The sequence below is a fragment of the Corylus avellana genome, chromosome 1, assembly GCF_965113065.1.
Source record: "Corylus avellana chromosome 1, dhCorAvel1.hap1.2, whole genome shotgun sequence".
Classification (NCBI taxonomy): domain Eukaryota; kingdom Viridiplantae; phylum Streptophyta; class Magnoliopsida; order Fagales; family Betulaceae; genus Corylus; species Corylus avellana.
The window spans coordinates 12,104,303-12,219,137 of record NC_142490.1 but is presented as its reverse complement, the minus strand read 5'-3'; the positions used below and the strand labels follow the sequence as shown (position 1 = coordinate 12,219,137).

Sequence of the window (114,835 nt, the reverse complement as noted above, 5' to 3'; positions counted from 1 at the left end):
TGTGTTGTGTGTTTTTTTTTCCTGTATTTTCTTACTTGTTTTATTGTCCTGGCGTTTGGGCTACGTGAATAATTTTTTGGCCTTTCGGGTCAAGAAGGACTACTTTTGGTGTGGTGCTTTTACTCATGCTTGAAGAATGGCTACCTATGTCCCGAATTGAATCTGCATCGGGCAGATATGTTCTATAAGCTGAAGATCATAGGATTTCAATGTAAGATTTGTATATTTTTAACCTCTATGACGTGTAATCCTTTAGCTTTGGCTATAAATTTCAGAACTTTATGCTCTATGATTGTAAGAGTTTTTATGCTCTTGATTATTCATGAATGAAATCAGAATGAATTTTTTTTTTTTAAAAAAAAAAAAAGTGATCCTCATAGAAGAAGCCTCATTGTAATACCCTATTTTTCTCATCAATAAAATAAATGTGAGAATAAAACCATATTGACCACATCAACCACTAATAAAAAAACTAGTAGCTCATATATTTGTATCGTGGAAATTGTATGGGCTTATGTATGCTCGGGTTGGGTTTATGATTTCATAAAGTGTGATTTAAAAATAATAATTTTAAAATATGCAATTTGAAAACATGATTTTTAAAAACGCAATTATACGTTTGGCAAAATAACGATTTGACATTTAAAACTGTAATTTAGCCTTTAAATTTTTGCATTTTCAAAAAAATACATTCTTACTTGCGATTTAAGAATATAGATTGTTTACATTTTTAAATATTTAACAATTTAATTTAAAATTACATTCTTAATGATAAAATTGCTACCTCAAACGCACTCAAAATCTAAAAGAAGAGAGCGAAGGAAATGAGAGCCGTTAATATCAACAATGCCCAATCTTCCATTTCCCGTCTAATTGGAAACAACAATGTCAGTGAAAAGTTCCTTTTAAACTTCATGTTTTTGTACCCTATGGTTAGTTGAGCACTCACTTTTAGTTTTAGGGCATATAAGAATTAACAAAAAAATAAAACAAAAAACTAAGCGCTCGTTTGGGTGTACGACTTTTTTTTTTTTTACTCAATTGAACTCAAAATTGCAAATATTGATGAGAAAAAAGAGTTGAGATTATGTTTGAGTTGTTTGAAGAATATAAAATATAATATTAATAAATCAAATTAAAAATTAAAAATTAAAAATATATATTAAAAAAAAATTGGGGTAATTTTGAACCACCCAAGGGGTGGCCGAGCCACCCCCCCAAACCACCCCCGACTGGGTTTCGGGGGGTGGATCGGCAACCCAGTCGGGGGTGGCTGCGCCACCCCACTGGTTTCAGGGTGGCCGGCCACCACCCCTAAATATATATATTTTTTATTTTCTTGATTTTTAAATTTTTTTTATTAGTTGGGTTGAAAGATATTGAGTGAAGTTAAAAAATTTTGTGTTGAGTCGAGTGTTAGTCGTGTCAAATAAAACTGAAAAAAAAAAAAAGAGAAAAAGAAAAAAGAAAATTGAGATAAGTTGGGAAGGATTTCCTTCCCAAAATATTGCATCCAAAGGCTAAAAAATATATCATTTTTTTTATTTTTGGGATTTAGGGTCTTTTAAACATAAGGTTTGAGGTTTTAAGTTTTTTTTTTTTTTTTTTTCATAATTTTAGATGAATGCACCCAAGATCAAAGTCACCCACATAAGAATATGGGAACTTTATAAGAAAAATATGGTGTGCAAAAAGCTTTAAAAGATACAAATTTTCTTTAAGATTTTAGATTGCATTTGACATTGCAATTTTACGAGCCAAGTGTACATTTAAAAAAGAAAAAAAAAAAAAACGAATAAAAAGGATTTCATTTAAGAATTTGTTTGGATAAAAGGTTCTGAAAATGTAGATATTTTTAATTATAATTAAAAAAAAAGTTGTAATTAAAAATTACTATTTTTCTCAAAATCGCAAAACATCTAAATGAAACATACGTTATTGGACAAGAATTAGCTATAATTCATATAAACCAATGGTAATAAGTTAAACACACAACGTAAGAAAAGTGGTGGGTGGTGGCTGTGTTTCGCCGTAAATGTAGTAGGCTGAGCTTACGAAACGATATCGTTTCTGCCTATTCAGCCTACCCCTTCCCGTCTTCATTCAATCCTTTGCAGGTCCAGCCGATAATCTCATCTGTTAACTTGCCTTTCCATTATCCTCCTCCAACTTTCTCGAGAAAGTGACAGAAAATTGGAAGTCAAAAGGAAAAATTCAAAGAAACCCAAAACTCCAAAAACCATGAGGTCCTTGTATTTCACTCCACCAGCCACACCCATTTCAATCCGTAATCCTCGTATATCACTCACAAATGGCGCCTCTGAGCTGTGTTTCCCAGTTTCATTTCATCCAATTCAGCCTCTTAAACATCCACTCACTGTTCTAAAATCTCAGTCTCATCCAAACCCACAGAGCAATTTACATGGAGTAGGAGAAGAAGAAGACCCAGATGCCCAAGATGCCCAAGTTCAAGACTTGAGGGTCCCAGAGCATTGGTCGGTGCCCTCCAAGGCCTTGGAGGTATAACTTTTCCAGTTTCTTCATATTTAGCCCATTTTCCACTTTAACTTGCATAATTTATTTTCGAACCTTTGTGCTTTATTATTATGTCATGGGCATTGTAAATTTATAGCAAGTGTTGATATGCTGGGTACCTTAAAAAACTATGGTTATATAGAATAACCAAGATTAGCTGACAGTGAATCTTGGGAGTGGCTTTCTTTTCTTTCTTTTTTAATATTAATTATTGTTTTAACCCGTTAATGGTTTTCAATACTTCAATTAATCATATGAGATTTATTCCCTTTAAGAGTGAACTTCCAATTAGGAATCAGACTTCCTAAGCAAGGCTGCTAGGCAGCTCTTGGTCTTTTGAAGCATGGATCGTTTTTATGTTGCTGTTTGTATTGCCTTGGTGAACTGATTTTATTGCTATTCTAGCAAGACCACCCAGCTATTTGTTACAGCCATCAATAACCACTGATGATCAAGCTGTATTCCTTAAAATTCTTCTATACACGTGTGGAAATAGGCATACGAGGTTTAATATGATTCTGTTGGAATGTGGTTAGTGTTAGAAAGTCTGCATTTATTAGGTGTGGATTTTGGTTGTAGTTTGGCCTCTCCATCTAATAGCTTATGCTTTATAGGTTGGAGTTTCTAACATGGAGCTCAAGCTTGGTTTGTTGTCTGTTTGTTTGTTGGCTCTGTGGACTTAAAATAAGGTTTTTGGATTTCAAGTATGGAAGACTCACCCATGTTCTGACTCTGCATTTATGAATACATCTTAATGACTCGGCATAACAAGCACTCCTTACAGCCTCACCAAAACCATTTTTTTGTTATTTTGGTGAGCCAATTTAACAAAAGTAGCTTAAATTTCCACTTTTCAGACTCACTACTTAAAAAAAAAAAAATAGTGAAGTGAACAGTACTTACCAAATATAAAAATTACTGTTCACTCACCTATTGATTAAACAACTCATTTCTCTCTCTTCTTTGTTTGCTTTTCGTTTCTCTCTTCTTCTTTTTTTTAAGAATAAACAAATCTTTGAAAAATAATATTTAAGTGAAATAATAAAAGTGGATTGTTAAAATAGTGAGGTTGCTCCTCCTGGGCATGAGGATAAACTGCTTAGCCCGTCAGGGGTGAAAGCTCCTGGATTACCTGGTAACTGGTTCTGGCGGGTGGGGTCAGTTACCCGTAGGAGTTTGATTAACAGTGAGGATTGTTGTACAGTATGCGTTTGCGACGTGCAATTAATCTGAGTAAAGTTCTCCTACGTTATCAAAAAAAAAAAAAAAATAGTGAGGTTGCTCTAAGTGCTCTTAAAAGGTGAGTTGTTAAAATAACCAAAAGTGTAGTTTTGGTTATTTTGGTGAGTAAAATTTGATGAAGCTGATAGGAATGTTCCACTCACTTTGGACTTCCGAATAGTCTCATGGCTTAAAAGTGCTAGACCCCCTTATCATTGGCAGCATCTCTCACCACGTCATTGCCCTTCTTTACCTCAGTTTTTTAGAGTTTATTCCTAGGTATCTTGAATAAAAGTGTCCAACATTACCGTATTGCATCATGTTGAAGCAGATTTTTGAACAATCGGGATTGATGACGGGGCTCCTACGAAATAGAGAAAATGGTTACAGGAAAACCGTTGGTCCCCAAAACCGAGGAATGGGGGACCGGTATAGGCCATGCCTCCCCCCTCCCCCTTCCCCCCAATTCATAAGGGAAAACAAAAATTTATAAGTTTTTTATTTTTTGTTTTTTGCCTACTGGCTCCCACCAGTTAAATTTTTGGGCCTTTGGTCCATGTCCATATTAATTTCTGCCTCCGTCCCTGAATGCTTAAGTCATTAAATTTGTCGAGAATAAAAACTGAATAGAGAGATTTTTGGAGGGAGTGATGGTGATTCCTGATTTTTGAAGAGATTGGCCCCCTTTAAGTTTAGGCTTTTGAATATGATTCCCGGATGTTTGTCATGTGGTGGGCTTAGAATTGTCTAATTATTTCCATATAATGGGATGCTTGAGTTGGCCAAGGCAAATTTATTGTACCAACGCATCAAATGGGATGCAAGAATCGAAGTTGTATTCCACCTTGACCTGCAATTCTTTGGCTTAGATTGGGAAGGAGACAAAAATGTAATTAGTTATGTCTTTCTTACAGTGATTTCTTTGAGGTATTGTTAAACATTTCAAGGTGCATCCACAGTTGAGGCTCTAGATATAATGATTATTGACACTTGCAGCCTCCATTTCAGGAATCGGAGTGGCTCAGGTTTACCCTGCATAAATGGTTGGATGATGAGTATTGTCCAGAGGAAACCAATGTGGAAATCAGCAAGGTTGCTGCCAATTCATACTACCAATCTCTGCTACAAAAACAAACAGACCTGGGCGAAATATTGTTGAAGATGGCCAGAGAATTGGAATCCATTTCCTACCAAGAGAGCTTTCATGGGGCATTCTCCTCTGCAAATGCAGCAGTGAACTTGATTGTCCAACGTATAGCTCAGGTCTAGTTGTTTAACAAAGTTGAGCTCTGTGAAAAGTAACAAACAACTTTCTTGTGCAAATATAGACAAAACATGAGTTTCTAACATCGTACTCAATCTTGGTTTGTTCATGTGTGAAAAAATCTTATAGGAGATTTGTGTGTTGATTGGAATCAAAAACTATTCCATCTTCAATTACAATTGAGAAAACTAGAATAAGAAAATCATTGAGAAAGGTGTTTTCATTAAAATATATACGAACTGTTAAAAGGAGTTAATGATGGCATGGCCAGGAATATCTGATTTGATTGTACAGGTTGTAACTGATGAACATTTTGTTTCTTATACAACAACCCTTTCGCCTTTCATTTTTTTTTTCCTTTTATAAAAAATTCACGTTAACAAACACTATTTTTTTTTTTTTTTTTTCACTTACCCATTTTGTTTCTCATTTTTCCTCTAAAAAGGGTTTGCCAAACACCAAAAAAAAAAAAAGAAAAAATTAAAACTTTTGATGAGAGTTGTTGAGGTGATTGAATCATCTGTCGACGCAAATTATATGCAATCATTCCCTGATGCTTTTTTCAACAGAATGATGGGGGCTGTTTGGCGCTAGACTGAAATTGTTTAGTGGTATGAAACTGTAGTAAAAATTAATTAACGTAAGAAAAAGTAAGAATGTTTGGTATAAAAAAGTGAAATATATATATATATATTGCAGTGATTTTTTTATTTTCAACAGAGTTATGGGGGCTGTTTGGCACTAGACTGAAATTGTTTAGTGGTAGGAAACTATAGTAAAAATTAATTGATGTAAGAAAAAGTAAAAATGTTTGGTATAAAAAAATGAAAAATAAAAAATAAAATAAATAAATTATTTTGCAGTGATTTTTTTTAAATTTTTTTTATTTAAATAGTAGTAAAAAATTATTGAAATGATGTAAAAAGTAAAAATGTTAAGAGTTGAAAAAATTGAGAAATAATTATGGGCCACTAAAGGGCCATTGCCAAACAACTCCCAAGAGCTCTTTTCAAGCTCGAGTTATTGGACGATTTGTCAAGCAAATTATACTCGCTATAAAAAGCATCTTCGGCAGGAATTTTCATTTTAACTACTAAAAATATTTTTTTTTTCTTTCATTTTAGCGACTAGTTTTTTACTACACACTGTAACAGAATATCTATTTTAACTTTCTACTCTAATTAAATATTATTTTTTAATATTATTTTATTATTTTTTAGGGAGAAAGAGAGAGAGGGAGAGAGAAAATATTTAAAAAAATAGAAAAAAAGAGAAAATATTATGCAAAAGTTGCTACAGTTTGTAACAAATTGTTGAATTTTTTTTATTTTAGAAGGTCTGCTGGAGCATGAAAATACTAGATAGTAGCTAAATTTAACTTAATTAAAATACCCATTTAAAAGCCTTGCTGGAATGCTGCTATTACCACAACTTTTTCTTAAAAAGTTTTCATTTATTATTTTTTAAGTTTGGAGAAAAGGTCTGGTTAATTGCAAGGAGATGCTTCTATCAAATCATTTCTTAAGGTTCAAAAGATATCAATTTAGGGTACATTTGGCATTGTGATTTTATAGACAAAAATATAATTTTAAACCAAATCGCAGAAAATGAATTATTTGAAATTGATTTTTTAAAAAATCGCAAATAATAAGGTTTTTTTTTTTTTTGAAAGATGCACAATTTTAAAAGGTCAAACTGCGATTTCAAAAGTTAAATCGCGATTTTGCCAAACGCTTAACTATGTTTTTAAAAATTACATTTCAAATTACATATTTTAAAATCGATATTTTTAAATCACACTTTTTGAAATCGTAAACCCAAACGGACCCTTAATCCTAAGGTTATAACCGTTATCAAATAGATCATTCTATATGTTAGAATATATGGAAAATATTACATATTTTCCGTATATTCCATATGTGGTTGATATTGAAATATTCTTTATTTATGGGTTAATTGTAATCAAATCCTTGTATTCACTCACTAACCTATAAATATGTACCTTTGTATTGTAAATAAATAAGTCAATGAGAGTGCAATGTAGTCTTTTGTGTCTAACACTGAATTACATATAAATTTTTTGTGTCATTTTCTCTATTTTATTTCCGCTGTTATTTCCATAACTTAGTTTTTCCTACAAACTTCAACCCAATACCATAACCTCATCATTATTTCAACACTGCACTTACAAATATTCATGTCAAGTTAACATGACATTAATCAATCATACATTGTTACTAAAGCATGGCGGTTGTTTTACATCACATTAATCATTTTTTATTACTATTCAAATAAAAAAATCACTATAAAATATATATATATATATTTCACTTTTTCATACAAAATATTCTTACTTTTTTTCTCATATCAATCAAATCTACTACAGTTACAATTCACTTTATTTTTCAAGTCATTTGACAAACACACCCGTAATTAACGAAAAGTGGGATTCCCTGGTGATTGGACATTTTGCATGCGTTGAAAATGCCGAGGTGACACTAATTATATCATATGTTAATGTAATGATTAAAATGATAAATTCAATGAAAGTAACTAACAAAGTTAATATGGTGAGCAGATTTGGGACAACTTTTGAAGACCTTAATCCAACTAGACAAACCAGTCATTATCAATTGATTCGTGCAACCTTAAATTATATAGTTTGGAAATATTATAGAAATGGATTCCCATACTCAAATAATTGGTCCAATCAGTAGTTCATTCAATCAAAAACCTACCATTATCATCTGCAGCTTGCATACCTTAAACGTGAAGTTAATCACTGTTTGATGGAATTTATGGTTTTGATACTTTCCTTATTAGAAATGATTGATTGTGAATATTTGGTGACAAAAGGATGATGTGTTGGGCAATTATTATAAATGTTTAAGTTTTTAGTTAGTCTTTGCTTTTTTTTACTCACACAAATAAATTAATAAACAACTCCACGAAACAATTTTCACGTTTTAAAAATATAAAGCATGGCAATATAAAAAATTTGGTGACTCTCGTGTACCGAAAACAAGATATGATAAAATTATTCCACGTGTTTTAACTCTTGAGCTTTAGCATTTTTTTATCTTAGCGGTGAAACACCCTACTAAAGCAATATTACCCACCGCCTGATAGCACAAAAGACATCACATTGACATACAGAGATATAATTTTTCCATCTGCCTCACAATTACACATATTGTTCTATGATTTTTTAAATGACTCAACCTACAATAGGAGGTTATATATATATATATAATCTCACCCTTATTGCCATTGAATAAGCCTGCCATCTTGTAATGAAAGGGGTGATCATTATGGGCACCTTTCAATCAATATCACATTTATATCATATTATATCATTTTTTTTTATAAAACAAAAAAAATCACTAAAACCACATTAATCAAATGAGACATGTTATTTAGTAGATTCTTATATTACTGTTATATAATTATGATGATGTGACAGTAAAAATAATCATTTGGATTAACAAAAGCTTGTAAAAAATAAAAATTAATTGCTGATATTCACATCACATCATCATAGTTATATAGCAGTCGTATGATTGTCTATTAAATATCTCTTAAACTGGTGAATGACTGGAGTGCATCATGTTAGCATAGGGCCCTTTTTTATTAGTATTATTTTGAATCATAATGCTCACATCCATCAGGGTATATACCCTGATGGATGTGAGCATATATATATGTTAATTAATAGAATTTTATATTTACGTAATAACTTTTGTTTCTATTTTTGTTTTTTGGTTTTTTTTCGTTAATTAAAAAGAAACACAATAGCAGACAACTAGCGATCTGCATGTGCTCCGCAATTCCAGTGTCTCTCCACTGTCCCACTCCTCACGTGGCTTCGCAAAAGTGCGCACGTTGTGTCACATAATTAAGGTCACCCCACAAAGGAAAGGACATTATAATTAACGTGCGCACAACGTGCGCACAACGCAAATTTTAGCTTTTAGCACACGTATGCCACTTCTCTTTTTTGATATATATATAAAATAAAAATTCACCAAAATAATATCGTTTTCATGTTTAATTAATACTAAAATGATGTTTTGGATTAGGTATAAGTTATGGTTACATTATTTTTAAAAGTAATGTGAAATCAATACATTTTCAAAATATTATAACTAATAAAAAAAAAAAAAAAAAAAACCCCAAAACACTAAAAATCGGCTCAAATTATTTTCAAAATCGTTTAAAATAAGCTTTAATAGAAATCCAAACAAGGTTAAAAAAAAAAAAACTAAAATATGCACAAAAAGCCTATTACCTAAGATGCGAATGGTGGATAATAACCGCAGTTAGTAAAAACATGATGCAAAAAGGGATATCTGCATTTTGCGGATATTACAAATAACGGCATCAGCATTTGCACTCCTACCTAATGCTATACACCATCATTTTATCCGTCAAAGTTGATATGATGTGGTCCTTCATAGCATATGGTGCATGAAAGTGAGTTTTTGTTTTTTTGTTTTACAATGTCACGTCAGCTCTAGAGGAGTAAAAGGGAATAAAAGAATGGTGTATATAGAGAATTATTTGTTCAAACTCAAGACGTCTACCTTAATACTATATTAAATTACTACTTGTCCAAAAAATTTAAACTAATAGAAAGTATTAAATCTAATCATTTAGTTAATATTTCAACTCGATGAATTTTTTTTTTTTTGTCCTTCTTGTCCATCTTTACATGGGACTTTTGTTTTTCCTTCTTGTCCACCATTACATTGGACTTGTGTAACTCCCACTGCATACCCTCCAGCCAAATGCCCAAATTGGATGGCCTAAGAATATTGTTCGATATTTCAAAAATCAAATATTCGAAATTGTGCTTCTTTAAGAATAAAAATCCCTTCAAACTCACATGCATCACATGCTTCTTAATTAGGACTTTAATTTGTAGAAATTCAGAAGATTTTGTTGCTTTTCTTCAATAATTAAATAAGGAGTAGGTAGGTGGTACATGGAAAATAATCATTTCGAGGTCCAAATTAAATTAGGCAGATATAATAATAATAAAAATAATAATAATGTAGAGTAAGGTCAGAAAAATATAGTTGTTATTCAACAATGAATCTCAACTAACCTTTACACCACTCATTATTAAATAAAAAGGAGTTGTGAAATAAATATAAAATAAACACAACTCAATAAAAAAAAATATACAAAAATTATATTTGGAGACGTTGTTGTGAGTGTCTCAATCAATCAACCGTAATAATTCAAGTCCATCAACTGTTTTGAATCTTGAGCTGGTGGGCAGATCCTTACCTAACAAATAATAGTGTCTCAAGTGTCCATTCTAGCAATGAATTGTGATGATGATTGACGCTTGAAAGGGCCAAGTGATGTTTTGAGAAAGCAACATGGAAGGGAATTATATTGTTGTGTGGCCCTGCCAATTAGAAAAGTCTCCAAAATGGGCATTTTATTGGGGCCCCATGAAATAAGACAGGTTGGCAAGTAGAAAACCTCTGTTTTTATTGCTGATTTTAATGTCTCACTAGGTAAAGCACATGGGAGGGACATGCTCTTATCTTTCGGTCGGTACATGGTAAAAGACAGGCAGCAATAATGTTATTCAACAACCAGTCAACAAGAAGGGTAAATTGCGTGGATAAAACCCTCTGCAATTGGGTTGGGCATTCTACAGTTTTTTTTTTTTTTTGGTTGTCTTTTGTAACACAATTGTGAAAGGCTTTCGATGTTGTCCGCCCGATCAACTACGGGCCTACTCGATCAAGTAGGTGTTTAGCTTGGCATTGTAATTATGGGACCCGACATACAAAACTAGATCATTAAATGCAAATTTAGTTTATGCAATTTATAGCGCATTTGGATCCTCTCCGATCCGTTTGGACTGGAGGGGATCCAGTTCTTATTATTGTAGGGGCATAATTGTCCCCAAAAATAATTTAGACAATTATGCACTTGCATTAACGAGGACTGGATCCCCTCCGGTCCAAAAGGATTGGATTGGATCTCAGTCCATTTTCAGCCTTAGCAAAAAGCTCATTTAATATTTAGAACCGACGCATTTAATTCATGTATCATTCGCATTATTAAAGTGGTCCTTAGGTCAACTTGCCATTTAAAAAAACTAATATAATTTGTCTTATATATATATATATATATATATATGTGTGTGTGTGTGTGTGTGTATGTATGTTTGCACAAAAGGGGGAGGAGAGATTCGAATTAGTGACCTTCGCTTCATAAGACGTAGTCCTGTGTATATGAGAATACCACATAAAACTTGTAAAACATTGCCGTGTGTATATTCTTTGTAACGGCTTCCTTAATAAACCCACATATATAGTGTCGTTGTAACGTTTTTGAGCTTATTGACTAAGTAAATAACCTAAATAGTTACTTTGATTCCTTAATCAGAAGTTTATGCAACAGAAGATACATTTATTTTTGTTCTCTTCAACAACAAGATAGCCACAAACTAAGTCACATATATAAATAACCAGAGCTCTACCGACAACAAGGTAACTTAAGACGTCATAACATAACTTACCAATAAGAGGCCAACCTTTAAAGTCTTGATCATAGAGTACTAGATAGGAATTTAGGTCTCCAAAATATTACATATAAAGTCTAGAAGGTGTTAGAGTATACCATGGAGTTCAAGAATAATAGTCACAGTATAAAACTATTACTGACTTACAGTTGAAGAATATCACTGAGTTACACTTGAACTCCATAGTATACTCTAATATAAGGAACATCAAAATAACAATAACTTGGGTCGAAAAGTAAATCATCACGAGTCCCGAACAAAGCTTCTGTGACACTACAACACAAGCATTAGAAAAGAAAAGTCTTCTTCTAGATGGTGAGCCTTCATATATGCCACCATCTTCGGGTTTGCCACAAAGATTAGCCTAGTGTGATCATCCATTGAAGTCCTCATGCGAGAGGCCCATGTACCATCAACCATGTTCTAATAAGTGATCAACAGGGTTGTAAAACATAGATGTTTGATAGGTGGAAAGATAAAAAATAGGTCAACGAATTAGTGAATTAACCACATGTGATGTCGATATGCAGTGAACTCAGTTTTTACAAAAGCATGATAAACTACATGCAATAAGGCTTCTGATAGGCATGTAAGACGTAAAATCATGTTGATGTAATAATAATAATAATAATATATAATATCATATGAGTGGCGTCCCACATCGTCTGGATATAAAGATGGTTATATGCTTACATGTATATTTGTGCCCTTCTAGACAGCAACGAGTTTTAAAGCCGTGATGATCATAATCTTATTATCTCTATCGCTGTCTCTCTCTCTCTCTTGATTGCTCTAGGTGCCCTAGCCAACCAAATTTCATTAGGGTTGCCATTAGGGCTCTTAAATAGCCCAACTACCATGTCCGCAAGTCTTTAATGTATTCAAATCATAAACTATGTGACACCGATCGATCATCAAAAGAGGAGTGATCACTCTAGGGTTTTTGGCTAGCTTTTAGTGATCAATCACTCCTTGGAGGCGATCGGTCACCCTATCATTGAGGCCCAAAAATAGCCAAGTCTCATTTTAGGTCCATTTTCCCTAATTTTCATATAAATCTTATTCCTCATTAATTCTTAAGTTCTAATTAAGGATTTATTAATCCTAATTTAGATAAGAATATTATAAACATATTCTTAAAAAAAAAAAAAAAAACAAGAAAATAAAGGATTAGGTGGAAATGAGAGATAATGGGAAAAGTCTCTGCAACTAGTGTTGGTGGGATTCTCTAGTGACCCACCGCCCCATCTTCACGGAGCTTTTTGATAAACTCATAAGCCATAGGGCCAAATTTACTTTATGTAAATATTGGAGCATCCTATACATCGGTACTCCAATGCATTTCTCCTTTTGAATTATAACAAATAATGAATCTTTGGGTACCTACCACAAGATCCCTAAATTTCATGGTCAAAAAACAATACAGTGCTTTCTATTATCTATGGAGAAATGTTAAAAAAGGTACTTTTATCATACTTTATTGATATGGCACTGTAATTTTTTTATTTTTTTATTTATTTTATAATATACTGTATATCATTACTGTTTACCTAATTTGGGCATAAAGCAGAATCCTTTATAGATGTGGAAGACATCCTTGAAGACTTGGACCATGTGGCCTTTTCTAATTGGTACAAGTGTCAAGTAGTATTCTATCATTATGATTGTTCTCTCCTACGGTTGCATCATTGCGATAAATCAAGAGGCGTGTACATTGGTAGCTACCGAAACTGTAACCTCCTCTTTCAGTGTCTGTGTCTTTCCCACATGGCATTCAAGAACAACCTTCTATTGTGCACACCACTGGAATGCCAATCCATGGAAGAAATGCAGGCTTCCATGAAGAAAGCCAAGGCAGAAGGTGCAGACCTTGTCGAGCTTTGTCTCGATTCCATGTCATTTTCCCACATTTCTGAGGTCCAGAAGCTCATTAAACTAAGAACTCTGCCTGCAATTGTCTCTTTCAGGTACCTCCTCTGTTCACTTTTACTTCTATACCATGCTGTATCATCTTCTTTTGTTTTTGTTTTTTGCTTTTCTCACCTTCACTCCTCTCCCAAACTTCCGCATGTACATAATATATATATATATATTGATTTTACCATGCAAAATAAAGGAAACACAATGTCTCCATATGTTTTTGGTAAGATTATCACTTTGGATGATCTGTTCTGTGCTCTTCAGATCTATTTCCTCACTTCTTTTTCTAAACTCTCTCAATTACCCAGTAAACCCAAACTGTGTCAATTATTGAACAGTAAAGCCAACTCAAAACACTTTCCATCTCATTGCTACATCTTTTTCATTTTTTTTTCAACAAGGCTGAGGAACTAGTTCGGATAACTTATAATAAATTCGGGAAAAATACACTATATCCCCCAAGTCAAACATCGTTTTTGATCTTGCTTGACGGTCGACAAATTTGTCCATCTATTACCCATTTCTTCTATTTTTTTTGCCTTTCTACTAAAAAAATACTTAAAAATGATTATCAAACCCCACCAAGATATTTTTTCTAATGCTACGTATACTTATGACTTTTAAAATTAAAAATACTTATAAATATAAAAATATAAGTAGGTGTGCGTAGTATTACCATGAATAGAATGTCGGTAGGAGGTGTAGGAATAATATATATATATATACATTGATTTTTTCTTTTTTTAGTAACTTTCATATCCAGCCGACAACCGTGCCGGTGGCCTTGACTCTCCGTTGGTTTTGTCAGTGGTCCCTAACTTTGTTACTAATTGCATTCAATCGAAGCAATCTACCCTAATAAAAATAAATAAAAACCCCTTAAATTATTGTACCTTTGATAAGAGACTAGCCTTTTCCAGGGGTCAGCTTTGCTCGCCTATACGTACGAAATTATGTCACAGCTACACGTTAAAAAGTACATTTATTTACAAGGACAAAAGTTATATATTGACAAACTTCTAAAATTTTAATTATTTAAATTATATTTCAATTTTTTTTATTTTTTTTTTTTACGTGACTGGCTTAATAAATGAGATTGTGTTCTTTCGAACTCATAACCTTAACTAAAAACTTAATCTTATTATAAAAATAAATAAATTTAATTATTTAATTTATATTATAATAAGTTTTATAGGACTATTGGTATTTTTGCTAGGATGACATAATCAATAACGTCGAGCCATGTAATTAGACCGACAACCAATAATTTGAAGAAAATTGAAAGGAGCATAGTGGGATGGGTTATGAAAAGCACCCGGAAGGCTCCAAGGTGAGAGGAAAGTAGAGGTGGTCGGAGAACATGGCTAATTCCTGAGCCACAAATTGCTTATCACCACCAAACTAACCCTACCATATGCAAAACATCATGGCTGTCTGTAAATACTTGTCTGGACCCAAATGCCCTCGTTTCTTCTCACTTTTTTTATTCCCTTTGTTTTTGGGGCTTTCTCACACTTATCTATTGGAACACCCAAAAAATAAAAACATAAAAAACAAAAAACAAAAAGAATAGTTCCCACCAAGGCCTGAATTTTTTTGAATTTGAGAATTGTTTATCTTTGTCTCTCTACGGACACAATTACCAATATGGGCCAAATCTACCGCCCTTCCGGCCCTCCTTCTCCTTGCTACTATGGGGGTGCTTAAAAGACCGCTTGGATAGCCTCTTTCTTAGAAAATATGATCGTTTCATTTTAAATGAATTCGATAATATTTCGTTAGTTATAGTAAATGGGTATTTTTGTCTTTTTACTTTTTGAGGAGACAAAAACACCAATCTGTTATAACTAACTGCATATTATCCTTTCTTAGACTATTGCTAAGAAACTATTGATTGTTAAGTTTTAATTTGCCATATAATGTTTTTATTGCGGTCATTGTTGGGATGCATGTAACACCTCGAAATTAATTACATAAGGTAATTAACTTGGAGTGTTACTTATAATGCTCCCACGTTAATTAACTAGAAATACTATCTCAGACAACAAACTTCATAGTAAACTATAACGGAAAGCATAAAATATATTGTTCTGAGTTGAAAGACTAAGTAACCTCAGCAATATTCTTCTATCATCAGTAAAACCCAGAGCCTCCATGTATGAGACAATTACAAATATACAATATCGTCTCGGATATAACTCTACGCAAATGATATGCATAAATGTGCCTCTAAAAGCCTTTTGCTCAGTGTCTTTAGCCTCGCGAACAACTCTAATATGCATGACTTTTGAGATAAACAAGTTAAACTGTAAAATACCACGGTATTTTACAGGTAAAAAAAAAAAAAAAAAAGTGTAAGTCCACGACTTAGGGAATAGGATCCTTTCTAGTCCATTTTAAATTGGAGAATATCCAGTTAATGGTTAAGATTTCTCTAAGAGTTCCCAAGGCCATAAATGGAACATATGTCCCATTAATATAAATAATAATAAAATATTATTTATACTTTAAAAATAATTAAAAATTTTAAAATATTTAAAAAAAAACTAAGGGGTGGTTGGACCACCACTGTTGGTCTAGGGGTGGTCCGACCACCCCCAAGGCCGAAACTAAAAAAAAAAAAAGATGGAGCCACCCCCAGGCCAACAGGGTGGTTCCGCCACCCCCTATGGGGTGGCCAGCTACCCATCTTTTTTTAGGTCTGGGGTGGCTTCGACCTCCCCATGACCCTTGAGGGTAGTCCGACCACCCTCTATGGGTTGACCAGCTACTCATTTTTTTTATTATTTTAGTTTTTATTTATTTTTTAAATATTAATTATATTTTTTTATTAAAAAAACACATGATACATTTGTGATACTAAAATTTCTTTTAAAGAAATTTCAGTTATGAATCAGATATATACCCACAAGTCAATAATGGGCTAGAAAGATCCGAATCTTCGACTTAGTAATGTCACTGGTACCCGGGCCCTTAATTCCTTAAATGTCCATATCTCTCCCACTAGCATTAATCGACCACCACATGTCATGCTTTCAATCCACTTGGAATTTGTCTCTCATTCTCATCCCTTCAATTTGCCTGGGCCCCTCAACTCATCCCAAGATTCCCAACCATCCGTTCTTTGCTCTTCCCACGTTTTTTGTTTCGCCCGAAAACGAACTGTCACGGACAACACCTTTTATCTGCTCAAATGCGCAGCTATCACGCACTATGCACCACAATCTCAGTCGCTCCTTTCATATAATCTCAGCCGTTAAATAACCACTAACCTAAAACATGGTCATATAATGCTAAAAGAAAGATCTACGTCACTTTTAAAATTATTATTAAATTAAACCCTAAAATATAAGATTATTGGATAATAACAATAATCGGAACACAATAATTGATGGGTTATTTCATATGTTGATTTACTCATTTGATAATAGTCAACTTCTTTAAACTGGAGCTGTTTGAGAAAAATCTATGGAAATACTATGATCCATTAGTGGGTCTTGATCATCATGGGGAGGAGCAACCCCTCTCTGACCAATTTACTCTTTAATAAAAAATTGAAAGAGATTATAAATGATAGGAAAGAGGAATTGGAAGGATCCTTGGATGAAATATTTGAGCAAAACAGAGGTTTCCACACGAGATAAGCAATCTTTTAATAGTTGAGGATTAGCATGTGAAATATTTTAATTAAATGGGAGGTTGAATTGACGGAGTTAGGGTTCTTCTGGCCGATACCATGTTAAATCATCACTTGTTCTAAAATTGTAAGTTGATAGACAGTGATAAACATCTTTACATCTCTGATACCATCTTAAAATAATGATGAAGCGAAAATAACAGAGGAAACAATATAGAGAAAGAACACAAAGAATGTATGGGTGGTTCGGTGTTAGACACTTACGTCCATCACTTGGAAGAGTCCTAAGGACTACATTGTGCTCATTAACTTGATTTTGTCTACAATACAAATGTCCCTATTTATATGATATTGCATAAATACAAGTAATCAAATATCCTTGATTTGATTATAATCCCAGTATTTGATTACAATCAGCTCATAAATAGAGAATATTTGATATCAACCTAATTATAGAATATGCGAAAAATATTATATATTTTTCGTATATTCTAACAATATAGTAGTGTAATAATAAAAGACAATTAGGTGTATAAGACATCTCCTGAAATATGCTAAAATTGCCATTTCTCAGGCTCAAATCGTCAAGGACCTCAGGCAAAGGAGACTGCAAGTTTACCTGCCTGCAAGTGCTGAGGCAGGCTCTTGAACTAGATGTTGAATTCGTTGAGATGGACTTTGAGGTACATCCTTAAGGATATATTATCATATAACTGTCATAACTACCACTATGAGTACACTCAAATTTCTTTAATGATCACAAAGCAAAGCTGAAAATGAAGTCGTTGTTCATTTGTGATGTATTCTGATTTTGACCCTCTTGTTTTCTCCAACTGAAATGAAACTTTTTCAGGTGGCATCAGATATTGGCATGGCTGAGCATCTGTACAAGCGTGCTGACAGCAAAATAATAGTATCAAGTTATGTGAATGGTGGGAAACCTTCCACTGAGAGGCTCGGCCATCTGATTGCATGCATGCAATCTACTGGAGCGGATGTTATCAAGCTTGAGATCAACGTGGATTATATCACAGATCTAGCACCAGTTTTCCAGATGCTTACTCATTGCCAGGTATCCCTTTATTCAATTGATGTCAATCATATGATGTTATGTATTGCTTTCCCAACATTACTTTCAACATTCTTTAGAGAGCGTATAAGCTTAAGATGATAGAAAATGGTGAATCTAATCATTGTAATGATTTTGTGTATTCAATTTTAACAAAAATGGAAAACGACATGTTTTCTAGGAGAATTCAACACACAAGTCAGGCAGTTGTTAGACTCATGCCATGAGACAAAATATGTTCTTTAGAACACCATATAATGCAGCATTTCCAGTTCACCTTAAACACACAAAATAAGGGTATGTTGGGTTTGCAATTTTAAAATGTGGGATTTTTACAAACAAAGTTAAGTATTTGGTAAAATCGCAGTTTAGCGTTTAAAATCGTGTCTTAAAAAATGCATCCCATTGCCTGCGATTTGAAAACATAGAAAATCAACGTTTTCAAATCACAATTTTTTTAAAACCGTACTCCCAAACACTATATTTCTGCAGTTTGGTTTAAAATTGGACTTCTGGTCGCCAAACGCATTGTAAAAAGCAGAATTGGAATTGACCCTGAACCTCTAGTTCTTCCTTTGTTTTAAAGATCTCTTCAGGTGTGTACAAAAACAGATATTAATGTTTATCCTTGCCTTTATTGAGTTGATTACTTCTATTTTCTTCCTGTACCTCAAGCAACATAAGGCATCTACTGCTGTTATGTCCATCTCCAGGTGCCATTAATTGCTGTTGCAGTGGGCAGTAGAGGCCTAATAAGCCAACTATTGGGTCCTAAATTTGGTGGTTTTTTAGTCTATGGATCTCTGGAAGGCAAATCCATACCTGGCTTGCCAACTCTAGTCAGCCTTAAACATATTTACAAACTTGAATACCTGAATGCAGATACAAAAGTTTTTGGTCTCATTTCAAACCCAGTAGGCCATAGCAAGGGCCCTGTTCTGCACAACCCTGCCTTTAGGCACACAGGATATAATGGAATTTATGTTCCCATGTTGGTTGATGATATCAAGGAATTCTTTGAAACCTATACAGGGACTGACTTCGCAGGTTTCAGGTATGCACACATTCTTTCATAAAAGAAATAGAAGAGCAGCATTTCGTTGCTTGTCTTTTAAGGTTTTTTTTTCTTTTGCAACTTGGCTGCTATATCAAACTTCTAACTAATTGTGCTTGTTAGAGTATTGATTAAATAATTAAATTTACTCTTTCCTATAAGCTTAAGGTTTTAAGATAAGTGGTAATTTAATATAGTATCATACCAAAGCTCCTAAATACGAATCATATCTCTATCATTCACCTCTCATTTCAATTAAACATTCCACGTGTTGAGCCTCACTTATTAAATGTTGGGAGATTAATACCTTTGGGAAGTCATTTTGAAAGTCTATAATATAGCATATTGAGATATCACACAACCCAAAAGCTTAAGCTCATGGGTTTGGGCCCAACAATGCTATATTAACCACTCACACTTCTTATATATTTCCAATTTGGGATTCTATTCTTTTTACAATTACACATATACTCAACAATTTCCCCCTTACGTGTGAGTCCATCACCACATTGAACCATCTCCCCCTCGCTTATGAATCTTTTTACATTTCCAAGAGCATCACGCGTATAAGAGTTGCGGGAGCCGGCACAACTCCAAACCAGACGCGTTCCCGACACCCATCATAGGAAACCAAACATGGCTCTGATACTAGTTGTTGGGAGATTAATACCTTTGGGGAGTCCTTTTGTTGGATCGGACCTTTAAGCATCTCATCTAAAAACCAATTGGTGTCCAGGGAGAGAAGCCAAATCCTTTTATGACATTCGAAATCGCACCCCGCAAGGCATGTTCTAAGAGTCGTTCAAATGAACAGAGTGGCATTGTTGTACCTCAACAATCCCTCCATCAACATGACACCCCACGACTCAAACCCATGATCCTGGCTCTGATACCATTTGTTGGGTGATCTTGGGCCTCTCTCAACCTAAAAAGCTAGCTCAAGATCTGAGGCTTTCCCTCACACTTATAAAGTGACCACCAACCCCTTCCACAACCGAAGTGGGATAACCCCAACAGAATATTGATTAAATTTACTCTTTCCTATAAGCTTAAGCTCTAAACATCAGTAGTGATTTATCGGTGCTTCTTAGGTAGGATGCCAATGCTTTGTTCTCTAACTTATGGTTTTTTCCTCTTTATTTGTTGAATCTTGTAGTGTTGGAATCCCACATAAGGAAGCAGCAGTTGGATGCTGTGATGAAGTTCATCCACTGGCAAAGGTCTGTAAACTTGGTGATGTGCATTACTTTCTTTCTTTTTTCTAAGCAAACTCGATTGCAAATTGTTTTTTTTTTTTTTTTTTTTTTTTTTGGTGTGTTTTGGTGTGTTTTTTGGTATAAGATCTACTGCCTGAACAGGAAAAATAAAACTGCTAGAGGTTAGTTAATTAAACAAGATTTCCTTCATTGTTTGCTTTAGTAGTGCCATATATACTGAAAAGTCATGTTGGATACCATATTAGGGGCCGAACTATGTATTTCTGCTTGGTTCTTCAGTTGGATCCGTTTGCTTTTGGTCTCAATCCCCAACCAGAATGAAATGAGGTTCATGTTGAATTAATAAACAAACTTTTTGAGAATGGTACTAATATGGTTGTTTTATATACAACTCGGCTAAGTAATTGGGATTACTAAAATCCAATAGCTGGACTTTAACAACCATCATGCAGACTTATATATATATATCAGACATTAACAATGATAAGTCAGAATTTCAGCTTTAAGGCACATTATATGTTTGAATTTTCTGTGTCAATTGTAGGGTAATGTTTATATAAGCCTCTAAGTTGTGGTGCTTTCTCAATCAGTCCATAGGAGCTGTAAATACTATAATAAGGAGGCCCATTGATGGGAAGCTGATTGGATATAACACAGATTGTGAGGCTTGTATCACTGCAATTGAGGATGCACTAAGAGGTACTATAATAACCAAAGTCTCATTTTCTTGATTATTTGGTAGTTGGCTGTATGCACCTTTCTAACATATCATATTCTAAGTGTTAGATGGTAGTAACCATAGCCAAGAACATAATTTGGCTTGTATTTTTCTTTCTTCCAGGAAGTGTTGAGACAAAGATAAATTGTCAAAGATTCCTTCTGGCTTATTTAACCTATGATTCTTTACTTTCCAATACTGTTATTAATATGAAGATTTCTTAAACAGAATTACAGGCAACCTGAAAAGGATGATTTCTTGAGGGAAGACTATAATGATAGTCTAGGTAACATGATAGATTGTTGTATCAGGTGGAAGTCTAGATAACATCATTAACATCTCATTTACATGATCAGGTGGACGAGTTGTGAATGGGGATGCATCACATGCTTCTCCTCTAGCTGGGAAAACTTTTGTGCTGGTGGGAGCAGGAGGTGCAGGAAGAGCACTTGCTTTTGGTGCTAAAAGTAGAGGTGCTCATGTTGTCATATTCAACCGGAATCATGGTAATAGAAACCCTATAGTCTTCCCTTAAGCATAACATCGAAAATGGATTTATTCGTTCTAACCGCAGACTTTTCTCTTTTCGAAAGAGAGAGCAAAGGCTCTTGCAAATGCAGTTTCAGGGGAAGCTCTGCCATATGAAAGTTTAGACAGATTCTGCCCAGAGAAGGGAATGATCCTTGCCAATGCTTCTGCTGTAGGAATGGAACCAAATTCAGATAAAACTCCTGTTTCAAAGGTTCTATCCATTGATCATTATATTTGTTAGATTATTTTATATTCACTAATTCTTTGTAGGGTTTATTCTCTTCCTTATTTAATCTAGGTTCTATATAAATAGAGACCATTGTAATACTGTTTATGATATATATTTTAATACAAGATTCTGCCCTAACGCTTCATCAAGTCTCTTTCTCTGCTTCTGCTCTCTTCTCTCTTTCATATTATATTTCTCATCATATATTTCTACAATATTGATCTCTTGTCATGCTTGTTTAGGAATCCTTGAAAGCATATGAGCTGGTTTTTGATGCGGTTTATACTCCTAGAAACACCCGGCTCTTGCAAGAGGCTACAGAGGTTGGGGCCACTGTGGTGAGTGGAGTTGAGATGTTCATCAGACAGGCCCTTGGGCAATTTAGATTGTTCACTGGTGGCTTAGGTACCAATCTTCCTCTTGAGACAAACCATCAATTGAGCTCATATTTTCATTGTTAACTGAATACTATATTTATGTGTATAAGAAATACAATCAGAGAATTAACGAAAAATATTACAGAATAAAATCAGTATGTACAAAGAAATATAATCAACCTAGACAAGAAAATAAATCAGTCAGACAAATATCAGAATATATTCTAACAGTCATATTGAACCTTCTGTATCTGCTTTAACAGCAGGGTCCTTTGTTGATGACAAAACTTTGCTTTTACTGCTTTGCAGCTCCAGAAGATTTCATGCGCAAGCTTGTTCTAGAGCAATTCTGATTCTTATACCCAACAATGCCGAGAACAAATGTGTGTGGTATCAATTCCTTCATTTCATCTGCTGTATTTATGAAATAAATCTGTGAAGATGCTGGCTCAGCTTATATGGTATATTTGAGGTTACTACTTCAGCTTAAACACCTTCACCGGCTTGTCAATCCAGAGGCCTTCCCGTACCCTTCTCTTTGAAGGATACTCCGCAGGATCAATAAGGGCATAATTATGCACCAAGTATTGTATAAAAAAAAAAAAAAAGGTTTTTTTTTTTTTTTTTTACCGTGTGTATAAAAAGAAGCTTGAGAAAGCTTTTGAGAGTATGCTTGGAAAGCGTTTTTGGCAGTGTGTTGCATTAGATTGTTGCAACGTGTAAATAAGAATGCAGTATGAAAAAAAATAGTTCTCTCTTTCTGGTTTTTTGAGTATATATGTTGAAATTATTCTTTGTTAGGTAAAGCTTTTAGTCCTTCATTAAAATCATGATGAAACAAATTGCTCAGATGAATACAGGATAATCTTCCATTCAAACTTATTCCAAGGATTGATAAATGACAGCATTTGTTAGACAGTGAGCTGCTGCATAGTTCATGTAAGGCTCTGAGGAACACATAGATGCCAACACATTAATATTACCATAAGTTTTCCCACTAACATTCTCTAGAAAATCATCTTCACCAGCTTGTCTATTTAGAGACCTTCCTCCTGACACAAGACAAAAGAAAAAATCGATAAAATTCGTGTTGAACAGTGTTTCACTGGTCAACAATAGGGTTTAGTAGAGTCTTACAACTGAATGGAAGATGAATGTCTCAATATTTTAATTAAAAATCTTCATTGATTCATTATAATATCTCTACATCACCTTATATAACACTCCTAGCGACAGATTTCCCATAACAAAAAAAATTCCAACTTTGAATATGAGAATCACGATCAAGATCATGCTGACATGCTAACAAGGCTTGTTAACTTATTCACAGTTGGTAGTTAACAAGCTGTAACTCGAGATGTCTTCTGACTCCGTCAATTTCTGCATCATCTCCCCATCCCCCTTCGTTTGATGAAAAAGTATGCAAGTTTGAGGCTGGTAAGGTTAAAGATAGGTCCCAAGTCCCAACCAAAAAATTAAAAGGAGGTCCAAAATTACTAGTAATAATTCATTTGAGGTTAAGCCATGCACCCTGGAGTTCCTCTGATGATTGTGCAAGTAAACCTGTTTCATGTTTAGTACATTCAATGCTGAATGAGCAGCTCACTGACTTGAACTTTAACCATTTGTATGCACCTCTATCATGGAAGCGGTGCAAAAGTCTCTTACAAAGACCACATAAAAATTAGACTTGCTGCAAAATATTGCTTAAGGAGATGAGCTTATATGCTACTTCCATCGCTGCCAAATTTCTCCTTTTATATTTTGATGGTCATTTCTTCATGCTTTTAGGGAATTGACTTTCAATCATCTCTTCAAAGTGACCTCAAAGGCCAGGCATGAATAAATATACTCTAAAGGTAGAATGCTTGAACTTGTAAAACAGACTCACTCAAGAATGAAGAAAATGGATATCGATACATTCATATCCTTTCCTTCTTCATACTGGCAAAACTTGCTTTTGTACTTTTTAACATCCCAAAGTATAATTGAACAACAAAACTTTTAGTGTACTTCATCTGGCGCAGGGAACCCCAAACTTTTAAAAGATGAAAAGCCTCCATCTACCACCAAATTATGCCCACTAACATACTTGGCATCATCAGACACAAGATAGAGTGCAGCATTAGCTACATCGTTGGGTTCACAGTTGGCTCCCTTCAAGACACCAGCATTATTAACGATTTCCAGAAGCCGTTGATCATCAACACCAGGATAAATCTGACTCATTTCATCCATTACAAATTGAGTTGGAATGGCAAATGGTGATATGCAATTCACCCGGATTCCATACTTGCATAACTCTGCAGCCAGAGACTTAACAATGCCTATAACAGCAGACTTGGACACAGAATATGTGTGCTGTGATAGTCCCCCCATCAGTCCAGTGACACTAGCTGTACAGAGGATTGAGCCAGTTCGACGTGGGATCATCACACGTGATGCATGTTTGATCCCAGCCACGACTCCCCGGACATTGATGTCCATGACTTTATCGAACACTGCCAGGTCAAGGTCCACGATGCTTGGGGGAGTCTTGCAGGGCACCCCTGCATTGTTGTACATGATATCAAGTTGGTTGTGCTTAGAGATGGTAAAATTAACTGCATTGGATATGTCAGACTCTTTAGTGACATCACAGGCGACAAAAGTAGCATTAGGTCCAAGCTCTTCCACAGTTTCTTGGCCAAGTTGTTGTTGGATATCAGCAATAACAACTTTGGCACCATTGTTGATAAATTTTGTTGCAGTTGCCTTTCCTATGCCACTCGCTGCTCCAGTTATTAATGCTACCTTTCCTTCTAGCTTGCTGTATTTACACAACATTAGAAATAATTTTAACTATCGAACCCAATCCCAACTGGGGTGGATTCACAAACCAAAGAGTTTTCAAATATTTAATGGTGCAATATATAACATTTGATTGCATTCACAAATTTTGTTTTTTGTAAGAATGTTTGGAAGACAAAGATTAAAATGTCATGAACTTATTTTTTTTGGACTAGCCATTGTTTATTGCCAATGAGCCTCTATATTTGCCTACAGGGCTGGTGGTGGATACACAACTGCATGATTAATTAAATGTATGAAGGCTGCTGCCAATAAGAATTCATAGTCATATATAACTATTTCTGATCAAAATAGACATTCTCTAGTCCCACACAATGTAACCAATGTGAGGAAAAAGTGGAGGAGAAGTACCAAATGAGAAATTAAACAAATGTTAAACTAGTCCATGAGAGATTAGCTAGAATAATCACTTGTCAAGACTATAACACCTTCAATATCCCACAAATAGGCACTAGAACATACTTCAAAATAGAACCAACAGGGGAAAGTAATACTAGAACATTTTTTTTTTTTTTTTTTATAACTAAGAAAGTTTTTAATACTAGTGTCTCGGAAAGGTCTGTGAAGATACCCAGTTTTGTGGTAATCTTAGATACTTAGAAACATTTGAAAAGAATATAAATGGGTAAATTATACTTTGTCTCAGTTGCACTTACACCTCTAAACTATATCTCGCTGCAACTCGGACGTATAAACTATCAAACTATTTTCCCCTTATGTCAAATTTTGCCGTTAGTTTGGATGGAAAACATCACACACAAAAAATGAATGAAACAAAAAACCCAGCAAAGATATGTAAAATTGAAAATTAAGTTAGTAGAAGGAAAAATAAGATTGACGCCCCAAGAAGTAGCTCAATTGGCTGGGGTTCACGCCTTATGAAACGAATATTACTAATTCGAATCTCCCTCTCCTCTTTCTCTCCCCTTATACATGTCAAAACCAAAAAAAAAAAACCCAAAAAAAAAAAAAAAAAAAAAGGAAAAGTAAGTTTGACAAACCTTCCAGTCTGGCTTGACAATAACCTGTAGAAGCTCTGAGCGAGCAAAGTTCTTGACATTGAGACATTCTTGCTGTTTAAGAATAGGAACATATTACGAGTATTCAGTTCAGCATATATAACTAAGCAATAAAGCAACCCAAAGTAAATTCATTAAATAAGGGCTACATAAATGGGGTTCCCACATCTTGATCAATATGCAAATTGCCAGCAATTTTTCCATTTCAATAGCCCATAATTGAGAAAATTAACCCTCTACCCACATAAAAAGAAATGCATCAAAATGGGAATCTGAACTCAAACCTGACTTTTATTAACCACGAAAATCCCTACCCCACCCCAAACAGAAAGAAATGAAAAAAAAAAATCTGATTGAAGGAGAAAGAAACAAAAGCAGAACCTTCAAGTACTTCTTTCTAGTGAAGAACTAACCTTTGTCCAATTCTGAACATACTTTCCCACAGAAGGATGTTTTCAGGGAGAGAGAGAGTGAGACAGAAGGGATGGTGTTGTTTTTTGAGCTTTTAGCTGAGTTCCCCCAAAAAAGAATGTGGGAGAGAGCCTTAAAAATGGACAGCTACGTGCCCCATACCCACCAATACGAGCACAGATTGCAAGTTGCAGCTTCTTGGATTGGACCAGATGTTCAATAATTATTTTTCTGGAAGTGCCGCCCGGATCGTGCTGGCAGGACAAAATTAATAGAAAGAGAGAGAGAGACAGAGAGAGAGAGTGGTTTGGGTTGACTTTAGTGGAGGCCGGTGAAAGGGTAGCCGCACCTAAATGGGTGATTTGGTTGGCCGACCTATTCACTTGAGGCCCCGACGGGTGTAGCCGGACCACCCTTTTAGCTAAAGAGGCAGTTGGACCACTCTAGAGACCTTCTTCAGTTGTATGGAAATCATTCCACTAAGAGAATTAGTGACAACCAAAATGTGGTCGTTCCAAATGTTGTAAAGGTTAATAGTAACAAAGATGTTCTGTCAAGTTACTGCCATGAAAGTATAATCTTTTGTCCCTTGGAATTGTCCTGCCTAATGGGTTTCCAAATTACATATTATCACCAACTAAATTACTTGGAATCTTGGATACTTGGCAAATTACAACGAAGTAATTGGTTGATACATTTATGCTCATATCTGCAAGTTACAGAAGGTTATCTCATGCAAAAAGTTAAAAACAACCTTGTTCTACAGTATAATGAACAAGGAATCTGATTTGTTGAACTGTGATTTCCTAAAGCCAGTCTCAAATTTACTAACCTTAGATTTTTTTTGTATGTTAGATACCTTTTTGTGGATACAAATTCCTTTTCAAGAACAAAAAATGAGAAAGTGTCACAAGCTCACTGTTCAATGAAGATTGGATTGGTATAGCATATAGTCCAATTAAATGATTGTCATAATTTGTGTATAGAAGGTTCTGAGTTCAATTTTATGAATTCAATGTGAAGATTGAACGCAAACAGAGGTACAAGAACATTGTGCTTTCTCCTGTTTAATCCCCGTATGTCCCTTGAATAGCTTTTGATAAATACTATTTACTTATACAGAAAAACTACGAGTCTCTGCATTTAAGAAGAAGAAATGCTAACAATATTTCCTCACAAAATCGCATAACAGGAAAGAACACGACATGTGGGCTACTTTTGGGCAATGAAAATAAAACTTTTACTTTGTTCAACAACATAAGAACTAATTGAAGGTCAACTGATTATGTAACTACAAAGGCATCTTATCAGTGAACCAAGGAACATAATAGCAAGATCTAAAACTAGACTAAAAAAAGGAGCGACAATAAAAATCACCATTAGATGAAATAACAAATGAAAGTATATGTAGCATCTAATTGTGATTACAACAGCTATGTCAGAGAGTGAGCACTTGGGAGTATGTGTAGCATTTCTCTACTAAAAAATGAGCAAGAAGACATCGAGCCCTCAAAGTGACCAGCTCTGATTTGAAGACACTTGAAAGAATCTTGGTTGGATCCATACCCCTTTGACGCGACGGTTTCCAGATTCTCCAGCAGCCTCAAGGTACTCATTAAAAATAATATTGTCCATGCCAGCACACTGTAGTATTGTTCCGCAAGTAGAAACTGAAACATCATCCTGCAATCCCAATTTTTTCTTCATGTCAAATTTCACAAAAAGACTCTTCACACGAACGCATGGTAAAATTTTCCTGGGGATAGAATTATCTTTCTTGACGATATTGTACTTTAAACAGCGTTTGTCTTTGACAGAGAAGGCAACTGTAGCATCTATTTTGTCGAAAAAGTAGAAAGTTTCGTTATTGTAAGTGGCAAATCCAAATGCACTCAACTTATATTGGATGCTGTTAAGTTTTCTCCTAGTCCATGTATCAGCCCCACGGTAAAGCACATATAGCTCCATTCCAAATTCAAGATCACGATGCAAGACAGCAACAATGCATTCACAACTAGTGGGAGGAGATGAAAAGGCTGAAGCATGTTCAGAAAGTACCGAATGGGGGAACTTGGGAAGACCTATTTTTGCATGAGAGAAGGGGCAGTAAAAGAACATTGAGCCTTCTTTAAATATAAGCAGCCATCCTTGGTTTGATGCAATGCAAGTTGCTCCATCCAATTCCGGGATGCTCATCTTGTACTTTCTTTGGGATGTGTTGTACAAATGGCATTGTGAATCTTCCCCATAGAAGAGAAACCAAGGTTCAGAATTGGATGCAGCTTCAGTCTTAGCTGAAGCCACAGAAGAAGCAGCTTGCCAAGCCTTGCAGACACCACGAAAACTCAGAAGCTCGATTATGCCTAAGCGAACAGCAATTAGTGATAGAAGGTCAGCAGGCAGATCAGACCAGGGTCTTGTCACAACTTCTACATTGTTGGTGCTGATATTACTTTCTCTGAGAATACCAAATCGTCTTACTTTAATTTCAGCATTGTTGATGCAAGAAGGTTCTCTGCGCCTATCAAAGTTGTAGAAACATTGACAGTAAGAAAGAAAAAATACAGAAATAAATAGGCATTGCAGAGATAAAAGTTAGGTGAAAAACAAACATGTAAGCATAATACTTTTATACAGAAATAAAAGCATTTATTGAAATGTGTCAATCTCAGACCATTGATTAAGTATAGTTATATTAAACTGAGATTAGTCCCAATGGATTCTTGAATTCCCCTGACTTATTGACAAGTGTGATGTAAATAAATAAGATGTCTGCACAAATCCTGAATTATTATGAATGGAATTAAGTGTCTTTGTCCTGAAATTTCTAATTAAAGGCAACAGACTCTGGTAGAAACCTCAAGTTCATACACAGATTTGAATCACTTTCATCAACCACACCCGAAACCTAAACCATTCTATATATTGGTACTATGAGTTTGCAAAGAGTGAGAGATGAAAGTGACAAAAGTAATAGTTGGAGGTAAACAGTTAATATTTATTAGGAGAAACCAAACACTATCTTGGTTGATGTAATTATATAGATGAGTTGTGACGATATCTAGAGTAGAAGGAAACTAGATTAGGGGTACATAGGACTGAGGTCCCCCGATTTGCAGGCACCTGGATTTCAAAGATTCAAGTTGTTCATTAAAAAATAATGGCCCGGATTGCCTTCAAAAATATAAAACAAAAATACAAAACTAAAGGAGTTGTCAGACCACTCCTTAAGGTGGTCGGCCACTCCTCAAAAGAGTAGTCGGACACTACTTCACTCTTTGAAGAGCTGATCAACCACTCCTATGGAAGTGGCCAACCACCCCTTGAGGGTGAGTGGGTGGTTGGCCATGCTGACCACTCCTTAAGGTGGTCGGCCAACCCTCCTCCCCAAAAAAAAATCCCTTAAGGGTGGTCTCATTTTCATTACAGCCTTGCAATTCAATTCAGGAGATCTCAATCCGAGTACATTTTTGTGAAGAATTTCGGTTGGTCTTTCTATAAAAACATAATAATCATGTGTGATTTTTGAACTAAATTTGCATGATCTAGACAGAACTAGCCAGAGTCATAACCATTAGCAATCAATTTGACTATACAGTAATGCAATCGTAGATGATAATTATATGTTATTCTACTCAACAAAAACTTTGTAAGTTATCACATTCATGATACCCTTTTCCTTTTCTAATGAAAATGTCCTGTTTCTTTTCAAATTTTCAAAGCGAAAGTTCGTAAACACACATATTACATGAAACTTTAACAACTAATTACTTGAACAAATCGAAAGAAAAAAAAAAAAAAAAAAGCTTTCAAAAAGCCAAAAACTTGTTGATCTTATCATACCTTCGAGGTTTTACACAAGAAAGGCCCATCCTTTGTCAGAAAGCAGGTCTTTTTTCAGATGAAACCGTCCTCTGTTACTGTTTCCTTTTAGATTCTTCAAGCGCAAGTTACGTACAAAAAGACACATATTACATGAATTTTCACAATGGAATAGTGGGAGAAAAAAGTTAATGACTTTTTACCAACCCAGATCCTTACCTTTGAGATTTTGCAAAAGAAATTCCCATTTCTTTCATGGAAAGAAGGCTAGGGAGGTGCAGAAACTCTGAGAAGCCCACCCAAAGAAATGGAGTTGTGTTGGTTATACCAAATCACTTTTTGCATCTTCTAAATTCCTATGGAGTAATGTAAATCCACTCTTATCAGTTTGTTAAAAAGTGGATTTTACTGTCACATAAGCACCGTGAAATAGGCCGTGATGTTTACATTTCTGTTTCTATTTTCCTTTTATTTATTTATTTTTATTTTTTTGGTTATATATTAATATCATTCACTTAGGCTGTGATTTTAAGTAGAAGGGATAATATTTTTGTTAGAATATAATTTAAATGAATTTATTTTTTTATTTTTTATCCATTTAAGTTTTTAAAATAAGTAAGGTTTTAACACTGAGATAAGTAACTTATGATAATCAAATCATATCATCAAACATGATTACAATCATCCTAATATCTTATCGTACCATATATTCTGACAATTTTGTCATGTTAAAAGGTTATTTACGCACCAACAACACTCAAATCTTTATTAATAGTGGGCAATAAAATTTTATAAGGATTAACGATTAAAAAATAACATTAATCCTTATAAATACTTTTTGAAAGTGAGCATTAAAGAGATATAATAGTCTATTAAATAGTGGTACTTTATTATCCTCAAGAGGTGGTTGTTACCACACCTAATGAAGTGGAGGTCACTAGTTCGAATTCCCCTCCCCCTTCTTGTGCATACTTGTCCAAAATATATATATATATATAGTGGTACTTTATTATGGATATGAATTCTAAGGTCTCCATAAGAAATTAATATGAAATTTAATGGAACTAATAATTTAAGTCCAATCCCACTGATTTTGGTGAGGTTATTTCTAAAACTAATGCTCTTTGATGTTCAATTCTTTAATAAGAACGATAACAATTGGAGACCTAATGATTAATATGTAGTCGAATAAAGTTGACAGTAAATTCGAATACTTTATTGTAAGGTGGGTGGCCATATGGTATTTTTACCCAAATATCAAACTTGGGTGTGAGGAATAATTAAGAGCCCACACTCTCTTAGTTCTAGGATTCGCTCTTCCGATACTCGAGTGAGGCAGTCGTTTGAAGCTAGCGCGATAAAGCACCCAAATTGTAGTAGATTTAAACATTTATCAAATTTTCTTTTTTTAAAAGTAGGTTTTCAAGTGATGTATCACTATCTCATAAGTTGGCGATAAATTTTTCATAATAATAAATCTCATGAGATGGAGACACATCATATGAAAACCAAGTTTTATGGAGAATTTGGTAAGTATAGTATTTTTATTTTTTTAAAGAAAAATTCATTCCGATTTCATTAGTGAATAATCAAAAGCATAAAAGCTCTTACAATCATAGAGCAGAAAGCTCTAAAATTCATAGCCGAAGTTAAAGGAATACACGACATAAAGGTAGAAAACAAACAAATCTTACATTGAAATCCTATGTTGTCTACATCCGCTAACACATACCCAATCTTTGGCTTATAGAACAGATTTGCTTGGTGCAGACTCAATCCGAGACATAGGTAGCCATTCTCCAGACATGAGCAAAAGCACAACACCAAAACAAGTCATTCTCGACCCAAAATGCCAGAAAATTATTCACGTCCTAAGCACAAACGCCAGGACAACAAAATAAGCAAGAAACTACATGGAAAAAACAAAACAACAAAGAAATCTACAACATAGCAGCAAGGCGGAGTCACGACGGCCGTTGTGTTATAGGGCACCAAGAGAGAAAAAAACTCTAAACAAAACCAGAACAAAAGGGAAAACCGCACAAACAGGTAGGGGGAGGGGGAAAGATGAGGGGGGAGGGTGCTCCCAACACCACCCACCCCCCTCCCCAGAGGGACCTCAAACATTCAATTCTTGAAACAGCATTTTCTTGTTAGTTTTGTGTGCGTGACAACGTGAGGGAGTTATATATATAGTTTCCCACGCATACATAAACACAAGTTTAAAAATTTAAAGAGAAATGATAAATATCATTATACATCTCATCTTTCACTCACAGTGAGTCCACAAATTTAATAGTGAATTTGCAAGAAAGATGCTTAAAAGAATAATGTATAACATGCCTCAAATTTAAATCTAACAAACACACACTCTTTCTCTCAAATTACCAAAATCAAATAAAAAAAATCAAAATTACAATCTGCTTGACTACCAGCCAACCCATCTTTCCCCGTCACAAAAGCTTTAAAAGAACTAAAGAAGTTCAACGGCATGTATTACTTACAAAATTTTATTGACAATACACACTACATTTGCTTATGCAAAAAGAATTTTTTTTTAAATTAAAATTAATAAAATTCTACCTAAAATCGACAATGTCAAAAGAAATCTTAAATGGATTAGCTATATTATCAATTGAAAATGAAATGTTACAAAAATTTGAATATAAAACACTAAACCAAAAAATGATAAGAATGATCTGGAGACATACTGAAAGTCATTCTTGAACCTGCTTTCACAAAACTCAAAACTAAACACCTAATTAATTAATTAATTAATTAAACACAAACTTTAAAAGGATCAAAAAGAGATAATTAAATATTATAAAATAAAGATATATATCATCATCAGTCATCACCATCACCAGCTCTGATTTAGAGGGACTTGGAAAAATCTTGGTTGGATCCAGACCCCTTTAAGATGGCGGGTTTCGGAGTTTTGAGTTTGAGCAGCATAAAAGGTCTCACAAAAGACAACCTCGTCAATATTGTCACAAGAAATCTGTGTCGCACATGTAGAAATTGAAACATCCTTTGACAACCCAACTCTTTCGTCCATCCCCTTACTCAAAAATTTCTTCATTCTATTTCTAGAAAGACACTTTAGATAATTTCTTTGGGAGCAAAACCTTATTGGAAGTCACTAAATGTTCCTCAACGACCTTTCTTTAGCCTAAAACATTAAGGTCATTGAGAAACATTTAGTGCGTTCCAATAAGGCTTTGGCCTGCACCCTAATAGAAAAGCTTTAAAGTAAAACCTTTTACAGTTTCAAAATGTGCCTGAGCACATTATAGAGATGAAGGGCATAACAGCTCATTATAAAGTCCCTAAAGGTTGAGTTTTGAGTCATTGTGGTCAATTTTATTTTAAATTCTCTCATCTAAATATGGTATTTTTCATATATCTTGTGGCACATATAAGGATAACTGATCAATAAAGGAACGTCTGATCATGTGTGTTCAAGAAGATGAGAGATTAAGACATGAGAATCAAAAAGTTACTCATGTTAAGGGAAAGACCTTGATAAGCAATCATATCCAATAGTTAATGAATGAGAACAAGGTGCCAACAAAGTGTTTTGATAATTAAGATACTTGTTTCTCTTACAATAAGGAAAATTATGGGCATATAAAGAATGATTGTATAAAGTATCATGAATGACTTGAAATAAATGATCTCATACATCTACTGTGTCATGAATCTCTTTTATTGACTCTCCTAAATACTGTGTGGATTGGATTTGATTTAGCGATCTACGTTGTCAACATAATGCAAGGTTTTCTAAATAATACTTGTTTACAATTGGAGGTTATTGGGATCTATAGATTAATTTTAAAATTCAGTTATAGTTTTGACCTTAATAATGTTTTATATATTCCACAATTTTTTAGAAATTTAATTTCTATTTTAGTTTGTTAAAATCAAGTTTGAACATTATTAAAATTTTTGGGTGGAATATTAAATTAATGGTCTATTTAAAATTAATCTAGATCCCAATTTTCGAAAATTAATCCCTGTATATAAATGTTGACATAAAGCAGAGTCTTATGAATGAGAAAATCCTCTATGTTATGGCATTGGAGATTGGAATATATCTTTATGAATAATAAAATGTCGATAAATGATAGAGTTTTTTTAAAATTCTTGAAATTTACTATATTTGGTATTTATGTGGACTGCACCAAGGAAAAGCACCAACTATACCACTAAAGGTGCCAACAAAAGGGTTTTTTGAGATTCTTGAGATCATGTTATAAGTGTAGACTTTTTTCATACTTCTTGCCTAAATGGTTAGAGATATCCTATCTCTTTCGGTAATAACCATATAAAGTTTATGTATCTCTATCTTCTAAATCATATGGTTTGGGCATTAAATGCTTCAAGTACCTATAAGGTAGAAGTAGAGGACCAAAACAAAAGAAAGTTAAGATCGTAAGATCTGATAGAGGCAGATAGTATTATGATAGGTACATGAAAAGGGGACATGAAAAGTAATTTTAATATTCTATTCTCCTAATGGAGTGAAGCCTTGAAAACCGTTGTGTATACATTTAACTGGGTTCCATTCAGGGTTGTCTATAAGACACCTAAATTAAGGAATGAATGGAACCAAGTTCAAATTGTTTACACATATGGGGTTGTCCTGCTAAAGTGAGGATTTATAATCCACACCTAAGAAAATTAGTTTCAAGGACAACTAACGGAATTCTGTAGGCTATGCAATAAACTCCAAAGAGTTTAGTTTTTACTGTCCTTCATTCAATCCTAGAATTGTTGAGTCTAGATATTCCAAATTTTTAGAGAACGCTGAACTTAGTGGGAGTGCTTATCATCAAGGGATTGAATTAGAGGAAGCACAAGGGTTGACTGAAGCCCCTTCACATGAAGGGCGTTTGATTGTGCTTAAGAAAAATCAAATTGATTATCTTCAACCACAATCGGTTTCAGAACAATCAACTCATGAGGAACAAGTTCATAATAACCCTACTCAGACTTTTCCAAATGCAAAGGAAGTAGGATTAAGTAGATCTTCTAGAATAAGGTGACTAACAATCCCTAGTGATTATGTTGTATACTTCCAGGAATCTGATTTTTATGTTAGGCCTAAAGACGATCCAAAAATTGTTTTCACGTCATTTTGGGTGGAGATAACTTCACATTGTGTTTCAATGCCATGAAGGAGGAGATGAAATCCTTGGCTAAAATTCAAGTCTGCAATCTTGTTGGCTTACCAAAGGGAGTTGTAGCCATAGGCTGCAAATGGGTTTACAAAACTTACCGTTGCTTGAAAGAAGGAAAGAGAGAGGAGGGAGAGGCAAAAATCGTTGGAGGGAAAGAAGAAACCAAAAAAATTATATATATATTAAAGAAAGCAAGAGGAAGAGAGAGAAATAGTAAATAAATTATATGGATATATGAACTGTGCATGCTACATGTAGCATGGCACTATGCACAAATGCATATAAAATGCAACATGCTAATATGATGTGGGGCACTTTTACTCATTTTCTTAGTCATTGTGAATAAATAGTGCAATATGGCTATTCCAATATAACTCATGAGTGCTCTAAGGAAAAGGGCTACAGGGGAGGACCATTCTCATTTCTGATCCAAAAGGAAGAGAGAATGAGCAATCCTAAAAACAAAAAAGGGGTGGGCTCCCTAACAACAGACCCAAAATAAACTAAAATAGTGCATAAATAATTACAAATGGTAGGAAATTGGTTAAACAAGTGACCCGGTCCTCTCAAGGGGCTGCACAAAGCAATGGAGGCTAAGCAAAGGGTATGGAAACAGCCGAAGTTTCTGATCTGGTTGCGAAAAAGTAAAAAAAAAAAAAAAACAGCAAAGAACACCTACTAGCTAGGTAGACAGAAAACGAAGGAAGACAATAAGAAAGAGAGGAGGAGGAAAGGAGAAAGATCTATTCATCCTCCCTTAGAGACCCTCACAAGGAGGTGGAAATAAATTATCTAGAAAGAAGGTAGAGCCTCTCTCTCTCTAGAAAAAGGACGTTGGTTTTGTAACAAAAAAAAAATGTTTTCTTAAAATTTAAAAGGTCTAGGTTCCCTTAAAATCTAAGGTATAGGTTCCCTCAGATTCTAAAATTTATCACATTACGTATTCACGTAAAAAATTAGTATCATAGCCTACTTGCTCAATGACTAATCCAAGGCTGGATAGACTTAAGCAGCAATTTGGTAGTCTTATGACTATGTTCAAAGGCTTTATCAATAAATCAACCGAGCAAATGGAAGAGCGGATGAAAATGATGAAAATGAGGGAGAAAAACATTGACCACTTTCTCTCAAATAAGGTGTTTGATGTAAAAAATAAAATAAATGAAGTCATCCTTTCATTTACTTTGTATAATACTTCGTACTCCCTTTTGCTGAAAGGATCACTACTTCTTCACGTTCCATAATACTCAAATTTGCCTATTTTGAGTGATTTTTCGCGTCTAGAAGAGTAGCCAATTTAAAGTTTTTTTTTTCTTCCAACATGAACGGTAAATAGGCAAAAGAGCCTATTCAATATTCACAACTACAAAATTTTTTATTGTTTTTTTCTCTCTCCTCCCCCTCCGTCTCTCTCTCCTTCTCCTCTCCTCCATTTTTGGTTTGCTCATCTTCCTCCACTAGACCAGAAAATCGTTTTGTTCGCTCCCTCCTCCATAACACTTCGTTAAATCTACCCACTTGAGAATCAAAACCCATTATGAGAAAAAATTGTTGGGATTATCCCACATCAGTTGTGGAAGGGGCTGGTGGTCCGTTTATAAGTGTGAGGGAAAGTCTCACCTCTTGAGCTAGCTTTTGGGGTTGAGATAGGTCCAAGACCACCCAACACTGGTATCAGAGCCCAGGTTTACTAACACGTCTCGGCCCAACAATCCACGGGAAAAGCGGGTTGTCGTTGCTATAATCCAAGACCCGATGTGTGAGGGGGAGATTGTTGGGGTTATCCCACATCAGTTGTAGAAGGGGCTGGTAGTCCGTTTATAAGTGTGAGGAAAAACCTCATCTCTTGAGTTAGCTTTTGGGGTTGAGATAGGTCAAAAACCACCCAACAAAAATTCCATCCAATTTGGCCAATAACAACAAACCAAAACAGCCAGAAAACTCTCCTTCCATTAAATCCGAAAATCACACCCTAAAATCGACACCCATCAAGCCAAATCGTCCCTTAACGCCTCTCCTTCTCAGCCTCCAGCTCTTCAACACCAACACTCTTTTCTTGATTTTTTTTGCGGCTTTGACATTCAAGATTCATGAGAACCCTCTTGTTAGTTGATGGACTTTCCAAAAATTGGAGGATAGATAGAAAGATGTTTGTGGAGCAGAAATGCATGCTTTTGTTGTTAATCTTCATCTCTACAATTTTGGTTGTGGTGAGCGAGAGTGACAGGTAAAGGGGGTTTGGGCTGGAAAATAAGTCAGGGGAGGAGGGCTGGAGGGGTGTGCGTGGTGAGGAAAAGAGTGAAGAAAAAAAAAAATATATATTTAAAAAATAATATTTAAATAAAGTAAGAAGGTAAAATAGATAGTCTGTATAAGTTTATTGTAAAAAATTAGTAACTAAATTAGAAAAAATAGTATTTTGAATAGTTAAAATAGCCGTACTTGCTGAAGATGCTCTACGTGAGAGTGGAGAGCTTCTCTGGGGTGTGTTAAGACATTTTCTCTAGTATTTTTTTTTTTAATTTCTCCCAAAAAGTCAATTAAAAAGAGGGAAAAAGCTTTGCCAAAAACACAGCCTTACTTTTTGAAAAGTAGCTATAAAAGTCAGTAAGCTTGACACTTATTCCATAAAACTCAAAACTAAAGACCAAATTAATTGAAGACAAACTTCAAAAGGGGCAAAAGATAAAAAAAATCTCCTAATGGATTTGGCTAAACTCCATTGAAAAACAAAAATCATCACCAGCTCTGAGTTGGAGAGACTTGGAAAAATCTGGGCTGGATCCACACCCCTTTAAGATGACTGGTTTTGGAGCTCTCAGCAGCATCAATGGTCTCACAAAACAAAACCTCGTCAACATTGCAAAAAGACACCTGTGTCCCACAAGTAGAAATGGACACATCCTCCGACAAACCCAATCGTTTGTCCATCCCCAAACTCACAAATTGCTTCCTTCTGGGAATAAATTCTAGACCATTCGCTTCCGGTGGCCGCTTCTCTCTCGGAGCAACGGCTAACCGGAAAAACCCCCAGTCCTGGCTTTCAACATAAAATCTGACAAGCTTGTCCACGCTGTCAAAAAAGCTGAAACATCCCTCATAAAAAGCCGCACCTTTCACTGCACCCAACGCCGCCAGTGGACAAGAGGTCTTGTGATTGGTCCACGCGTCAGCCCCACGTTGAAGCATGTTGACTTCCAGCTCTTCTGATTCATTGCTCCGGCTGATGACAGCAACGACGCAGTTTTCAGAGGTGGGGGGCGACGAAAATGTGGCGACATGGTCGGTGATTTCCGAGAAAGGGAGCTTGGGGAGGTGAATTTTGGCGCGGGAGAAGGGGCAGAAGAAGAAGATTGAGCCGCCGTTCTGGAACAGAAGAAGCCAGCCATGGGTTGATGCAAGGCAAGTTGTTGATGATCCAATCAGATCTGGGATATGGATGCTGTGCTTTTCGCCGGAGTTGCTCACCAAAAGGCATTCGCAAGTGGGGCTTTCGCCATAGACAAGAAACCAAGCTTCTTTTGAGGACTCAATCTGAGCAGAAGCGGTGGCAGAAGCAGAACTCCAATCCTTGCAGACACTGCGGAAACTGAGAAGCTCGATTATGCCTAAACTTTCTGCAATTGTTGCTAAGAGCTCAAGAGGAAGATCCGACCAGTTCCTATTTTCCATTTTGGCCTCACTTAGTTATTATCCCTGCTAAATATATGTGTCATATATATGAATTAACATAGAAAATAATTACAGAAAAACTAGCAACCGATGAACCGTTAAATCACTAGTTATCTCAAAAACTTAAGTTGATAGAACAATATATAAATTAAGATAGAAAATAATTACAGAAAAACTAGCAACAGAGGAACAGTTAAATCACCAGTTATTTCAAAAACTTAAGTTGATAAAGCAATGGGCGAAAGGAAGATTCTGTTTGGAATTGCGTTCGAAAAATAGGGTTTTTAAGTAAAAAAAAAAAACGTTTTTTTTTTTAGGCAAAAACATCATTTTTAAACTTTTATCAAAAGTATGTTTCAGCCATTTTTAAGTTTTTTAGACTCTTAAAAGAGCTTTTAATTTTTTTACCAAACAAATACTTTTTTTTTATTCAAATAGACTTTTTGAGTGTTAAATGCACTTTTAGACCCCTCAAACGCAATCTCAAACAGTCCCTTAATAACTTAATCAACAATTTAACACTTCCCTCGCATGTAAGCTTAAACTCTCTTTTAATAGGTGAAGCTCAACACGTAAAATATTTAATTTAAATTTTGGGTGATTTGACGGAGTCAATGTTTGAACTCAGGACCTTGATCTGTTTTTATGAGTAATGTTATAAATCTTCATAGGGTCTTCTCAAATGTGATGTGGCTTTTAAAATTACCACTGAATTTGAGATGTGGTTTATTGAACTATGATATATTAGTGATTTTAAAAGCCACATCACATTTGTGAGGATTCTAGGAAGACTTATAGTATTACTCCTGCTTTGATACCATGTTAAATCACTAGTTATTCCAAAAGATTGATATAATTAGTAAATATTAGAGATGTCAACCCAGTCCGGTTTCTCGGTTTTTGGTTAAAACTGAGGACCAGAACCGGGGTACCCCGGTTCTTGATTTTGGAAAACCGGAACTAGGAACCAAGTCCCGGTTACCGGCCGGTTCCGATTTGTACCTGGTCCGGTAACCGGTTTTTTAAGAAAATTGATTGATGATGAGAAAAATTCAAGATTTAATTGCAAAACAAAAATTAAACAACTTTTTACCCATTAATTTTTATTTCCACCACAAACGCAAAGAATATAACATGAAAAAACTGAAACTTAAGGAAATTTATAGCCAAAATTTATCAATAAGCCATCCACTTATTATAGTTTCAATCAAACACATAGCAAAGAAGCCAATTTTTGGCCAAACCCACAACTCAACTTAGCAAAATAAACAACAATCGACAAACCCACAACTTAATTTAGCAAAAGAAGCAACAATCGGCCAAACCCACAACTCAACTTAGTAAAATAAGCAACAATCGGCCAAACTCACAACTTAATTTAGCAAAATAAGCAACAATCGGCAAAACCCACAACTCAACTTAGCAAAATAAGCAACAATCGGCCAAACCCACAAATTAATTTAGCAAAATAAGCAACAATCAGCCAGAAAGAATTTTATTTTCACACTATTTCTTGGCAACCAAACACATCTCTAACTAGCGAGATGCACTAATGGTGGCGAAACCTCCAAGTCTCTCGCACTGGCGCACTAGAGTTTGCAAAAGGTTTCATGTGTAATGCACTGACGGTGGCGGAAGTGAAAGAGAGAGTGGCGTTGAGTCGTTGATTGAAGAGAGAGAGAGAGAGAGAGGCGTGAAGGGGGGGAGAGAGAGAGAAAAAGAGAGAAGCGGAAGAGTGACTTGAGAGAAAGAGAGAGGCATCACTACAAAAAAAAAAAAAAAAAAAAAGCCATTTTTTGACGTGGCAAACAGTACAATTTTTTTGCCACGTCAGTAAATGTTGACGTGCCTCAACAAATTTTTTTTTGACTTGTTGAATTTGACACGTCAATATTTATTGACGTGTTACATTCAACACGTCAGTATTTCCTGACGTGTCAAATATTGACACGTCAGGAAATTTAAATTCAATTTTTTTTTTAATATATCAGGTTTCTAACGTGCTAAAAATGGCATGTCAGAAATTTCTGACGTGCCATTTTTAGCACGTCAGCAATCTATAAAAAATATGTTTATATTATATATATTTCAATTTTTTTTTACAGCTTCCTGACGTGTTCAAACTAGCACGTCAGAAATTTCTGACGTGCTAGTTTGAGCACGTCAGGAATTAAAAAAAAAAAAAAAATTAAAATGAAGAAGATAGCTAGAAGCTAGTGTGCAGAGAGAGAAGGAAAAAAAAATTGCAGGGTACTGTACGTGCACACTACAGTGTGTTGGAACGTGGGGTAGGAAAAAGAAAAGGAAAAAAAAATTAGAAGAATAGAAGCCTACGTGCAGAGAAAAAAAAAAAAAAAAAAAAAGGAGAGAAGAAGAATGAATTAATTAAGAAAGGGAGAGAAGAAGAACAATGAAGAGAAAAAAAATAAATAAATAAATAAAAGAAAGCCTGACGTGCCAAATATGGCACGTCAGGAATTCTTTTAAATATATATATATATTATATGTTTCAAAAATAAATAAATAAATATATATTTTTTATATTAGGTTTATTTATATTATATATATTCACCTTTTTCTTTTTCTTTTTTTATGTCAGATTCCTAACGTGCTAATTTTAGCACGTTAGAAACCTGATATCAAAAAACAAGTGGGATTTTCAACTTTTTTCCCTCTTTTTCCCTATCTTCTTTCCCTCTTCTTTTCCCTTTATAATTCTATTATATATTCATCTTCTTTAATCTCTTTTCTTTTATTTCCAAACTCAGCTCTCTCTCTCTCCTCTCTCAATCTCCCTAGCCTCTTCTCTCTGCACATCCAGCCGGCCACCAGCTCCTCTAGAGGAAAGAAGAAAAGGAGAAAAAGAAGATCGAGGAAGAAGAAGACAAAAGAAAAAAATGGGAGAAGATCAGAAGATCCAGAGAAGCAGCAGAAAAAAAAAAAAAAAAATGAGAAGAGATCGAAGCAGCAAAAAAAAAAAAAAGGAGAAGAGAAGAGGATCGAAGAAGAGAGATTTTTTATTTGAAGAAGCTCTGATTTGGTTTGTTTTGATTTGATTTGAGAGATTTTTGATTTTTGATTTGAAGAGAAGAAGATCAAAGAAGGATAAGGTTTATTTTTTGATTTGGGTTTTTGATTTTTTGGGTTTGGGTTTTTGAAAATGAAGGAAAGAAGAGAGAAAAGAGAGTGAAAATGGAGGAAAGAAGAGAGAGAGAGAGAGAGAGAGAGAGAGAGTGAAAATGGAGGAAGGAAGAGATCAGGGAGAGCTGGGGGAGAAGACGTACTGTTCCAGAATTAAAAAAAATATTTTTAATTAAAAAAAATCCAGAAAAAAATAAAAAAAATAAAAATTATTATTTTTTAATAATTTTAAATTTCTTGACGTGTCAAAATTGACACATTAGGAAATTTAAAATTTTTTTAAAATAAATAATTTTTCTTTTTTTAATTTTTTTCTGGATTTTTTTTCAATTCAAAAAATTACTGACGTATCAAATTTTGACACGTTTGTAATTTTTTGAATTGAAAAAAAATCCAGAAAAAAATTAAAAAAAGAAAAATTATTTATTTTAACACGTGTCAGAAAGTGACACGTCACGAATTTTCATTTCCTGACACCCATATTTTTCACGCATGAAACACGTCAAAAATGTCCCGTCAGGAGGATTTCCTGATGTGTTAGATGGTCTAACACGTCAGGAAACTTGTGTCAACAAAAATTGATTTTTTGTAGTGCGTGAAATAATTAACCTAAACCTAAAATAAAAAAACAAAAGTAAAAAAAAGTGTATATATATATATATATATATATGTGCACTCGGTTCCGGTTTCTCGGTTTTTACCAGGTGCCAAAAACCGGGACCGGAATCGGGATCCCTGGTTTTTTATTTTTTTGCAACCGAAACTGAAACTGGGTTTCCAATTTTCAGTTTCCCGATAATTTTTGACACCCTAGTAAATATTCAAATTCAAACAGATTGTATTTATTATAAATAAGCTCTCATCTTATCATAGTAGGTAAACTTCTTAGATAGAGTTTGAATTGTAATTTCATCTTATCATAGTAGATAAACTTCTCAGATAGAGTTTGAATTGTAATTTAAATTGTAATCATGATCTCTCTAGATCATTTAGAATTCAAATATGTAATTCTGTTTATTAAAGTTCTATATATACAAACATCCTAAGACTCAATTGAGCAAGGCAAAACAACCATTTATATAATATTACACGAACTGATAATTAATACTCATATTAGATAGATTTACAGACAGTTCATATGAATGATATATGACTCAACAAGTTTCCAAGGAGTAACTCAATCGGTTTGGGACCACGCCTTATGAAGTGGAGGTCTTGGGACCACGCCTTATAAAACGGAGGTCACTAGTATATATATATATGACTCAACAAATGTTTAATTAAAATTCAGTTAATTTTTTTTTTTCTATTTTATCTACCCATTTTTACGAAATATCTATATTTTTGCTATCCACTTTAACCATAGAAGAATTTCAATATTCTCAGAGAAGATAAAGAATCAAATTGAATATATATATATATATATATATATATATATATATATATCCTTTGTCTTTTTCTTTTTTTTTTTTTCTTTTTTTTTTGGCAAAAATGATGAAACTTTTGTTTGGTATTTTTAGCCCTATGTGAGTGCTTTTATCTGTGTTATTGGAAAAGTGGCCAAGGATTTTTAGGAATTCTAAGTTTTATTTTTCATTTTTTATTTTTTTTAGAATAGTTATAGGGAAGCTTAGAAGTGTTTTATTTTTCGAGCTTGAGTCAAAGCTATGGACATAAATTACGACACATAAAACACCCTTCAATACAAAATATTTTTTATATTTATGTTGTTTTACATTTTTTTTTTTAAAAAAAAAATACACTCAAAACCCATTAACAGACATATATTTGTTTCTAAAAATTTTAGGAAGCATGTTACTAAGCTTCTTAATAGTCTTACAATAAAAACAAAAATAAAACAAAAACAATAAAAAAAGCAAGAGATGCCAGTGATGGAGTAACTCATATTTATTGCATCCTCACATAAACATTTGATTCAAGGGCATTTTATCTAATTAAATTAAGAGGTGAAAGATAAAGACAAGTGAACCCACCTTTACTTTAATATTTAATATCATGTTAGATCATAACTTATTTCATAAATTTAAGTTAATTGAAAAATATGAATTTAATTATTAAATCAATATTCTAACCAAACCAAACTGGAGGTCATTTCCAACATCGTAGCTAAGGAGGAATTGGAATCCATCCGGCCAAGATTAAAGGCGACCTATTTTGTTATCGAGATAGTCGTGCACTTCTATGAATTTTCTTAACTACCCACGAGAAGGAGGCCAGAGTGGTAGAGATTACATCAAACAACAAAAGGTTGGGCAACTCAACAATAAGTCCCAAAATAACCCCATCAGTATAAGTAAACAGAAAAAAAAAAAAGAGGCACTGCATCAAATGAATGACGAGAACCTATGCTTTCTTGGTACGAAGACCAAGAAAATTGGCCACCAATTAAGATGTTTGAAAAGGTGCACCAGAGATGGTGCACACAATAAATATACAACTGTAATAGCGAAAGAGAGCTACAGCAGCATGGGGAACCTTGATGGAGGTTGAATCAAAGCTAATTAAAAGAAAAACCAGCGCGGAGTCCAGGTGACACCGCATAACAATTTGTAACCAGATCGAGAGAACACCAAGAAAGGTGGAAAGGGAATCTAAATTCCTGAAACTATAATAGAACAAAATTAAAAATAATAGCATCAGTCGAAGGCGAGGCTGGGGATAGCTATAGGTACCCAAATGAAGATTGGTAAGTGTAAGCCTCTTACTGACGTGTGAAGACCACGTGCCTGCAAGGAAAGTCAGAAGATGAAACAGGGCTTCACAAGACCTACGACAGCTGTTGAAGGTGGCGGAGCGGAGGAACAGAGGCGTCATACGCCACTTAATTCAGCGCATGCGCTTGTGCGTGCAGTACACGCGCCCGCGAGTAAGATCTACTCGCAGGCGCATGTGATACACGCTCCGACGCGTGGTGGTCCGTTTGAAACCGGGCTGGCAGTGTTTGATGGTGGAGACTCCCAGGGGCATGGTGGAGTGGCGCGGGCAGGGTTGTAGCTTCCTAAAATGAGCATTTATGATTTTAGGGAAACCAAATCCAAAAATTTCAAGAAGGGGGCTGATTTGAGGTTGGGGATAGGTGGAGGAGTTGATGATCGGACGATTTGCAGTAAAGGGGTAGACGATGCTATTGTTGGACAAAAATAAAACGCCAAAGGCGTTGGATAAGGCCTCCAAAGAGGAGGATAAAACCGCCAAAGAGGAGGATAGAGCCTCCAAAGAGGCGTTTTGAGCCTTCGAAGAGGCAAGAAGGGGAGGGGGGAGAAGGAAAAAGGATTTAGAGGGGAAAGGGGAGGAGGAGAGAGCTTCCCATGGAGGAGGTTGGAGGGAGACTATGGAGGTTTTTTGAGGTGAGAGAACAAAGGTTTTTTTTTTTTTTTTTTTTTTTGGTAACAAACCAACATTCATTCAAACAAAGAGGATTATAGGGAGAACAGAAAAAAAAAAAAAAAAAAAAAAAAAGAAAAAAAGAGCTTACTAAAACCCCAACTGGCCAGATCTCAAAAATCAGAATGAGATCATAAATGGAAAAAAAAAAAAAGAAGATGTGAATGCAGCCCGAGAAAACCCTTGCCGCGGCGCATACAGGTGATTGATACTTCTATCGGGAGTACGAATACCTCTATCAAGCATCTAAACAAGCTTCCTAAAAAGCCATGGAGATTTAGATGAGAAGTAACTGTGGAAAAAAGGTTTCCAAAGGAAACCAGAAAGAAAAGGAAAAAATATCCACTCCATAGACAAAGAGTCTGAAGACCAAATAGATCGGGATAAAAACTAAGCAACAAAGCTGAAAAATATAGAAAGTTACACAAGATAACACGAAAAAACTCAAAACACAGCAGCTACGACGAAGGGGAGCTTCGGCAAACGCTGCATGACGTGTGGTTGTCGGAAGGAGCCACACAGGAGGTCGGTGGAAAGTTGGAACGTTGATGATGACGGTGGATAGGCACGTGTCTAGCTGGGGGTAATGGAAAGAAGTAGATCTGACTTTGAAAAAGCCATTCTTTAAGCCAACACAGATCCGGCCGGTGAAGCGATGAAGGAGGCAATCCATGGAAAAGAGGAAGCGGGAGATCCATTGCGACTGCTGTTTCTTGAGGGTCAGGGATAAATCGTCAAAGACGATAGATAGATCTCTAGAAAACTCTAGAGAATAAAGAGTTGTCTCATGAAAGGAGAAACTCATGAAGAAAGGGAACAAAAACCAAGAGAAGGGGGTGGGAGGAGGAGGGAAACCAGAAGGTCTCTCCTCCTCAAGCTTAGTAGGCTGCGTTAGAGATCGGAGAGAGAAGTTTTCTTAAAAGTTGTTGCATCGGTGGGAGAGTTAATTTGCTTCTAAGAGCACATTGGCTTAGTCATTTCTTACTTTTATCTAAAATATATAAGCAAAACACTAAAAAACTATATGCATTGGATTGTGCATCTCAAATGCAAAATATTCATTTGTGAATCGTGCACGCATCCATCTCATTAATTAATATACATGAACTTGAAATTCTGGATAGTCTAATAATAAAGAATTTTCGTCTATGTTCAGCTGCGACATCGATCGGATTCGTCATTCATCTATATATGCTGGAGAAGATAACAAAAAGCAGCAACAACAACAATTGTAAAGCTTCAAACAAACCTAAAACAACACAAACAAATGAATCCTGCTATATTACCTTACACCAGATTCGGGTAAATTGAGAAAACCCCTGCTAGAGAGAAGAGCAATATGGATGGACGAAGAGAGTTGAAGATACTGTTGTATTTATATATTCTAACAGATACATATAAAGTGACTCAACCACTAGAATTGTTTTTAACTTTTGAATCAGCCACTACGTACCAGAGTTTTAATTTCACTATTCCTATAACACCTGTTCATCATTTTCAAATCTCATTCGACGTAACAACCAATAATTTTAATTGAATTAACAAATAAGTATTTATATATGTTTGGTTCCATTGTTAGAGCACTGACGAGGGCATTTGGTCTAGTGGTATGATTCTCGCTTTGGGTGCGAGAGGTCCCGAGTTCGATTCTCGGAATGCCCCCGTAAAAGCTTTTTCTTTTTCTTTGTTGTTTTTTAAACCAAATGTGCCTTTCTTCCGAGTCAAAAGACAAAATCGACATTACCAAACTGGGTACAACGCTTATCCATTCCAGGGCCTTCTTCGTCTTTTGGCGTCTTACTGTTTTGGCTCACTATGACGTCGTTTTAGATGGCCATTCCCATTAGACTTAAAAACCAAAAAAGACTATAAAACCAAATTGAAGGGGCATTCCGAGAATTGAACTCGGGACCTCTCGCACCCTAAGCGAGAATCATACCACTAGACCAAATGCCCACCTATGATTTTCTTTGTTATTAGTATTAATAAAATATAATTAGTAGACAAGCAAACAAAGATATATAAAATACATATTTCCCTCCGAAAGATTCAACTGAAGTATTTCCCCTCCAAACCCTTTCCATATTCATATTCCAAAAGTCATCGTGCTCTGTGTGTGATGTGATGACTTAAGAAATGTTGACACCAAAACCTCACAACTTCCCAATGGCTGATCATATCGACACTCAGATTCTCGGCTCTCCGTCTGATCCTCCATCATCACCATCACCTGGTAAATCCTTTCTCTCTCTCTCTTCATTCTTCTCTGCCCATGTTTGCTGTGATCAAACAATCCATTGAAAGTAATTTAGAAAGAAAATTACATAACTGATTGCATTCGAAATTGAAATGATAAATGCGATCATCGGTTTCTGACAAATTGTAAAATGCCCATATCTTAAACAATAACTCGATGGTTTTTTTTTTTTAATAAACGGATTTATATAATGATAGTGGAAAATGGAAATAGTTTTTCAAATATATGGAAACTAGACAAAAAAAAAAAACACGCTTTTTGATATTCAGATGCAGTGGAATTGGTTTGTAATGTGGATTTTTATTCTGGGTAACAAAACTAGGAAAAGAAGCAGATGGTGGGGAATTAGAAAATACCTTGGGTTATTTTGAAGACACTGTTGCAGTAGATAGTCCCCTGGCGGAAACCGAGTTGGAGAATCTTGGTTTTGACAGTGAGCTAGTAGATGATGAGTATGGGGAAGAAGTGGTGCCTGACAGTGAGGATGAAGGAGTGCGTGGAAGTGTTGTTAATGGCGTTTTGGGTGGAAGATTCAAAGGGAATGTGCTGGAGATGCAGAGGGGGCAGCTGAGTTCTCCTCGTAAGCGAGCCGAGGATGTGGTGGCAGATTCTGATGACTCTAACCATGAAAAAAGCAATGCAGGTTGGTGTTTATTCAATGTATGAAATGAAATATAATTTTCATTGTCTTGTTCTATCTCTGAGTTCCTGTTAAGTGGAATATGTAGTTGCTGAATCTTTGAGGGGGAAAACTAGTAATTTTCTTTTTTGTACTATTCTGTGGATGTGCTTGAAGGGAATGAAGCGTCTTCTATCAATTTAAATCAATCTCATCCACCCGAACGTGGTTACAACTTTCCAAGGTCTCAGGAACCTAGGGAGTCGTCTCAAGACAATGCACTCAACTTTGTGGACAGATTCTTGTCATTTAACAATGTGGACTTGTCTCCGGGAGTCGACAACCGAAAAACTGTGAGGGAGAAATCGCCTCTTGTCCCAAGTGCAAAGGGAGCTCAAACTTTGGTAAAGAGAATTACACGTGGAACCCCAATTGGAAAAACAGGAACCTTTGAATGGACTGGCAGTGATCAGCATGGAGAAGGAGAGAGTGATTTTTTTTGCAAAAGGGTGGAGGCATCTGTTGATTTTGGAGGCTGCAGACAGAGATCAGTGAATGGATATCAGGAGGCTAGGAATGTACAAGCAAGTGAAAATAACAGTGTTAAGGAATTGGATAATCAGTTGGATGCAAGGTTAACAGGACAGCAGTTGGAAGATAGTGATATAGGAAGGGATGCATCCAACATGTTCGATATTGGTTTTGGCACTCAAGTGGCTGCTGAAGCAATGGAAGCTCTAGCATGTGGACCTCCAGCTGGCTGCAGTTACAGTGATGCTTATGGAGGTCTAGAAAGTACCCTTGATCAATCTCTAAGGGGTGTAACTGAGAAAAAAGCTCGTTTAGGACATTCTTCCTTTCAAAAGAGTGCTTGTTCTGATGTAGGAGACATACCAACAAAGTCGACACGAAGAAAGCGTTCTGCTAGAAGATTTAATAGAGGAGGTTCTGGTTTATTTCAGAAGCAGTCAGAAACTAAGGAGCTCGGTCTTGAGTTGGCAGCAACAACAAAAGTGAAAAAAGGGAAGTCCTCTACTGAGAAACAGCTGCATTGTGGAAATTATTCTGATGCAAATGGAAGTTCAGGCAGAAAATCTGATAAGCCTACCATGCAAAGAAATGCAGAGGAATCTTCAGGAAGGGCCAAACTTAGAGAGTTTGAGATTGATATGTGTTCATTCATATCAGTTGAACATACCTCACTTGGCAAAGGACATTCCCAAGGGAAGTGTATTAATTTATCTCCTGTTTCCCAAAGAACCAAGCCATTAATGTCAGAGGTTAAGTTGATAAGTAGTAAGGATCAATTCGATAATCCAGGAGAAAGGATAAATGATGGTGGTATAATTCAGTACAGAAGAAAGAGGAGCCGTATAGTTGCTGATACAGTTGAAGTTTTGAGTGATAGAGAAAAATGTTCCACTCAAGAGGTTGCTGCCATTGCCAGTTCTTTAAGATCAAATCCATGGAGATATCCTAGACGGAAAAGAACACGTCATAATGTACAAAGCCATTCTAATGGATCTAGAAACCTCTATGCCCCATTCACTACTGTATATGCAAAAGGAAGCAATGTTCATTCGACTAAAAGTCATAAAATCTCAGAAGACAATGGCAAAGTGAAGGGGAAAGCAGGGTCATCAGTATACATTACCCCACATTGGCCTTCTTCAGAAAATGATTTTGACAGAAGCTTGTTAGTGAAAAACTTTGATGAACCAGACTCAGCAGGTGCCATTCGTAACTGTGAATCAGCTGTCATCAATACAAGATTGTTTCCTACAGGTTTGTGTAGTGCCAGTGCCTTGATGCAATCTGGAAATCTAGAAGGGAAAGAATATACATCATTTGCTGATGGTACAGAAAAGAACCATAAGATGGAAGTTCCATCAAAAAAGACTATCGAGCCATCTGGTTCAGAAAGTACTATTACATTTAGCTCCACGAAGGGCAGAAATGCAGCATCATCCAATTGTTTGTATTATGATTATCACAAAAAACCATGCTACAAAAACCTACCAAAATCATTCCTTTTGAAAGAGCTTATAAGACTAGGTGCCCCTGAGTCAATACCTGATATTACATGGAAAGACTTGAGAAGACGAAGAGATATGGCACATGTCCGAGTCTTGTTTAGCCAGCATTTGGATGGCGATATCATCAAGCAGCAGAAAAAGGTAGATCTTGGAAGCTTTTAACTTAGCGAGCTTTTCCTATTCCCTAGTACACTGCATGCGAAACAGTCATAAGCTGCATCTTAACTGCTTTTTATTTTCTACTGGCAGATTCTGTCACGACTGGGCATATCCCTCGCTTCATGTTGCAGGGATGCCACACATTTTATAGCCGACAAATTTGCACGTACAAGAAATATGTTGGAAGCCATTGCTCTTGGTAAACCAGTGGTGACACATTTATGGCTAGAGAGCTGTGGACAAGCAAGCTGTCTTATTGATGAGAAGAATTACTTTCTGAGAGATACCAAAAAGGAAAAGGAAATCGGCTTTAGCATGCCTGTTTCATTGGCTCGTGCAAGCCAACATCCACTTCTAAAGGTACGTATATCTTAATTTGGCTCTACCCAGATAGAGCTTTGGCTTGACTGCAAATTGGTTTTGACTTTTGTCTTGTCAATTGAGGTGTTTCTGCATGCTGATGTCTGGTACCATATTCTCTATTTGCTTCTCGCCAGCAGGGCCAAAGAGTCTTCATTACCGCTAGTATTAAACCTGCTAAAGAAATTATTACTAGCTTGGTCAAGGCAGTTCATGGCCAGGTGCGTGTATCTGCCAATATATGTACATCCACAGCTAGCAGCTACTAGTTTATTGTTGGTAGCAGCATAGCGCCTCTCCTGATGTGGTTGAATTGACTGTATGAAGGATCTGTTTTTGTGCTTTTTCTCTGCATCTTGCAGATGCAATGATTTTCTATGTACCATGCACCTCCTTAATGAATTCAATTACTGATTTTCTGATAAAATGCTCCTCAGCCGGTGGAGAGAAGTCAGATATCTGCAGCAAAGGATGAAAAGGTCCTAGATGATCTTTTGATTCTTTCTTGTGACGAAGATCATGCAATATGTTGGCCTTTCCTTGAAAGAGGTATGCATCTATCATCCCATCTTCTTTTCTATAAAACAAACACTCAAGAGCAGTTATTAAAAAAAAAAATCTGTGGAACCACCTATACTTGCAGGACTAGCAGTTTACAGTTCAGAGCTTCTACTGAACGGGATAGTTATCCAGAAACTGGAATACAAAAGGTCAGTATTGGTATGACAACTACATTGCAATATTTGCATATGCAAGCTGGGCTGAGTTTGGATCCAGCATTCAACAGGCTCTAGAAATCTGGTTTAATACTAACTCTAATTAACTAGTATCCACTTGAAAGTTTTTCATGCTTTTGAGAGGACATATAAGAAAAATTATGAAAAAATGTAGATAACGTTTCATATTTGCTAAATTGCTAATAATGTGAGCCTAGTTCTTTATGAATATTTTAACTGAATACATGAATAACCCGTCACATGTAAAGGGCAACTGATTCCTATCCTGGAGTTTGGAGTTGCAGCAGCTCATTTCATACTCAGTTTGGAATGGTATAAAGTGCTAAAGATCTCGCCAAATTACTTGAGAATTTGATCTGATGAAGATGAGTATAACTATCAACTTAAGCTTCTGTTTCGTTCCTGTGCAAGAGTGTCACAGATTGAATCATCCACCTTGTTTAAAAATAAAATAAACAGTGAACAATGGATAACTTCTGAGAACCTGATACAACTGATTGTAGTTTTAGCCAGGCCATTACTTGCAAGGGCATATTATGTGTCATGTATTAGATGAAATACATATGAGTAATGCTATATATTATATTTTTATCCCACAATTATTTTACAATGTTAACATGGCAGTCTCAACTAAATCTTTTAAAAAAATTTAACAATGACTTTTTAAGGGTTGGTTGACACCGTCATGTCAACATTGTGGATATTTGTGAGATAAAAATGTAATTTTTAGTATTGTTCAATACATATTGCATGTACAGTAAGTGTATGCTACTCTTTTCTTTTTTCTTTTTGGTGAGTGTATGCTAGTCTCATCTAGAAAATGCAGTGCATCTTTTCAGCCACTTGCTTCTTTAACACTCCTGTTCATTTTCTCAATAACAGACATAAGCTCTTCATAGATCAAGTCCAAAGAAATCGCTTAGCACATGACTAGAAGCCACGTGCCTTTTCATTTTTGCAAATCACCTTGGTAAGCTCTCCATGCATAGTGAAGAGGAATACTTCAGCACATGATCGATCAAACTTTTCTGTTTATGTAAACATATGTAACTATTTTTTATGTACTTGTCTTCATCATCATAGAATTCCTTGCAGCGAAATCAGAAAGGTATGGAGTGTTCATTTTTGTTGTAAATTTTACATCAATGCAAGATTACCTGGGTGTTCATTATGATCATAGAATCTTTGCATATTGGTTTGTGTCAAAGTTCACCAAATTCCTGCGTGAAGAATTGCACCAAATTATTCTGTTTCTTACCCAGTGTTGTCATCTATACCTAGGATTTGGGAGCTTATAATGAATCTTTAAGGACACTAGCTAATACACATGCTCACAAAAGTATAAAGCATAGGTTCATTTGATTTGTGTAGCACTCTTGTTCGGACATTAGTGCTTTGATAATCAGAATCTAGGTTTTCTTGCTCTATTTTTTTTTATTTTTTTGTGCTTATTTTCATTTTAAACTACACCTAAAGGAACAAAGTTATTAACATGTTTTAATTTATATGGATTAAACTAAAATTAAGGGTCTTATGATAGTATAACTTGTTGAAAAATAATCTCGCATTACTTGTGGACAAGACCTTGGACATCTTTATAAAGAATGTGCAACTTTTTCTTATATAACCAGTTTTATGAGATGAATTAGGCTCACAAATTTCTTCATGATATCAGAGCCAAAGGTCATGGGATTAAACTTTGATTCCGTCAAATCACCCTTCATTTAAATTAAATATTCCATGTGTTGGGGTTCACCTATTAAAATAATGATTAAATGATTAAATTTACCTTTTCCTATGAGCTTAAGTTGTTGAGATAACTGGCAATTTAACATTGGTATTAAAGCTTACTATAGGACGAATGGGGCCTACACTACTTACCCCATGACAAGGACCAGGAAAAATATCGGCCTGCACGTGAGGGAGAGTATTGAGAAATAATCTAGGTCGCCTTTTATTATTCCGCTTTTATTATTTCTGCATTTATTTATGAATTTCTTCAGATCCATAGTGTTGCTAGACGGTTTTGACGACCAAACCGCGAGGGATAATGACATGCTTGGTATGATACTTACAAAACTCCATCCCATTTTGGTGAACTCTTGACCTACTATACCAAATTCACATCTGCTGGAAAGGAAAAGTTCCATATGTGCTCACTTTTCAATCACTGCAGCAACACCACCCTCCTTGGGGGGCCATAGTTCAAGGCTTTCTCAAATTCTTTTGCCGAATCAAGAGGAATAAGTTTGTGCTTGTGTATGTTAAGCATGTTGATTAAATGATTTTCAATAAATGAACCACGCTGGTGACTACTAGAATCATTGCTTAGTATTAAACTATCAACCACACTGTAGGAGCAACAACTTCAGTTGCTTTAGAGGCATGTTGTAATCAATTTAAATAAGAATCATTAAGATCATATATATATATATATATATATATATATATATATACTCAATCCTAGTACACAAGAAGTATACAAGAATGAATTCTCACTAGAGAGCAAAACACTCTTCTCTCACCTCAAGAAAAATCCCCCCTCCTTTCCCAAGCAGCCACGGGAGGAGGAAGTTTCCTCCCTGCCTTTCCCCTCTGAGCCCCTCTCCCTTCCCTCCCACTCTCTTTCCTGCCTCCTAAGAGGTTCTAAATACCTCCTTTAAGGTCCTACTTGCCTCATCGGAGGCCCTATCCATGGTCTGGTCACCGCCTCCTCCAACCGTTCCAAGCCTCAGCTCCGGCCTCTCCCTGCGAGTGGATCTTACTCGTGCACGCGTGTCCCACATGCGCCGATGTATGAAGACAAATCTCCTCCGCTTTGCCACCTCCCACCATTGTTCCCGGTCTCCTAGATCTAGTTGCTACTTCTCAACATTCACTGTCGGCAAGTGGCCTACACGCGTCGGTCACCAACAGCCACCATATGGCCTTCCTTCGCCCCATCAGCCAACTACGTTATTGTTTTGTATTATTTATTTCCTTTTTATGTTGTTTGCTTGTTTGTTCTAGGTTTTTACTCTTGTTTTTATTTGTCTGTTGTTATTTTCCTTGTATTTAAGAGTTCCGGCAACCATTTGTTCGTCTGCTCTTTGGGGTTTGGAAAGGTTTATAGAGCATTTACAGCTTCGTGCTATTTCCTAGACCTTTTGGTTGTGCCATCTCTACACACCTTATATTACCACTTTAATTGTTGGTCAATTTTCTTGGTCTTTGTGCCAAAAAATCATAAACCCGCATCATTCATTCAATGCATTGCCTCTTTTTTTCTATTTACCCGATCTGATATGGTGATTTTGGAGCTTTTTGTTTAGGTTACCCAGCCTATTGTAATTTATTGTTTAGTTCTTATGTACAAGAAAACACCTAAAAAGAAAAAGGCCCCACTATGATCGGCATAGAAGGCCCCATTAGGGCTTTTCTTTTATTATTATTAAAAAAAAAAAAAAACTAATATCCAAAATAAATACTTGAGGGTACAGTAAAAAAAAAAAAAAAAAGCCTAGGCTCGCTTCTATCTCATGAGTCATGCAGAACATATATGTCCTTTCAATCTATTCTAGATCCTTGGAAGACATGCCACAGGCTCACCAAGAATCTTACTGTAGCATTTATCTTCAAGCTCTAGTACCATTCATAAATAAGGAATGGTCCTTGATGGGAAGAGTGAAGGTTGCACAAGGCAGAGCCAAAGAAAACTACAATAGGATTTGCCAAAATATTGGGGATCCCAATCTGTCTCATCCTTCAACTAGCACTTGCTTGTAAATTTGCCAAAATATATGTCTCATCCTTCAACCAGCGCACTTGCACTTGCTTGTAAATTGTTTTCTAAATCCATATTTCAAGCAACAATCTCTGCTACAGAATAAGAGCAATTCAAATTAGATAATAATTCTGGACATGCAAAACTTTTCTTGTAGCCACAACTAGAAATGTATCAATGTTATATAATGTTTACATAAATGAGATTCCACAACTATTCTCTACATTCAGCCACCAGCTGACAACCTCTTAAAAGAACATTACATAGTGAGGATTACAAGACCATGAGATGGAAATTCCAACTGAGGTGTCTGTTGTACCACAAGAATTTCTTGCTTGCTTTGTTTGCCTGTGACAAGCATTATCACTGATGTCACAATCATATGGTTATGGTACTCGGGGCATTAAACAGATTTATTTATCAAAACAAAAACAAAAACAAAACAAACAAACAAAAAACATAAAATACATGCAGGACTTTCGTAATTTTCTCTAGTTCCATTACTAATATACAAGGAAGTCACCGGATGCAAGAAGTTTGAAAAGTCACTAAACAAAAATACTAATGTGGGGAATTTCATTTGACACTTCCTTAGAGTTCTTCTTTCTCTTCTTCATCCTACCTCTTTTGCTAAAATTTCAGTTTTTTTTTTTGTTTGTTTAATGTGAAAATCCCCTCTGTTTCCTCACTCTTATCTTTCTTTTAGTCACTTCTGCTACATGAATATATTTCATTCTTATCATCCTGGTCATGGCTTAGGAATAATGCCTAACAAAGTGATGTACAAATCTGTTCCTACAATCTATTCTACGGCATTAATTAAAATATTTATCACCTCCCCACTCCTCTCCCTCTTCCTCCTGTACTCCAGCATTAACAAGTCAAATAACTTCTGCAATAAGTATCTTGTATGTCATGCTTAGTTATATGCCCACCAGAGCATAGAGACAAAAGTAAAACACAAAATAGCATTTATGAATAACTTTTGAAATGATTCATTCATACCTTTAGTAAGCAATATATTTCTCAATTCCCAAGTTGACATAATTTTGTTAATTTTCTCTAATAGATTCAAATTTTAGGTGAGGCCAATACATGCTGTGTCAGCCAGCTTCAAGTTTTTTTTTCCCTGTAATATCAACAAGATAAATTCGAGTCCCATTACTATTATTACTATTATTATTATTATTATTATTATTATTATTATTATTTGGTAAGTGTAATGACAGAGATGGATTAGGAGAAAAACATTGAGTCCCATTATATCAATAGAAACAAAATTTGATGATTTCTTTGTACCAAATGAATTCTCACAGTGCTCAATGTCCCATAGGCACCATTGTAAATTTGTAATACACTAAATATATTTCAGATTCCTTTAGCTATAGACAGGAAGTTAAACCAACCAGTTTCTCATAGCTAATGACTAGCCTCAGTAGCTTGGGCATTGGAATTGAGATTATCATAGCCCCCACTTGTTGATGGTGCTGGACTGGCTTGATACAATGGCTGCATGACCATAGGTGGAGCACCATTGGAAGTGGGTGCTGCTGTGTTTCCAGGAACTGTTGTGGCTGCACTCACAGGAGGCCTTGGAATAGCATTCAATTGACCAGGCATGGAAGGAGCACCAGGTGGAAGCATCATCATAGGTGGCATTGTCGGAGAAGACAGATACCCTGCCAAACCCAACAAAAATATTGAATATAGTACATCCTTAAGGACAAAGGAAAGATTGCATGTCTTGCATATGGATCAAACATGGTGGCATGAAGATCCAAGCATAAAACATAAATGCGGAAGAGGACTAGCATAAAAATTCTATTGCATGTGTCTGACAGAGAAGACAAGGATAGAAAAGTACACCATTTGATTGATTGAGAACATACTGGTAGTTTTTTAGAAAACATGTCAGACATATAACGAGGTAATCCACCAATGTTCTTGTCTATCTACTGTTTGATTGCTATGATGTGGGAAACTCAAATGAAAGTTGGATGACCTACAGCAGCAGAAAATCACTAGAAGGAAGAACAGAGATGTGCACAATAATATCAACTATCAGTGGCAACAGCAATAGATCCAGTCAGATACATGACAACTGTTTGAACTAGAAGAAATGATAGCAGGGCACATAAGAGGTCAAAACACACAAAAAAAAAAAAAAAAAAAAAAAAAATCTACATGCAAAATGTGCAAAAACATGGATTAATGCATGGACCAGAAATGAGATGCCAACATATATATACACACACTATCCAATTTACCTGGAGGCCCGGCAATTGGTCTTGGTAAAACAGGAGGCCTCATCCCTGGGAGTAATGGTGAACTTCCAGGTATCTGTGCCATTACGGGTGTAGGTAGAACAGGAAGGCGGGGCCTCTGACCCATTAGATGTTGATTGTAAGCAGCACCAACCTGCTGGAAAGCTGCAGCTTGCCCAAGATGTTCCTTAATCCTTTGGTCGATCAAGCTTTGGGTTTGTTGCTCCTCAAATTGTTGATAGTATGTCCGAACATTGTGCTTGTGCTTGTAACCTGCATTGTGCTGCTTTCTTACAGATGGCTGAAATATAAAAATGAGATCGTCAACAATATACAAATGTTCATTATCTCACTTTCTAGAAGCTGCAAGTATGATAAACATGAGACTGCACATACAACATTTTAGACTTCAAAAGGCACAGACACTTGTAAACCAGGTTTTCACCGACATGCAATTGTTTTTATAACCGTAATTTTAAAATCCGAGAACCCAGTAAACCCACAATAAACAATTAAGCAAACATAGAGCTTGCACTTAATAAGCTAAGCTTCATTTGATTTTTATTTTGATAAGTGATATTGCTAGTTCAAACTAAGACCACAATCAAGTTGAAAAGGCTAAACCATTAAGCTAAGCAAAGCAACTCTGGTACAGCAAGAAGTTCGGGAAAAACTATTCTTATTCTTACATAGTATAAAACGACCATTGACAAACAATACCAATTGTACCCAGAAAATAATCAGACTTTCTTAGGAGCTAACTAAGACTCAAAATAACAAAAACCTTAAAGATAACTACCCTCAACATCAACCATATTGTTTTCTTTAGACTATAAAAAATAATAATAATAATAATAATAATAATAATAATAATAATAATAATAAATTCTTTAGTTCTTTGTTTCACAATTAAACGACCACCAGGAAAGAAAATCAAAAGCACCCCAAAAAATGCACATATCAAAACGAGACAAAAAAAAAAAAAAAAGAGAAAAAAAGAAAAGAAAAAAAGGACATTTTCTAGTGAAAGTTAACTTGCATGGTTCCCCACTTAAATTAACTAGCTCCTGCACTGTTTTGCAGTCAACTTCAGTGAAAGAAAACAGCATTCGCGTCATTTGGTTCAATCTTAGCACTAATCCTCAAAACTTTCGCAACAAATTAACAAAACAAAAAAAGGACATAATAAGAAGCTCTAGGAGATATACACAAAATCAAATGCATCAATCAATTTTGAAAAGCATCAACTTGAACAAAGGGGCTTACCGAATCGTGGGTCAAGTAGGTGTCACAATAATCACAGTAGTATCTGCAGAATCGTATCCGTCAATATACACACACATATATATATCAGCATGAAAAATTCATAATAATGAGGTAAGAATACGTGAAAGATAGCATAGCAAAGAGAACAAAAAAGAACACACCGTGGCATGGCTGTGTGTAGCTCGAATTGTATCTGATTGCAGAGAAGAGACACCCTAGGTGCAGAGACTCGGAGCAAAAACCCTAGCAAAGAGAGAGAGAGAGAGAGAGAGAGAGACTTTGTCTATGAGAGTAAAAAGTAGTGATTTTTGTTTGATTAATCAAATGACTATTTTGTTCTTACTTAATGGTAAGATTTGGAAATTTCTCTGGGCACTTTTGTCTTTTGAGTTTAGTAACTTTTCCAATAAAACACAAAATAACTGGACGTGACTAAAACGCTAACGTTTTGGTTACAAACGATATCTGTACGTGCGCACAAGTTGTCACGCGCCTGGGTTTCCTTCTCCGGGTCACGAACTGGAGCACCCAGGAAAGGGGAAAATGGACGACCAACATGGTTCCCGGAAATCCTCCATTCCAGGTTACATTTCATTTCTCAAACAATGATCACTGGTTGTTTTGGTTGCCTAGAAATTAGAGGAAAATGCGAAAGAAAAAAAAAAATCATATTTTTAAAAGATTTTCATGTAAAAAACGAGGCTTCTTTCTCTCCCACATTTGTCTCGGCAACCAAACGAGATGCTAAACAAAATTTTGATTTTGTTTTTGGCTGATATTCAAATCTGGTTTCTATTTTTGTTTTATTTTTTGAAAGTAAAATTCTTTTTTGTGTGTGTGTGTTCGAATGAATATTGAAACAAGGGTATGGGAAACTCCACAATGAAAAGCGAAGTTGGGTGGTCTCGCCGTCCGTTATATTCTATCACTTTGGTACCAGTGGGCTCTCTGTTGCGGTTGCCACCGGTGTCACCCATCCTCTAGGTTCTTCTTCCTTTCCTATACTTACATATCTGTGTGTATGATTTCGTAATGTTTGCGGGAAATAAATGGTTTAGTTGCAACTCAATGCATGGTGGGCTATTGACATTGTGGTTAATAACTCCGAATATGTATGACAATAAATGAATTTAAAAAAGTGGGTAATAGATTTGGATGTTGAATATGTTATTAAGGGATAGTTGTTGCTTATGTAATTGAAGTCTAAGGAAGGATTTCTGGTGGTTTTGTTGAAATTTCTTTTAAGGGGTCACAGCTTTGTGATCTGTTTGAGGTTTCAATGCAAATGTCTGCTGAATCTGGTGGGTTTAGCCGAAAATGTTAAAATTTGTGCTCAACTACCAGAACTTGACCATAAAGTGGATTGAGACAAGGTTGGAACTTATAATATATTGCAAGAAAATGTGCATTTGTTGTAGAACACTATCAGCTGGTGGTGTTCATGCCGACATGTATAGCTACTAGGCAGCTTGAGCAAAATGGATAAACTTAGATTTCGAAAACCGGCCGGCAAAGAGATTTCATCTTTTAAAAATGCATAGAAAGATTTAGCGTGATGTCGTTTTGATACTACATGAAAGATGTTCATAGGGAATTCTTTACAAACCAAGCTTAAGTTCTGACGCTGCTCCATCAAGCACTGCAATGGCCACCTCAGTGGACATGAGCAGCAACATTGCAGCAAGAACAGCCACAACCATGAACTTGGTGGCCTTAGAAGCAGCCATTTTTGCCATACAAAACTCGAAGGAAGAAGATAACTATTGCTGAAGAAAAGAAAATCTGGAGAGAAGATTACAATGTGAAGCTTTGGGCTCAGAATACGTATTTATAACTGAGGATAAGAACTCTGCTAATGGCAATATATTAACTGGAAAAAAGAATTTGTCTAAATGTATGATTTGGGAATTGGATTTTGGAAAATATCCAATTTTGTGTGTATAGAGTACGAGTAATGGTTCTCTTTCTATAAGCCCCTTGACTTTTGGGAATTTTGTAGACATTATTTCCAAGTTGCTTGTGTTGAGGTAGAAGACCATCTATGTGGTCAGGTACTGTTGTCAAGGTTCATTCTTGCATTTGGAGCATATCAGTGGATTGTTTACTGGCCTTGCAGCGGATCAAGTAAGAATTTGAAGGTGGCCCACTGACTTTTGATCTTACAATCTGGGAATCTTTGTGTGAAAGAAAGAAAGTAACTACAGTTATGCATTTCAATTTCTTCTGATAATGCTCTTTATTGTCTTAGCAACCATGCTTTAGTACTGAAAAATGTGAAATGGCAAAAAAAGTATGAATTTGAAGTAAAGACAGAGTCATGGATCTTGATGCAACTATTCTCAATGTAATTTATTGCAAGGTGGCATTAGATCAAGACTTTCTTTGGACGGTGAGGTTAAGTCAGGACTTCTGAAAATTTTATAATCTATTAAAGAAACTATAACATAAAAAATCAAGAAGAACAAGAAATTATAAAGGGAACTCATTGAATTCCTGTTGAATTTATAGGTTTCGAATTTTGCAATTAATCTGAGTAAAGTTCTCCTACGTTATCAAGAATTTATAGGTTTTGAATTTATCTCATATTGAAATGCAGATGTACTCAAGGTTAGGCTGCAAATGCAACTTGTTGGCCAGAAAGGTCCTTTGACAGGAATGGTATTTTGCTAACTCTTTGGTATTCTTTCATTATTATGATCTAGTTTATCATATTACTTTGCCCTGAGGTTTTGTATATACGGATTTATACAGGGAAAGTTATTTGTTCAAGTATTGAAGAATGAAGGACCCAGGTCTATGTATCTAGGATTGGCACCTTCATTGACAAGGTCGGTTCTTTATGGTGGTCTACGTTTAGGCTTGTATGAACCCTCGAAGTATGTTTGTGACTGGGCTTTCGGGTCCACCAATATCTTGGTTAAGATTGCATCTGGAGCATTCTCTGGTGGCATTGCAACTGCACTTACCAATCCAGTTGAGGTTCTAAAGGTAATGCCACCATGTCAGAAGAATTTTAACCAATCTTCTTGAATTTGATCGAAAAAATCAGTTTTGCTTTCATCAGGTACGGTTACAAATGAATCCAAACTTGAGAAGAGGACCTATTGGAGAATTGCAAAGAATTGTTTCTGAAGAGGGAATTAGAGCTCTCTGGAAGGGGGTTGGCCCTGCTATGGCCAGGGCGGCTGGTTTGACTGCATCTCAGCTGGCAACATATGATGAATCCAAGCGGGTCAAGTTCTAAGCATGATCTTTTTCACTTTGAATATCCACAAAGTAATTTCCACCATTTCTGAATGGTTAATATTATTTTGATTGGTAATCTGAAAAGAATGTTTGTCTTAATATCTATGTTCTTTCCTTTTTCTGTTTACTAAAGGTTTTCTCCAACTTCCTATATGTGCAGATTTTGATCAAGCAGACACCACTTGAAGAAGGATTTCCTCTTCATCTCATGTATAGCACTACTCTTAGGTTTCTTATTATCTGTAGATCTGCCAATTTCTGCAATTCGAGTTAAAGAGTATCTTTCCATGGTCTGAGAACCGTGACTGTGTATATAAGTTGTAAAAGTTGGCAGGTCATGGGATGATGAAGATTATTTACATCAATATTTAAAAAAATAAAAATAAAAAAATAAAAAATCAATATAAAAACTAATATACAAAACGTAATAAATTTTTTTTTTTAATTCTAAAATAAATGAGAGAGATAATTTCTTTCTTTCTGGGTCATAGATAAAATAGTATATCAGAAATATGAACTGACAGCATTATAATGTATTATGTCTAACCAGGCTTGCTCATAAACTGGTGAACTCAAAAAGCTAGCCTGTTGATTTTAATGTATTGTGTCTAACCAGGCTTGCTCATAAACTGGTGAACTCAAAAAGCTAGCCTGTTGATTTAAACACTGTTTGAGACATGCATAAAGTATACTCACTCACTCATATTCTGTTGTTGCATACCAAGTAGGGCAGATTCTTTGTTTCATATATTTATTGCATTTATAGCTGACTGTATATTTCACTTTTTGAAGCTCAAGTACAGTTGCAGGCACCGTGAGTACCCTCATAACTGCACCCATGGATATGATTAAAACCCGTCTCATGTTGCAACAAGAATCTAAAGAAGTTGGGACCTACAAAAATGGATTTCATTGTGCATATCAGGTATTTTGACTTTGCTTTCATTTTCATTGTACATTCAATGCTATCATTTCATTCCTTTCTACATGTGTAAGTGTGTGTGTGTGTGATTGTTATTGTTGGCAATTGTTTTTAATTATCAAAAAAAACTTTGACTAGCTGATATCACAAGGCCTTTTTCTGTCGATTTCAGTCAGGTTTCTGTTACAGGGGCAGGTCTGGACATTTTGCTGAGAGAGAATATTGGATGAGTGGTGATAACTAGAAGTTGGCTTTTGTGAATGGTCTGATAGGCTAAAAAATATACTATTGAAGTAGGACATGACAACGTGTTGGTAGTTGATTTCCCCGTTTTAGCTTAAGTGAGATTTTTCTTAAGATGGTATTGTTGAAATGTAGGCATTTTCCAAATTGTTTGATGCACTAAACTATAGGCTGCTTTGCTGCTCCACCTGCAAATTCTGCACTGGCTTTCTGTTATATTTTGAGCTTGTATTCTCAATTTTTTATTTTCTTTGTTTGCTTTAATTTTATACATTTGCCTTTCTGTTGGCTCTTGCTACACTGATATTTGAAGAGTAATGCTGGCGGAACATTTCTCTCATTTTTTTTCATACAGCTTTATCTTTCTTGCCTAATGCGGTTGTGTGAATTTCAGGTTTTGCTCACCGAAGGGCCTAGGGGCCTTTACAAGGGGTGAGTTTTGGTTCAAGCATTCACATTCTATGCTCTCTAGTTTGGTCCATCTATCACGTTTGCACATTTTTACTTCTTTGCAATATTCTTGGCAAAGCTTGTCATGAAGTTTCAGATGTATTTCTACTACTAGGCTTCCAATGTTATAACTTGACCACATAACTGTTTTTGGGGTCTGAGAAACTTCACAATCAGAAACTCATCAGCTTAGAGAAGTTCTAAAGATTTTTTTATTTGTGGTCTTGCACAATATGAGGGAGCTAACTTCTATATTTTATCAGGGGCCTTGCCATATTTGCAAGATTGTGTCCACAGACTACAATTACGTTTATACTTTGCGAAAAGCTACGCAAGCTTGCTGGATTGAATGCCATCTAGTCTCGGAATCATCTGTTTGCGGCTGCCATCATTTTCGGACTAGAATGGCTTTCCCTATAGCATTGCACATTCATTGCCAGGAAGTCCTAATTGAAAGACTTCGTTTTGGTTTTCATGTACAATTTTGAGGTGACTGAAATGTCATTTCATTATAATGGTCTCGAATCATCAGTTTCTCTGGATTTTGTTGTAACAATATTCTTTACCTGTCATTCCCGCATTTTTCTGGGGTCCGGCCGAATCCAATCGAACAGAATTTCCTTGTACTTGCATGTTCTTGTATTGCTTTCATGATTGTTTTAATAAAAGGGATGGTGACTTGTATGAAATTCAGCAAAGATGGCTAATCTTCTCTAGTTTTCCATGTGCTGCATCTTTTTTCTTTTTTTGCCTTTTTTTTCCATTATTTAAGGTAAGATGTCCATGGAGATCTGGTTGGGTTGACCAATATGAGTTGGAAGCTTGATGAGGAACAGCTTGCAAGCTCGTTGTCATGTGTTTGACTGAGACAACTCCACCAAAATTTTAGGTACAACTAACTTGTATTTGACTTTATGGGAGTTTTTCACATTTATGACGGTGCTACACTTCTCTTGAAATTGCCTTCCAATTTATCATACACCATACTGCTCTCTTTGTCTGCAATTTATTATGTTGGCTTTTTTTGTTGGATAAAGTTTTCCTCCAAACCGAGTTTGAGGAATTTTTTTCAACCTAATCTATAAAAGTAACACGTGTCCATTTTTTTAATAAATTTTGAGGAAAACTGTCTTTATTTTTTTGACAAGTTCGCACAGAATGAGGGAAGGAGATTCAAACTAGTGATCTCCGCTTCATTATACATGGTCCCAACCAATTAAACTACTTCTTAAGGACTATTATGTTGGCATTTGTCAGTGCTACATTCTTGTCGCTTTATTAGTTCTTTTTTTTTTTCCCTTCATTTTTTTTTTTTTAACTTGTATGGGTACAGAGGCTTTTGGGGTTATGGCTTTTGGTATGGTATGATAATTCAAATCGCCGAACTTTAACTCACCGCGACTCGCTCTTACGAACCATTATTTTGTTCCGGGTGATTCCCGACTCGGTTTGGGCCGTCAACTTTGGACGGAATCGGTCAACACGGGTGGGCAAGTTATGTGACACCAAGCCTTATGAAATGACAGAAATGTCCGAAATTCTGAGATATAAAAGGGTCAAATCACGTCTTTCATTTTATTTTTTCGGAGGTGATTGGTCTCTAACCTTGTTGAAACATTTATTTGAACAACTGCCCATATCGACCACCAGAGGAGATGATGACCCTAGCTAGTTCAATAATTGCCGACCAATGCCTCGTAGCCAGGACGTGCCCAATGGGCCAATGTCGGTTCATCACAACTTTAAATACATAACTGAGGTCTTCGTCAGCCCACTTTCAGCAAATTTGACTTGGGAGATATTCCAGCATAGCATGAAAAACGTTGGGGTCCCATTTAATACTTTTCTGCTTATTGTATAGTGGCTGCCAATGTGCCAATCAATACATTTCACCCATAAATTATGTATCCAAAGTGGATATATATTATTACGTATATCTCTATCCAAATTGGATTGTGCTCTGTCTAGTGTAATAGCTTTAATTTGGATCACTTATTTAAAATAATGGTTAATAACACAATAATACATAAGAGAGAGAGAAGGGCTACCTTGCATTGTGTGCAAGTCACAAGCCACATGAGTGTTTCGGTCACCCTTAAGGATCGGATTGGAGATGGCTAAACTACCTCTTATGGTCAACCCAATTTATTAAAGTGACACATTACTTGGTAACCAACTTTTGGGAAAAAAAATTCAAAGTACAGTATTTTTCTATATATATATATATATATATATATATAGATGTTATGCATCAATAAGTTTTTCATATTTGACACATATTCTCTTACAAATTCAATAGATAAACCATTAAATTTGTGAAGTCCATCATTGACTTATATGGAGTCCACATAAGTCGATAAATTTAATGGTTAATTTGTAAAATGAGATGGGTTAAATATGGAGAATATATATATATATATATAATGTGAGACATAACCTTACAAATGCACTCACAGTATTAGAAATATTGTGAGTGCATAAGTCAATGACATATATATATATATATATATATATATATAGAGAGAGAGAGAGAGAGATTGAATTTATAAACTTTCATTTACAAATTGTTATATATTATACCACATCTTACTAAGCTAATGTGACAATGCTTATCGGCCTTTAATTTTTTTTTTTAAAACATAAAATAATATATATTGTCACATATCTCAATAATAGACATAGCAGTACTCTTTCGTTTAAGCTTAGAAAAATAAAAATAAAATTACATATATATATATATATATATATATATATATATAATAAAAAAAAAAACCTTTATTCTTATTACAATACTCTAGTGTCACTTTCTAACAGGGATGGCCCAAACCATGGTAAAAAAAAAAGTGTCATGTGGGTAACTTAGCGGGTTTTTTGTCCCTTTTGGCGTGGAGACCAGGGGAAGGTTAAAAAGTGCCACTTCACTTGCAAAGACCGTAAAGAGAGAGAGAGAGAGAAACAATTGGGAAGCTCGGACGGAGAAGGAGAGCTTGACTTGGCGGGACAGTCTGGCGCACTTATCTTTGTGCCTCGGTTTTCACGATAATCTACCATTGTACCCCTCTCCAGCTATTTACACTTATACCCTTCTGCTTCAATCTGTACAGTACCACCACCTCTCTCTCCCTCCCATTACCATGCCACAACAAATAACGGTATCCGTACTCCCGCCTTTACACGAAAATGACTCAGAAACAGGTTGGTCAACCACAGCAGAAATAAATCTGGTCGGCTTTTTTTTTTTTGGATTTTGCTTCACTTCTGATTACTTTTCAGGTTTCCCATATGGAGTAAGTAAAGTATTTGCTACTTTTCCTGCTTTTTTTAAAAATAATAATAATCTATTAAATTAATATTTACTTTTTAAAAATATATAATTTTTACGTACATTTTTAGTAAGCGTACTTGTTATAAAGACAAATATCAATTTAATAAATCAAATTAAAAGAAAATTTTGTCCATTTTCCTGAATAAGCCCTAATGTGTGAAATTCCCCAAATATTCTCATTTTTTTGTATTGCACTTGATGGATCAAGCATGAAAATCTTGATTTAAAAAAAGCAAAATTAGTTTATGTGGTTTACTTGATATACAATTAACTCCTTGTGATATCAAAATGAACTCAAATATCCCTTAAGTATGCCAAAAAAATAATAATAATAATTTCTACGGTCAAATTTCGTTAAATAACTTAACATATTATAATAGAGTAAAACGTTAGAACTAATAAAATTGTGATACTTGTATTATTTAAGTTAGTTTCACACTAACGGAATCTGTTAAATAAGTTGATAGAATTTGATTGTTTGGACTCAATTATTTTTTGGCATACTTAAGGGATCTTTGAGTTCATTTTGATACCACAACGTGCTAATTGTAAATCAGCTAAACCACAATGACTAATTTTATATTTTTGCCTTAAAAAAACAAAATACAAAGATAGGTTGGGGTGTTTGGGCACCGATTCAAGCAGGACCCGAATAACCTTACCCAAGTATCTTCTTACCTATACGTATAGATCATCGCACTTGGTCCTCATCGATAAAAATAATAATAATAAAGAAAAAAAAAAAAAAACAACTTTAAATCTAAATATGGAGATAGGGTAGGTTATTTTTCCACCTAGAATGGTTTATAGTCAGAATTAATTTCATATTGGTAGTTGAATATGGATGATTAATCAACAAATGTATGGAAGTTTTTACACATTATAATTATAATATAATAATTATCCAAAATAAGCCATATATATCTACAAGCTATAGGTACCTGCAGAAGTAGTAGCTTGTACCTGCTTCCAAATGTAGACAGTACGTAAGACACTAAGACAGATACATACGTTACTTCATATATATATATATATATATGAAGTAACGTATGTATCTATATATATATATATAGCGACATCTGTTAACGTGAGAATGAATATAGCAAGCAGGCAGGAAGGCGGCATGCACCGTCCTTTTCAAATAAAATCACTGAAAACAAACACGTAAACGAGGAAAGAAATTCCAAAAGCCAAACATGGATGATGGGATGTCTTTCTTTTTGGCGTGGTGCCATGAATGCCCAAATAAGCGAAGGCCGACAGCTTTGTTTCATTAAACCTTTTTCTTGTGTCTTTTTATTTTCTCCTTTTTAAAACACAAATATCAACAAATACTCTAAATTTCTTTTATTTTTTTATGTCATATTATAATTAAAAACAAAAGGCAGAAAGCACCCTTAAAAAAAAAAAAAAATTGTTATTATAATTGGGATAAATCACTAGTAAGTCGAGGTTGAATAAATATTGCTTTTTTTAAAAAAAAAAATATTGCTGTCATTGTTGGATGATAACTTGTAGTCGATGCAAACTGAGTTGTGTTTTCTGTTATAATAGAAAAAAGAAAAGATACAAAGACTTACTTTATTTCTGAATAAAAAATAGGTTGTTGAGTATACTCATATAATGAAAACATATCATAAAAGTTAGTGGTTAATATAATACAATTGACTCGAACTAATAATTTAAACTTTTGATTTTTTTTTTTTTTTTTTTCGCGCTTCTTTAAGCCTAGTTGAGTCAATATTTAACCTAACCCTATCAAAACATCAATGAGACTCAAGGTGATTAACACTAATTAAGTATGAAAATTCTTGTTACTGGACTCGAACTCATACCCTAGTGTTTACCTAATCACATAAGAATTGTCTTGAGGCCACTGAACCATCACCATTGATAGTAGTCGAGTGATATCTTAATATGTAGTAAATAGGGTGTCCATTAGTGGGCAACCCTAGAGGAAGAATGGTTGAACGCTAGTCCTCAACACACTAAATGAGATTCTATGTTTTTAATGCTAAAAGTGTATTAAAACAATGGGATACAACATTATAGATGGCGTGTGTGCAACAACGAGCATGTGAATTAAAAATATCAAAATGGTTCTCTCTCTCTCTCTCTCTCTCGTTTTAAGAGAATGGTGAGCCATTTAGATTGTGGATATTGTGGTTATCGCTTTAGTAACATGCTCTATTGTCGGGAGAAGAAAATTATGGAACCCAGTAGTTAAAAGCATGTGGTACAACTTCATCATATTCTGGTTTTGGTGCATGAAATGCACCAATTAAATTTATATTCCCACTATATATTATTTTTCTAACATTTGTATTAGAGCTTGTTAGTTGTTCTCATGTGTATCTATTTTTGAAAAACAATAGCTTTTGAGTGCGTGAGTAGCCATTATTTATAGTGGTGGACTGCGCGCACCACAAATGATGCAATGATGATCACGCCATAACAAGTGTGGGCATCCCCATAAAAGGTAATAACTTATGTGAAGGTTATTGAAAAGAGAAACAATGCAAATCTTCACTAAGAGTTACACTGCATTCTATAAATAGAGTATGTCAAATCGTTGAATACAACTTCTCTCTGACTTTGTCTTTCACTTTGTCCTCCATTGGATTTTCACTTTCTAACAAAAATCTACAATGGCATTAGAGCATACATGTTTATAGAGGAAGATAAAGATAAAACAATAGAGTAAATGTACAAGACCATTAATAGACAGGTCCTCAATTTGGCATCAATCGTGGCCTTCTATAGTCTCCACTAGTCCATTGTCAAACCTAAAAAAGAACCTTTAACGATGACTGTGGGAAGTGTAAAATATACTTGGTACGTCCAAACCCAAAAAAAAAGGTATGGAATCAAATAGGGGTTTTTTAAAAAATGTATTTGTTCTTCAATTTCACAGTATATTTTTTTCAAATTAAACTCTTTCTCCATATTTACATAAAAGACTCGTCCTTCAGGCTTTGCAAGTGTTGCTGACAATTTGGTTATCTTGTAATGATAATTGTCACCTTGGGAATGTTAATCCTTATTATGAGATGGTGGACATGGGTTTGTTAAATTTAGTTCAGACTAAAGGTCTTATGAAATTGTTTGAAGATTAACGATTTCTAGTAGTATATATTTAAAACTCACAAACAATTAATGAGATGGAGAGTACCTAATAATTTATATTTTGAATTTTGTGACTAGGATGACTCATAAAGTTTTGGGTTTTTTTTTTTAATTTTATTTTATTTTATTTTTATTTTTTATTTTTTTATTGTGATTTGTTCATGAGAGTTACAAGGTTTAATTTTATTATAGGCTAAACATGATTTCTTTCACTTCTGTGAAACGAGTTTGAAGTGCGATGTTGACAAATCATTGGAGGTAATAGCTAGCCTATATTGATTATCTTTAGGGACTGAGTCATAATCGTTTTACCCTAAATGGATTAAAAAGTTAGTTAACTCACATGCTGCGTACTGGACACGAGATTCCCTAGATGCCTTAAAGTAGTAATATAATTTGCTTACTAAAATCTAAGGTTACATTGTGAGTTTGACTGAAGATAAAAGTCACAATTAAAGTTGACGACTTTGTGGTGGTTTATTGAGATATAAAGGCATATTACGGATGAAAGTTGAATATCTTTGATTTATTATAGTAGCACACGATTATATGAGAGTCACTACATTTGTAGTTACACATAGAGAGAAATTGTCCTAAAACAGTACTTGAGTTTTTTTGTTTGAGTGTTTGTAGTTGGCCATATGATATGTTTTATCTCCTAGACGATGATGTTGTCTATTATGCATAGACCAAGATCAACTCCAATTCAAATGAATCAGAGATGATCCAAATTCGTTGTGCACATGATAGTAGTGATGTGTTCTACAATTATTGTGGCATATCTATGAATATTTGGAGAGCACACACATATTCACCATGTATTTGGTGTTATGGTAAATTTGTATGTTGATAGGCTTAGGTTGGCTCATTCACACGAGTAATCGCCTCTGCCACTTAGGTAATGAGTAAGAATGAGACATTGTGTCCCTTGATGATTATGTGGCACATAGAGTTTGTTGACACAAACATGTGTCACCTTACCTATGACTAAGATGAGGTCTTTATTTTTGTTAAGATCATGCATGGATAATCCACAATCTATGTTGCATGTGATTATCAAGATACGAAACCTTAATTTGGCACAAAAGGTGGCGAGCAAATAGAGGACTCAGGTCAAGCACTTGGGTAGTGTCTGGAATAAGATTTGTACACCATAACATATGCTTGTTCGATTGACAATGTAGATGAGTGAATAAATCCTTACTTCCTCACAATGAGTCCCATAGGTCATTGTAAATTACTTTATTTATGCCCTATGTGGCCTTTAACCATGTCACGAGGTTGAGTTTGTAGTGTCTGCTACTTTAGCATGTTGTCTATGACCATGTATGATGCGGTTTAAAGGGGCATTGCTAGGAAAGTGACTGGATCAAAGTTGTCCACCATGAGGGTGAAGGGAAGACTATTTGACAACATATTCGTATTATGTTTGTACATATTGTCGGCAATTTGTGTTGCAACATAATTGTGGGTATATCATGCTTTGGTGAATGTTAAGAATTACTTTAAGATATTGGACTCGAAAGGAATTAGAGATACTTAATATGATGTGACCAAATGAGTTGGGACATAATGAGACACTTATAGGGATGCTGGTATATTGGTCTTCACAAGATTTGGTATAATACTCACAACCTTTTTTACAAGTGTGCTCGGTGGATACACGGTCTATTTGCTAATATGAAAATGATTGCAACAAATAGAGAGATGCATGATTGAGTCCTGCTCACTGTGTGGGAGTGAGGGATATAGTAAATAGTGGGCAACCTAAGAAGAGTAAAGGACACTTGAAACCTTCTCCATCATTGACGAGCTCTAAAGAATGAACATGATCTTCGAAGTTGGTTTGGCGAGAGCCTTTTTAAGAAGGATGAGGAGATGTAGACGATGGAATGGTTTTGAGAGGTAGAGTTTGGCGAGAGCTTTCTTTAAGGATGCATAACAGTTTCCCAATAAGGGAATTTTGAGAAGATCAAGTCAAAAATACTAACGTGGACGGCAGATGATCGGTTTTCCATCCAAATTGACGGGACTGACTAACGGAGTGGCCATTTTGTCACATGTTGGAACTTTATTGGGCTACTTTAATACCTTTTGAATATTGTGAGGCTATATTGCAAACGGCTGTTAGTTTGGAGGGCTTTTTTTTTTATATATATATTTTTTCCTAAAAAAATTGGCATTTTTGACACACTTTGGTAGTTTGATATCACTTTAGTACATTTTAAACTTCATGAGTGTAACACCTTAGATAAATCAATTAACTCGACACCAAAACTAGAATCTATTTAGTAAATTCTATATCACCTATCACTTTTTTTTTTCTCTCTCTCTCTATCTTTTGTTGAGAGAGAGCTACCAAAAACCTTGGGTTTTCTTCCATCTCCTTGGTGAGATTAGCCACCTCTTTTGTGAGATTTCTCTCAGAGGAGATATGGTCATTCTCCATTGTCCTCCCTCTTCTTTGTTTCTTTTTTCTTGTTCTTGTTGTTTTTTTCGGTGGTTTTTGTTGTTGTGCTTTCCGACCAGACCAAGAGCTCCGACCTCCTTCATACTCTCCGCTCAGCCTCTGTATCGCCTCCATTCGTTCGTCGCTGTGCTGCGCCGCTCACCCAACGTTGCATGAAGCATACGTCCAGGAGAGAAATTTCATATCAGACAACTACCCTCTAGGGAAAGCAATGAATACACGCACTTAGAAAAAATAATTCACTAAATGAAGGTGAATTAAAATCACCCGCACAATTGAATGCCAAATTAATGGCTGTTTGGATGACAAATTCCTTATGAAGGCACACAATATAAATGATATTTAGCCTATATATAATCAGTAAAATGCTAGACTTAGGTCTGCATCCATGCTCGAAACTAAATATTTTTGGGCCAGAGCAAGAGCAGAGGGGAAAAGGGAACACTAAAAGTGAGATAAAAAATAAAATAAAATAAAAAAGTGGTATGCGGCTATTAAATTTTTAGTTGTCCCAAAAGCTTAAGCTAATAAGAAGATGTAAATTTAATCACTTAATCATTACTTTAACAACAACTTCTTTTTGTTCCCTTTAATTTAGTTGCTTGAGTTCGAATTTTGTCAATTTCATTATCATAATATTAATACACGTTTAATTTGGTCCCTCCGATTACATCTATTAACCGGATCATCCATTAAATATATTAACCAAATTAGAATTTAATAGACTAAAGTGAAAACAAAGTTAAACTTCCAATATTCAACTCGAACGAAGTTTAAAATTAAACAATCAGACAAATCTTTATGAACATTCACTCTAAGAATAGCATGTTAATATCATACCCCACAATTTAAATTTTATTTTATTACATTTTATGATGGTGTAAATATTGTTTCACCATTAAAAAAATTTAATTGACGGAACAATATATTTAGGAGAAAATCTACTTTACCCCCCTGAAGTTTCAGAGGTTTTTTAATTTGAACTCCAAAGTTTAAAAATTGGCAATGTACTCCTTAATGTTTAAAAAATTTTCAATTTAAACCTTCTGTTACTAATTTTCATTAAATTGGACGAAAATTTTTTTAAAAAAATGCTTGAGGGTAATTGCGTAATTTTATAGATTTCCGTCCAATTTGACGGAAATTAGTAACGGAAGGTTTAAATTGAAAATTTTTGAAACAATAGGGGGGTACATTGCCAATTTTTAAACTTTAGATTTCAAATTGAAAAACCCCTTAAATTTCAAGGGATAAAGTAGATTTTTCCCATATATTTATTATGCGATAATATATACATAATTAAGTCTATAAAATTTAGTCTAAACTATAAAATAGTTGGTTTCCATATCACTTGAAATAAAGAGATCTATTCCATTTTTTTTTTAATTATTCTTTATTTATTTATTTATTTTTGTTTTATATTCCATCTTGTTTTAAGCTACCATGGTTGAAGACTTCTTCTAATATTAAATTACCATATAATTACGTTAATCACTCTAATAAGACACAGATCTCATTAGATCCAATCATCCAAGCTTTATTAGTATCATTACTCTACAAGAGAGTTGGCATTTACATTATTAAATTTAAACCCTTAATTTGAGGAGAAAGTTGCTGTACAAGTTACATAAACACCGCCACGGCGCCACCTCAATCATCAGTAAATCTGGTGCCCCGCAATGAGGGTATTGCCGTCAATTTCTGCTTTACACGTTAACTCTTTCTTATTTATTTTCTGTTTTCAAAACAAAAAATATTAACTAACTATCTAAATTTAAAATACAAAATTAGTTTCACGTTTATAAAATATTTTTTTATTTAAAACAAAAAAACAAAAAAAAAAACAAAAACATCCTCTTATTACCAAACGAAATCCTTCGAACAACTAGGGTGAACAGAGAAGTACTGGAACAGCTGTGATGGCACCGTCGTAATAAAACCCAACTTCAACACCGAAAACAAACGTTTAATTATGATATAGCTAGTGAAGATCCAGAAACCCATTTTTCACTGCGAAGACTCCACGAAGAACCAAAAAAACCAAAAAAGAAAAAGAAAAAAGAAAAAACCAAAACCAAAACCAAAACCGCTTCTTCAGAACGAAAATCTAGAGAGAGAGATAAATCACAGCGAGAGAGAGAGAGAGAGAGAGAGAGAGAGGGAGAGAGAGTAGGCATTAATGGCGGAGGGGAAGAGAGAGAGGGGAGCGAGCAGTGAGGAGAGCGTGAAGCTGTTCGTAGGTCAAGTGCCGAAGCACATGACGGAGGTTCAGCTCCTAGCAATGTTCAAGGAGTTCGCACTCGTCGACGAGGTCAACATCATCAAGGACAAGGCCACGCGCGCCTCACGTGGTTCGCTTCCTCTATCACTCACATTCTCGAATCTTCTTCTCCTCTCTCGGTCCCCGAATTTCTCTTTCGTTCCGAATGTGTGATTTCGCGTTGATTTGCTCCATTTCCTGTGAGATTCGCGTGTTTCGAACCCTAATTTTGTGTGATTTTTGCGCGCAGGGTGTTGCTTCGTGATATGTCCGTCGAGGCAGGAAGCGGACAAGGCCGTAAATGCTTGTCACAACAAGAAGACTCTGTCTGGGGTTAGTGTAACTCTGATCTCTGTGCTTGTGCCTTCCAGAACAATAAATTTTGAACATTATTACTATTACTGTGTTTGAAACTTGAAAGTTTTGCTCTATGTGTCAATTATTGATCGTTACGACTTTTCTGAGTTTTTTTTTTTTTTTTTTTTTTTTTTTTTTTTTTTTTTTCCTGAGAATTGATCGTTACGACTTGAAAGTGGTAAAAGAGTTCTAAAAGCAGTAAGCTATGTAGTCTTCTGAGAACTTAATTGCACCCACTGAGTTATTTCTACTGTGCATCGTGATTAAACTTTTGCGATGAGTTATGAACTAGTGCTATAAGTAAACGGTGCTGACAACTACTGGCTGTGTCAGTACCTTTTGGTGAAAACAGTTTGCAAGCATTTAACATTGACCATTTATAGCAATTGATGACTACGTTTCAAATCTTCTCCACGTGTAGATGCACTATATACGAGTACAGTATGCGCACATAGTTCTCTTGCTTGTATGAGCTGCGGAAGGATTATAGACTGAGAATACTATGACTCAATTCTAACCACTTAGATGAGAGCTGCGAAGTATTCAAGATTAATCAATATTGGGGGAAAATTGTAACTGAATTGATTGATTTGCTCTGTCAGCAATGGAGAAGTTTGTGAAATTAGTTTGTCATGCCTGATCACAAAGTAAAATGGTCGCATCTTGAAAGGATGGCTGGTTACAACTGGAATGCATTTATTGCAATTAGGGAAGATAAATGGTGCTGGTCTTTTTAGCATTCACACTTTATAAGAGGAATTATGGGTTCTAAGTTTATAAGTAAACGTGTGAACAGTGCAAGTTGGTGCATTATGTGGGTTCTAAGTTTCTAGTTGTTAATGAGTGTAAAAGAAGAAAAATATGTCAAAATAGTGTAACTTTGGCATGCAGCATTAGTTCAGATCACCCAATTGTTCATGATTACTTAGGCCATCAGCATTTGTATACAACATGGAGAGACAATTGGCAATTGGCACCTTAGTATCTGTTTCTCTAATGATTTATGGAAACATTTTCTGCAGAATTTAAAGTTGTTATACTTGTTTCCATTGGAGTGAAGGTAGGGGCAAGAGCGAAATAGAGCCCGGCAGTTTGCTCTAAGAATGTTAAATTTTTTGGAGTTTGTCCGTGTGGTTGGTCTGTTTCTTCTAGCACTGCTGATGTGTGGTGCTAGTTTAAAAGATAAAGATCTAAAGAAAAGTAATTATCTAAGTCAACATAAATGAAATGGAGATTCAGTGTATTAACTAGCATTACCGTGCAGAAGTATGAAATCTGGATAGGGCCCAATAACTTAGAGATAAGTGGCTTGGAAGCATCTAGATGATTATTTTACCTACCTAAGATAGCTTCTAACACTACCACATACCAACTTTAGGGAGGATTCAAAAACTTAAATGGAAAATAGTCATGCTCCATAGACTTAGCCTATATCCAGTTCTCGATGCTTTCTTTTCCTTGTGAACAATGTCATCCAGTTAACACTTGGGAAAATTTTTGTTAGATACTTTCACAGCTGTCAGTAATGTTGGAAGCATGGTCATGCTTCCAATCACATAGCAAAAAGATTTGGTAAGGACTGAGGGACGTCTGTTGCTGAAACACATTATCGTGTTTAGCAACTGCTGACACATAATTGGTAGATTGATAAAAGAAGAGTCAAGACAACTTGCAGCAGATTATCAAAACAATTGGCATGGATGAGAAATTGGCCAATAATTGTGCCTCAAGATTAGGTGAGATCCATTAGTGAGAGCTAACTGGCAATGAAAGCTGTAGCCTACCAGATTAAGTTGTGATAGAATGTAACAAGCATTTTTCTTTTTTGGTTCTGAATTAATGAACATAAAAATTAGTATTTGGTTAAATGTATGTTAAGGGGAATGTGCATCAGTCTGAGTTTACTAACGTTGCTGTGATAGAGTATTTACTTTAATGTTTTGGGTAATTGCTCTTTTTGTACAATTTTGGGTACCAAGAATCATGATTAGCAGATTGGTGTTCTCTTTCTCTAATCTTGTAGATCTTGTTAACTTTTTCAACACCAATAGGGTGGTTGCTTCTCTTGTATACTTTTCGTGTACGTGAGATTTTCTCCTTCTAATAAATTATTATTCATCAAAAAATGATTAGCAGATTGATGTATGGACCAGTGTTATTAAAATTGTATGCTTATGCAACTTTGGCAATTTTCTGACCTAGGTATTAAAGTCACTGGCGGAGCCCTATGTAGGCCTTGCTGGACCTTCAAGTGATTGCCCAGGCAAGCTTCTATTTGGGCTCTTGCCTTTGCCTGTATAGCCATTGTGATTCAATATTTGATCCAAGTATTTCTTCATCTATCTAAATGAAGTTAATTGAAAAATGTCAACAAAGGCATATTAGAAATTTGTAATCAAGTAGTTGGCACCCAAATTATTGCCCCAGACTTTACTTTGTACAAGTTATATTGTATCTTTAGTATTTCTGTGAGATGTGTTCATGTTTTTCTCATTCTGATTTTAAAGCACCTGTTCTTTCTGTCCATTCAGGCATCTAGTCCGTTGCAAGTGAAGTATGCAGATGGCGAGTTGGAAAGACTAGGTGTAGTATTCATTATTTTAATTTGTCTTTAAAACAGTTCCTCTGAATTGTTGCTGCTTCTGTTCTCCTTCCTTACCTGATAATTTTCTTTTCTCTTTCATTGAAGCCTTTATTCTACATTGCGTGTCATTTACCTAGATAAATAATTTTTTACTGTGCCTGTCATCCAGAACACAAGCTCTTCGTTGGCATGCTTCCAAAGAATGTTTCTGAAGCCGATGTTTCTGCTCTCTTCTCTAAATATGGAGCTATCAAAGACTTACAGATATTAAGAGGTTCTCAGCAAACTAGTAAAGGTACTTATTTCATAACCTTGTCTTCTAGATTGGTTGCTATTAAACCACTAAGACCTCAAACTTAACCAGTTCTCAGTGTATTCATTGGTTGTTCTGCATATATATATATACATATTTTGTTTTCTACTGCAGGCTGTGCATTTTTGAAGTATGAGACAAAAGAGCAAGCAATTGCAGCACTTGAGGCCATCAATGGAAAGCATAAAATGGAGGTTTGTGCATATTACAAATTTTGGTGGAAATTCATTTAAGTACCATCATTCTCTATTGTCATTAGTCTTTCCAAGGTAGTTGGGCTGGGCTGGTTGAGTTATTTTGTTGCTTGATATTTGCTTATACAATAAATAACTCAGAGTCAGCTGATCCATTAGCCGAACTGATGGTCATCTTTTCCCTTTTTAGGGATCAAGTGTTCCTTTGGTCGTGAAATGGGCAGATACTGAAAAAGAAAGGCAAGCACGGAGGGCTCAGAAAGCTCAATCCCAGGCTTCTAACGTGTCAAGTATTGATTCACAACATCCTTCATTATTTGGAGCTTTGCCAATGGGTTATGTTCCCCAATATAATGGATATGGTTATCAGGTCAGTTTCACAATATGTGTATTTATAGCTTAATATGTTGGAACTTGTGGGCACTTCTTTTTGGTAAAAACATCTTTGCACTTTATAACTGTGCTCATTGCACTATCTTGCCTACCTAGACAAAGTGTCTCAATTGTATTGTATTGTTTTGTTTTGTCATTCTCATTGTTTTGATCTAGTATCTTAGTAAGTTCAGAATGTAATGATTGTCTCCTATCTGTAGGCTCCTGGAACCTATGGACTTATGCAATACCGCCTGCCACAAATTCAGAATCAACCTGGATTTCATAATATGATTCCTACAGTAAACCAAGGAAATGCATTGCGTGGAATTACGCCTGATCTTGGCCCTGGTATGGCATCTAGAAATTACGCTATTCCTCCTGCAAGTTATGTGGGCTCTTATCCAGGGGTACCAGGTCTTCAGCATCCCATGGCATATCCTGGAGGAATGATGAGTCACCGGCCAATGAGTGGTTCACCTGGGTCAGTGCCACCTGCTGTTGTTAACGGTAATTCTGCGACATCTTCTGGCACGGGTAAAAGTTCTGGGGGTCAGGTTGAAGGTTGTTACCAATAAATAGTTCTTTTTGCCCCTATCTCATTTTATGTTTTCTTCTGGGTGTAAGTTCTTGGTGGTGTTATTAAGTATTTTGTCTCCTCTGACTTAGGTCCACCTGGTGCTAATCTATTTATTTATCACATACCTCAAGAATTTGGAGATCAAGAGCTTGCCAATGCTTTTCAGGCATTTGGTAGGGTCTTGAGTGCTAAGGTTTTTGTCGACAAAGCAACTGGTGTCAGCAAATGTTTTGGTGATTACGTTACCTAGTTAACCATCAATCTGACATAATTTCTTTTGAGATTTGTTTCTCTAATACTATTTATTTGCACCAAAGAAAACTAATTCACTATTTGCAGGATTTGTCAGCTATGACTTACCAGAGGCTGCTCAATCTGCCATTAGTATGATGAATGGATTCCAGTTAGGTGGCAAGAAATTAAAGGTTCAGCTTAAGAGAGATAATAGAGAGAGTAAATCTTATTGAATTGAAGGTGAGTCATGGAAGAAAGCAGAATTCTTAATGATATGCGGTCGCATGCAACCTGGTCATATGGGTGTCACTGCAGTATCAGCATTTGGGATGGACTAAAGATAATTTGTGGTTATATGCATTGCTCCATCCTACTTGTAATTGCCTCAATGGGATTGAAATCCCAGAAACTTGTAATTCATGGTGCATTCTGTGCCAGTACAATTTGTAATTTGTGTATCATGGATGTTCATTTAGACATTAATTATTAATTTATTGATTCTTCCCCACAGAACATCTGTTTAGTTGTATAATTTTGTGGAATCATCTTCTTCCTTTTTTATCTTTACAGAATTACAATGACCATATCATTATATTTGCCTTTGGTTCTTTTTTTGTTTCTTATCAGTGCAATCTAGACAGGTGTAGACTATCGATTTCAAATTAAATATGAAGTATCTATCTCCTCTATATTTTGAAAGCCCTATGCTACATTGTGCTTTAATTCTTTAGTCTACCCTCTATATAAGTCATTGTATTTACTGTTTAATATGCATGTATATATATAGATATATATACACATCTGTGTGTGTTGTAGGTGTGTGGCATGCTTGTGAAATTATAGATATTGAGTAGTCATCACATGTGCACTACCTGGCCATAAGTTGTTCAGCAATGGGTGCTTCAAAGTACAAAGTTAGATAAAGCACTTGTCCATGTTGTCTCTGTTGGAGATGTATACCCGTGTCCATTTGGGTTCCCCACATGCCTGTTGATCGTAGCCATTTTATTGTGTATTTGAAGTTTATTAAATAGATTCTTAGATTCTCTTCATCAATCTTACTCATGGAAATATTATGTTGTTCTAGGAATGATTTTTTCAGTAACATGCTGGAAGCTAATCTTCTTTTTCAGTCATTCATTTCAAAATGTTAGATATGTTTCCCTAAACGGTACAATTCAGGTACTCTTTTTTTCTTTTTTCTTTTTTTCATTGCAAGTCTTAGCACATTTTGGTGTGTAATTTTCTTTTGTTAACTAGTATTTATCTGCATGAATATCTTTATTGTTGTAGGGTATTGCGGATTCTATATCTTGGGTCTCTGTTGGTGCTTCCTTCCTACAAGCAGTCCAATGTGCTAAAAGTAAGACCGAGGGTTTTTTCTGAATTAACAGGGGCAAGAATGAAAAGAAGAACTATCACACTCAATTGGGATCAGAAGATGGTGAAGGTACTGTGCATTTGGCCTTAAAAAAACCTCAATAATTTCCTCTTTTGATGCTTTTGATTTTAGCACCATAATCGTGTAACTGAACTCATCAAACATGAAATTCTAATATCGTCTAGGCTGATTTGAGATATCACTTGATTTGTTTTTCTCTTCCCTATTGTGCATGACAAGTTCATGAATCCTTGTCTACCCCACCCCACTTATCTATTCAGAGTATCACAAGTGATGTTCCTTTCTTGATATTTTTATCTTCCAATTTCACTTATAGGGATCATAGTCTTCAAAGAGGCCTGGTCTACATATTGGCGCTTCAGGTTTCTTAAGAATTATGTCAGACCAATGTCTTTTACTTTTCTTCTTGGTAAGTATGTATTAAAAATCAAGAAGACTACTATAACTTCAGAGGAGCATACCCTTGAAAATAACCTCTAGTTGACTAGAGGACTAATCACAAGCACCAAAGAGTCCTAGACAAGTAAAAGCTTAGGGCATACCCCAGCAATGTAGACAAAAAGCATACACTTAAAGACACCCTCAGAACCTGAGGATTGACACAAAAGGGAAACCTACACTGATTATCAAAACTGAATCCGGCAACTTCCAAGGTATCAAGTCCACTTCATTCCACTTATGCTAACAAGTCTTCTGCTAACACTCTAAATAACATCCTTCAAAATCTCCCCGGGCACTTTGCATTCATTCAGTAATATCGGAGCTTTCCTTTCTCTCCAAGAAAAAAAAAAAAAAAAAAATTCTAAATAAACAGCTACAGTGGAGGATAATCTGATCGCTAACTTTTTGATAAGGCATTCCCCTCTTGGGTTTGAACCAACCAGTGCACCTTGTTTTTTTTAACTGCTACAGTAGGGGAGATTTCATTTGTCACTCAACTTTTGCCAAATTATGTCAGTACAAAGGCAATTGAGGAAGAGATGATCAAGGTCCTCACATGCTGCACTACAGAAAGCATACTTCCCCTCAGATATGATAACCAAATTTATGCAGTCAATCCTGAGTACTTAGTCTTTCATGAATAGCTAGCCACATGATAAGGAATACCTTTGAATTGCTTTGCTCAACCAGAACCTTAATGCAGATGATGATGCTATAACGAACAAATGAGTCTTAAAATAAGGAAGAGAATGTATTAATTTAGTTTGAATAATTTGTTGTGTTTGAGAGCCAGACCAACATCACAGTGCTGGGATGTGGAAATATAGTTGTTGAGATGTTTGATTTTTTTATATATTCTGTATTTGTATTTGTATTTGTGTTTTTTTTTTTTTTTTTTTTTTGTTGTTGCAAGTATATATTCTGTGATTTAAAATTTAAATGAGAAGATTTGGGCCGGAGACGCACAAAAGAACTGAAGTGGCTTGGAATTGATTGATTTAGTCATTAAGTCACTTCTGTCCTCTTGTAGGTTCACCTCCTTAGAACAGATTTCTCATAGGCCTTCTGCGAGTTAACTAGAAAGTATGTGCTTTGGGGCCGTTGCAACATTCTTTTGGTTGGCACCCTCTGGCGAGAGGTATATGGAAGAAATCTGGACAGGGTGGGCACCATCTGGCTGTGTCTTTATAAGTTTTTCATGTTACTGACTATATATATAGTTTAAGTTTTTCATTGTATTGGCTATGTATGCACTCTGATGTGATAGTCATTTTAGTGTTTGATTTAAGTCGAAATATATTTCATCCTTTCTTCTGCTTTAGTTGCGTACTATTAGTAGCTTGACCCCTTTAACATCAGGTGTACTCTAGCTGAACCATGCGACTGGACGACCTATATCCATCTGTCCAACATCACATATGCTTATCTAATATCTGGCATTGTCATAATGCTTTAGTATCATATGCACTGCATCTGTCACTCAATAGTTTTGTTTCTTTTTAGCTTTTTCATGTTCCATGAGCAAGTTGAAATGGCATATAGGAAGAACGATTTGACTATGATGATGTTTTATTTGTCTAAGCTTTGGTTGTTAATTAGAGTTCCTTCTGAAAAAAATTTTATATGTTTTATCCAAGGCCAAATTCTAAATTAAGTCTTTCAACCTTTTTTCAAATGGCTTCCCGCCTGCCTAGTCAATGCTTAATTTGGAGGTTTGTTGGTGGGGCATTGAAGGTGACTTGAAGAATTGGGCGATACTGAAAGCTTTCTCCTATTCCCAACTCATAACTTATTTTGATATTTTGGTAATGGATGCTTGATCTATACAAAAATGCTGTTCTTTTTGTTTGATTTGATTTCCCTTACCCACCTAATGGAATAAAGCATTGTTTCTTGCATGAATTTGGCTGCTCTCAAATGAGTATTCGGTTCCCTTTTTCTTTCTCTTTTTATTTCTCTCCATGGGCTTTTTTGATGTTGTACCATGGTTCGGATCAAGATCTTTTAGAATTCTTAGGATATTCACTGTGTAGATTTCCTCAAATTCCAAAAAATAGAGTGAATATTGAGTTGATAAAATCTCAATAATTGGGATTGAGAAAATCTACATAATATAACACCTTAGGAAATCTAGAGAATCTTGAACCCATGTTTTTAGTTTCATTTATTTATGCATCACATGGTTGGAGAAGAATGGAATTACTCATATTTAGGAGATATATCCATGTATCTTTTGGATTGTAATTTGACTTGTGTTTCGAAGTTGTTTCTGTAGAGTATGACATGTAATGTTAGTTAAACATGTTGTGCATAGAACATGTAATTATAATATATGATTGTTGGACAGACAAATGATGTGTATGTATTAAAATGAATGGAATCATTATTTCCTAATAGCTTTAGCTTTTTAGACAGGTGATGCCTTTGAAATTTGAGGAACAAAGGACATCGATACTGCTCAAGGGGCAAATGAACATAATTTGAGTTAAAAGAAAGACTGAAAGCAGGCTTGATCATTCAGTGTCTTAATATAAATTATGGTATCATGTTAGGAGTGTTTCTTGAACCTTTTGAGAAAGGGACGAACAATATTATTTATTAGACACAAATTTTCTCCAAACTACTATAATAAATGCCCAATTGTCTTTTAACATGTTTTGAATTTCTCAAAAATCAATGTTTGGGTTAGTAGGTTAGTAAAATAATAATAAATGACATTTAATAATGTTAAAGAAAACATGTGCATTTCACATGTTAGAGGACACTTGGCATTTATTACTGTTTAGCTTTCAGAATATTTGTAATTTGCCGATCTAAGAAATTAGGATTCTCTCCGGTTTATTTGAATGGGAGAATATCCTGTTAATTATATTTGATAAGTATTTTTATCCTCTTTAAAAGTGAAAAATATAAAAATACTTTTTAAATATAATTAACTAAATATTTTATTCCAAATCATGGGTTCATAGTAGTAGGGCTGATCACTGCCGTGGGTAAAAATAATAAAAAATAAATAAAATAATTGTAAAAAGATAAAGATAAAGAAGCTCTAGAAGCAGCCTCCATTAACTGAAACAAATTTCTGATAAGATATCTTCGATATTTCCCAATGTTCCCCCCTTGCACAGCTAAAGTACTGGTATTTCCAGCTCATACCCCACGGAATATCAGGAAGATAAAGCTAAAATCCTACGACATAACAGGTGAACAGAATATCTAACATTTAGGCTGTGTGTGAATTTGGCGATGTGATTTAAATCTGATATGATTTAACCTTTCAAACATAATTTCAAACAAAGCCGTGTAGTTATCGTTCTCCACTCTTTTGTAGGCCGTTAAAATTGAATAACAAGAAAAGAAGGGTAATTTTAAGTGGGAGTGGGATTCTTCCCTCCGTACCTTATATAGAATATAGAATATAGAAAGAAAGATCCATAATAATAATAATAATCTGATAATATATAGATAGTGTGTTATGATAGGGTCAGCAATCAGCATAGAGTAGGTTTAGGTCGCTTTCCCAAATTTCTCACGGCAGTGCCGACATGAATATTTCTGGTTTTGGGGCATTTTAAACGACGTGTACGTACGTGGGATGGAATGGGGGATGTGACGTTAAATGCGGGATGACTTATTCACTTTCACATTCACAACCCACAAAAGCCAAAGCTGTCCCATTTCATGTGTTTCATGTGAATGTCACATTTACCCTTTTCATACGGGAACCAACACATGCTTTCAATTTCAAATTTCAAATTCAATTATTTTATGGTTTTGATTAAATTTTACAGTATTTAATTGTGTATATGTTGCTTAGAGACTTTATTATTATTATTATTATTATTATTATTCCAATTTATTATTGAATTTGTAAGACTCACCTCAATGAAAAAAAAAAAAAAAAAATTGACATTTCTCTAGGACAAATTTCCTCCAAACCAATCTGGAGAAAATATCCTCCAACTTTTTTTTTTTTTTTTTTTTTAGGAAATAGAACTTGTTTCATTAAAAATCAGCCAACTCCATCAGAGTAATATCACAAATACAGTCAGGGGTACTCACAAACCGTAAGCTCCCTATCCCTTTTGTTGCCACTAACTTAGCAAGAGTACGAGCCACATTATTGGCCAATCGTTGCACATGGAGAACCTACCACTGAGAAAAGGACCTCAGTTCCTTCTGCATGTCTTCCACGATATGACCAATATTGCTCCAGCCTTTCTCCTTCGACTGCATCCTCCAACTCATTTAAAATAGTATCAAGTGTCCATAAACATTTAAAACATAGTAAACTACTATTAATGACTTTAAGAATTTAATGTGCGTTTTAAATGTTTATAGACACTTTGCATTATTTTAAATGAGATTGGAGGGATGATGTTCAAGTAGAAATACAAAACTTTAGTCCTCGGCACATTAACGGAATAATTACGACCCCTTATTCGGATGTACAATGGAAATTTACGGGTTTCTATGGTCACCCGGAGGTTGCTAAGCGACATGAATCATGGACACTTTTGAAGTACTTGGCTAGTTTAAATCCTGAACCATGGCTTTGCATAGGGGATTTTAATGAAATCTTAACTATGTCAGAAAAATGGGGGGGAGGAGAACGGGCAAGTGGTCAGATGAGAGACTTTCAACTTGCTTTGGAATATTGCGACTTGTCGGACTTGGGATATAGAGGGCCCAAATATACATGGAGTAATTGTCGAGAGGAGCAGGATTTTATAAAAGAAAGACTAGATCGAGGAGTTGCAAATCCGGGCTGGAGAGACATGTTCCCAGATGTGGAAATTATGGTGGAAGCAGTCACTACATCTGATCACGCCATGCTTGTAACATCTCTGTTCGGGCAAAAGCATGAAGCTCCGAAACATAAAGGCTTTAGGTATGAAGCCAGCTGGGCGGTTGGGAAGGAGTACAAAGAAGTGTGTGCACGTGCTTGGAGCCGTCCTGTGGTCCAAAGAGAAGTATGGAACCGGATTGGGCAGAAACTTTCCACATGTAAGCATGCAATTATAAAATGGAAGGGGGAAACTAGTGGGCTCACAAAACACTCCATCACTAGTCTGCAACGTAGGCTGAATTTGGCTTACGACAAATGTGAAGTTCAAGCAGGTCAGGAAATTAAAAACTTGCGGATGAAGCTTGAGAGTTTGCTCGCCCAGGAAGATGAAAAATGGAAACAGAGGGCTAAGGTTGATTGGTTGAAGAACGGGGACCGTAACACCAAATTTTTCCATGCTTGTGCAACCCAAAGGCGAAAGAGGAACCGAATCCTAAAGATTGATGATGAAGCGGGTACAAGCTGGGAAACACCTGATGATATCCAGGCTGCTTTTATCAATTATTTTTCTGGTCTATTCACTGCAGGTGCTGGTGGGGATTCAGAAGTGTGCTTACAGTCTCTAAACAGAAGGGTGTCCGATGCAATGAATGACCAATTATTGCAGAATTTCACAAAAGAGGAGGTTAGCCATGCACTAAAACAAATGGCTCCACTGAAGGCCCCTGGACCAGACGGGTTGCCTGCTGGGTTTTTCCAGAATCATTGGGACTTGATGGGAAATGAGGTTAGTCAGGCCGTACTTAACACTCTTAATACAGGGATTATGCCACAGTCTTTAAATATGACCCATATTGCCTTAATTCCCAAGGTAAAGACTCCCTCGAATGTTACGGACTTTAGGCCAATTAGTTTGTGTAATGTGTTATACAAATTAATTTCTAAAGTATTGGCTAATAGATTAAAGAAAGTTTTGCCACTTATTATCTCCCAAAACCAGAGTGCCTTTATACCAGGGAGGCTCATAACTGATAACATCTTGGCCGCCTATGAGACGTTACATACTATGAATTCCCGAATGAAGGGTAAGAAGGGGTTTATGGCGGTTAAGTTAGATATGAGCAAAGCTTACGATAGGGTGGAGTGGCAGTTTTTAGCAGCAGCTATGAGACGGATGGGGTTTGCAACACGCTGGATTCAGTTGATCATGATGTGCGTGACAACGGTTCAGTATGCAATTTTGGTGAATGGGGTTCCAAGTGGGTGCATTCAACCAACAAGAGGTTTAAGGCAAGGGGATCCCATATCCCCTTACCTATTTCTTATTTGTGCGGAGGCCTTGAGCTCCATGGTGTCGGAAGCAAACAGGGTGGGATCGCTTACGGGTGTTCCAACATCTAGAAAAGGACCCCGAGTAAGCCATCTCTTTTTTGCGGATGACAGCTTACTTTTTTGCAGGAGCACACTCTCTCAATGGAATCATCTAACCCAGCTTTTACAGAGATATGAAGAGGCATCGGGTCAGCGGCTGAATTGCAACAAAACGGCTATTTTCTTTAGCAATAATACTTCTCATGAGGAGAAGAAGAAGATTGTAGAAGTGGCTGGGATTCCAGTAACGCAACGGTATGATACCTACTTAGGCTTACCGGCCTTGGTGGGACGTTCTAGAATGGCGGCTTTCAAGAGTATTAAAGACAGGGTATGGACGAGATTGCAAGATTGGAAGCTAAAATTCCTCTCCCAAGCGGGAAAGGAAATCTTGTTAAAGGCAGTCATTCAAGCAATTCCAACATATGGTATGAGCGTCTTTCTTCTACCAAAATCTTTGTGTATGGAGATAAATTCTCTTATGCAAAATTTTTGGTGGGGGCATCAAGACCAAAAAGGGGTGCATTGGATGAGTTGGAATCGTATGGGAAGGTCGAAGAAGGATGGAGGGATGGGATTCCGTGATCTTCGGAGTTTCAATATAGCTCTCTTGGCAAAACAAGCATGGCGACTATGGCACTCGCCAAATAGCTTCCTTGCCCAAATTATGGAAGCTAAATATTATAAGGGGCGTAATCTCCTAGATTCCACGCTTGGTAACCGACCCTCTTTTGCATGGCGAAGCATTCATCACTCATGTAGCTTACTCAAAGAGGGCTTGATATGGCGGATTGGGAATGGGTCGAAGGTTCGAATTTGGAAGGACAAATGGCTGCCCCGGCCCTCGACTTTTATGGTACAATCAAGGCCAACTTTGCTGGACACAAATGCTACTGTTGCTGCACTTATAGATGAGGACACACGATGGTGGAAGCTCCCTTTGCTGGAAACTCTCTTTTTTAAGGAGGATGTCCAGCTCATTCTGTCCATTCCGGTTAGCGCCTCCTCAGGTGATGATGTACGCATATGGAGGGGAACAAAAAATGGACTCTTTTCGGTGAAGAGCGCCTACTATATTCAAAGGGAGCTAGAAGCCTTAGAGGTAGCCGAAAGTTCTTCTCACAGGGGAGTTAGTACGGTGTGGAGGCAGATATGGGCACTGAAAATTCCTAATGTAGAGAAGAATTTTCTTTGGCGAGCTTGTCATGAAAGTTTACCAACCAAGCAGAATTTATATCGACGGAAGATAGTTGAAGATCAATTATGTCCTATATGTGGAATAGAAGAGGAAACTGCCTGTCATACCCTTTGGCAATGTGCTGCTGCTCAAGATGTGTGGTGTGTGGGACCCAAGCAATTACAAAAGAGTGAAGCTTCGGGTGCAGGTTTTTTGCAAATTGTTGAGTATGTTTTTGAAAAATGCTCTATGGAGGAGATAGTTCAATTTGCAGGGATCGCTCGCCGCCTCTGGTTGAGGCGTAACGAAGTGGTGCATGGGGGTTTTTTTGTACACCCTAATATTCTAGTGAAGCAGACTACAAAAGCAATCGAGGAGTTTGCTGCGGCGTCGGGACAGCAGGAGGCAAAAGAATTTCGATCTGCACACCAAAGACAGCAGCGCTGGTCTGTTCCTGATGGTGGGTGGATGAAAGTGAATTGCGATGCTTCGTTGAATAAAATGAAAGGGTGGCTGGGCTATGGAGCAGTGGTGAGGGATGAAAGGGGGATGGTACAGGCAGCACAATGTCAGACAATAAGGGGTAATCTGGATCCAACTCTGGCCGAAGCTGGGGTTGTCTTGATGGCTATTCGTCTATGTCACACAATGGGCTTCCATTCGGTGATCGTTGAAAGTGACGCACAGCTTGTGGTGGATGGGGTATATTCTATGGGAGAAGATTGGAGCAGGTTGGGCTTAATGGTGGAAGATATTAAAGCAGAATTGACGAGCTTTCAGCAATGGCGTATGAATTTTGTTCGTAGGGAAGGAAATCAAGCGGCACATGTTCTTTCAAAAAAAGCAACTATGGCTGAAATAAATCAGATTTGGATTAGTCAGGTTCCTGATTGTATTCAAGATATTATTTTGATGGAGCAACATGCTCCATCAACTTGATTTTATCTAATGAGAATGATTTGATTTCAAAAAAAAAAAAATGAGATTGGAGGATATTTCCTCCAGACTGATTTTGAGGAAATTTCTGTCCTTTCTCTATTGCTTACATTGCCACTTCATCTAAATTTAGGGAAAAGTACGAACTTCCCTTAAACTACCACACAATTTGTAATGTCTCTCCAAATTATTAATTGAAGCAGTGTTAGTCTAAATTACCAGAAAATTACTCTTAAAATATCTCAAAAAGACAATTATTCCCGAATTCCCTTTTTTTTTTGTAATTTTTTTGTGAAGGGTATTTATGTCTTTTTCTTTATGGGTACATTGTAATTTTTTTTGTAGTTTGAAAGAGATATATGTTTTTTTTTTTTTCTTTTCTTTTCTTTCTAAATGATATAATATAATATGCTGTAAAATTTAATTAAAAAAAAAAAAGAAATGATGGTATTCCTTTGAAAAGGGGCAGTATTGATTATTGAAGATGTAGTAGGAGAGATGAAATTAAGATTTGGTAGGACCTCTCCCATCTGATTCTGATTTATGATTTTATGTTTTGAAATATAATTATTAAAAATCTTCCAGCGAAATACTCACCTCACCAGAAAAGGACGCTTCTTGTAGTCTGTTACTCAATGGGCGGACAAAGCGGGTTAATGGGCCCTGGGCCCACTTTCGATTAATCACCATTACCAAAGCTTCGGCCTAATTATTCAAACAAATCCGTGACGTCATTGCATCTCACCATCATCATTAAAATATCTTTAATATCTTGGGTAGACAGACTTTTTATCATAACAGATAAGACGGTCCATTTTTGTCTCTATTTTACTAATTTCCTCTAATCACATTGGTTATGTTATAATCCGTGGCCTCACGTTGTCCGTGCGCATTTAGTTTTATTAAATTGACATATGTTTTTAGAGCGTTAAAAATTACATGTAAAATCATCTCACAATTCTTATGTGAAAGTTTTAATTAGCCTTTAAATTAATTATTGATAAAAAAAAAAAAAATTATATGCCAACACTGTGTTAAAATATTGATTAAATGATTAAATTTACTTATATCTATTAGTTTAAGCTTTTTGGACAAGTGGTGAATTGATGGTATCAGAGGTTTTGAATTCAAACTCTAATTAATGGTGATTTAATAAACTAAATTTACTTTTAATTAATTGAATTGGAGAGATTTTGTCCAAAATTTCCAAATCTAATTTGGAAGAAAATTTTAGGGATAACTTCACTTATTTTAGAAGTTAGAATCCCTGAAGTACTACGTGTTTTGAGAATACTCTTACAAATTTTAAAAACTCTTAATTTTATCCTTTGAACTTTCAATTTGATGCAATTGACCTCCCCCTTCGTCAACTTTTTCCGTTAAACCCTAACGAAAACTATTAAAAAGACCAAATTACCTTTTAATTTTTCTTTTTAATTTCAATTTGAAATTAAGGATACATTTTAAATTTTATAAAAGTTTCAAGGGTATAAATGTAATTTAATCACTTTTAACATCCACAAACTCATGGAGGGGTAAAATTGCATCAAAATTGAAAAATTCAAGAATGCTGTAATTTTTTTAACCCTTTTTTTTAATCATGAAGTAATTCAAGAATCTTTGTGAAGTTTTTCCAAAATTTTAAAATTTGAGTTAGGTGTTGTAAAAATAAAAATAAAAATTGCTGTAATTTTTTTTCAAACCATTCAGATTTAATTTACCTCTCCCAAAAAAACTTGAAATTTAAATTTCAACGGTTGAAAAAAATGAAAAGATAAATGCAAAATTGGTCTTTGTAGTTGACCTAATTTACAAATCACTCCATGTAGTTTAAAAAATAATTTATAAGTCCCTAGGGTAGGCCAAAATAACATTTTACTCCCTGAATTTATTTTCCGTTAAATGACTTAACGGAAACCGTTACATTGCCACATCACACCCAATAAAAATAAGACATGTGTTCTTTTTTATTTATGCTTTAAAAAGTGACAAATAAGCTTTTACACGTCATTTTGAGGTTCCAACACACACTCCACATCAAATTAAATGAACATAATCCCTCTATATTTCCTATGCCGCCGTCGTCTTCATCTTCCCCAATGATTCTTACCGTCGTCTTCATCTGCGTCTGAGATTTGGGCATCTGCATTTTTTGGCAGTGCTTTCTATGGAAACAATCTCTCCCTCTCTGTGTCTGGTTTTTTTGTTTTTGTTCTATGGCAAGTGTTTTCTAGTTTGAGTTAAATAGATGTTGGAAGATAGTAGCTTTTTTGTTTGTTTGTTTTTTTTTTTTTTTTTTTTTTTTTTCCTAATTTGTAAAGATGGTAGCTTTAAAAAGCAAATCGTACATCATCTTTTAAAAAGTGATATCTTTTTTGAGATATGCAATTGTTTTTTTCTTTTGCAGGGCTTGCTTTGTCCTTTAGTGTGCATGTGTAAGATGGTGCTTGTGCTTGTAGGAATATTCATGTGTGGATGTAAGTCCTAACGAAAAACGCAGATGAAGACGACCGCAAAAATCGTTAGGGAAGATGAAGACGGCGGCGACACAAGGGAGATGGAGGGATTATGCTTATTTAATTTGATGTGGAGTGTGTGTTGGAGCCTCAAAATGACATGAAAAAGTTTAATTGTAATTTTTTAAAAGCATAAATAAAAAAAGAACATGTGTCTTATTTTTATTACGTGTGATGTGGCAATGTAATGGTTTCTGTTAAGTCATTTAAGGGAAAATGAATTTAGGGAGTAAAATGTTATTTTGGCCTACCTAAGACCTATAAATTATTTTTTAAACCACAAAAAATAATTTATAAATTAGGCCAACTACAAAGACCAATTTTATATTTATCCTAAAAATTAAAGAGCGCACACCGCCTACGCCAAACGTTATGCGGAGATTTGGGGAATTGCGGTAGTTATTAACATTTTTAACACGACTCGAAGAAAGTCGGCATCTCCTTGCAATTGCAATGGTGTGCTGCCTCAAAAGTCAAGCTTATAAAGAAGTGTAATTTGGAGAATTGAATTTATGCTGAGCCCCCACCCACGTTTTAGTCATGTGAGATGACGACACGAGTTTGTCTTCAGAAACAAGAACGTTGAATTGCAGAAACGTTTTATTTACTTCATTGATTTGAGGAACATGTTTTTTTTTTTAAAAAAAAAAAAAAAAATTATTGGATAACCATGGAGAGGATGGTGCACCCAAATCATACAAGTAATAAAAATGTGTAAGTATATTCAAAATTACGTTGAATTGCACTAATTATATAGGGTGGGGCTTATTAGATTAATCAGTTATTAAAATATTTGTTTATGGGTCTCTAGAAAATAAGATTATTTAATTACTGACGTTTTTTTTTTTTTACATGTCTGTACAAGTAGGGGGAGGGGGATTCGAATTAGTGACATCTGCTTTATGAAGCGTAGTCCCCAGCCGATTGAGTTATTCCTTGAAAATATTTAATTATTGACGTTAAGATCACATGGTTGAAGAAAAAATTAATTTACAAAAGAGAGAGAGATGGGCGGTCTTATTTTGACTCTATGGTTTTACTTTCTTTTAAAAATAAAAATAAAAATAAAGAGTGATGCTAAATATTACTCTTATTTCACCCATATTTTATTAGGTTAATATGATAGTATTCAGCACTTTTTGGATAAATATTTGTTTTAAAAAAAAAAAAATTCACATATGCTGATGCACAATCATATTAACCCAATAAAATAGGAGTGTAATATGTAATATATAGTATTTAAAGATAAAAGAAACTCATTTTGACAATCTAGATTCTCTTTTTTGTAAATGATTAAGACAAAGACGTCATCTTTTATGAGACAAAAAATACCTAATTTTAGGATTGAGATTATGCTAAATATTACTCTTATTTCACCCATATTTTATTGGGTTAATATGACGGTATTCATCACTTTTTGGATAAACATTTGTTAAAAAATAAATAAAAAATGTTGTCACGTATGTTGATGCACAATCATATTAACCCAGTAAAATAGGAGTGTAATGTGTAATATATATTATTTAAAGATAAAAGAAACTCATTTTGACAATCTAGATTCTCTTTTTTGTAAATGATTAAGACCAAGATATCATCTTTTTATGAGACAAAAAATACCTAATTTTAGGATTGGAATTTCTTGTTTCAAGGCTATCCAAATTTTTGTAAAATTCAAACATACTAAAAGAGGTTGCGAGCAAGGGCAGAACCATTTACGGTATTTTTATGAAACCAACCCCCCAAAATTAATTTGTATCCATAGTTTTGTCTCCTCCTCTCCTAAAACTCTAATTCCGCCCCTAATTGAAAGGCCAATGGACCCTCACAACCTCTTAAACTGTCCAAATTTTTATATAACAACAGCAGAGTATCCTCATTCCCAATTTTACATTTAAAAAATGAAAGAATAATTACAAAAAAAAAAAAAAAATGGTAATCTAGAAAGTTGTAGAACAGAGAGAGCTATAAAATCCACTCATTTTTTATCCAATAAAAACAGCGCAATAGAAATGATCTATTAAAATGAACAATATTCCTGCATTAACAGAAATAGCAGAATTGCAAACAGAAAAAAAAGAAAAAAAAAAAAAAGTGTTTGTTTTTTTCTCTCTACTCAAAACTTCCCTTCCCTTCCCTTCCCTTCCAATTCCATCATCAAGCTAGTGCAGCAACAAAGTTTGTGAAGTGGAAACAGAGACACCCACTTTGAACCCGCAAAAGGGTGATCGACACGTGTACAAATGTTGGCTTTTCCTTCTAGAGGATTTAGGTTGTCCATCCATGTAAGTCATTGTTTCCTGTCTAGAAACTCGGGTCGACCCATTTTTGGCATTCCTGAGTTGTTTTCTTCTAGAACCACCCACATATGCTTCCACCACTTAATTAAGTTTACTTGTTTTAATTAATAATTGTTTTTCTATTTCTTTCTTTTTATAATTAGTAATTAAAGTTGGATTTGAGGAGGTCCACTTGGGAAGCTAGCTAGCCCACCACCACTATATAAAACTAGTGTCAAAAACAAGATAGCCAACGTTTTTGTGTTCATATATAAAAAGTGTATGCTTTGAGCTTTTTCTTTTCTTCTTTGAGAAACTTAATTACAAGATCATGGACGTGTCTTCTTTCTTGCTCTTTGAAGCTATGGGGGATTCTGAAGAGGATTGTGATATTCATCATCATCCCATCATGGGTGATGATCAGGGTGACATTGCTGCTATGGTAATGGCAGATGATGATGCAGAGTCATGCAGCTATGATTCCTTTGATTCTCTTAGAGTTGATGATGACCTCGACGATTGTCATCATCTTGATCTTCTTCAAGCTTCTGTCAATGATGATGATGATGATGATGATGATGATGATGATGGTGATGATGATGATGATGACGGTGATGTTGATGATGATGATGATGATGATGATGGGCATCATTGGAAGCTAGCTAAAAGCCGTCGGAAATCAAGTGTTTCTGTTGATTCAAGTGACGAGTTCATGGATGAGGCGGAGAAGAACAGGCTGTTTTGGGAGGCATGCTTGGCATCATAGCCTGACTTTTGTTTTTTTTTTTTAACAATTTTTTCTATATGTTTATTTCATATTATTCTTTTTCTTTTTTTTCCCTATATTTATTTTTGGGTTTTGAGAGAGAAACGGGGAAGGGGATGGTGGTGGTTTGTTCATCGATCTAGATTAGTCCATGAGAATTGAACATAAACATGTGTTAATAAAAACGTATGTTTACAATTGCCAGCCAATATTATTTGTAATGTGTTATGCATAGCATGATGATGGTGATTTGTATGTTATATACCCAGCTCTGTGGATTAGAGCAAACTTCCTTGTGAAGGAGTCCAAATTAGCAAGGAGACACCTGGTTCTGCTTCAATTGATATCAGCCATTCACCAGCTTTCTATTAGGAGATCAACACACATTTATTTGGTGCTAAAAATGTTTTTTTTTTTTAATTTTAATTTTTTTTTTTTTATGGCCTGTTTGGAATTGTGTTTGAGGGCCTAAAATTACTTTTAACACTCAAAAAGTCCATTTGAAGAAAAAAATACTCGTTTGGTAAAAAAATTAAAAGCGTTTTTAATGGTCCAAAAAGCTTAAAAATGGCCAAAACGCATTTTTGACAAAAACTTAAAAATATAACTTTTGCTTAAAAACTCTTTTTGACTTAAAAATTATATTGCTCAAACGTAATTCCAAATAGACTCTTAGTGAAAAACGAGCATAATGAGAAGATAAACGGATTCCCTAGAATTAAGCTATTTTATTTTATTTTATTTTTTTTTAAAAAAAAAAAAGGACATGGCTCACGACACGAGTAGCCTAGGCCCTAGGGTGTCGGGTAGCTTAAGAGTCCTACCCAGTTAGTCGGAACAAGTGAACCCCTCAACTCTTAAGTTGTCCAAACAAAAAATTGAACAATTTAATTTCAAGGGAGGGAGCTCAATCCAAAGAAATGGCAATTGGGTTTGTTACAATTTGTACAGTGATCATATAAAAGCTCTTAGATATAAAGAATTTGAGAGAAAGAATGTTAGGTTTGCACTGTTACAGCATGTGTAAAAGGTGATTTGAAAGACATGCAATTAGCAAGTTGTGGTTTATGATTGGATCAAGTTCCATTAAACTTCTTATCAGGGACTATTTGTTAAAAACGTATAGAAAAGAGATAAATTCTTGGTAAAATTAATTAATTGTTTCTTTTTTGCAGATTAATATTGTTGTGAACATCTAAAGTAACCGATTCTTTAGGGGAGATTTATATTGGTGACGCGAAACAACAATAATTGGTGGGAGAGAGAAAGAGAATTCTTCCACTTAAAAACAGCTAAAAGTGGTTTAATTTATCTGGCGTGTGAATTCAACACGAAATTGGCGGATTAAAATGAGTTAGATTAAAACTAACTTATATAGATATTCATATCTCGACACGGATTGAGATTCCTTAAAATTCATTTTAAATTTGAGATTCTCAAATTCTTAAATTTCAGATGTCAATCTCATGTAAGTATCTAAAATAAGCCATACTTTAAAATTTAATGGGGAAGCTACTAAGTGATAGAAATTTAATAAGGTAGTTTTCTCATTAAATTCTGAAACATAGCTTATTTTAGACGCTTAGATGAGATAGACGGCTGAGATTTATGAATATGAGAGAGAATTTTAAAAGATCTCAATCTGATTGACACTGCCTAAATCTGGCACGTGACATTTAGAGATGTCAAATTTTCACACATCCCACAAACCCGACACAATTACCAGGCTAAGCTTAACCGAGTAATTGTAGAAGTCACTCTTGTGTCACTCTATGAATGAGGTGACTTTTAAAATCCTAAAAGAGATTTTAAAAGTTCAATTATAATTTTAAAAGCTACATCATTTTTAGAGTGACACAAGACTAAAGATTTAAACATGGAACCCATCTTACTAAGCTGTTTACAACGATAGCCATGAATGTCATCATGCCATAATGGATACCATTATTCCAACTACAATGCTAAAAAGGATTAGGTCCTTTGAATCTGAATCATACATAATAAGCAGAGTTTCACACAAGAAAATCAAGCTCCCTAAGAACTCAATACAGACTTCTGAAAATGCTAAACATGGAAACAGGACTGGACTTTCTAACAACAATTCTTTCAAATCTGACAAAAGCCAGGGTTAGAAATCGATCACTACTAAAAGATACAAACAAGCACAAGTTCAGCCCAAAGCTGAACCTGTGACTCTTTTCACAATCCACAAGCAACACTCCCTCCCTACCCAAGTCTAACAAAAGCCCCTCCTCACCCATTGCTGTATTAATTTACACGAGCAATAGTGATTGCGGAGAGCAAATCAAGAGCAAACAAAGTATATTACCGATGCTGCGAAAATGAAACGGGTCAGGCAGATTATGTAGACGTCAACAACGGCATCGGCGAAATGGACTCCAATTTATCCATCATCTCTAAATCATTGGTGCTTGCACATCCTGTTGATGGGCTCTCTTCATCAACCTTTGATCCCACATCAATCAGACTGGTCCCCATGTCTTCTTCCACGTCACTTGAACTCGAGCTGGATTTCCCATTTTTGCTTTCCGTGAATGACACGCCACTGATACCAGATTCCACATTGGAGCCCATGCAACTTGAGGGACTTGCATGCTCTAACTGCAAATCATTTTCTGGTTCTTCAGAGAGACTATTTGTAGTGTTATTGTTCTCATCCAATTGCCTTAGGAAGCTTTCTTCTATCTCACCCAGTGACTCCACCTCATCTTCATCTTCACTGCTGAGGTTATGAGGGACGGTGTTATCATCATTATCTGACGTCGGTTCTCTCAATTCACAGCTCATATCCATCTCTTGCTGACTGTCAAAATCCTCATCAATTTCCTGATTAGATGAACGGGATGACATAGGTGAATATCCTCCGGTGACAGATTCTTCACGATCTCTTAGTGTTTTCATAATCAGGGTCTTGAGCAAGTTCATTACTTGAACAGCATGCATTAGAGCCGTCAATGGATCAGACATCTATCCAAAAAATAAAAAATAAATAAACAAAAAGTAAATTACTGCATGAAATTGAAAAAAAAATAGCAACTATAACAAATTAGAGGTTATCAGCTTGAAGGTGTATGTATTTCTTTCCTTCGAAAGCATAACAGATTTCCATTACTAATGATTTTCTTGCTTACAAGCAAGAAGGCTAACTAGATAACAGTTTATGTACCTGAGTCATATTTGGAGCAAAAACCATGGCAATGTTTCTGGCATTCATTTTGTTAGATTCCTCTTCTTCAACAACATCAGCCATAAGATCAACAGCCCAATTGAGCAATGCAGTTTCAGTTGGCTTTAGCTGCTTCACAAGCTCGACAGATTCTTCTTCAGTGTTGCATTGGAGAACTTGTTCAGGAGAAAGTCCGTCAAGGACTCCTGAAGGAAGCTCTCGGAACCAGGCTTTAATAAGCCCCGCTAAGCAATGGACATCAATATTGTCAGGGACAATGCCCCTATTCAGCTGATCCCTTACACGCTCCTCTTGGCTATTCTCTGGGTTTATCCTGAAAATTCCTTCTGCCTAAAAAGAAATATTTTAAAGAACCCAGTAAGAGAAGAGAACTCACTTATTATCACAATTAGGATAAACAATTAACTATGATCCAAGTAAACAAATATCAGTATTCAGACAAGTAGTACCTTTAGACCTCCTTGAGAGTATAAGCGCTCCTGCATTAGCAGGAGTATAGTGGGTACACTATTTCCCGCTGAATCATATGAGCATTGCATTGATTCTGCTGAGACTCCAAACACGCTTGCACTACAAAATCTTAGAAATAAAAGTTAGAACAATCCACAAAATGCAGAAACTAATCAACAGAAGATGAATTTTTTAAGCGAGGTAAGGTAGGAGAAAGCAAACTGACAATTAATTTGAGTTGAAAGTAGAAGATTCTCAATAGTGGAACAGTAATGAAAACAAATTCCATTTTCCAAAATTTTTTTATGCTAACATTTCCCAACTCAGAAAAAATGGAGGAAAGATTTTTTTTTTTTTTCAAAAAAAAGAAAAAAGAAAAATTGAATACTATATGATTTAGGGACCTGGAGAGATCAAATAAACAAACCCTCAGCTTAGTAGAACTATTTTTGGCTTAGTTGGCTTCAGATAATATTTTCAAATTTCAATGAAATAGAACTTGTATACAACATAAAGCATAGCCTCTAAACATTTTGTCATTTCTCCTCCACATACTCTACAATAAATGGGCGTTTGGGGATTCTAATCACCACCTTGTCCTCCTTCCAACCTTCAAAAACTCTAAATTAACCCTCTGGGATTTATTCCGCTTGAAGACGTTAAAACCTTTCAACTATACCGCAGCTAAAAGCTCAGGTCCTGAGCAAATCTCTCTAGATCCAGAATTTAGTAAGTAAAACAACTTGCTTCCTACTCTATCAGATCTAAGCTCCCCAAAGAAAAAAGAAAATTTCAAGCATTCCAAGCAAAACCCAGATAAAATCTGACAAAACGAAGACCGAGAAGTTGATGAAGAAGAAAAGCAAGAGCAATTGATACCTAGCACTGGGAACTCGACCCGGGATCTCGACCTCGAATTCCACAGGCAGACCCAGAAAGCCATTGAAGCGGTCGAAGGTCACGTGTGTGATGTGCTGGACGTTGGTGGGCCACCCGATTTCCATGTGATGAACGGTGGACATCACATCGTCTCCCCTATCGACCCGGCAAGCCACCATGGATTTCCTCAGCGCCGCGACGAGAACCGCCACCAGCGAGAGCTGGTTTTGCTCTTCCTCCGAGCTCTTCCCTCCCTTCCCCCCCTTCCCACCACACCCACCTCCCTTCGTCACCATCACGAGCCCCGTCATCTCCTCTCTCTCTCTCTCTCTCTGAGAGTGTGTGAGTTTCTTTATCTGCAAGTGTATGTGTTTATTATTCCAAGAGCGAAGGCTTTCAATTCTGAGGCTGTATTTGTTTTGGTTTTAATGGGTTTTGTTGGGTTGCATTCAAGTTGAGTTTTTGAAGTTAACAACAACTTTTGAACCTCTTTCAACTTCAAACGGCCACTCGTTTCAAATTTTTTCTTTGGAGGGGTTTACTTTATCTTAAACCATTGGTCCATTTTGACCTTCGTTTCAGCTCACAATTACGTGTCTGCCACTGGCAGGATTACTGACCTTAATTAACCTACAAGTAAGAAAAAAAAGAAAAAAAAAAAAAAAGTGTTTATTAGAGTCTCCACCTTCTCTTCCCTTTTAAGCCATACAACTAAACCTAATTGATGGACTAAGTATAATTATTTCAAAAACCATTATTTTTGTCTAGAAATTGGTCTCCCTAACCAAAAAACGAATATTAGTAGTTATTATGATTTAAAGTTTATTAATGATGATAATAAAATAAGACTCAGTTATAACAGGAACAGGATTCTCTCGAGTCCATTTTGAACTAGAGAATATTTAGTTCATAAAAAAAATTCTTGAGACACATATCACACTAACCAAAAATAATAATAAAATACTATTTAATATTAAAAAAAAAAAAAAGGGAATGGTCCGGCCACTTCCAATAGGACACTTGTATATTATAATTTGAGCTAATAAATAAAAATCTTGACCAATATATTATAGTTTTTTATTTTTTTTACAGAACCTAAGTCAAATATGATTTTACATATAATTATATTGTCACATTATTTACACCATTAAATACAATAAAACAAAATCTTAAGTCGTTCACAATCTCTCCATTTTCGCTTTAAAATAGAGAGCATCCTAATTACACTTTTTTTTCTTTTTTCTTTCTGTCTTCTTTGTAAAGAAGATGTCAATCAAATCGAAGTTAGTTTGAAGTAATTATAGCATTTGGTAGAAGAGAGATGGGCTTTCGTGAGATGGGCTTGACAGTGTCACTTTCCAAGAAAATCCAGGACATTCTTCTTTGGAAAAAAGATAGATTCGAATTTGTGGATGACCGTTGGGGAGCGATGAGTGTGATTGGTCCAGCCAAATGAGGACAACTTTGATATTTCCAATGATGATGGGTGCTTTTTATGTCACGAGCGTGATTAGGGGTAAATGGGATTATGCTCTTATTTTTTATTTATTTATTTTTTCTAAACCTTAAACCCAATTCCCTACTTCTCTAATTTTTTATTGTTACGGGCATTACAAATTTTAGGGAAATTTTTTACAAAATTTTAGTGAATTTTTAAGCGTTTTGAAAGTATTCTTTTGAAGTTTAAAAACTATGGTATCGAACTTTCTATTTTTTTTTTTTTCAATTATTTTATTCCATTCGAATTTTTCATTAAATCTTGTCAAAATATCTCAAGTGTTTTAATAAAAAAAATTGTAAAGATAGTTTATATATATATATAAAATAAAATAAATGCTTAATATTTACAATTTTATTTAATTTTTTTTAATAAAAAGGGGTATTTTGATGGAAAATCCTAATGAAATTGGATAATTGAAAGAAATTAAAAATTCAATACCCTTAATTAAGAGTTTTTAAACTTTGAAGGCAGTATCAAAACGAGTAGAAGTTTAGAAAGATTTTGTAAAGTTTCTCCCGAATTTTATTATAAAATTTTGTATAAGTCGATATGATAAAAATTTGACTTAGAATAAAAATGATAATACTCCAAATTAAACATTTTCCTATTTGTCATTATCCGGAACAATGGAGCTAGTTGGTAGTCTTTTCTATAATTCTTTTTTTTTTAATTAATTAATTTATTTATGGTTTAGAACCTAGTTTGGATTTTACTTTTACTTTTTAGAAAAAAAATATACTTATTCCTCGATAACTTATACTTCATTGACACTTAAGATATCAAGCTTTATAAAAAGTGATACTTAACCCCTTGGATGAATTACCATTTGGTTAAAAGCTACACCCTCCACTAGCCTTTAGGATTAAAATGGACGAGAAATGCTATACACCCATGTCAAACTCGTGACTTCTTTTTAACTTGAATTGTTCAAATTACCCGTAAATTTTATTTAAACAAGAAAGAAACAAAAAAAAAAATTATCATCCCTCCTATACTATCAAATAATTACTCAGTATGAGACTCGCATGCATTGAGAACACGTGTTAATTAAAAATCGTATCTAAATAAATTTGGAATTGTTCAACCATCTATTCCTTATATGGGTAGAAAATTCCAATCCTAAAGAATTAAGGTAATTTCTTCACATGTTTCATGTATTCTTTCTGTTTCTACCAAACTTAAAACACTTTTGCCTCATTAATTATGTTCACAGAAAAGAAAAAGGTAAATATGTGACATATGCACTTATAATTAAGGTCCACCACCTCAAAGCTACCCAAATTGTTGGGGGCTTTTTGACAACTTTTAGGAATATTTATGTGGTTGAGGTCAATCAACACAACCCAAGGCCGAGAAGAAATGAGAAATAGTACCAATAATATTTTCCTATTCAACAAAGGGCGGGCATTTTGGTAATTTCGGTTTTTGGCAAAACTCGAAGCGAGCTAGCTAGAAAGCTAATCAGCGGCCACTGCGTAGGAAACCGAGAAGGACCGGAGCGGACCAGATTGAATCTTCGTGGATTCGATTGCCACTTAGATTGGTCTCGGAAAGCAATGGAATGGAATATATAATATATATTATTCTACGTATCTCTCCCTCCGAAACCTCCTTTCTATTCAAATTTCAAAATCTGATACTTGCCGGCCTCTGGCTTTTTGTGTCTTTTCCTATTCTTTTGTACTTCCTCTTTCACAGCTTCACTAGTCGTTGCAGGTACTTTCGTTTACGCTCGGTCCTTTCTCAAAAGTTTATAGACGTTGCTCTACAAATTAAATAATACAAAAATAAATAAATCAACGTAACAATAGGTTGGACCGTTGGAGTATCAAATCTCAGCCTGGAGCACCATTTTTATTAGTCTACCTCTGACAATCTTAGACTTGAAACGTTAAAATATAATTATACATACATCGGTGATTTTAGCATAATTCATACATAATTCATAAATGACTAATGGTTGATGGACTCCTTTCAACATAGAACCTTCGGCTGCTTATTGTTAGAGTATTCATTTTATTATATATATATATATATAATAAAGAAAAAAAGGCCAAGTGATTTATATTTAGCCCATATACTCCATATTTTAGCCATTTGTTTGCTCAATCATTGATCTTTGTTGGTCTTATTTGATGGCCCAAGTCTATTTAAGGGCCATAGTTGATCACATTTTCGACCCAAGTTTGCCTTAATATTTGGCATATAGCTTGCGGCCTACTGTTGTTAAGGTGTATCTTCACCCACTGCTGTCGACGATTACAATCTCTAGTCACCATTGCTGACTACCATCATCTTTGGCAATTTTCTAACCACCATATCACGCCGCCGCCCATGACCGCCACCACCATAGACCATTTTCCTGCCACCGTCACCAAACAAAAAAAATATCAATTAATAACAATAACTCCTATCAAAAATCCTAGAAGTCGTCTCTCAGCCCTTCTGCTCCCTCATCTTCTCCCGTTCCCCTTCTACTCCTCGCTCCTACCCTCCCCATCTTTTTTTTTTTTCTTTTTTTTTTTTTTTAATTTTAATTTTATGTTTGTAGTTGTTCTCCAATCAAATCAGCAACTTCAGCCTTTCCGTTATGTGTCCGTCTACCTTCCACCGTATTGTGCCGATTATTTCCTCCCCGAACGCTGTTGCTGCTTACTAGTTATTTGTTTGTGTTTTTTGTTTTGAATAAGATGCTTCTTCTCTCTAGATCTACCCTCATGAGTGAAGATGAATAATTAGGTGTGAAAAGTTATTTCTCACGGCCTATATAATTAGGTGTGAGGGGTTATCTCTCACGGCCGATTTAAATAAATTTTGTTAGAACATTTGGCTACCTATGTCTTAGATCTAATCTGCTCGAAGGAGATCTTCTCTTTAACTGTATTTGTACATGGGTTAACATAAGATTGAAGTAATAGATAGCACCTGCTTGTAAGAATTTTTATTTGTATCTATGACTTTGTAACCTCATAGCATGTGACTATGATTTTTGCAGAGCTTTATACTTTGTGTTGTAAGAGCTTTTTGCTCTGATCTATAAGAGATGTATGCCCATGAACTTTAATCAATGAAATTCTCAGATTTCCGTTAAAAAAAAAAATCAATTATTTCTTTTTTCAAACTCAAGGTTTTACAAATTACTAACTTGATTTTGAAGGGGTGTTAAAGTATATGATAATGATAAAAATCATTATTAATGAGGACTGAATTATCCGAAATGAATGAATTTGATTAAGATAATATTAAATTTGAATAAATTCAAAGCATTTGTAAGGTCTATAAATAGAGCATCTTGTACACATTCATATTAAACAATAAGAACACAATATTGTAGCTCTATAGTCCTTTAATATTGTAGCTCTATAGGCTTGTATTCTGGTAAAAGTAGATGTCTAACACTAAATCACCTAATATTTTGTCACTATTTTCTTTTATTCTGCTATTCTCTATTGTCTTTTGAATTTCTTCATTTACAATCGTTTGTACTTACCATATATATATATATATATATTGGGTGAAGTTTGTGGAGGCCACATTTAGTGCCGTTGAATATGATAAATCTTTTAATGTTCGAAAGGTAGCAAGTCTCATTCCAAAGCCAACAGATCAAACCCAAAAAACCCTAATCCACTAATCCAATCCAAAACCACTCTCCACCAATCAAACCCTTTTCATTTAGATGTTTTGTGACAAATTATCTCAAAAGTTTAAATTAATAAAAAATAATAAAATTAATCATTTAACTAATCTTTATAACATTCCTCATCACGTTTAATTTGGCCGGTCCAAACTCTCTCTTAATCTTAAATTAAGATGCTCTTACATGATACAACACATATTTTGATGCTCCTGTTGGCCCTCATTTGATCTCCATACTTTCTCATTTTGGAAATCATTCAAACCAATCATTAACGAGAAACTTGAGTTGGGGTTGACCTTGGGCTTGTGTATGGAGTAAACCTATACGTCGCCCCATCATTCTCTATTTTCTCAACGTCGTGATGTGGCTCTCTATAACATTTGGTGCTTCAAAATTAGTATTTTTGTTAAAAAAAAAAAAAATCACGTTACATAAACTTTAATAAATGAGAGTAAACTTTTAAAAATCACGTTACATAAACTTGAACGTAAGGCGTAGGGTCAATTTGTAGTTCAACGTACTATATATAGGCCGGCTTAAGTTGCTGGCTTATGCAAAGACAGGGTGGCATTAGGCATATATATAACTTAATTAAACTTATAAGCTCAAGTTGCAGTATATATATATATAAGCTAATTTAGTCAAACAGAACACAATTTGATTAACCATTAATTTAGTCAAATAGAGCAAGTTTTCCCATCACTAGTTGGGACCAAGCTTTCTTATAATTCTAGTCTTAACGGCTACATGCTTCCCACTATTAATGTTAATTTTTTTTAGTAATGCTATATACTATTATTTTATCCTCTTTTTTATTTCTAAAATTAATATAACTTTTAAACTTACTATTAAATTTGAGATAAATTACTATTGAATTTTTGAACAAGTGTTGATTCTAATAGCTATATCAACTTTGGAAGAATTTAAAAAGAATAAAACAATAGAACGTAGTATTTCTTTTTTTTTTTTACATAGCGTGTCACACACAAATGAGTAATGCTAGAAGAAGTTTTCCCAAATATGATATGACTTTTAAAATCACTATTGAATTTAAAATGATCATTATTGAATTTTTTAAAAAAACCACATCACATTTGTGAGAACTCAATAAAAACTCTCCTTCTAGCATTACTCTATAGAAAAAATTTCACGCAATACCATTGCTTGTAAAAGAAAAAAAAAAAAAAAATCATAAAAAGAGAAGCTATATACGTACTATTGCTACTACGTACAACTAGATTTAGAAAAACACCATATTATAGTTGCCTTTACGTGCTAGCTAAGTATGACCCTTAGAATGTTGTTAAGAGGTCTCTAAGAGATAGTTCAATTGGCTGAGAACTACGGTCTCATCAAGTAGATGTCATTAATTCGAATCCCCCCCTTTTATGTGGACATGTAAAAAAAAAAAAAAAAAATGTTGTTAACCGTTTAATTACTAACCTAATAGTAATTGTTCATTAATTTGATACTTATCACAATATTAGTCGATCACTAGATAATTTATTTTTTTAGTCAAATTTCGTTACTTAATTTTTTTTACCTAGCTAGTTTATGCTAAGTGACAGTACTCATATAAACTACCAAATAAATTTGTAAAAAATTATAGTAAAAATTGTAATATTTTCAAACATTCTATTTCACCCTTATAGGACCGCCCGTACTATTGAATTTCATTTGGTCGCCGTGACTCTTCACGGCATCGAAGGTTGTTGGCCTGACTGAATTAATATAATTTGCAAATGACTATATATATATATAAGCAGACGGTATTTAAAATAATAGCTGGCTTATGTAAATTAAGTATATATTATATATGGAGCGACCAATACGCGTATTGACTATTGAGGTTTAAGTCATATGCCTCATTGGAGCTGTCCTGCTTTAGTTTTTTTTTTTTTTTTTTGAATAATGATTATATATAAAAAGCAGACAGCAACCGTATGCGGCGGAAATACTAGTTAATAGAAAGCCTTCTTGGCTCTTGCAGTACAAAACCGTTGACTTGGGGATCGTGGTTTTGTTTGACTTTTAGGACAAAATGCTATAATGAGAATAATTATGAGATAATAGTTTGTTGGAACTTTTTGTTTCAGATGTTGGGAAGCAATATTGTCCCAATATAATCATAAGAATAAAAGTAATAATGTTAATTAGGAAAGTCAACCATAATTCAATAAATAATAATAATAATAATAATATTCATGTTACAAACAATTTTTTTTTTTTTTTCTCAATTGGTATTAGCTCCTAGCTATTTTCTACCCCAGGCTATCCTTTCGTTCACATTATTTAAATTTGAACTAAGAACATTTACTTTCTATTATTGTTTTTTGGACAGTTAGTGATTTAACAATTCTGATTGAACCCTAGTTGACAAAAAAAAAAATTATTAGGGTTGTCATAAGAATGGCAATAATGTTTGTTGCTTAATTATTCTTAAATTAATCAGAAGTCTTCCCCTTCCCCCCTCTCTCTCTCTCTCTCTCACTCACAGCACATTATTAGAATATAATTTGCTTAACTGGCTCTTACTGTTTAGATTCCCTTACATGTGTATATATATATATATAAGGACTTTGTGATGATGGCAATACAAATTGTAGAGAGGATTCTGAAATGAAGATCCAGACAAACATCCTCCTCCTGTTGGTGTGCATATTGGGCATTCTTGGTGTCTGTCGAGGAGGCAGCCTGAGGAAGAATTTCTATAAGAAAACATGTCCACGCGCAGAGATTATTGTCAAGAATGTCACTTGGGCACATGTCTCCACCAATCCCAACTTGCCGGCAAGGCTGCTCAGATTGCATTTCCACGACTGTTTTGTTATGGTAAGCCACTAAACATTCCACTACTGCATGGCTTAGGGTTACTGGATGCCAAGGTTTAAACTAATTTATTTCGTAAATTTTTGTAGAACTGTTAGATAACGTGAGTCTACTAAATAGAATTACTATATATATACATGCGCGCATAACTTTTATATATATATATATATATATATTCAAAGCGGGAGAGAGCGAAAAGGGGAAATAAACTAATTATATAACCATTATACAGAATATGTGAGGAGTGAAGTGTGAGCTATACTTTAAAATTACATTGATTGTTGATATTTTTCAGACATTACAAATCAAGGTTTTTTTTTTTTTTTTTTTTTGTCAAATAAATTAGAAATTTCACAATTAATTAAAGTATAGTAATATTTTTAGAAATTATGAAATAGACCAAAATTCAATTAATTTTAGGTAATCTAAATTATAAACATCACTTTCACATTCCTAAAAATAAAAGAAAATAAGAGAAATAAATAAATAAATATATATATATATATATATATATATATATATAAAAGTAAACTAAAAACAATAAACTTTGAGTCACTACGACTCGTTCTCTCAGACCATCACTTTGTTTCGAGTAGCACTCTACGTTGAATTTGGCCGTTGGTTTGACGGAAACCAGCACATGTGAGTTGCACATGACATAATCATTTTTTCGTGACATTTACGATTTTATCCTAGACTAACACACGGTTCACTTGCATCTACACTCATGGGCATGGCTGTAATAATTTCATTTAAGCTTATATAATTTAATGAAAATTTGCAGGGTTGCGATGCATCGGTTTTATTGAATTCAACAGCAAATAACGTCGCAGAGAAGGACGCAATACCAAACTTTTCTTTGTTAGGTTACGATGTTATTGACGACATTAAAGCCAAAGTTGAGAAGGAATGTCAAGGAGTTGTATCTTGTGCTGATATCGTGGCTTTGGCTGCTAGAGACTCTGTTTCCTTCCAGGTAATTAAGTGTCTGTTTCGGTGTACGTTCGAGGGGGCCTAAAAGTGCGTTTACCACTCAGAAAGTCCGTTTTAGTAAAAAAAAATTGAAAGTGCTTTTAATTATTCAAAAAACCTAAACATAGCTAAAACGCACTTTTGACAAAAACTTAAAAATGAAGTTTTTACTAAGAAAACGTTTTTTTGACTTAAAAGCTCTATTACGTACTCAAACGCAATCCCAAACAGGTTTTAAGTACTGCATGTTTGGGTGTGCGCTTGATGGGCCTAAAAGTGCGTTTAACACTTAAAAAATTCGTTTGAAAAAAAAGTACCCGTCTGGTAAAAAAAAAATTGAAAGCGCTTTTAATGGTACAAAAAATTTTAAAATGGCCAAAACGCATTTAGCAAAAGCTTAAAAATGAAGATTTTGCCAAAAAAATATTTTTGGACTTAAAAACTCTATTTCTCAAACGCAATTCCAAACAGGTTCTAAGTGCCTGTTTAGGTATGCGTTTGAAGGACCTAAAAGTGCGTTTAACACTCAAAAAGTTTGTTTGGTAAAAACAATTGAAAAGGCTTTTAAGGGTTCAAAAAGGCTAAAAAATAGCTAATACGCACTTTTGGTAAAAGCTTAAAAATAAAGCTTTTGCAAAAAAATGTTTTATAACTTAAAAACTCTATTTTTCAAACGCAATCCTAATCATGATCTAAAGTCAAGTAAAATATTTTTATTTTTTATTTTTTATTTTTCTAAACAAGTAAAATAATTCTTGATAATATGGTAATAGTGTTAACTTCTTGACTCATATATAATAATATTTGCAGTTCCAAAAACCAATGTGGGAAGTGCTTACAGGAAGAAGAGATGGCAATGTTTCACAAAACGCATCAGCCTTAGCAAACCTTCCACCACCTTTCTTTAACTTCACCCAGCTCATGCAAAACTTTGCCAGCAAAAATCTTAACTTGCATGACCTCGTCGTATTATCAGGTAGATTCAAAGAAATATATCACAAAAGAGTGAAATTTAATTTCTTAAGAAAGTAAAAAAAAAATGAAAAAAAAGAAAAGTAATTTCTCTCATGGCTTATATTTATATATATATATATATAGGTGCGCACACTATTGGAATAGGTCATTGCATAGCGCTCACCAACAGGCTCTACAATTTCACTGGGAAAGGTGACCAAGACCCTTCTCTGGACTCCACCTATGCCGAAATATTGAAGAAAAAATGCCCCAACCCCAATGACATAACAACAACAGTACAAATGGACCCCGGAAGCTTTCAAAACTTTGACAGCAGCTATTACAATATCCTTCTGCAGAATAAGGGTCTCTTCCAATCCGACGCGGCTCTTTTGAAAAACAAGCAGGCCAAAAAAATTGTCCAAGAACTGGTTAGCCAAACCAAGTTCTTCACAGAATTTGCACAGTCAATGAAGCGAATGGGAGCCATTGAGGTCCTTACTGGAACTGCTGGGGAGATTAGGAAGCAATGTTGGAAGGTCAATTCTTAAGGTGCTTTAAGTTTTGGGATTGTTTTAATAACTATTCATTTGTATGTGAATTTACTTTATTTTACTGCAAACTTAAATAAGTTGTGGTATTGGGGTTTACATGTCAACGATTTTGTAAGCTCTGGTTCTTTATATGAACCTGATATGTTTCTTAATTTATAATCCTTTTGTAAGCTCAAATTCTTTATATGAACATGTTATGTTTCTTTTTAATGCTTTTGTAAACTTGTTGTTATCGTGCATAACAATTATAAATAATATAGAATCGAAAAAAAAGAGTCGAGACACAGATTTAACGCAGAGGACAAAGACACTTTTAAAGGGAAAGGAATGTTACAGCCCTTATTTTGTGACTTGGGATGAAAGGAAGGCTGGTTACGGGAGATAGATTGTTGACGTGGGGTTATAATGGAGATGTCAATTGTGTTTTCTACAGGAACCAGTTAGAAAGCCGTGATCATCTTTTTTTTTAATGCAGTTTCAGCTATAGACTTTGGAAGTATGGATAATGTTCCTATAGTATGGGAGGATATCTTGCAATTGGGATTGAATGATTGGGGCTGCAAGTCTCTCAAAGCTATGCTTTGCAGATTAGTTTTGGGATCTATAGTTTATAATATCTGGTGCACTTGAAATGGGATCAAACATGCAGGTCATCCAAAAATAGAGGAGCAATTTTTGAAGAAAATTTTGTGGGAAATCCGAACCAGAGTAGTTGGGAAAGGAGGGTTTCCAAAAAATAAGGAGAACCTTGTGTTTTGCTCTTAGTGGAATCTTTCTGCATAAGTGCTTTGCTGATCAAGCTGTGGTTGTGGCCCGTTGGTTTTGTTTTGTTTTTTGTTTCCTAATAGTCTTATGGGATATAGCCTATGTGAGGTTTTGCTTTTAGGCCTTCTGTAGGGTCTGTTTTTGGTGATTCTTTGGGTTTGGGGATTTGTTTTGTTGGTTTTGGTGGTTTCTTTTTCTGCAGTTTGTTTCTGGTTTAGTTTGGTTTGTTAGCCTTTGTGAGGTTGTGCTAGCTGGTGGCTTGTAATTGGTGCTTTGGTGTTTTTGGTTTTGAGCTTTTAATAAAGTTGCTTATTCATAAATAAATAAAAAATGTTACAGCCCTTGTCAAATTAGGACTCTTAGTCGTCTCTGCCCAGATCTCTCAGTCAATGGAAGCAGTAATTAGTCTTTATTTACTTTTCATTATTTACTTGAGAACATTGTCTCTTTCTACAAGAAATCTGAAATTCACATTCCGGATTTGAGTGCTCGTTATATTGAAGGTCAATGTCGTAATCAAAAGAATCACATTACAGTGGAGCATCATTATCATTTTGACATATTCAATACTTCTATAGACTTTCAATTGCAAGAGATCGATAGTAAGTTTGGTGAAAAAGGCAATGAAACTTTTGACAATTAGCTCAACTATTGATCCAAAAAGATGCTTATAAATCTTTTAAAATTGACGATATATGTATCATTGCGGAGAAGTATTATCCTCTTGATTTTTCTAAGCAGAAGAAAATGAATTCGAGATATCAGTTGAGGTATTTTGAATTTGATGTACTTACTGATCCGACATTACAAAATTTGTCTTCCATTGCAGAATTATGCCAACTGACAAGGATTGGCAAAGACAGAAAAATCGAAGACATACTATCCTATAGATAAATTGATTCGTCTTATTTTGACTCTTCCACTTCCAATGTCTACAGCAACTACTGAACGGACATTTTCAACAATGAAAATTATTAAAGCATGACTTCGCAACAAAATTGAGAATGATTTTATTGCAAATAAATTAGTTCTCTATATTGAAAAGGAAATTGCTGAGAGCATCGATTTAGATTCGATACTTGATGATTTTGTACTTCTAAGAGACCGTAAAGTGCAATTTTAGACACTTTGTTTGTATTTCTGTCTTTTTTGATGTATTGCCGACATGTTACATTTCTAATATATCAATTTTAGCACATATTTATGAAATTTTATAAATATATTTTTTTGTGATGCATATATTGTGTGCATTACTCAATTTTTATTTAAAATTATATTTATCATATTTTTAGTTCAGTGACCCCTACAATATGAATTGTCTGGCCCCGCCACTGAAGGACCCGTGGCCACAAGGCATCCATTGATACACTCTACCCAACAGAGGTGAACATGTTAGTATGCCAAATCTAGATTTGATGTATTATAGGGCATGTCTAAATAATTATATATACTAGCTTAGAGCCCGCGCAACGCGCCGGTTTTTATTTTTTATTTTTATTTTTTAAAATTTTTTGGGAAATTATATATAAACTCCTTAGGTCAACGCGCTTTTTTTAAAAGCTCCATGAGTATTTTTTTTTAGATATTTAGTCATTGGGTCACTCAAAACTACTAGAAAACTCCCTACCGTCAATTTTTGTTAATTGCCGTTAGTCCACTAAAAACTCTCCATTTTATCTGATTAAAATATTCATTTTTTATTAATTTAATTTAAAAAATTAAATCTTAAAAAAAAAAAAAAAAAAATTAGGTGCCACCCCCCCAAACCCCTATGGGGTGGGCGTAAGCCACCCCTAGGTGGTTTGGGGTGGCCTGCGGGTCACCCCAAACCACCCATGGGGTGGCTCGCGGCCACCCCTTTCCACCCATGGGGTGGCCGCGAGCCACCCCATGGGTGGAGCAGGCCACCCCAAACCCCCAAGGGGGTGGCCGCGAGCCACCCCATGGGTGCAAACCCCCAATGGGTGGAAAGGGGTGGCCTGCAGGTTTGGGGTGGCTCGCGGCCACCCCATGGGTGAAAAGGGGTGGCCGCGAGTCACCCCACGAGTGGTTTGGGGTGGCTTGCGGGCCACCCCAAACCACCTGGGGGTGGCCGCAAGCCACTCTTCAATTTTTATTTTTTTTTAAGATTTAATTTTTTAAATTAAATTAATAAAAATAAATATTTTTATTAGATAAAACGTGGAGTTTTGAGTGGACTAATGGCAGTTAATAAAAATTGACCGTAGGGAGTTTCGAGTTACCTAGGGACTAAATTTCTGGAGAAAAAAAAAAAAAAAAACTCAGAGTTTTTTAAAAAAACGCGTTGACCTAAGGAGTTTATATATAATTTCCCTAATTTTTTTAATTTTTTTTTATATATATATATATATATATATATATATATATATAATTAAGTCAAAAAGTCTTTAAAATATTATTAACAACAAATTTTATTTTCTTCTTTTAATTAACAAATTAGCTACCAAAAATGACAAATGTTCATAAGATCATTTTAAACCATAGTTTTACTTAATAGCATAAACCCACATATCCAATAAATTTAAAAATTCATAAATTTTAGTTCTTATAAATTGAAACGTGTTAAATATTTGTTCTCATACGTGTAGTTTAAAATGAAATATAAAGGAAAAGAAAATTCAAAATAAAAATCTAGATTAATTAATTATAGAAAATGATTGATTAATCATTATATTCCAACAATAATACCACTTCTCAAAAAAATTGTTTGTGAGGAGAAAGTTCACTCCTGAAAGTTCATTATATTCCAACAATGATACTACTGACAAAAATAAAGAAGTGTTCTAAAATAAATGAGCATATTGATATATGATTACAATTATATTTACTAATTTTGTAAACAAATGAATGTTGATAGTTTAATTTTTCTTTTAAAAAAGAAAGAGATAAAAAACAGTGGTAAGAATATTGGAACACCCAAAAACAAAAATGAACAACAAAAGTCAATTAAATTTACAAAAGAAAATTTGTAACTTGTATTAAATAAAATTAATAGAATTTGAATGAAAAATAATAAATAAATTATAATAGAAATTAAGGACAAAAAAAAAATGTAAACAAATGAAAAATACTATTATAATAAAAAAGAACTATTTTTTCTATATTTTTCTCAGTTCCAATGAAATTCACAAATATTTGAAAATGTCTTGTCAAATAGATTTTTTTTATTCTTTTTTTTCAACCATCCTTCACTTATATAAAAGTATTGAGATATGATACAGTCACAACTCAAACCCAACTTTGGTCCAACTTTTAGACAAAATTTCTCTTTCTCTCTCTAGTTTAAGGCTTTCTCTCTCCTCTACAAACAGTTTTTTGTTTAAACTTAAGAGAAAAGTTGGGTCAAAGTTGGGTTTAAGTTGTGCCTTTATCATTTTCCCTATTAAATGAAACTAATTTTAAGACATAGGAAAACAAAGACAAAAAAAA

General features: G+C 35.0%; 13 protein-coding genes and 2 non-coding genes across 24 annotated transcripts; 9 read left to right on the top strand and 6 right to left on the bottom strand.

Moving 5' to 3' along the window:
- Positions 1-2,017: 2,017 nt before the first annotated feature.
- On the top strand, positions 2,018-5,123 carry LOC132171813 (plant/protein). Its single transcript, XM_059583216.2, has 2 exons — positions 2,018-2,520; positions 4,765-5,123. The coding sequence occupies exons 1-2, from the start codon at positions 2,242-2,244 to the stop codon at positions 5,023-5,025; spliced, it is 540 nt and encodes a 179-aa protein (XP_059439199.2). The 5' UTR covers positions 2,018-2,241; the 3' UTR covers positions 5,026-5,123.
- Positions 5,124-13,272: 8,149 nt separating this feature from the next.
- On the top strand, positions 13,273-22,765 carry LOC132170783 (bifunctional 3-dehydroquinate dehydratase/shikimate dehydrogenase, chloroplastic). Its single transcript, XM_059581886.2, has 10 exons — positions 13,273-13,534; positions 17,699-17,807; positions 17,978-18,196; positions 18,907-19,247; positions 20,404-20,467; positions 21,055-21,163; positions 21,539-21,688; positions 21,776-21,924; positions 22,185-22,347; positions 22,629-22,765. Exons 1-10 carry the CDS (start codon positions 13,335-13,337, stop codon positions 22,670-22,672), a joined length of 1,548 nt encoding a protein of 515 aa, XP_059437869.2. The 5' UTR covers positions 13,273-13,334; the 3' UTR covers positions 22,673-22,765.
- Positions 22,766-24,058: 1,293 nt separating this feature from the next.
- Positions 24,059-27,051, bottom strand: LOC132170716 (NAD(P)-binding Rossmann-fold superfamily protein). Its single transcript, XM_059581802.2, has 3 exons — positions 26,602-27,051; positions 26,171-26,242; positions 24,059-25,128 (listed from the first exon to the last, which is right to left on the bottom strand). Exons 1-3 carry the CDS (start codon positions 26,619-26,621, stop codon positions 24,324-24,326), a joined length of 897 nt encoding a protein of 298 aa, XP_059437785.2. The 5' UTR covers positions 26,622-27,051; the 3' UTR covers positions 24,059-24,323.
- A 739-nt stretch (positions 27,052-27,790) lies between these two features.
- LOC132171700 (uncharacterized) lies at positions 27,791-30,758 on the bottom strand. 2 transcript variants are annotated; one of them, XM_059583087.2, is made up of 3 exons: positions 30,641-30,758; positions 30,443-30,536; positions 27,791-29,120 (listed from the first exon to the last, which is right to left on the bottom strand). In XM_059583087.2, the coding sequence occupies exons 2-3, from the start codon at positions 30,469-30,471 to the stop codon at positions 28,109-28,111; spliced, it is 1,041 nt and encodes a 346-aa protein (XP_059439070.1). In that variant the 5' UTR covers positions 30,472-30,536; positions 30,641-30,758; the 3' UTR covers positions 27,791-28,108. The 2 variants fall into 2 exon arrangements, with proteins under 2 accessions (XP_059439070.1, XP_059439071.1); XM_059583088.2 differs by lacking the exon at positions 30,641-30,758 and having other exon boundaries at positions 30,443-30,633.
- A 7,569-nt stretch (positions 30,759-38,327) lies between these two features.
- Positions 38,328-39,276, bottom strand: LOC132169090 (F-box protein At4g00893-like). The gene has a single exon (XM_059580176.2). It carries the CDS (start codon positions 39,274-39,276, stop codon positions 38,344-38,346), a length of 933 nt encoding a protein of 310 aa, XP_059436159.2. The 3' UTR covers positions 38,328-38,343.
- An 8,136-nt stretch (positions 39,277-47,412) lies between these two features.
- On the top strand, positions 47,413-47,484 carry TRNAP-UGG (transfer RNA proline (anticodon UGG)). The gene has a single exon. It is a non-coding gene; the product is annotated as a tRNA-Pro (tRNA).
- A 222-nt stretch (positions 47,485-47,706) lies between these two features.
- On the bottom strand, positions 47,707-47,778 carry TRNAP-AGG (transfer RNA proline (anticodon AGG)). The gene has a single exon. It is a non-coding gene; the product is annotated as a tRNA-Pro (tRNA).
- A 210-nt stretch (positions 47,779-47,988) lies between these two features.
- On the top strand, positions 47,989-53,089 carry LOC132169088 (BRCT domain-containing DNA repair protein). The gene is made up of 8 exons (XM_059580175.2): positions 47,989-48,055; positions 48,402-48,722; positions 48,876-50,875; positions 50,984-51,253; positions 51,394-51,474; positions 51,691-51,802; positions 51,897-51,963; positions 52,873-53,089. Exons 1-8 carry the CDS (start codon positions 47,989-47,991, stop codon positions 52,922-52,924), a joined length of 2,970 nt encoding a protein of 989 aa, XP_059436158.1. The 3' UTR covers positions 52,925-53,089.
- Positions 53,090-55,849: 2,760 nt separating this feature from the next.
- On the bottom strand, positions 55,850-59,568 carry LOC132170634 (C2H2 and C2HC zinc fingers superfamily protein). The gene is made up of 5 exons (XM_059581681.2): positions 59,445-59,568; positions 59,284-59,326; positions 58,021-58,318; positions 57,160-57,432; positions 55,850-56,101 (listed from the first exon to the last, which is right to left on the bottom strand). Exons 1-4 carry the CDS (start codon positions 59,450-59,452, stop codon positions 57,173-57,175), a joined length of 609 nt encoding a protein of 202 aa, XP_059437664.1. The 5' UTR covers positions 59,453-59,568; the 3' UTR covers positions 55,850-56,101; positions 57,160-57,172.
- A 190-nt stretch (positions 59,569-59,758) lies between these two features.
- On the top strand, positions 59,759-64,770 carry LOC132172690 (Mitochondrial substrate carrier family protein). 3 transcript variants are annotated; one of them, XR_009439182.1, is made up of 9 exons: positions 59,759-59,866; positions 60,148-60,267; positions 61,880-61,941; positions 62,035-62,271; positions 62,348-62,515; positions 62,690-62,739; positions 63,322-63,454; positions 63,641-64,126; positions 64,408-64,468. XR_009439182.1 is itself a non-coding variant. In XM_059584240.1 (9 exons), the coding sequence occupies exons 1-9, from the start codon at positions 59,827-59,829 to the stop codon at positions 64,502-64,504; spliced, it is 945 nt and encodes a 314-aa protein (XP_059440223.1). In that variant the 5' UTR covers positions 59,759-59,826; the 3' UTR covers positions 64,505-64,770. The 3 variants fall into 3 exon arrangements, 2 of the variants coding, with proteins under 2 accessions (XP_059440223.1, XP_059440224.1); XM_059584240.1 differs by having other exon boundaries at positions 64,089-64,126; positions 64,408-64,770; XM_059584241.1 differs by lacking the exon at positions 59,759-59,866 and adding an exon at positions 61,335-61,421 and having other exon boundaries at positions 60,182-60,267; positions 64,089-64,126; positions 64,408-64,770.
- Positions 64,771-75,082: 10,312 nt separating this feature from the next.
- On the top strand, positions 75,083-83,116 carry RBP-DR1 (RNA-binding protein-defense related 1). 5 transcript variants are annotated; one of them, XR_009439031.2, is made up of 12 exons: positions 75,083-75,416; positions 75,576-75,658; positions 78,214-78,265; positions 78,436-78,561; positions 78,694-78,773; positions 78,964-79,143; positions 79,367-79,709; positions 79,815-79,958; positions 80,065-80,199; positions 81,047-81,141; positions 81,253-81,409; positions 82,833-83,116. XR_009439031.2 is itself a non-coding variant. In XM_059582724.2 (9 exons), exons 1-9 carry the CDS (start codon positions 75,245-75,247, stop codon positions 80,190-80,192), a joined length of 1,308 nt encoding a protein of 435 aa, XP_059438707.2. In that variant the 5' UTR covers positions 75,083-75,244; the 3' UTR covers positions 80,193-80,472. The 5 variants fall into 5 exon arrangements, 4 of the variants coding, with proteins under 4 accessions (XP_059438707.2, XP_059438709.2, XP_059438708.2 ...); XM_059582724.2 differs by lacking the exons at positions 81,047-81,141; positions 81,253-81,409; positions 82,833-83,116 and having other exon boundaries at positions 80,065-80,472; XM_059582727.2 differs by lacking the exons at positions 81,047-81,141; positions 81,253-81,409; positions 82,833-83,116 and having other exon boundaries at positions 75,296-75,493; positions 80,065-80,472.
- A 3,272-nt stretch (positions 83,117-86,388) lies between these two features.
- On the top strand, positions 86,389-90,078 carry LOC148587947 (uncharacterized). The gene has a single exon (XM_088513404.1). The coding sequence runs from the start codon at positions 86,389-86,391 to the stop codon at positions 90,076-90,078; it is 3,690 nt and encodes a 1,229-aa protein (XP_088369530.1).
- Positions 90,079-95,167: 5,089 nt separating this feature from the next.
- Positions 95,168-95,775, top strand: LOC132172970 (uncharacterized). The gene has a single exon (XM_059584539.2). It carries the CDS (start codon positions 95,199-95,201, stop codon positions 95,631-95,633), a length of 435 nt encoding a protein of 144 aa, XP_059440522.2. The 5' UTR covers positions 95,168-95,198; the 3' UTR covers positions 95,634-95,775.
- A 1,763-nt stretch (positions 95,776-97,538) lies between these two features.
- LOC132170573 (Rho GTPase activating protein with PAK-box/P21-Rho-binding domain-containing protein) lies at positions 97,539-100,668 on the bottom strand. 2 transcript variants are annotated; one of them, XM_059581595.2, is made up of 4 exons: positions 100,171-100,668; positions 99,291-99,420; positions 98,821-99,171; positions 97,539-98,621 (listed from the first exon to the last, which is right to left on the bottom strand). In XM_059581595.2, the coding sequence occupies exons 1-4, from the start codon at positions 100,479-100,481 to the stop codon at positions 97,995-97,997; spliced, it is 1,419 nt and encodes a 472-aa protein (XP_059437578.2). In that variant the 5' UTR covers positions 100,482-100,668; the 3' UTR covers positions 97,539-97,994. The 2 variants fall into 2 exon arrangements, with proteins under 2 accessions (XP_059437578.2, XP_059437579.2); XM_059581596.2 differs by having other exon boundaries at positions 99,291-99,411.
- Positions 100,669-104,089: 3,421 nt separating this feature from the next.
- LOC132169086 (peroxidase 3-like) lies at positions 104,090-110,617 on the top strand. 2 transcript variants are annotated; one of them, XM_088518334.1, is made up of 5 exons: positions 104,090-104,118; positions 107,918-108,143; positions 108,925-109,116; positions 109,923-110,088; positions 110,211-110,617. In XM_088518334.1, the coding sequence occupies exons 2-5, from the start codon at positions 107,931-107,933 to the stop codon at positions 110,615-110,617; spliced, it is 978 nt and encodes a 325-aa protein (XP_088374460.1). In that variant the 5' UTR covers positions 104,090-104,118; positions 107,918-107,930. The 2 variants fall into 2 exon arrangements, with proteins under 2 accessions (XP_088374460.1, XP_088374457.1); XM_088518331.1 differs by lacking the exon at positions 104,090-104,118 and having other exon boundaries at positions 107,931-108,143.
- The last annotated feature ends 4,218 nt before the right edge of the window (positions 110,618-114,835 follow it).

What these genes read in the sequence shown, in the direction of transcription:
- LOC132171813 (XM_059583216.2), top strand. Translation starts at nt 2,242, where the DNA reads ATGAGGTCCTTGTATTTCACTCCACCAGCCACACCCATTTCAATCCGT. An exon ending in TGCCCTCCAAGGCCTTGGAG is followed by an intron (nt 2,521 to 4,764) that starts GTATAACTTTTC and finishes CCTCCATTTCAG; the next exon opens with GAATCGGAGTGGCTCAGGTT.
- LOC132170783 (XM_059581886.2), top strand. Translation starts at nt 13,335, where the DNA reads ATGGCATTCAAGAACAACCTTCTATTGTGCACACCACTGGAATGCCAA. An exon ending in CCTGCAATTGTCTCTTTCAG is followed by an intron (nt 13,535 to 17,698) that starts GTACCTCCTCTG and finishes GCCATTTCTCAG; the next exon opens with GCTCAAATCGTCAAGGACCT. An exon ending in AGATGCTTACTCATTGCCAG is followed by an intron (nt 18,197 to 18,906) that starts GTATCCCTTTAT and finishes GTCCATCTCCAG; the next exon opens with GTGCCATTAATTGCTGTTGC.
- LOC132170716 (XM_059581802.2), bottom strand. Translation starts at nt 26,621, where the DNA reads ATGTTCAGAATTGGACAAAG. An exon ending in ATGTTCAGAATTGGACAAAG is followed by an intron (nt 26,243 to 26,601) that starts GTTAGTTCTTCA and finishes ATTCTTAAACAG; the next exon opens with CAAGAATGTCTCAATGTCAA. An exon ending in TTGTCAAGCCAGACTGGAAG is followed by an intron (nt 25,129 to 26,170) that starts GTTTGTCAAACT and finishes GTGTAAATACAG; the next exon opens with CAAGCTAGAAGGAAAGGTAG.
- LOC132171700 (XM_059583087.2), bottom strand. Translation starts at nt 30,471, where the DNA reads ATGGGCCTTTCTTGTGTAAAACCTCGAAG. An exon ending in TCTTGTGTAAAACCTCGAAG is followed by an intron (nt 29,121 to 30,442) that starts GTATGATAAGAT and finishes CAACTTTGATAG; the next exon opens with GCGCAGAGAACCTTCTTGCA.
- LOC132169090 (XM_059580176.2), bottom strand. Translation starts at nt 39,276, where the DNA reads ATGGAAAATAGGAACTGGTCGGATCTTCCTCTTGAGCTCTTAGCAACA.
- LOC132169088 (XM_059580175.2), top strand. Translation starts at nt 47,989, where the DNA reads ATGGCTGATCATATCGACACTCAGATTCTCGGCTCTCCGTCTGATCCT. An exon ending in TCCATCATCACCATCACCTG is followed by an intron (nt 48,056 to 48,401) that starts GTAAATCCTTTC and finishes TAACAAAACTAG; the next exon opens with GAAAAGAAGCAGATGGTGGG. An exon ending in CAGAAACTGGAATACAAAAG is followed by an intron (nt 51,964 to 52,872) that starts GTCAGTATTGGT and finishes TCTCAATAACAG; the next exon opens with ACATAAGCTCTTCATAGATC.
- LOC132170634 (XM_059581681.2), bottom strand. An exon ending in CCTACTTGACCCACGATTCG is followed by an intron (nt 58,319 to 59,283) that starts GTAAGCCCCTTT and finishes TTTATATTTCAG; the next exon opens with CCATCTGTAAGAAAGCAGCA. An exon ending in ACCAATTGCCGGGCCTCCAG is followed by an intron (nt 57,433 to 58,020) that starts GTAAATTGGATA and finishes TGGGTTTGGCAG; the next exon opens with GGTATCTGTCTTCTCCGACA.
- LOC132172690 (XM_059584240.1), top strand. Translation starts at nt 59,827, where the DNA reads ATGGACGACCAACATGGTTCCCGGAAATCCTCCATTCCAG. An exon ending in GATTTCATTGTGCATATCAG is followed by an intron (nt 63,455 to 64,088) that starts GTATTTTGACTT and finishes TGTGAATTTCAG; the next exon opens with GTTTTGCTCACCGAAGGGCC. An exon ending in CCTAGGGGCCTTTACAAGGG is followed by an intron (nt 64,127 to 64,407) that starts GTGAGTTTTGGT and finishes ATATTTTATCAG; the next exon opens with GGGCCTTGCCATATTTGCAA.
- RBP-DR1 (XM_059582724.2), top strand. Translation starts at nt 75,245, where the DNA reads ATGGCGGAGGGGAAGAGAGAGAGGGGAGCGAGCAGTGAGGAGAGCGTG. An exon ending in ACAAGAAGACTCTGTCTGGG is followed by an intron (nt 75,659 to 78,213) that starts GTTAGTGTAACT and finishes CTGTCCATTCAG; the next exon opens with GCATCTAGTCCGTTGCAAGT. An exon ending in TTCTGGGGGTCAGGTTGAAG is followed by an intron (nt 79,710 to 79,814) that starts GTTGTTACCAAT and finishes CCTCTGACTTAG; the next exon opens with GTCCACCTGGTGCTAATCTA.
- LOC148587947 (XM_088513404.1), top strand. Translation starts at nt 86,389, where the DNA reads ATGTCAGAAAAATGGGGGGGAGGAGAACGGGCAAGTGGTCAGATGAGA.
- LOC132172970 (XM_059584539.2), top strand. Translation starts at nt 95,199, where the DNA reads ATGGACGTGTCTTCTTTCTTGCTCTTTGAAGCTATGGGGGATTCTGAA.
- LOC132170573 (XM_059581595.2), bottom strand. Translation starts at nt 100,481, where the DNA reads ATGACGGGGCTCGTGATGGTGACGAAGGGAGGTGGGTGTGGTGGGAAG. An exon ending in ACTCTCAAGGAGGTCTAAAG is followed by an intron (nt 99,172 to 99,290) that starts GTACTACTTGTC and finishes ATTTCTTTTTAG; the next exon opens with GCAGAAGGAATTTTCAGGAT. An exon ending in TTGCTCCAAATATGACTCAG is followed by an intron (nt 98,622 to 98,820) that starts GTACATAAACTG and finishes TTTTTTGGATAG; the next exon opens with ATGTCTGATCCATTGACGGC.
- LOC132169086 (XM_088518334.1), top strand. Translation starts at nt 107,931, where the DNA reads ATGAAGATCCAGACAAACATCCTCCTCCTGTTGGTGTGCATATTGGGC. An exon ending in TCCACGACTGTTTTGTTATG is followed by an intron (nt 108,144 to 108,924) that starts GTAAGCCACTAA and finishes GAAAATTTGCAG; the next exon opens with GGTTGCGATGCATCGGTTTT. An exon ending in GAGACTCTGTTTCCTTCCAG is followed by an intron (nt 109,117 to 109,922) that starts GTAATTAAGTGT and finishes TAATATTTGCAG; the next exon opens with TTCCAAAAACCAATGTGGGA.